Here is a 102,216-nt window from a genome sequence, read left to right as displayed (position 1 = left end):
GCGAGGCAACCTCCGCTAAAAAAATCCTTTCGTTAAGTGAAAATTTCGTCTTACAGGGCATTTGTTAAGTGAGGCACCACTGTATTGTGGAAACATGTGGACCTTCAAAACCCTTAATGGCTTCAGCCTTGTATACCTGAAGGACCATCTCCACCTCCACCATTCAGCCCAGACACTGAGGTTCAGTTCCGTGGGCCTTCTGGCTGTTCCCTCATTGCAAGAAGTGAAGTTACAGGGAACCAGGCAGAGGACTTTCTTAGCAGGCATGCCCACTCTTTACAACAGCCTTTACCAAAGCTGTCATGGGTTTTGAAGATGCTCAAACTCAGGACAAAAGGGAGAAACATGGTAAGAGGCAGGCACACTTGGCAAACCCTCACCATGATCAACTCCCGCCCAGAAACCTATTTCCCTACTGTGGAAGAATGTGTGGATCCAGAATTGGCCTCCACAGTCACTTACGGACTGTGTTTATGGAAGACCATCTTACTCGGCTACCAGTGATTGGCAAAGAAGAAGAAGAAACCCACCCTATGGAACGCCCTTCCATTAGATGTGAAGGAAATAAACAACTTTCTGACTTCTACAAGATATCTGAAGTCAGCCCTGTATAGGGAAGTTTTAAATGTGTGCAGTTCTGTTGTGTTGCTGTTGTTCTTTTATGATGGAAGCTGCCCAGAGTGTAAATAACTGAGGAAAATGGGCTTAATTTCTTTCAAAGCTCAAATAACTTCAGTAAAGGATAATGTACTGATATTTTAAATAATTTTTAGATTTTTAGATCATGTACTTGTTAAGATTAATTCTTGTCTACATAACATCATATAATTTCTATCCTATTTTGCAGATCCTTTACAAATGGATTTGTGCGCCTGCAGTCCATATAACACAAGAGGTTTTTAATGTACTCACATAACCAAAGACTCTGTGGCACATTCAAAAGAGCACTAAATTAAGATTACAGCCTCTTTTTAAGGACGTTATTTTTCCAGAAATGTTTATTTAAAATTTAAACTGTTATTTCTTCTTGGGGTTTTTTTAAAGACCTGTTGGAAGGGTGTTAAGAAAAAAAAAGAGCACTGTGGTTCAAAAATCAGCATTCATGATTAAACAGCAGATATATATTCATGAAAATTGCACAGGTTTTTAATACAAGATTATGAATGAGTCCTAATGTATAAATTACATTAGATTGAATTTCAGAAAATATTTGAAGTATGTCTATGCAACCTTGGGAGGTCTTTTCAATAACAGTGGTTATGAAGGACGGACTATTTTTTTATGAAAACATTGGTCCAGGCTTCTTGAAAAAATGTTGTACATCTTTGCGGCTGACATTTTAGTTCTTTGGAATTAGCTTTGAAAACAGCCAAAATGAAATATTTCACAGTACAATTCTTCATGCATATCTTTAAATAAAGCTGGCAATTTCCCTCAGAGGTTCTGAAGTAATAATACTATCTTGAGCTGAAAAACATTTTGCAGCTTGGAGGCAATATAAAAGCCTAAGTTACCCTATTCCTCAAAAAGTGTGTTCTTACCTCATGTCTAGCCTTTCAAGGCAGCGATTCCCCCAGCTGATTCTAGGGGATCTCAATGTATTACCTTGTAAACAATCCCAGATTTGGTCTTTTACAAGCCTCTTGTAGTTGGCTCCTTGCTCTACTGACCCTGATAAAAACAAGCTGTTTGATTCCTGAGTGGAGTGCAGTAACATTCAGAGTTTTCTCTGCGTAATGGTAAACATATTGCGATTATATATTACAAAGGGAAGCATGGTGCATTTTGGAAAGAAATGTCTATGTCTTACCTTTAACACTGTGTTTCTGACATAACCGGCAGCAAATGGGTTGGATCTGGATCAATGAGACTTAAAGCCGTGGCTAACTTTTCACATTGATTTCAGTAAGAACTAAGTGCAATTAATTTAGGCTGTGTGTACACACCAGCCCTTGAAAGCTCATTTGAAGCATATTCATTCCCTTAAGGTATTGTGGGCGCTGTAGTTTGTTAAGAGTTGCTGGGAATTGCAACTCTGTGAGGGGGAAACTGCAGTGCCCAGAATACTTTGAGGGAAAGGATGTGATTTAAAGGCATAGGGCCAGATTCAAGGGAGAAGTCCCACTAACAGAAGCCCATGCAAGGACTTCCACTAGCTCAATGGAGCTTTTCGGCACTGTCCAGTATGACAGGTCATCCTTGGCCGCCTTCCCTATAAAGAACGATGTGAAAGAGGGCTGTGTTTCATCCCTACTCTCTTTGACCCCTACTTTCTCCCTGTTGCTTTCCCAAGCCTTCAGCTTGACTGAAAACAATCACAATGCTTGGAGAGAGATGTCTTCATCTGCCCTACCTGCAACAAAACATGTCTCTCCTATATCGGTCTCTACAGCCACAGAAGGCGCTGTAACTCTATGCATGTCCCTGCTCCCTTTCACTTGCCATTGGCAGCAGTGGGGGTGGGGTGAGAGAACCCCCAGAACAGCATGCAAGGAAAGGGGGGAGGGTTGTTCCATCTGGCAAGCTGGAATGCTTTCACATTTTAATAATGAGAGTGTTTCTGAATTTACAGTTCTTTTTTTTTAATAACCGTTATTCAATTTATAAGAATGAAAAAATACAAAAGACAAAAAACCCAAAAAGACAAAAACCAAAGAGAAGAAAAAAATAACAATAACAACTATATTTCTTATTAATTAACATTGTTATATAGACTTCCTCGATTCCTCCCCTCCACTGGGTCCATTTTTAATCCATCCTTAGCAATTTTCACATTATATCTTAAGCCATTTTCTAACACTTATACATTTTCATCTTCCTCTATTTCATAAACAATTTCCTCTTCATTGCCCCTCAAATATTCCTAGCCTATGATAATTATTCTTAACCTATAATCATCAAATATTCAAAACCTTTAATTAATTTCTCAATATCTATCTTCAATTTCGCCCCTTAGCCTAGAACTAATTCCCAAAAATGTCCATAATTTTAAACATTACTTCTTCTATCCAAATAATATTTAAACACTTACGTCTAATTCTGCCCTCCCCCCTCCCCTGGTCTCGGAATCTCCCAGACGGTTCAGCAAGTTCCATAAAGCAATCCAGTTTCGGTCCATCCTTAGCCAGTCAGAAAATAATATCCATTATTACTTCTCACCCCACTCCCACTCTGTCACAACCTAACAGCCACACTTCTTTCTCCCCCCCTGCTGCCCCCCCAATTCTCTAACTGCTACACAATGCCAACCACCAGAGTTACCACTTTTGACCACTTTTATTCCCCTTAGATTCTGACCCCAGTATGGGTCCTGTTCTCCCTCTCTCACTGGGAGAGCAATGTTCCATACTGGTTCTTCAATGAAACTAGTTGCAGAGCAATAGCAACCACAGAAAAAGCTGAAAACCAGGTGCGAGCTGCCTGATTGCTGCAAACAAGCACACACTGAGAAATGGGCAACCTTTCCCACATGGAAAGCTGGTCAACTTTACTCATCCAGACTGCGATACATTTCTCCTGGAAACAAACGACCTGACCTAAAGAATAAAGGAAACATAAAACCCAACCACAAGCTTTTAAAAAAAGCAATGCCTAGATTCCCTACAGGCAAGAGGTACAGCTGCATCTTACCACAAAAAGGGTGGTGATGCTGGGAGTTTAGCAACCAGTATGTATCCATCACAAAAGATAATAAGGAACAGTGGTGTTCTCTGGAACAAGCATATGTTAAATGACTATAAAAGCTAGTTCCTATAAAGTTCCATCACACGGGGGCGGGTTAGACAGCACACCATATGCATTCAAAGGACATTGGGATTATGCCTGAGAGCAATACCACCCTCCTTTCCTGAGACGGGCCATGTTGTTCTGTTGGCTGGCCACGCATCCTGCCCAATGGTCACGCCTTCCACCATTTGCATGTTTAGCATGCTTGAAAATAGGTACTACTGGGGGGGGGGGGAATCAATGTTCTCCTCTTCCCACTCACCCCGGTAGGAGTGCTTTCTGGAGGAAGACATCTGGATCCACAGCAAAAAGAATCAGCAACTGAGCTTGTGGTGTGGTTTGGATTGATCCGCTGGAAAGGTCCTAAATATTTTTTACATAGAAAAGCAAACCAAATAGGGGAAACAGCCTAAGTTGTTATTATCTTATAAAGTGCAATCCTGGGCATTTCTACTTAGAAGCAAGCCACATTGAGTTAATAGGACTTAGGCCCCGATATATATGTGTAGGATTGCAGCCATAGTGACTCCTATTTTTATGGCATATAGTGCAATGATATATTACTTCTTTCTGGCGTTTTATCACTAGGGGAAACTCACCAGCCTTTTATGCTCAACCTAACTTTCAGTAATTGACCATGGTTGTAAAATGTCTCCCAACAGGCAAATACACACTGTTGCTCCACATCACTCTCATGGGCTGAAAATACCAATTATTTTTCACATTCTATGTACGTCATTCAGTAGTTGGAATTGCTCCCTATCTTGCCCAGAGTATCAGTTGGGATGGACAAAACTGCCCTTTGGCCAGGTCACTGTTTGGTTTAGGACATCCTGTTTGTTTGGATGCAGTGATCTGACAACGCCCGCCATGCCTGCCGTCATTTTAAAATGTAAACAGGGTCTGGCATCTTGTGACCTTATGGCCAAAAGAGCCTCACCTGAGCAATGTAAACAAGGCTATTTTGAAAGTGGGCTTTTAAGCTTTAATCTTTCTTGCAGGAACAAAGGAACCTGGGTGTTCTTTAGGGAGAGCAATTTATAGTAGACCTTCGTGCTTGTAACAATATGAGTCAATAAACTCCACTTTATCACTTCTACAATTCCAATGAAGTGGGGGGGGGGCGGCACAGGGGCATTATCCAAAGGCCCGTTTTGGGTTTTTTAAAAAAATCCATGATAAAAAGTATCCTCTTTGGAAAAATAGGCAGAAGAGATTTTATTTTATAAGATAAAAAAAAGCTTGTTGCTTCTGAAAACTAGTCAGGTGTTATAAGAATTTTAAGGTCATATATATATATATATATAATAATTGTTCATAAAACATGTACATGAATGTACAGAAACATGTCTGAAGCAGCACAGGAAGACAGGCCTGACTGACACCATTTTGACTCTCTCTCTCTGACCAGGTGTTCCTCTGCAAGGAAGAAGGGGGGTGGGGGGAACCTTCTCATTGTCTCAGGAATTAAAGTGATAATCCCTGGCATCCTGATACCTGAGTGCCAGACAAAAGGGTGTGATTAACTTGGCTGGGAAACAGGGAAATGTAAATATCTCTCTTTTTTGTTGATTAGGTTTTGGGGGCAGGGGGCAGGGTCCAGGATGCTCAGATTACTGCCACCAGACCTCCCCTTTAATGATGTACCTATGATGAATCTAGGGAGGGCGGTCTTGGGCTACACCCCTTCTGTGACATATGGATGATGCTTCTGGGGGGTGGGCTGAAACCAATTTCAAATTTCTTTTTAAGGGCAGAACACCTTTGTTTGGGGTTCCTTCCTTGTTCTCCTGCGTGAGAGGAAGGACCCTGTTGCAACAGTGAAAATAAAAGTGCCTTGCTTCGTACGTCCTGGTTTGGTCTCTGTTATTTGGTGGGCAGGAGACGCTTAAATTCGTCTGCCTGCCAGGATACCTGGACTCTACCTGGGTCAAGGATCCACTTATTCCTAGGACCGTGTAGCTCCGCAAATTTTTACAACACAGGTAACAACCAAGGTTTCATGCTGTTGATCAACCTCAAACGCATCTCCTTTAAAATCCCCAGGCAGAATTATTGGATTGTGCATTCAGAAATTTACATGGTTGCTTCCCACAAATATAGCAAGTACATACTCTATGGGTGGAATCGTCCTTCATAGTGCTGTCTCTCATTCTGCCAGTACAAGGATTTCTCCTTGTATAATGGAAATCCCCCTCCCATCCCCTTATCATTTGTTCTAGGGGCTTCACCAACCCCGTGGAGCAGATTTGGGTAGATTGCAGGGCATGTTGGGGGGGGGGAGGAGAAGAGGGGGATCCCATTTTGCAAATGGAATTCAAGTGTGCTGACACAGGACACAATAGTTGAATACCCCTCTTTGGGTTGTATCCAACGGTAGTTCCACTAGGAGCAGATCCTTTGAAAATAATGGACATTACTAACCTAGGTCTATGAATTTCAATGGGTATACTCTGGGTATAACATAGTTGGATACAACTCTATCTGCTGTGCATAGTTGCAGAGTTTCTCATAATAGGAAAATGCAATTGTGTCCTTTTTAAACACCTTTTATGCAGCACAAAGGGTTGTATAAAGATTCTTGTCAATAGAGGCAAGCATGCTCCAAGGTCTCCTGTGCAAGAACTGTTACTAAGAAGTTGTACCACAATATAAAAGTGAGACCGCCTCTTGGCATTCCCATCATCGGTTGCCCCCACCTCCCTTAGATGCCCCTAGATAGTCCTCCTAATATTTGACAACTAACAACTTAATGGATGCACCAGCAGTTCTCAGGGAATGTCAACATGACAGCTGAGTTGAGACCACCACAAAAGCTCCCTTCTCACCCAATTTTTGTGTCGCTGATTTATCAAACTGAGCTTATCTGCAAACAATAGGGCATTCCGAATCTGTTTCCCTAGACACCAATCCACACAAAAACATCTCCAGCCAAATTATTCAGCTGTAGTTTAGAACTTATTTGGCAAGACTTCCTTTTAGTAAGCAATGTGCTATCTTTATGAAACAGACCCAAAGAACACAATAAGGTACATGAAAAGCTAAGACCTTTGTCTTTCTTTCTGTCTTTTTTTAAGGTGGAGGCTGAGTACTTCTGTCAATGCTCCCTCCCCTAAGTCATATCTGAATCCTTGAAAATATTTTCCCAGGGACATACCGCATGCAGGGAATTTGGGTGTGCTTTATCCCTTTGCTCCACCTATTCATCTTAGAAAGGATGCTGGAGCTCAAATGTTGATGTGTCACCGCTTCTGACAGGTGAAGAGAGGGGCTGGGACACAAGGCAGCTGCAGGCACAATAACATAACCATTAAAAACAGAGGCATTTATTTATATAAATTAACTTTATTATGTACCCAGCATACAAGAAATATATTAAAAGATACCCTTCGTTGAAAAATCCAACACTATTATCTCAAAAGTGAACCATAATTCTGAGGAAAAGTTCAGTTTCCCCCCAAAATGAATAAAATACTTTTATTTTTCTCTTTTTTCCCCAAGTATCTTTTGATATTTATATATTAAGCTCTGCAAATCTCTATATAATATAGATTGGATACTATAAAATACAGTTCTCTGTTCTTATATAATTTGCGTTCAGTAGATGCACACACCCATACAATACAAAGAATGAAGTCTGAGCAATGGGCTCCCTGCTTATTTATTGTGCTCTCCTTCTGAGATCCTCTGCCAAGGACATTAACAAGATGACCTGCATTTGAGTTTTGCAATACCAGTCATACTTGTATCCCCTACTAGCATTAACAGTGAAAAACGTTGCCCAGTGTTCCATACAGAGAAAGAACAATGGCTTTCTTCTGTTAACAGTGTTCCACTCTTACAGATCACATACACCTAGCCATATTGATTCAGTTCATTGCATTCCATATCCTGCAAATATAAATCTACCGATGGACAGCTAGCATTATTGCTCATTGAAGTTTTAGTAATATATTTCTTTAATGCAAGACAGAAATATGCTGAAACTCGATAACCCTTAACTACAGCAGAGATCTGAAAAGCAAAATGCATGTAGGTTCCACATTTTTACAAATGTTGCATATTAGAGATTTATGGCAGAAAATGTGACAGGAGAAAACTCACTTCTCTTCCAACAAAGGCAAGGAATAAGAACAGCCCTTTGGGGGAGGGAAATAAGCAAAAGAATGACATGAAGCCTAGAAAATTCTCTGCCATTATAAAGGAAGGACTGCACAAACTGGAAAGTACATACTTGCATACATGAACAGTGATGATAACAGGAGTAATTGTTCTCTTATGCATATGGTTGCATTCTGAAGTTCTACATCTGTCTATTGTTCAATTATAGTAGCAAACGAGCTTTTTTCTCGCTTTTGAGCTATAAGGCTATAAAGGTAGTAATTTTAACCTATTGTACAGGGCTTCGGTGTTAGATATGTCAGGTAGTATGTTTGCTATTGATATTGAAATTGTATATTCTACAACAAAATTACAGTGGTGCCTCGCTTAACGAATGCCCTGCTTAACGAAATTTCCGCTTAATGAAAGGTTATTTCGAGCGGAGCTTGCCTCGCTAGACGAATTCGTTTTACGAAAAATTCGTCTAGCGAATCGCGGTTTCCCATAGGAATGCATTGAAATTCAATTAATGCATTCCTATGGGCAAAAAAAAAATTAAAAAAAAATTCAATGCATTCCTATGGGATTCGCTAGACGAATTTTTCATTATAAGAAAAAACCCGTGGAACGAATTAAATTCGTCTAGCGAGGCACCACTGTATCTTAAACAGTACAGTACTTGTATCGAGTTTAGAAAATTCTCTGCTTCAACCATATACACACACACACACACACACACACACACACACACACACACTACTTATAGACAGTTCTCTTGCAGTGTAAAAAAGGAAGTTTCAGCACAAAGTAGATCGTCATATCCTTAGAAGGCTTCAAAAATGTCTAATCTGATCTCACTAAAGGCCTTGGGACAAGTTTCCATTTAAAACTCTTCAGTCTTCATGGACATGTCGATTTCTTGCTGCATTTCTTAATGTTTTGGTTGTCGACCTTGTGCATTTCCTGTACATGCATGTGCTCAGAAAATAAGACTGAGCACACATACAATACAAGCTGGAAAATAGTAAGCTGCTGTAAATTTGCACATGAGAAGGCACAGCCACTTGGTGCTTATAATTGCACATTGAAACTGCTTGAAAGAAAGGGAACTGCATCCCTTCCAATGCTTGTCCAAACATTGTAAGGGGGAATTGTAGGGAAGTTTGTACCTCTTCAATGAGGTATTCACTCTCCCAGGACAAAACCTGAAAGTGGAGCAGTAATTAGCAACATTACTGCATGCTCCAAGGCACGACCCACAAAACAACTAGTTCATGCTACACTGTGAATCCTCTTTGGCTAGCTGATGTTTTGTTTTTGCAGGACCCTCATTAGGGACATAGTAAAACAAGTGACCTACTATTCGCTTTCACCCACTTCTGGCTGATAGACCAGGCCTGTAAAAGTGCTGCTTGCTACTGGTTAAAACAAACAGGTTTCCATCCACATTCATTTAAATACTCATCGCAACTTGAAGGAATAGACTCAGTGGCAAAGGCCTGCTATCCACTCCAGTTGGCCCCATCACAAACATACTCATTCTCTCCCACCAACACTGGGAGTGGAGAGGGTAGACAATTGCGAAACACTAGTTTCTTAACTATAAGTAGGGATGTTGGATCTGGTATTAATCTCAGCAAAAGGACAGCCTGGATATGACCCACCATTCTATAACTAACACACACTTCCATAATGGAGGTTGGGTAATGTGTCAAATGGAAAGATGGTTGAGTACACATGTCATGTAAATCAGAACAAAATCATTGAAGTAACGGGATATTAGGAGACTGCTATATATAGACTAAAGTTCTGCAATGAATGAACTACAGCCTGCTCCCTCAGAAAAAAGGAGGGATATTGTTCAAACCTATTTTAACAAAGCACTAAGTGGAGATTAATAACCTATAGTGCTAAATACCCTTTTGTTATGAGGTTCCCCACTGCATGTAAGCTGACAATTATTTAAGTGTGATTATATAACAAAAATACATTGGCACACACAAGGCCTCATTTTGATACACACAAAAAACTGATAGTGCAGAATATCCCTAAAAGGTTTTTTTTAACATATAAGGTAGAAGGCAATTTAGAATAACATTCTTTACGAGTCATCTAGGAAAATAAGCTTTGTGAGAAACTATCTTCCTTCTACAGCTCTGTCTTGTCTGGTTGGGCAGAAGTTGCGCTAATGCTTCCTTCTCCAGCATGGTTCTTGTCTGCAGACTCAAAAGACAACGAAGCTGAATTTATGCAGTATCGTTTGCCAGATGGACGAGGCCCATCGTCAAAAATATGTCCAAGGTGAGCACCACACTGAAATAGAAGAGCATAATTTGTATTCATTAGTAAGTATCAATAAGTATAATGAAAACACTTTTAAAAAGAACAACCTGTAATAGTATACGGCCTTCTCTTTGAGAGTCACAGATACGGGCTTCATTTTGAAGTTTAAATTTAATCAGGGGGTAAAGTATTTGAGGGTCAACCACTGCCTTTTCCCCCAGTTGCTAGTAATGTGAAAATACAAGCTGTCATCCAAGAGAAGTCTGGTTTCTACAAATGGACTTCAGACATGCACAGTTCGATGCCAACATCTAAAAAGAGAATGTGCTTATGAGGCAGGCTTAGAGTCACCAAAGCATGTGAAGTACGGATGCTAAGTTGTGGTATCAAAACCTGAACATGCCAAAAGGCAGGTTGAGGCCTGAACGACATATTCTGACTAAACAGTCTTTAAAAAGAAAAAGAAAATCCAAAATATTTATTATGGCAATACCTTTATAAGGCCAATCAAGTTAACATCTACATGAAACTGCTGGGTGGCGTCATTCAGAGTTTTGGAGTAAATTGTCCACAATATGCTGATGACACACTGCTCTGCTTCTCTTTTACATCTGCAGGTGAGGCAGTCAATGTGGTGGACCATTGTTTTGCCTCAGTAATTGATTGGATGAGAGCCAACAAACTGAAGCTCAATCCAGACAAAACTGAGGTGGTCTGCCCATTTTGCATTGTTCAAGTAAATGCATCAGTATTGGCCATAATCTTTTTAAAAAATCAAAGGTGGAAAGATTTTGATGATTGGTGTTTAAGACTGAACATACTGAATTATAAAAAAAAATTCCTTCAGTAGCACCTTAAAGACCAACTAAGTTTATATTTTGGTATGAGCTTTCGTGTGCATGCACACTTCTTCAGATACACACTTCAGATACACACTTCTTCAGATAATCCAAAGTGTATCTGAAGAAGTGTGCATGCACACGAAAGCTCATACCAAAATATAAACTTTAAGGTGCTACTGAAGGAATTTTTTTTTATTTTGCTTCGACTCAGACCAACACGGCTACCTACCCATACTGAATTATGTGTTTAATTTTAATTGAATTCACATAATATTGAAGGGTGGGTGATCGCGTGTGCGCGTGCATGCATGCAAATGTGTTTAATGATTTGAATTCTTCATAATAAAATTGTTTAAACATTTTTTTTAAAAAAAAAGACTGGCAACTGAATTTAAGGTGGGTGCAAGAAGGAGCCTACAAGGCCAGAAAGGAGCAAGTTTGCACGGGCTTTATTTTTTCCTTGTAGCAAAACTTTTTGAACAGCTTTTGAAATCAGCTCAGGTCATGGAAGAAGAATCCAAAGAATTATGTACACATGCTAGGCAAAAAGAATTTGGCTAATCAAACATGTAACTTTCAGGTTACAAATACTTGTTAATGCTTCTGTGACTCATGTTGGGGGGAACACCTTGTACATCTGTAAGCAAATTCTTAGAAGAGAGTTCCCAGGTGTTGTTATCTGAGTCATTTTCCCTCCAGGGCCTTTGAACTCCAGTAACATGACACTGTGAAGCAAACTTAAAATACTGAAGATACCACAGGATGATTCCAGGGCAAGCAAGTGATCAATCAGGAATAAAGAAACAAAGCAAGAATCACAACAGAAGGGAATTTCTGGAATGGTAGGCATATACACATGTATGAAGCGTGGTTTCAGTCTACTACCCGTACATTTCCTTGCAGAAAGTTTATGACAGGGGTCCCCAAACTAAGGCCCGGGGGCTGGATGCGGCCCAATCGCCTTTTCAATCCGGCCCACGGATGGTCCGGGAATCAGCATGTTTTTACATGAGTGGAATGTGTCCTTTTATTTAAAATGCATCTCTGGGTTATTTGTGGGGCATAGGAATTCATTCATATATTTTTTCAAAATATAGTCTGGCCCCCCACAAGGTCTGAGGGACAGTGGACCGGCCCCCTGCTGAAAAAGTTTGGTGACCCCTGGTTTATGACCATAATTTTCTTCTGACACTCCGATGTGAAAGAAGTAAAGCAGCAATTGGATGCCAGACCAATTTAGTTTTCCCTCTTCAAAAAAAAAAAAGTTTTTCCAAATAACTCTTTGCATCAGCCAGCTTCAACTTGATCAGCTTGATCAACCCGGAAATGCAATGCCTCATAGTATTGGTCAATCTTATATCAATTGCATTTGCAGACCACACCTAAAAGAGTTTTCGCACTGGAATTCCACTGAAGGCTCAGTTCATACTTGCTAAAATCTCGTATGCAAAGAGAGGTCTTGTAGTCACAGCTGCATGGAGGGAGGGAGGACCAGATCATGCAGCTTCCCAGGGGTGATCATGGAACACAGGACACTACACTACACACACACACACACACACACACACACACACACACAAACCACAGACCCCAATGCACCACTATGTTCAAGAGAAGCTGTGTGGGTGGGGCAGTGGGCTCATACATACAGCTCTCCATGCAGCTGCAACTTTAGGTCTGCACCGTGGTGGCGGTTAATTGATGTAAAATGGGCTGCAGGGTGCTATTCAACTAAGTTTTACTCAGAGCAGACCCACTGCTATTAATGGAGTTAAGTTAGCCATGTTCTGTCATTTCAATAGGTCTACCCTGGGTAAACTTTAGTTGACTACCATACTGAGAGTTTGCAAAAAAAAAATCAGCCTTTACCATAAGCAGGAAAATAGAGAGGTTGCAAACTGGACTGACTGATAGGAGCGATAACTGTGTCACTGCTCAATTCATACAGCCCTAGTGGCATGCTGTAGACATGGGCTGAGTGGATCTGGAACTGCAGAGAATTCGGCGCATGTATTTGTGTGACCATCTCAATGAGTGTGTAGTGTGCAAATGGCCCCACACTTACTGCGCCACTGCTAAGCTGCCAGACATGAGCCGAACCCTGGTTTGGTAAGACAAGCACATGACATCTGTGCCATATTCTGAATTCAGTTCTCAAACCATGTTGTCTACATGCCAGTCTGGACATGTAAATTAGCTGTCTGCCAACTGATAACGTATTTCACATCTCAGAGTTCCTGGCTATACACACAATAATCCCATTACTATGAGATAAAGAAAGACCTGTGCAGACCGTTGCCAGTGATTTAGTCACAGCACATCAATGTGCAACTCATTTTTTTGTGATTAAACAGTGTTATTGGCTTCTACAGGTACAATGTAATAGCTGCAGAGGTCTCCAAGGGAAATAGTCCTTGAATAGGAAAGGAAGGAAGAATGTGCAACCAATTTCACATTACTCCCTAAGTGCACCTGCAATTAACATTTTCTTGTCACAAATATTTGACTTTTCTCATATTTCCACAGTGATGTATTTCTAACAAAACCATGAAAGCTGTTTCACAGACAGTATTTAGGATGCCTTTGTTTTATAGGAAGGCAGTTTTCTTCCAAAGCACTTATTTGTATCCTAAATCAATGGCATTCCAAAGGAAGATGTTCACACAGGAGCAAAACAGGTGTTAAAATGTTTATGGGAAGTGTACTTAATTTTTTCACCTGCTGGATTCTGCTCCCCACCCCTAAAAGGGGGGGAAAAAATAAAAGAATTTTGCTCTCCGCTTTAACCAAGTAAACTCCCAATGCAATTCTGATTTGTAATAAAACAATAGCATTTTGCAGCTGGATGTATGATTCATATTGTTAGACTCACGGAGATGGGAATAAATGACTAAATAATGGATGCATTGTATGGTGTGGTAATGACTATGGGGAGGACACAAACCACATATACTGGTATACTGGTATGCTGCTTTTATTCACTGGTTGTTGTTTTAATACTGTATTTTATTTATTTACTTATTTGTTGTATTTCAAGCCCCCCATCTCCATTTAAAAAAAAGTTCTCTGGGTGGCTTACAATAAAAGCTGCAAGCCATATATGCAAATAATATAACAGACCCATAAAACGTAACACAGCATAAAACCAGAAACAGAGAATAAAATAAAAATAGCAAATTCAGAACAACACCAGAAATTCCAGAGATCTTCAATAAATATATGCTATCACTAAAGGGCTTTTTGTTGTTAAAGTTTTAGTATAATTTACTACTTGATATTATTGTGAGCTGCCTCGGGCCTTGTTTGCAGTGAAAGGAAAATACAAATCCCAGAAACAGGCAAACATCTAATTATAAGGTGACATTAATACAAATATGATTAAAAGTGTACCTGTTTAAGTGCAGTATACCACTGAATACAAATACTGTACAGCTATGGCTTTGATCTCAGATAACATTTCAATCTAGATATAGCTGGGCACTAACCTACTGAACACTGTTTTGCAGCAGATTGAAAGTTCTTCCCAAAAAACCCTCCTGGAAAGAGTAATTGAAAGTGGCCACACAATATGTTGGCCCCTTGCTTATTCAGAGAGCTCATTTATACTAGTTTTCTTCCAGATCCCAGTTGGTCTAAAGCAAAAAAAGCAGGAGATCAGACTTTAAGTTCTGATTAAAGTTGGTGCATTCTCGGTGGAAGAAACTAGCTGCAGGTTAGCCAAGCATTTCCTCCACTAACTGCCAGGTCAACAACCCTTCTCCCCTGGTAAGTTAGTTAGGACTGAGCCATTAAGGTCACAGAAGGCTGTTGATGACAAAGAATGAAAGGAGTCAGAATGAGAAAGATAATGGGAAACTGACAAGTGTCTGGTATTATTATTCACTTGCTTATGTGGGCAGATGGGACGTAGAGGTGGCCGGAAAGATACCCTGAATATTGTCACTAGTGATCCTCAGCAAATGCTCTGTGATGGAATCTGCAGATATAGAGTCAATTCAATGTTCGTCTCTAGACTATCTGCATTTAGGCTTAAGAGAACAGAGTTCAGAGGTGAACTTTGAAGAGATGCCTTCCTGGAAGACCTTTTCTGTAGGCTACAGCCCTCTGATGTCATTTATACATGCTCTGTTAAATAATGTTTAACCTAGATAACAACACAGATTCTCATTAGCACTTTGACTTTCGTTTTTATCCACCAGCTGTCATGCCTGTGGCTCATCATGCAACCCTAATGAGTCTTTTTGGCAACTAAGAATTTTGCAGAACTTCAGATGTAAAGAAACTACACACACTACGGTTTCGGCAACCTTTTAACATGAGAATGACCTATTTGTTTCTGAACTGACCTGACTGCAGCTTGTCTCAACCCTGTGCATCCCGTAGGAGTAGTCATCAGTGAATGTAATTCTGTCAGAAGCCATCACATCATAGAATGAAGGCCAACCTGAAAAAAAACAAAAGGATGAACAATAGCAGCAACAACCTGTGATAATTTTTGCATCAGATAGGATTTTGAAAGTTTCAATCGCAAATAGGAATGTCAGTGATCTAACAAGCCCTAGATGATAATGTCCGTTGGCTGGCAAGGTAAAGCAGCAAGTTTCCAGGTTGCAAATACACACTTCTTTTTTGCCTACAGAATCCTATGCAACCTGAAAATGTGCAAATCTACAACCGTGTACTAATACACTCTGTCCAATAGAACAGTTTTCTCCAAATATTAGTCTGGAAAGTATGGAACAATGGGAAATATAGTCCAAAACTTCTGGAAGTTGGGGAAGGCTGCAGTAGAGCATTCCCCAAATTCAAGAAATTTTTTAATTTCTTGAAAAACGTAAACCGGAAATAGGAAGTTAACAGGTGCCTTTATCATGGAGCTAAATTAATAAGTTGCAAGCAAATTCCAGAAGGGCATAATTTTCCTTGGTTTGTTTGTTTAAAGACCTCTTCCACTTTTAAAAGCAGTGGGTGATAGTAAGGTGTACCATTCTGACATTTTCTTTCTGGTATGAAAATGTGTAAGACCAGCATTACCCCAGAAAGAAACACTTGGCTCTTGTATCAGAGAATCTCTACAGCCACCTCTACCTATTGCTATTGTGTCACACGAAGGTTAATGCTTTGAAACAGGACTGGGGACCTTCTGCCCTCCAGATGTTGTTGGATTGCAGTTCTTATCATCCCTGGGTATTGGTCATGTTGCCTGGTCCTGATGGGAATTGGAGTTCAACAAGACATGAAGGGCCACTGTTTCCCCATCCCTACTATAAAAGCAACTCACGGTCAATAAGAACACTGAGGAGGACAAATTAAATTTGAGCAGATTACAGTTATACTAAGCAAAGACCTACTATTTCCAAATAGTCGCAGGATATAAAGTTCATCCGAAGTCCAATGAATCAGATGAAGAATTGATCTAGTGCAGTTTCCAACTGGTACTTCCAAGCAGAGTGGGAAGTCAGCAATCTTCCTTGTTTTCTAAAGTAGTTGATTGCTGTCAAGGCAGCAAAGACTGAGGGATCAGCCAGACTTCTGCTTGTCCTCCCACTTCCCCCAGGGAAAAAACACTATTTACCGCTGAACTGGAGCAAATGTCAATTGGGCTTTCCATAGATTGACGTTTGCTCTGAATCAGCGCTAAAGAGCAGCTTTTCCAGGGGAAAGCAGTGGGGGGGACTGAAAACTGAAAACTGCTCAGACCTGTGCCTAGAGAGCACGGGACAAGCGGAAAACCACTTGGACCTGTGCTTTCTAGGCAGGGGGGAAAGAGGACGTGTGGATCAGCCTTTAGGGTTGTATCCACCAAGGTTGTCCTATTCACACAAGGACTTTTGCTTGCTCAATGGATCTTTTTTTCTCTCTCCTCCACCCATGCTCCCTCAATCGATTCTGGGTTTCCCTTTCTGAAGATTGAGGGGCCGGGGGGCACACAAGGAGAGGAGAGGGAAGAGAAGTTCTATTGAGGAAGTAGAAGGCCTTGGGCAAATGAGATGACTTTTTTTGAAAGATATAATCCAATCTCTCTCTCTCTCTATCACACACACACACACACACACACACACACACACTCAGCAGAGCCTGCAATCATATTACATTAGAAAAATGTTACAGTAATCAAAATCTCTTATCCAGTCTCCACTATTTCCTGAAAGCATGCAGCTAATGACTTCATGAAATTATGCCATACAAAAGACGGGGGGGGGGCTTTCAGAGACAAGTATTTTGCAAGATGTGCTTAATTTTAAAAAAATATTTTAAAGAAAAATGGTGGTGCAAAAATCATCAAAAGATCTCAACATAGGTTGAATACAATCTGTTTCAGATGTAATTGAAACCAAGTTAAAACAAGATGAAAAACTGAAAGAAGAGTGTATTTTAAAAGGACTCATAAAAAAAACTTGAATGAAGAAACACACTAAATTAAGTTTCATATCTTCCAGCCACTTCCATGCAGAGTGTTCTAAGACCAGAAAATCTCACTGGGGAGTCAATATAGCCCATGTGTAGAAACTAATGGAAAGATTGTGCCTCATTCTTACCCAGCTACGTAAAACACGATCATAGCCTAAGAGTATCTACCAATTACATCACAATAAGAAGAGCATGGTCATCTAGGCTCTCTGAAGAAGATGCAGACCAAAATGACTGGACAACACAAAACATCTTGAAACATAAACTCTAGAGATTCCTCTATTCCTGCCAAGCCAATGGAAAGGAGCCAGAGAACATAATCTTCCACAAACATTCACATCTTCCAAGAGGATAAAGTATCCGTAATAATTGCTTCTGGTTTGGACCAGTACTTTATTGCTATAAACTGACAACAGGACTTTGGAAGAAGAATGCCTTTATCATTTGGGGAGGAAGGCTAGTTCAGTGATGAAGAATCCTCAGAGAGAACATCCTTCATGACACAACAAGAGGCAAACTTCAAAGGCTGAAATGAAAAGACTAGAGCAATCTCTGTCTTATGGGGAAAGTTATATTGTTCAAAAAAACTAGAAGATGGATGGGTTTCTTTCCAGTTCTGATAATGATAATCAGTTACTCATTCCCCTTACTTGCAGCCTCTTACTTTTGTCCCCTGCAAAGGCATAAAGAAAATATATATTACCCCATCCATATGGCAACAAACCATGATATGGTTGTCTTATGAACCATAGCTTTTTTAAACTATGGTTTGGCATTATGTCCAAACCCAACAGCCTTGCTTAAAAATGGTTTGTTTTACCACCTGGCCACAACTGTTTGTCAGGCTACAAAAACACAAGTCAAGAGTAGCTAGAGAACAAAATTAGCTTTGGGAGAAACAAACCACGGCTTGCTTGCCTGCTCATCTCTGAGATGACTCATGGTTTGCTGAAGAAGCGTGCTGGATAAGTGGCACAAGTCATGAAGTGAATATCACCTAACACAAGTGAGAGCACCAAACTGTTGCCTCCTCCGTGGGATCCTCAAAGACCATAAGTTCATGACTTTTTTGAATAGCTTTAAAAAAAAATTAAAAAATGGGTTGGAACTGTCTGGCATCAAACAGAAAAAGGTGATCCATCAGTCCCTGTCCTCTTTGCTGGCTCCTCAAAGGCATTTGGTTGATCACTGCAGGAAATAGGATGGTGGGCTAGACACGCCTTTGCTCTGATCTAACAAGGTTCTTAATCTCTCCAGCAACAGCACTGTCAATGGCTACCACTGGAAAATATGCTGCCAAGTAATCGCCTTTAGAGGTTTCAGACTAAGAACATGAAGGTAGTTTATGTCTGGAGATGAATTGACAACATTGGAAGCAGCACAAGGAGGCAAAATTGGGAATTGTACTTATGGGAGGGGGGACAACCTGCATAAATTTTAGCTACATTTCTGAATCTCAAACTTTATGAGGAAATCCCATTTCTCTCTCTCTCTCTCTCTCTCTCTCTCTCTCTCTCTCTCTCTCTCTCTCTCTCTCTCGTTTCAATAATAAGGAAATAAAAACTGTAGGGATTATATTTCTTTCTTCACTTTCCTTTCTGATGAATGTGCTAAGAGATCTAACAAAAATAGTTTGTCAGGATTCATTTCTTTGCCTCAGTTCTCAGTAGGATAACACTTGTTTTAAAAGGGACTTAAAACTGCAAGATTTTACATGTGGTTTCCTCAGAAAAGTGAGATTGACAAGAGCAATTTAGACACCCTTGGAGAATGAAAATATACTCTGATTCTTTTCAGAGATTAAACACATCAATATGTACAATACTATCACAATTATAATATATTTAATAAACTCTACCAGAATCTGCCAGTCTTCAAAATGTATCAGAATTGGTGACAGTAAAATTATGTTCACCCCAATATATTAACTTCTATTTATTATACAAATGCACTAATCATGTTGTTGGGAGGGAATATCTTGCCAGTGAAGTTTCTACCATTAATTACATACTTTACAGCTTAGGGTGAACCTGCTTCATTTCAGCGAAAGCATTATTTTCGCCTCATCCACTTCTGTTTGATCTCTTGTGTTACTTTAAATCACAGGGAAGATTTTTGAAAATAGAACTTAAAATGTAAGTCAGTTGTAGATCTTAAATATCAAAGGATCCCAATGGCACTATGTAGAAGTATAACCCTAAGCTGTAATTTTGAGTGCCATTTAAAAATGTATGAAATAGTTTTTAAAAATTTACTGGTGACCTGGTAACCTCAATCCAAAAACATTCAGTGCTGAATAATATTTTTGTTACTATCCCAAAAAACAGTTCAACTGAAAAACAAAACAAAACCTGTCATGCTGCCCATGTTTTTTTTTTGTTTTTTGTTTACGAATTACTCACTAGCTCCAGGATGCTATAAAACTGCAGCAGCTTCTATAGTTAATATTGACCATATTAAAACACCATCTACTGTATAGGACTCTCTGCAGATATTTAAGTCTTAGTCTACACTACCCTATCAACGCAACACATGTGAAACATGAAATCCTATCATTTAAATTAAATCAATGACAAACCGAATTTTGTAAGTAAATTTCTCATTCACATAAATGCAACCTTATATTCTTTTGAATGTTGCCATCACACTGCACAGCCACTAGGTGTATGCAGTAGCCAAAGTCAAGCACTTCTTACCCATACTGATTCAAAGGTAAAGCGTTTAGAATACATGGGATTCATCACTTGAAACCCATCTAACTCAAAAAATGTAGCTTCTCAAATGCTTTGTTCTTTACTCTCCAACTGTCCTCTAATTTAGCAGAGATGACCATGATTTCCAATGCCTTTTGTCCCAGGAAACCCTGTGGAATTTTAAAGAAGCAGCTACTTTTCTTTTTGCATTCCTCATGTAACAGGAATATATAACACGTAGAAGCTATAGAACTTGCTAGTTACAGAAATCAGAGTGATATTTGGAAACTGATTGATAAGGGGAAGCCTTGTGGAAATATTTGACTCCTTGTCTGGTGGTAGCTAGGGGGAAGGGGCTGAGTATGAGGTATACGTACTCTGTGTTAGCTGGGTCCTAGGCCAAGTGGCCCATTACGTGTTTATTCAGAAGGCATTCCCAGGGAGTTCCATGGGAATTATTTCAAGCACATGTGCACAGCTTTGCAACCTCAAATTGAATTCTAAGCATCAGAGACAGAAACATGCAAACTGAGTAAGAACAGTTACCCCAACAAATTCTTCAGTGCGGTGATGAGAGATGATAAAGAAACAAAAGTAGTGAGTGTCTATACCATGGACAATGTTGCCTGCTAATCACACTACCACTAACACCCTTAATAACAATTAACTAACAATTAAGTGTTGCCATATTTCAAAAGGTGAAAGTTGCCATACGTCTAGATTTTCCCAGACATTTAAGCCTGGACACTGTTTCAAACGACCAAATCCTGGCTATGTCCAGGAAATTCCGGTCACATGGCACCCCTAGTGTTTTTGCTTAACAGTTCAGAATATGTGGTTCCCAAAAATTAACAAGGGAGAATAGTAGATGACAGGGCAGTCTTGAGCAGGTCGGGCGCCCTGGCGCTGAGGTGCGGAGATCGCTCCGGCGCCCCCGCCCTCGCAGTGTGTAACACGGCTTCCGTGCGGCTTTGCCGCGCAGCGCCCCGCCTGCCGGCCCGGCGCCCTACCACCCCGCACCACCGGGACTCCACCTAGACGCGGCCCTGGTAGATGATGACATCTGTAGTCAAGATTGACTATGGAAGTCAACCACATTAATTATAAATGAAGAAAATGAGTCATTTTCAGCTACTTGCTATACGGAAGATGGCTATCATGAGGGAACTAAGAAAAACCCACCTCACATGATAATAGTGTAAAAAATAATTGAGAAATTTTCTGTACTAACTATTCAAGAAGATTGTATAACTTTCTCTAAGGCAGTTGGATTACTTCTAGAAGTCAAAGCAAGGAGGAACATCTCTTCCCCCAGTTACTTTTCCATTGTCAAACATGAAACACCATGAAGCTTTTTAAAATTTTATCCAATTTTCTGTTCTTACCCTGAAGGAGTGAAGGAAATTAAAATGTACAGGAGGGTTTCTACTGAGTTATGTACTAATGGACCCAGTATCACATCAGAGAAAGGATTCCAAAAGTGAATTATCACATACAATGCTAGTTACCCATTCCCATGATGAACCTGTTCAAATAAACAACTTGTATTCACATGAAGGGCTTAGCAGAATTTAGGTAAAGGAGCAATTTATGTAGCATAATCTGGAAGCTTTAGAAAATCTCAAAATAGCTAGCATGGAGCTGCTTCCATCTGGTGGCAACTGCCTACATTTTTAAATGAAAGCTAGCAAGCATGCTATAAAAAGACTGATGTTCATTGTCCATGTTCCTGTCTCCACCTGCTGATAGCGAAAGAAAATCAATTTATCCAGGCCAATGTAGGTTTTTAAAGATAGAGCACCACTAAACTGCAGCTTCAAGAAATGGAACATTATCTGTTGCAACTGAAGTTGTTTTTAACTACCCTTTTAGTTCAGCTGATTTTTTTAAAAAAAAAATTAACCATGAAAAATAAGAAATTAACACTGGACTTGCATGTAATACTGTTCCCAAATTCAAACATTTCAGCTTGTATGTAGCTGATTCAAGTAACATTAGTCTCTTGTAAGAGGATACTTAAAGAGGAATCTGTAAAAAAGTGTAAAGAGAAGAATGAAAATTCCATATGGATTTTTTTTAAAAAACAACAACAAATTTAACCTGCCTTTCGTTCTGAAAGCAGATCCATCAAAGCCATAGCTGTCAAGTTCTCTCCTTTTTTAAGGGAAATTCCCTTATGCTGAATAGGCTTCCTCACGAGAAAAGGGAAAACTTGACAGCTATGATCAAAGCCGTATAAAATAACTTAAATTTCAGCTGTTTAAATACACACACATATACACATAAAAGATAGGCAGTATCAATTAAAAACAAATAGAACATGTAGCAGCCGCATGCACAAAATACAGTACTCCTGATATAGTAAGCCACCCCAAACAACACAGCTTTCACTGTTTTCTTTTTTCAGAGGGAATTGCTCAGAGATGAAGCAGCCACCACAAGGATACTCTGATCCTTATTACCACTACCTGTGGCTAAGCCTAGATTTGCAGTGGAAGAATGGCATGTACCAAGGCGGCAGATACACCTCTTGATGTTGTTCCACATAGGAAACTCCCTACAATTGAAGAATAGCTTACGAGGGAGAAATATTCTAGCCTAATATTTTGATTGCCATGCTAGCTTTCTACTTGAGGGGGTTCTTTAATATAGAGGAGCTCTAAAAAGTAATGTGAACTTCTATCTGCCATCTGAAATAACGCGACCTTGCAGCATCAACCACTGTATTTCGCTGCATGTATGTATACACCAGGCCCAAACTTCTGATGAATTCTGACTAGGGCCCCATCTAATGATCTTATTGTACGAAGGATTTATATGGGAGAAGTTGTTCCCTAAAGTTCTCTGGGCCCTGCAAATATCTACTGAGAATACAGGTATGTACAATGTGGAAGGTTTCAGGCCAGGGGCGGCTGGATCTGGCCCAGCAAGCTGCAGGAAGTGGCCTGCCAGCACCTACAGCTTTATCTCCTAATTTGATCAGGAGATAAAATTCCTTTGCTTGTAAAAAAATAAAAAACCCCAGTAGGAGAGACATTTCAAGATCAGAGATAATACAGTCTGCCTGCTCTTTAAGAGTAAAAAGCAGCCTTTCATCCAAGTATTGGAATGGGAGTAGGGGGAAAGGCCTTTTCCTTTGCACAAAATGATCTGTGTAAAACAGGGGTGTGAAAGTGGGTCTAGCTGGCCAGCGGGAGGGATCCTTATCTCTAAAACAGGTCAGGTTTGACAGGTGGGCAGGCCACACAACGGTCAGTCACCTGACATCACAATGATACATAGCGCTCTGCAAGCCTGGACAATCAGCTGATTGCCAGCATTTGCACTGGGTTATGTATTAGAGGTCTTCAGGTTTCTGAACAGAATAAAACAACTGTTAACCCATTCACCAGTATACCATCAGTCAGTATACCATCTCTGTGACAGAAAATGGCCACAATGATGTGCTTCATGCAACCCATTTTGTATCTCCTACTCATGCAGTTGTGAAGTGTGGTAATTGTGTATAAGTGACTTGAACAGTCTGGTTGGTTAAAAGGTCTGTGAGCTTTGTTATTTTTCTTACAAGTAATTTACCAGTCATGATTATTGCACTGTTATAGTTATGTAACTGTTATGTTATATGTATGTTAAGGGTATAATATGTTTTTGATAACCCATGGGATCACACTCTGTTCTTGTAGGTGAGATACTGTACAGTTGACCCAATGATTTCCCCACCTTTTGTTTTGTTGGAAAAAGACATTTTTCAGCAAAGGCATACTATCATTCTTGCATATGGTATCATGCTTAATATCTTCCCTCAGTTATTTTAATTTTTTTTTTTGCTTTCTTGGGGTATATTTGAGCCCAAACCAGATTGATACAGTACATTTTTCTATCGGCACTTTCAACAGAGGGTTAAAAGTACATCTGGAAATATTGTTACCTGTAGCATGATCATCTCAAACTCAAGGATGTTCAAATATATCACACAACTGATAACTAATAACAGCTAAGTGCAGCCACCTCATACAACCGGAGATATACATCCATGAAAAATTCCTTGCATAAGCCAGTGTTGCTCACATTACAATCACTCCATACATTTCCGGAACTCACATGTCAAGAAGTATCATCCTCAAATCACTCAGCCTTGCAAAGAAAAACACACTAAAATTCTGGTATTCCGACCTATCTGAATTTTATCTGCTCCCCCCCTCCCTGAAAAATGTCATGAAAGAGAAAAAGTGTGTGCATAATGGGCATAAAAGCATTCTTCACCAATTGCTAAATGGGCCAATATAGTTGTAACTTTAGCTTTCTCTTATATAACAAGTGAGTGATGGAAACCTGATGGGACAAGCCTGGAAGCCACATACTAATAGTAAATGACTTTGGTTCATTCAAATAATTAAACTAAAATATGCGCATCTAGCTTCTGGGAAACATGCTAAGCAGCCAAGTGAAGATGTTATTGAAAGGAAGAGGTTAAAAAGATTAAGAAAATATCTGAATAAAACCACCATGGGAGAGGCACCAAAAGGGATCAATTTTCTTGAGAAACGGGAGTAAATCTGTGACCTGGCTCCCCAGGTATTACAAGAAAACTTCAGAAACTGCTTCAGCAAAACAGCTAAAACTACAAAGACATGAAATTCCTTTCTTACACAAGAAATTCTTTAGGGAATAAAAGAGTTGTATGACTCAGAAGATGAAAATCTCCATGAATACTCAACTAATCTAATGAGCTATTGTCGCTAGGAAAGGAGGTTGATGAATTTGGTGCAAGGGAGCAAGAACTGAAATACAGCAGGAAATCAAACCAATCTGAGCCAATTTTCACTGGCTTTTATCTCTTTCACAAGGAAACTTCCACCCTTGGTAGCTTTTTGATTCAGGGAGTTTATTTGTGATGGTGGTAAAACTGGTAGGATAACTGAAATATAGGGAAGATGTCCTGGGTCCAATTAATTATAAATTATTGTTGTCATTGCTTCCCTTTCTGTCTCACCCTTCATCTGTTCTTGATCCCAGGCTGGGCTACAACACAAAATATAATAACTGTATATTCCAACTGCCAATAAAATGTGACAACTAACAGTGGAATCCAAATCATGCCTGCTTAGAAGTAAATCCAATTGAATTCAATGGGATTTACTCCCAGGTAAATGGGATTAACATTACAGCCTAAAACAGTGGCAAGACTGCCTGAGAAACTACTCATTGATCCATGCACAGAAAAAGATCACACAAATGGTGGAATCAGATAACCTGGGTGCCATGCAGTAGCTGCTGCATAGCGCCTGTGCTATAAACAGAACGATGCAATTATTTGCAATAATTAAAGATGAAGTTGGCACTCGCACGCTTGCTCAGAAATCCAGGAGAGCAGAAGCCATGTACTCAAAGGTTAGAAGTGTCATATCATAGACTTTTCTTTGGCTACTGTATGGCTTCTGAAGCCAACACAAAATTAATCCCATACTGCTCACAAACAAAAAGACAAGGACACTTAAGTAGTGTACAAATGTGATAGAAATATGCTTCTATATCATCTAGGAATGTGCTTGCTTTCTAATCCCCTCACAAAACTTTGGATATTTAAATTGTGAGTTTCCATATGTTCTTCTGAATCTTAATTAATTTGATGGTGGATCTCAAGATTAGAAACTCAGGGCCAGCTGTATGAGACACTAGAAACCCATGAGTAGATTTTTTTTGTCTTTTAAACTTTCTTTAGTAAGTTGTCATGGGATCCCCAAAGTTATAGAACTGTAGAGTTGGATTTTACACCAAGGGTCACAGCCAAAGAATCCCTGACAGATGGCCATACAACCTCTGCTTAAAAACCTCCAACAAAGGAGAGTTTGCCACCTTCTGAGGGAGGCTGCTCCACTGTCAAATGGCTCTTGCCATCAGAAAGTTATTCCCAGTGTTTAGCAGGAATCCCCATCCTTGTAATGTGAATCTGTTGGTTCATGTCCTCCCCTCCAGATCAGCAGAGCCATGCTGCTTAAGGGCAGAGTAAAAAGTATTTTCTCCTGTACTGTTTTCCACAATGTAATGGGCCAAATTCAGAGCAGGAAAATAGGGGGGGAAACCACTTGGTCCATGGTGTTGCTTCAAGGGCTACTTTTAAAATAAATTTAAAGAGCTGAGAAACATGGATCCTCAAAATCACATCTAGCTTTATTCACTTGGAATAATTTAAAACACCATCATTTAGAAAACTGTCTCCAGACTTTTCCTTAGTAAAGTTTAGCTCTCACTTAAGTAGTAAACCTATATGTCTGCTGGGCTACTTCTGACTGCAGCCAGGGTGAGGGTTTACATGATTCTCAGAACAAAAAAATGCTAGATGTTAAGGAGTGATCCAAGCCTGCCAAGACTGGGAAGAGTTGGCAGGAAGCAGTCCAACAGAACCGTCTGGAGGAGAAATGAAAAGCAGGCCAAAAAAAACCAGTCAGGGTCTACATGTCAAGATTAATAATCCTTAAACCGAAAGGAAAGGAAAATCTGCAGCGAGTCCTTCAGTACTCTGGACAGATCGCACAGAGCACATGACTAGTTCCAACATGTTCTTAGCTCCAAGGGATCCTTATTCCTGGGCCTGACTACCACCCCGTCCCAGGCTCTGCCCCCTTCCTGAAGACTGAAGAGCTTTAGAAGAGGATTTAAAGCCCCTCTTTCAACTCCTGCCTGGTGCATTTCATATGTGGGCAAGCAAGCACTAGAGAAAATGAAACCCTTGGCATTGCACCAGGAGAATCTGGCTCCAAGTGAGCTGTCCCTACGTCTCTCAGCTCAAAGGTTTCTGGCTCAAAGGGCTCCTGACCACCGAGTTAAGTTTTTATGCAGCAGCATTTGGCCATATGAGCCTCCACCTGCTGCCTCAAGTGGGAGACCCCATGCACAGGTTTACTACCTGAATGAGAACTAGGTTATACTGAGCATAGTCCATATCACATTAGGCTGAGATTCTGAGCTCAATTACCTGGAAATGGGTTCCAATGAAATCAGTGTGAATTGCTTGCAAATAAATGTGTTAAGGGTGGTGGTGCTAGACTGTTACTTTGTTTCCGGCACTGTGGTTTAGTTTTGGACTCTCCTTAAAACAGTAATGTTTAGATTAAATAGACATGAGAATGTGTGATGTATAGTAACTGTCAGAAATGTTGTGAATATCAGCAGCTGGAAGAACACTGTTTAATTCAAACCACAGTTAAACACATCACAGTTACCAAAAGGTCTTTAGATTTCACCCATCACCGTCCATTATCTTCACTTCCTTTACTCATTAAATAAGGTTTTCCAATATAAAGAAACAACATATAAGGTGAGACAGCATCAGACCTGTGTGCAGAATCCAGAAGTCCAGCTGCAGAGCTCTAGTGCCTTTGTAATGTTTGCATTATTTACAACTAAGGAAGCGGATCATAAAAAGGTAAAGGGACTCCTGACCATTAGGTCCAGTTGCGGACGACTCTGAGGTTGTGGCTCTCATCTCGTGTTACTGGCCAAGGGAGCCAGCGTACAGCTTCTGGGTCATGTGGCCAGCATGACTAAGCCACTTCTGGCAAACCAGAGCGGCATACGGAAACGCCATTTACCTTCCCGCCGGAGTGGTACCTATTTATCTACTTGCACTTTGACGTGCTTTCAAACTGCTAGGTTGGCAGGAGCAGGGACCGAACAACAGGAGCTCACCCCGTCACAGGGATTCAAACTACCGACCTTCTGATCGGCAAGCCCTAGGCTCTGTGGTTTAACCCACAGCGCCACCTATAAAGATAAATAGGTATCCTTAAAAGGCAAAAGAAGCACCAGAGAACAGTGCTCCCCATCCCCACCCCCAATTACAACAGCAGTCAGTCTCTCACACACACTTTTAGAGGAATCTCCAATTAGAATTGATGTTCAGTTCAGTTTTTGGTGTTCTCAATTTTTGTATTTTGCTCACAACCTCAGTTTACTTACTCTGTACCCACTTGCAAGGGCTCCAAAGGAACTTGTGATTTGTTAGTGTTCAAGTTTCTTCTTTATAAGCCTTCACCCAAGAGAACTCTGTCCTACAGGGGGCTCAGAAGGAACTAAGTGGCCTGGCCCCAGTACCATCTCTTGAACATCTCCATGCCAGCCACATGTAACCAACTTCTAAACTTTTGTCTTTGTTCACATGCTCACAAAGTTGGTGCCCATCTTTCAAGGTTCTCTTCTTGGGCTTCAGTTCTTTTGCACACTTGTTTCCACTATGGGAAAGGGTTTCATTTCTTAGGCACAAGCTCCTCTACAAACGAAAAAGGAGTGATGCGCTTCCATCCCTTGAAAAACTCAAGCATACCAAAAGGCTTGCACATGCCCCTGATGTAATTGTCCATAAATGCCAGGTGCACTCAGTAGGATTCCCTCTATAAAACTACTGAAGAGGTAACACACAGTCCACATCTCTGCAGGGGAGAGGGTGAGAAGCCATCAAGACAATCTGTTTCAGGGGAAATGCCTGATTTCCAAACACCAGCAAGGCAAAGATCTCACAGAAGGCCTTCAAAACACCTTGCAAGCCTGTCCAGATGCGAGAATCAAAACAGGCCTTGAAGATTCATATTTCCACACCTTATGCCACATATCCCTATTATCTAAAAATACATGAAAGGGCTGGGGATCTCAAGAAACCTATCAATCCATGCCACATTTTTGTTTAAAGGTAGATTCCCATCTGCATCCCAGAACTGACATTATTAGTTCTAACAATAAAGCGATGGTTGGGCTATTATATTGTTGATTTTATCCATATATTCCACCCTGAGCTCTCAGATCTCAGAACAAGATCCTGCTTTTTCATAAAAAGGTATGGAAATTAATTTTGCAGTCACACAAGAGAGTATAAAAAAGCACCCACATTGTGAAGCAGGAGGGTTGTAGCCAGTGTGATCAATGTGTCTGAGAGTAAGCCTCGCTGGACACAATAGGGCTAAGTAGTCATGTCTGGGATTCAGACATAAGGTTTCAGGTACAGAAAAATGCAAAGGATAACTATAGATAAGTCATATTTCTATGTAGAGCCCAAACATGTACAAGTTAAGAACAGAGTGATCTATTCACAACAATATTATGGAAACAGTTCCAAGCACTGCTGTTGTGAATGGGTTACTTTGTTCTTATCTTGCATAAAAATACACTCTGCACAGAAATACCACAAGCCTCTTTCTATGCTGTATAGTTCCTGGCCTTTGCACCCATATGTAGGTTAATTCCAAGTGGACTCAAGTTCACAAGCACTTATGCCACAACAAAAATGCAGTCCTATGGACACTTACTTTGCAGTAAGTCCCACTGAACCCACTTGAGCATACTTCTGCATATATTATGGAAGCACCCTCGCTCAAACCACTGGCACCTCTTAAACTATGTAATTGAGCTGAAGATTGCCATAATGTGCTCCTTACCAGAGCTATGACGATTGCCAACAACTGCTGGACAGATCACCGACTAATACGGTACGTTCCACGATAGCTATCAAGATTATACCTCAACGCAGGCTTCAAGGGAGGAAACCAAGGCGCAAAATGAACACTCGAGCCCTTCAAATCCTATTAAGCAGGATTGCCTCCAAATGACTCGTAAGGACCACCTGCTTTTGGAGTTCCCTGATAACATCGAGGAACACTGGACCAAGCTATAAACATCCATTATTGCAGTCTGTGAACAAACTAATGGTTACCAAACCAAGAAACACCGGAACTGATTTGATGAGATTCAATAGTGAGATTGAACGCATTACTGACAAGAAAAGGAAGGCCTTTCAGATCTGGCAAAGAGATAGAAAATGCACCACTAAGAAAAAAAACCTATCCCAATGCTAAGACTGAGGTTCAAAGAAGAACCAGAGAACTAAAGAACACCTGGCGGATTAAAAAAAAAAAAAGTTCAATAGATCCAGTACTTAGCCGACACTCATGATGCACAGAGTTTCTTTAAAGCCACAAAGACCATATATGGGCCAATAAATCATGGCATATGCCCCCTACACTCAACAGACAGTACTACACTTCTAAAAGATAAAGAAGCTATTGCATTGAACTGGAAAGAACATTACCAGCATCTCCTTAACTGCAACTCCCCCATAGCTGCTGAGGTCCTTTCACAAATTCCACAAAAACAAATTAGAGATGAGCTTGCAGTATCTCCAAATCTGGGAGAGCTGTGTACAGTGGAACCTCAGGTTACGAACACAATCTGTTCCACGGAGGCGTTCGTAAATGAAGGCATTCGCTCCCCGAAGGCATGCTTCTGCGCGTACACCATTAGCAAAAGCACGCCTCTAGTTAAGAACAGTTTCAGGTTAAGAATGGACCTCCGGAACAAATTAAGTTTGTAACTAGAGGTACCACTGTATTTCCATAGAAGTATCTCTTTCCCTTCAATCAGCTATTTATGAAATGCCGATTAGTCCAATTTCTTACCTCTTTAAAGTTAAAAGTATAGTGCAACATTTTATTCTATTCATCAGTTTATTCTATGACACTAAGTTTCAAAATAGAAAATAATATAATTGCTTTCTTACACAGGAGTATCTACAATGAGTGGATAATTTCTTTCAGCAAAAGATTACAGTGTTACTAAAGTAAATAAACTTCTGGCCATCAAAGTGAAGAATGTGCATTTCTGTACAGATGTTATAGCCATTTACATGATGAATATCAAACATTAATTTAAATTTTTGTTTCACTTTGAAGTTAAATGTTCAGTTCAAATCCATGTTGCATAGACAATGTTTTCCTCAGTCTTTCAGCCCTGTACGAGGTTTCCAGATTTTGTAGTTGAAATTAATAAATTGGTCCTTTCATAACTGCATACCAGACTCCACTTTTATTACAAGGAAATAAATCTGTGTAATTCTTCATGTTATTTTCACCAGACACAAAAAATATCACAGAAATTATCAAGCTATTTGTGCCTTATAAATGTTTTTCCCCAAATACATTTCCTCTCCAACAGAGGGAATTGTCCAAGGAAGGAGAAAATGTGTGCTCTACACTAGTGTGCAGAAGCAGAGCAACAGAAACAGTATTCAAGAAATGAACCTCTTTAATTAAATGAGCTAGAAATTGTAATAGCAGACCAAGAAAACAGTAAAACAAGTAGACTTATTCATCAAAATTGGCATATTCTATCCTGGAGTTGAGAAAACCTGCTAGGATATTCCCACAATTCTGAGGTCAATAATATGCATCTCTCTCTCTCTCTCTCTCTCTCTGTCTCTCTGTCTCTCTGTCTCTCTGTCTCTCTGTCTCTGTCTCTCTCTCTGGCTTATTCAATATCTTATTGAATAAGAGGGCCATGACTTCTTCCACATCCCTGGAAGAGGGCCATGACTTCTTCCACATCCCTGGTCAGGCATAGGCAAACTCGGCCCTCCAGATGTTTTGGGACTACAACTCCTATCATCCTTAGCTAACAGGACCAGTGGTCAGGGATGATGGGAGTTGTAGTCCCAAAACATCTGGAGGGCCGAGTTTCCCTATGCCTGTCCCTGGTCTACAGCCATATTCCAGAATTCCAGAGTTCTTGTGATGGCTGAAGATTCAGATCTCCACAGATCTAGGGATCCTTCCCATAATTCTCATACGGTAGGTAGTAAGGCTAAACACAATCACTGAAAAATCTAAATGGAAATCCTCTGTCAAAGAATTCAGAGAGCTTTAATTATAGGGAAGCCACTTCAACTTCTCAGCAGGAAAGAAGATTTTACCATTAAACTGTGTTGAAGGAAATGCAACTCAGATTCTTCCAACACCAACCTCGATTTAAGAAAGTCAGCCTGTTTGCTAGAATGCATACTTTCTCCTGCCCAATTTAAATTAACTTTTGGAATGCTCTGCTTTTTAGAGCCTATGACATCAATATTTCTTATATATCTAAAAGAAACAGACATTTAAATTAACCACCTAGAGAGAAATCTATAGCCTTGTCTGGCATGCAAGTATACATGGACATGTCATGAAAATTTGGTGACAAATAACCTGTTTCCTGATGTATTGGCTGCTCAGACTTCATGCCCGTGAAATAGCTTTGTCCTCCAGGAAGAAAAATATCCTTTTAAAACAGTCAATATTCCCAAAGTCCACTTCTCTCAGCCTGCTATATCATTCAAAACCTAATGCAGAACTGACATGGTTTCCTTGCAATCATTTTAACATAAAAGAGTAAAATTAAATAGACTTGAAGGTATGAAAGGAATAAAAGCTCTGCCATTCACAATAATAGCGCTGTTTAAGGCAATCTGAAACCTGAGATTATTCAAAAGATTGGCTTGTTCCAGACTGTTTAAAGTTAAGACTGCACTTGAACTGATAAATTACTCTTTGGGGAACAACATGAAAACAGTGTACAGTCAACATAAAAATGTAAACCTAAACATACCTGAATTGGAGTCAAACTTTGTTTCTGATCTAAAATAGAGAAAGAGAAGGGGGGGGGGAATCCTTTAATGAGAAAGAACTGTTCATGTCATGAGAAACCCATGACCGAAGTACAAATAGCAAACTTATATAACAATGCACCTCATCTGTAAACACATTTGTTCCTAAACATATTCTCAGTGTATTTTTACATTAGTGATTAATAATCACAGAACACAAGGAGCAAAAAAAAAAAGCCCCACAACCCCTCTCCATAAAGTTAAAAATAGAAGAAATACATTGTCAGAATTACAAACACCATGTCATTTATCCTCTATCATCACACTTGTCAGATTTGTTTCTTTGGAAAGCATCATAAGACGGTTTTAATCAATGTGTATGTTAATCTGTCCCCTCAGCAAATAAATGGTTGTTTCCCTTAAGAACAGAGAAGGCTGGAAATCTCAGAGAACAAGAGACTAGTACACACAAAACATACAATTACCATGCCCATTCTATACTACCAATTTTGGCTGTTTATTACATGGTATCTTATGTGTTTAGCATACCATAAAAGAACTCAGTGGGCTGTAGATTTAATAATGAGGGGGAGGAGTGGGGAAGAGAGGGGAAATTAGCCTTTGTGGGAACATCATGTTTCAGATATAGCTTAATGATAGTTCTAAACTCAGAAGCCTTTGAAGCTCTCAATTCAGCTGTGGGAAAACGCAAGTTGGGTAATTGCTTTCAAGATGCTGCTGAAGTGCTGTCAAGCAGAATTAACCCTATGACTAGTCCTATCCGAAGAAACAGCTATAAGAAGCATTGTCTAGATCTAACTCTCAAACCAATTAGTGGGCATACTCTAGCCAGAATTATATCACAAATTAACCATCAGTGGTGTGTGTGTGTGTGTGTGTGCGCGCGTGTGTGTTTATACACATATGTGCGCGCACACACACCCTGCCACAGCAAGTTACAAGAGCTGATTGGTAGGAATCTTCCTAAAGCCTGTTATTTATTAAGGCGGAGATGGAAAATCTATTGACCTACAGACATTGTTGAACTACAACCCCCAACATCCCTGACCACAAGCCGTGCTGGTTGGGGCTGATGGAAGACCCACAACCTGGAGGGGCCACAGATTTCCTGCCTCTGCCCTAAAGAATATAGGGAAGTGCACCCAAGCCACGTAGGAAATTTCAGATCCCTTGAATCCCCAAGAAGACATTGGTGTGCTTTGGAGAGTTATACAGGTCTTTTAACAACTAAAGCAACAATTGCAAACTGTTCTGTGTTAAACATAAAAAAATCCCCCACCCAAACAAATTAGTGCAAAGCACTATAAATTTAATTTTTTAGACCCATAACTTCAAGTTAACTGGAATAAGTCGTTAGATGGCGATGGAAAGAGTCAGAAAAGCCAAGGGGGGGGAAGGGCAGTACATATATATGGAAAATGGTTGCTTTGTTCCACTAAGAAACCCTCAATATGTTCAAAGGGTGGGAAAAGAAGCAAAGATTTTTTAGCCAAAAATATATTCTAATAGTACTGAACAGTGTACCAGCAGCATGAATCAAAAGAAGCATTAATCGCCACTACAAGTGAACACCCTTCCAGTAAAGAGTGTATGGCCTGCTCAAGGCCACGAACGGGGAGTGGGTATACAGAACTCAGTGAGCCTGCTATATGGCCATAAATTTCACACATTACACTGAGGGTATAAATAGTGTATTTTTTTTAAAAAAAAAGAATTCTGACAGCAATCTTACTGCCAACCTTTGTTTTTTTTGGGCACAATCCACAGGACATTTTCCTGTACAAGCCCCTCAGAATTCGTTTTGTAAGCTCTTCCACAAGCAGGGCAATTTTGATTCAAATCAGGCTACATCATTTCCCATTTGTGTATCAGATATTTCCTAAACAAATATGCCTACCTAGTGCTGTCACGCTTGAAACATGAGGACTGACAACTTAATAGAGCCATTATAGGCAGATACCATAGGCAGAGTTTCAGGGGCTGATCCTGCTGTGAAAGCTAGTATATACCTCTACCCTTCAAACAAAAGAAAGCCGGTGGCTGCCAGTGGGGAGAGGTGGTTGGTGGCAGGTATTGGAGCCAACACCTAGGGGCTGAGGGGTCTTTGCCCTCCATAAAATATTTGAGGGGGCCAGTGACCCCAAAATTAATGGGCATTGCCATTCAAATGGTGTGCATGCACCGCATCATGTGATCGATTATCCGGGGCAGGGCTTACCTCCCCCCCCCAAAAAAATATTTTGTTCAAGTTGTTACCCCTGATGGCAAGCAGCTCCTGTACAGGGGGTAGCATGTGGGCAAGGTGGTAGGGAGCAGACAAAAGGCAACTGGATTCTGCCCACTCTTATCAAATGCATAGGGAAACTTTGAGGGGATAGATGAAGGATGAAGGGAGAGGGGTTTGGTCAGATGTAAAGGGAAGAATTGATCACTGAAGAATTGATGCTTTTGAATTATGGTGCTGGAGGAGACTCGTAAGAGTCCCATGGACTGCAAGAAGATCAAACCTATCCATTCTGAAGGAAATCAGCCCTGAGTGCTCACTGGAAGGACAGATCCTGAAGCTGAGGCTCCAATACTTTGGCCAACTCATGAGAAGAGAAGACTCCTTGGAAAAGACCCTGATGTTGGGAAAGATGGAGGGCACTAGGAGAAGGGGACGACAGAGGACGAGATGGTTGGACAGTGTTCTTGAAGCTACGAACATGAGTTTGACCAAACTGCGGGAGGCAGTGCAAGACAGGAGTGCCTGGCGTGCTCTGGTCCATGGGGTCACAAAGAGTCGGACACGACTAAACAACAAAGGGAAGAGGGGTTGACAGGTAGGCAGGATTGGTGAACGGAGTTAAACTTATTGTTTTACTGCACTGCATTGCAGTTCTGTTTAATATTGCATTGCACTGTGCCACAATTTTTCATATATAATTGTTATTTTGTAAACCAGTTAAGTATTAAATAGACACTGCCACCCCTGTCCTAGCTTTGCTAAATTCCCTTACCAAATCCTGTTACATTTCTTCTGTCCTACTTATAACTGGCTCTTCCTTCACCACTAGTCTAGTGGCCAAGTTGTGACAAAACGAAAATAGAATTAGCTAAATTAGACATCTACCACATGCCTCCACTCCAGCCCACTGCCCTGGAAAAGGTGAAAAACAAGCCCTACAATGACACATCAAATGAGGTGCAGAAGAAACCCCTAAATGTGTGATCCTCAGGGCATGGATGGTTTAAGTAGTCAGGCTTCCCACTCTGTATGTTTGCATGTGTGTGTTTAAACAATTTATGTACTATTCAGCTACAATAGTCTCTAAGCAGTTTGCGATGGTATAAGATAAAAGATAAAAAACAGTTTATACTATAAAATCAAACTTTCCCCTCCTATATCAGGCAGGGGTATGGCCCACTCTGCACCTCAGGTCCTGCAATTCCCCCATTCCACCAGCTACAAAACAGGCAAAGGGCTCTTTCTGCAAGAAAAGGGCTCTTTCAGTAAGTTTCTATAAAACAATTCATTAGGAAACAAAGCATTTTTTAAAATTGTAACAGGGACTCCCAACACAACTACCTGTAGGAAGATTACAGTGAAAGCCAATGAGGTGAATTTACTTCACAATTTCTTTGATAATGTCCCCACCCCACTTTAGATGTTCAGATGTGGGTAAATTTCCTAAGCGAAATGACTCTCAGTTGCATTTTTGCAAATGTAAAGCTAGATTTCTCTGGGCAATAATTTTAAGACTATGCTACATTTCATTATACAAAAGTGGTGGTGGTCACAATTAAATACCTTGTAGTTTTTCAAGTTGCTGGAATGATCAAATTAAATGAAGAGTGAGATTGAGTTTCACTGGTTCCTTGCTGATAAGGGTAGAATTCTATTTTAAACTTGTATCAAGAAACCTCAGGTCTTTCATCTGCACAGCAAAATTCATGTGTTCCTTGACCTTACGTGCCACATGGTAATGAAGCAGCATAAATCAGATCTATTAAAGGTGAAGTTTGTTAATCTTAGTGCTGAAGAACCATTCTCCCTTTCCTGGCAAAAATAACTGGTTCACAGGTCATGATGACATAGTTACAGACTACAATGGTGCAAAGAACAAAAAATTAACAGCAACTCTCAGAAACATGGATTTCAGGGGATGAGAAGGAAGCCAAATTCTATTACCCATATTTTACAAATGTGATGGTTCTTCAAATATAGCAGAGGTTATAATGATGACCCTGACTCTGTGTGGAGAAATGTGCTGAATGCTAGACTATGAACTTACATCTTCGGTTTAAATTCTTGTTTATGATGGTAAGGAATCGGCAAACCCCTGAACTGATGCTTTTTATAGCGTCCTTTAGTCTATGCTCACATAAAGTCCAGTATTTTTGTTTCCTTTACAATGTGTGCACTGCTTATTTGCTCTGCGTGAATCTTGATGCAGTATGAATTTAAGATAAAAAAATCCTTCCAGTAGCACCTTAGAGACCAACGAAGTTTGTCATAGGTATGAGCATGCACACGAAAGCTCATACCTATGACAAACTTAGTTGGTCTCTAACAGGGCCGGCTCTAGATAGAGTCCCGGTGGGGTGGGGCGCCGGGCCGGTAGGCGGGGCGCTGCATGGCCAAGCTGCGCGGAAGCCATGCTGTGCGCTGCGAGGGCGCCGGAGCGATCTCTGCCCCTCAGCGCAGGGCGCCCGACCTGCTCGAGACTGCCCTGGTCTCTAAGGTGCTACTGGAATGATTTCTTAATTTTGTTTTGACTGCGTCAGACCAACATGGCTACCTACCTGTAACTAGTACTATGAATTTAAGGTGAGTCTTACTTACATGGGGTACAGTTGAGTTTTGATGTAGCCCTTGAGATTCTCCATCAACAAGGAGTTCAGTTATGCTGGTTCTGTTCAGAACAGCTTTTCCCAGCCTGGTGCCCTCCACACATTGTGGACTACAACTCCCATCAGCCATAGTGAGATCAGTATGAATTACAAGACCAGTACCTTAACATCCACCTCTATAGTACATATGTAACACTCAAAAAACCAGAGCCACCATTATTTTGTGACTATGTTTAATTTACTCACTTGAACAAAGGAGTTCCACAAACAACACATTTGTATATTCCATGAGCTTTGTGATGTGTGTATTCTCCTTCAAAGGCACTAGAACAAAACAGCAACATAGTACTTTAGCAAACAGATTATTCCATATCAAGTTGTCCAACTTTTTAAACGTCATGTTATTTTCTTAATATTTTGTACACTTGTTGAACGATGAAAACGAAGTTTAAATCTAAAATTTTAGCTTTTAATTTCATCCCTTTTTCAAATTATGAGGGTTTGAAATTTCAAAATAATGACAATTTTGGCCTTGTTGGACTACGCTAAAACCTTAAAAGCTCAGCCCAGCATTGAGAAACATCAGAACTAAAACCACCAATCTCTTCCAAACTTTAATATGGGCTTTAATATGATATGCCACAAGATGGATTTACTTTAAATTTTAAATTTAAGTTACAAAATTTAATTTTTTAAAAAGTGATTAAAATATGATTAAATATTTTCAAAAAATTGTACAGTATTGATTATTTAATATTTCTAAGATCTACCCACAAAATTCATCCTGGGATCTCAATGGGAACACATTGGAAAAAATACTTTGTGCATAGATGTTTGCCTTATTGGGTTCTATTTAGGATAAATAGGTCTTGTTGGAGTAAAATATGACAGAAAAAAACAAGACTTCAAACTCTTAATATCAGTTACTTCAGGCATTTCTTTAGAAAGTTATGCAATTAAAAGGTATCTGAAAAGCTAGTCAGGCTTTTATTTTAAAAATGTGTTCCAAAGTAGAGTGATAGCTTGCAGTTGCATTATAGAGTTAATACTTTGAAAGAATTTTTGTTAGAACTTCATTTCATTAACATTACAACAAAAGGCATATCAAACAAAATTATGACACCCAAACAGGGAACTCTCATTGCATTAACAATGAAATTGTTATGTTCGACTCTTATACCATATTGGCCCAAATATAAGCCGCACCTGCAAATAAGCCACACCTTTAAAATTAATGGGGGGGAGAGGGAGAAAGAAAAGACAATACCTGATATAAGCAATTCCCTTAAAATTCTGCAGGCACTCACACCCGTTCCATTTTACCATATGTCTGTTTCAGCAGCAATATTGTAAAAGCCTATTTTTGTAAGGTTACAAATGTAAGCCGCACTTTAATTTTTCACTGTCGGAATTGGGGGGGGGGATTTCAGGCCAATACGGTATATTCCAATGTAAATGGTACTTCATGGTTTGCAAATTATTGTTCTTTCTTCAGAAACAAAAAAAGGTCCATATTAAAATCTGAACAGCAACATAAATGTGTCCTGTTTATGAAAAGAAACTATTGTTCAGATGTCCTAGTACAGAATTGCTTACAAGTAACTAGATGTTTTCGATCAAGCCCTTTTCTCTTTTTTTGCACCTGAACATTATGGTAATTTTAAAATAAATCTCAATACTAAACATCTTAACAACATTTCCATATCATAGTCTTGATCTTTCGCATTAAACTATGCAGTAGTGCAAGATCTTTGTGGAAGATTGGGCAGGACTACCAAGAGAATCAAACAGAAAAGGAGGAGAAGAAAACTGGCCCATGATTTCAAGCTGTGTGAGCTCTATATTTTCATTTGAAAAGGAATATTACTGCTTTAAGGGAATATTTTTCTAAGTTAACAATCTTAAAGGCTAGGAGGTCATTCATCTAATACAATTCAGCTGTGCTGTTCCAACAAAAAGTCTATGTGCTCTGCAGCTTGTTTTTATTATCTTTTCACCCTTTTTATGGGGGTCCAATATATTTTTTTATAAACAGGATTTTAAAAAATGACCTAAACCCTGGTTGCTTGTGCGCACTAAATCATTTTTGCTAATCTTCTACACAACAGTAAACGACTTGCCTGGAAGCCCTCCTGAGGTGGAGAAAAGCACCATCACCAGTTTGTTGTGGGGGTACAGACAACCTAGTGCCAGTGATCCCCATTCAGAAAGTCTAGTAAAAAGGCGACTCCGACAGGAAGACTGTTGCAAATTAAACAGGACCCCACATGTGGCAAAGGAGGGTTTTTTGGAAATGGGAATGGAATGAAAGATTGCATATAACACCAGTCCTGAAAGACCTACATTGACTCCCGTTACGTTTCTGAGCACAATTCAAAGTTTTGGTGCTGACCTTTGAAGCCCTAAATGGCCTCGACCCAGTATACCTGAAGGAGCGTCTCCACCTCCATCGTTCAGCCTGGACACTTAGGTCCAGCTCCGAGGGCCTTCTGGCGGTTCCCTCACTGCGAAAAGTGAGGTTACAGGGAACCAGGCAGAGGGCCTTCTCGGTAGTGGCACCCACCCTGTGGAACGCCCTCCCACCAAATGTCAAGGAAATAAACAACTATCTGACTTTTAGAAGACAGCTGAAAGCAGCCCTGTTTAGGGAGGTTTTTAATGTTTGATCTTTTATCGTATTTTTAGTATTCTGTTGAGAGCCACCCAGAGTGGAATATGCAGCTGTGCCAAATGGGGACCGAACCTTCATGCAGAAAATGGTTAGACATTGACCGAGGTGACCACCGCCTCCTCCTCATTCTAGAAATCAGCTGAGATAAATTATATTCACGGCAAGAGCCTTAGGAATTAGCTCTCTTGTTTCCCCGCCCCCACACCCTTCTCCAGGATTTAGAGCTTGCTTTCAAGGTCTAAAGTCATGTGAGGGCAGTTATTGAAAATATTTGACATTCCAGCCACAAATGAGCCAATAAATACTTTCTCCACATGTGCTTCAATACAGAAAGTGGAAAAGGAAAGGAATGAAAATATGCTACCTTCTTACACTCGCGGAGACCCAGCCAAACTGTCTATACACATAGTGACCACCTTCAAAACTTCACCTTTAAATGGCACAGGGCTATTTCCCTTATGGTTCTGCTTATTGTGGTGTCTCCTCCCAAAAACAACAATAACAACAACAAAAGACTCTCTTAACTGCCATTACTTCCACACATTTTGTAGTAAACTGAAAACAGACTCCAAGAAGAAGCTAAGGGACAGAATAGCGTTCATTTTATATCCGTGACCTTGCCCTCCCCGCTGCAAATCCCTGCCTGGTTTGGTGGTGTTAATTTGTATAAGTTAGTAAACAAGTGCTAAATTTCTTGAAACTGTCAGCTGAGGAGAAAACAGCAGCAGATTGAAGGAGAAGCGGCCTGTATTTCTCACTGACCACATGGTCACCACCTTACCTCTCAGTCCCTTTCTCCTGAGTAACATGGTATTGCAAAGGTGTCAGCCGCTTCCGCAGTTCTTGCTGGGAGAAGACCACCTTACAGTTCTTTTTATCCCTACGTGACCCTGCAAAAGGAGAGGATACAGGAGAAGGGGTCTTTTTAGTTGAAATCCTGAACCATTGCTTTGGCTTCTAGCCCAAACACAGCTTCTGCGTTTACTTTCCCAGTGACCAGATCAGCTTTTAATATATTAGAGTGCCTCAGCTGGTGGCTTCTTCAAATCCAACTTTTTAAAAATAATAATAATAAAAAGTCTGCTGTTCACAAAGGGTGTGTGTGTGTGTGTGTGTGTGTGTGTGTGACTCCATTCGAACAGTGATCATGTGATACAGCCAAAGCCTTCTGAATGCAGAAAGGTCACATCAGCAAGCTTCTACATTCACACAATCATTCACAGAAAGGCGACAACCTTAGCCTAAACATAATGAAACTTCCCAGTAAATATGCTTAGGAGCACAGCCTTTGTATTTGCAAGAAACTGTAGATATAAAGGTAATGGGCATATGATGTTTAAACACAATTCAGTGAAACTTGAAGGTTTTGTGATTAGCTAATGTTAATTTAAAAACAAATGTTTCTTTGTTTAAAATTTTACTTTGCATCAAAGAGAGTAGCTGACAGCACTTCAGTTGGAAACCATAATTTGCATTTTAGATCTAAATGAATCATATTTTAAAGGATTACCTGCATCTGATAAGAAACAGATAAGCCTTCCTGCATCATCAATTTGATTTTGGTAAAATCTGTTGCAAGCTCAAAATACTTTCTCTGGGGGTTGCTAATGATTACTTCCTCTTGAGTCTTAGCAGCATCCAAAATATTAATGGCATTGGAAAGTATTACCTACGACTGTTGAGAGAAATAAAGAAATCTCTCTTAGAATGAATGTATTAATCTGGAAATTATTGCTACATGGAGTAGCATGGCTGCTACTTTATTGTTTGTTCTGTATATTGTACTGGAAATTAAAATATTCTGCTTGAAAAAGACTTTTAGTCAGTCCATTAGATCCAGTAAAATTAATCTGAACCTTGAAAAGCACATAAAGCTGAAAGAGTGAAAAAGGACCACTCTTTGAACCACCTCCTCTTTCCACTCTGTGTACTTTTCAAAAGATAAAAAGGTGACCAATTCATCACCAAGAGGGCAGAGAGTGGGTCAGCTCAGGGGCACTGCAGATTCCGGGGAAGACCTCAAGAGTGCTCCTGAAGCCATGGATGCCAGCTTGGCGACCCTTGACTTACAGAATATGTTGTTATTTATTTAACAGGATTTATGCACCCCTTGGTTGTAATAAAACCTCGAAGTGGTTATACATTTTGTGGCAGTGGTGTGATTTATTAACAGTATTCCGACTCATTAAAATGATTAAGCAAAATAAAACGATCTATGTTCAATGACAAAAACCAGGTTATCGAAAGCAGCAGGATAGGGAAGGATTTGGGAGAATTTGAAAGAGCCATTGGCTGTGTTTGGACATTACTCAAAACCACAGTTTAGCACAACATGAATGAACCCTTGTGCATTCCTTTGCCTCCCCCTATGCACTTCTTTACTAGGAGGAGGAACTTGGAATCTCTGACTTTTGCTACACCTCACTTTGTTGTTCTGTCAGAGCCAACAAACTGTGGTTAATATTAAGTATAGTTTGTCTGACACAAGCCAACTTGAAGCCATGGTTTCAACAAACGAAAGGCAGAAGTGAAAGATTCTGAAATTATTCTCCTGGAAGAAGGCAGGGAAATACATGTGCCCAAGGTTTGCACATGTATTGCTCATTCATGCTTGCTCACATAGCACTAGACCAGTGATTCCAAATTGGGGGTCCACGAAGCACACCTAGGGGGTCTGTGGCACCATTCACATAACAAAAGCTACCATAGAGATGTCAACATTTTCAAAATATATTTAATTATCTAACTTAATTATTTTTAACAGAATGAATATGGGCTTGTTTGACAAGGCAAAATCACCACAAAATATATATTTTAAAGGATCCAGTTGTTGGATGGGCAGGTGGGGAGGGGAGGCATTAAATAACCAATAAAAAACTTTCGGTTTTGGCCATATACTACTGAAGTTAGGCTACAAATACATGTATTTAGAATTATATTCAAAAGCCATACAGGTGTTTTAGGAAAATCAAAACTTTTGAAGTGTCTACAGGTAGCATGGGTCTGAAAAACTAATGTTTTTCAAAATGAGTTTTTCTAATTACTGAAGGAGTTATGCTTGATTAGAAATAAACAGTCTTGACAAAAGTTTGTTAGTAATAGATATATGCTCATAAAGAAAGCAATTGTGTTCTCAAAGTAGAGTGACCAGAGTTATCCATCTGTATGTCATTTAGTACAAGAGAAGAAACGGCAGGTTTAAATTACATGGTATTGGATTGCAATTTCCTAACATTGGATGTTTTCTGCTTTTTTACCTTCAGTCATTACTAAAAAGTGTTCATAAAAAGTAGCTTAAAGCACAGATGCTTTCAAATAATTTAAGCAAAGATGTTTCTTTTTTTCCTCCCCTTTATTCTATTTCCATAAATATATGGAAATTACACACTTCTGGTCACTACTGATTATCCCTTTGCAGGCAGAAAGAAGAACATTTAAAAGTATTTGATTGGAGTAAATAGTAGACATTACAAGCTTTGTTATTAACTTGCAAGGTACCAGAAAGAAACTTTTATCTCACAGATTAGAAATTACTTTTGATCTAGCCATTCTTTTAAAAACTCAAGTTTTCTACTTTGAGCTCTCTCATTAACTGCTACAGAGCCCTCATTTTAACAGGAGGCTTTGAAAGACCACTGTTGTTACCCGCATTGTTGGTTTAAATCTTATTTTGGTGGAGGATAAAGACTTTATTCCAGATTTCTTTGTCCTACAAGATTCACTATGTAAGTACTCACCCAAATTTTGCAGGAATGTCCTGTTTCATAAGCGACAAATTATTTGGATTTTGTGCTCTTAAAGGTCACCTTACAAATTAGCAAGATTTTCCTACATCCTGGCTTCTCAACCTTAAATATAAATATTGTTCCCAAACTGTGAGTGAGGTTTGTGCTTTACAATATTATGTTGATTTTTTTAAGAAGCCAAGTGGTGGAGGTTTACATTCACAGGCTCTGCTGTTTTCTTGCACTAATAAGTCTTTCAGAAGTTTACCTAAAAGCAAAATAAGAACCTACATTACTCATGCATGCAACACTCTTTTGACCTGTTTGGGGATCAACGTTAAAAACCCACAGACAAGGCAACGTTGCCCTATAAAATCTCTTAATTTTTTAATTTAAGTTATCATAGCTTACAATCTAAATCCAGGGCTACAAAAAGACTATTTTATGTGGCCCACTTCCATCTCTGGAGGTTCATAATAGGTAGCAATGGTAGAACAAAGCTCCAAAGTCAAATATATTTTTTTTACAAACCCTTCTTGTCTTATCTCAATTTGTCCCTGGCTACCAGTCCCTGGCTGAACAAAAAAGGTCTTCTTTTATTTGTTCATAAGAATTAAAATATGAAGGATTGCACTTCATCTTTGCATTCATCCATTATATCATTTCAGAGGGTATTTGTATCGTTTTTATAAAATGTAACTAATTACAAAATATCTTAGGAATTTATTATTGTTACCATACTTACATTTTATAGATCGATTCTTTATTAATTTCAGTACAGTACAACCTTCACATTATTTTTCTATTGATTTTTACTGTTCTAGTATTCACTAATTTTTTTTACCAATATTCCAGTGGGGTGTTTCTTTTTTTTGGGGGGGGGGGACTGAGGAGGAACAGCTAGCCTTCAAAGAGTGGGTTTATTTGTTTTTAAATCACACTTATTTCAAATATGTATACACTACCTCTCCATCACTCAAAACTAGTTACAACTTTAAAAAAAATACAAACAAATGCAAAAATAAAATTCCAGCAAATCCTGAGTACGTCTACTCTAGAATGAAACGTTAGGGAAGCCCTGGCATTCTAAAACTTTTTAATGTATTTTTCTGTATTTATATATACAGTATCTGATGTCACTTTATTGCTATATCGTGTTTTGCTCTCTGTTTCCTTCTTTGTAAGCTGTGTTGGGGTCTTGCGATTTGAGGACCCGCCACCTGCGAAGAGTAAAAAGACACAGTGACACGTGAATTTAGGTTAGACTTTCAAGTAGGTGTAGAAACTTGGGTTTTGCCAAAGTTCCTGGGAAAGAATGTCCACACCTGAGAACACTTCTCTGCAAAGTCAATCGTGACTTTGTACATACTTAACTGAACTGTTCAAATTAAAAAGGTCGTGATATAATAAAACAGTGGGGTGTGTTTTGACAAGATCATTTAGTTCTGTTGGAATAATCAACAGCACCTGAAATCGAGTCTGGGAGGCAGCAGGAAGCCAGTGCGGGCACTGGAGTGCTGTTGGTCACAGTACATAACGTAAGATAGGTCAAATGCTTTGCACCAGCTACAGCTTCTGAACCACTACCAATGGTAGCGCCACACAAAGTGCCTTTTGGTGGATCATGTCAGGATTATGAAGCTATGCATGATGGCTATGAGGTCATCTCTGAAAGAGGGCCACAACGTACATGCCTACCCACTGCAACCTGAATATATGGGCTCAATGAAGAGCAATATAGGAGCACACCAAATACTGCAAGCCGCAGGTGGCGCTGTGGTCTAAACCACAGAGCCTAGGGCTTGCTGATCAGAAGGTTGGCAGTTCGAATCCCCGCAACAGGGTGAGCTCCTGTTGTTCGGTCCCAGCTCCTGCCCACCAAGCAGTTCAAAAGCACGTCAAGTGCAAGTAGATAAATAGGTACTGCTCCAGTGGGAAGGTAAACGGTGTTTCTGTGCACTGCTCTGGTTCACCAGAAGCGGCTTAGTCATGACCCGGAAGCTGTCTGCGGACAAACGCCAGCTCCCTTGGTCTAGAGAGCGAGATGAGCACGAAACCCCAGAGTCGTCTGCGACTGGACCTAATGGTCAGGGGTACCTTTACCTTTAAGTGACCAAAGGATGTACATTGCTGACACTCTGAACAATGATGTGAATGCCAACATGCTCTATATTATAACACCTCCCGAACATTACAACTTCTATAGTGTCAAGAGTTAATTTCAGATGGTTCACCCATATCCAGCTCCCAAACATAGACACCAGAAGACAAACAATCAAGGTCAAAAGCACAGTTTTAATGTTTTCTCCTGACCAAATATTGAACTGGTACAGATATAACCATGTGTTCCTGGAACTGGACCATTGCTTACTCAGTGACCCATCTTCAAGAAGGACTAATTGAAGGGGGGTTTTTAGATCAGAAGATATAAGACTGTACTTTAGCATCTCTGAAACACCTCATTGATGACCTCAAACAGTAAAGGGCCCTTCATCTCCTAGTTTGGATGTTGTTTTTAATGGAACAATTGTCTAGAACTCTTTAAAATGTGTAAAAGAAACTACTTTAAATAACTAGGACAGGAACAAGTTCAGCTCTCAGGTTGTGGTCACAGTAAACAAACTCACAGCAAGGAAAAGACTGAAATTAGTTTAAGATTAAACAACAATTTGAACTCTGTGTTTAAAACTGTGACACTCAAGTTGAGGCAAATAGGTTCACTATACATCTTACTAGGGTTTTTTAAAACATCTATCTGCTAAAGGACTTTTGTATTAAAAAAAAACACCCACTAGATTTGAACAGTTTTGCATCTTCCTTTTTGATAGGTATTATACTCAAAACATATTTAGTGCTTGACAGATGTGGCTGAATTTTGTATTTCCCATTATCATTAAAGTAGTCTCAACAAGCAACTTAACGACTTTGCAAGAGTTCATTTTCACATTAAAACTGCATAATTATTATTAAAGTCAATTAAAGCAAAACAAAATTCAACATTAAAAACATACAAAAAATAACATGATATGCCCAATACCTGTATTGTAATTTCCACTGTGAACTTAGAAAATATTTTATAAATGGTATTTAAATATTCTAGCAATTAAACACTGCACAGTATTTAAAAACTTTAGTGTTAAGAAGCATCCATGTCTTTCAGACATCTTAACAATTAATGTAACTAAAATGATACATGTAATTCTACTTTTCTAGACTTATAAGAGCAAGAAGAATAGCTTTCTACTACATGCAAAAGGTGATGCAAGCAACATAAAGTGTGAATGAGAAAAAGAGATGAATGAGCTTATAAAATGCAAACTCACAGCAAAGCAAAGTCAGTTTCCCCCTATATAAATATGGTGCTCTGCTACAGAAAATATATTTCAATGTTTTGTATAAATACATATGAAGAAAGGTTTGATTTTATCCTTACAAATTTACATTAAAGTTTTTATAAAACAAAATTTATCTGCATATCCACAGAAAAGGATGGGACCATAGCTGCCAAGTTATCCCTTTTTTTAAGGGAAATTCCCTTAGGCTGAATAGGCTTCCTCGTGAGAAAAGGGAAAACTTGGCAGCTATGGATGGGACACAAAAGTGTAATGAATTCTCAAATATTGTTAGATTATTCAACTGTCAAGTAGAACACTACTGATATATTTTCTAGATTAGAATTGCTTTTCAAACAAGATTAAGTCTGCATGTGAAAGATTTCTTGTTTGGAGGGGGGTAATTCTATTTAAAATATTTGAAAGAATACATAATTAGTGCCATCTACTGGCAATCTGGAGCAATTATCTTTTAGGATGAAATCTCTACAGAACATGTACAGTAATAATTTAAAACCAAGTCGTTTCTAAATAAGCCCAATTTTGTGCATTAAAAAAACCACCTCAATTATATAAACATATAACTTCTAATATTTCCAAAGGAAAAACAAGATGTATTCCAGATGAATAGCAGTATTAGGAAGAGACCAATAAGAGGGCATAAACTGTGATAGGCTTGGAAGAAGGGAGAGTATTGGGTGAGAGGGGAAGCAGATTGCTCTGAAGATATTCATAAGCTATCTTAAAGTGCAAATCTGTTGTAAAAAGGTGAACAAAAAAAATCTGACCATTTCTAATACAGAAGGCAATGACTATATGCGCCGTATTACTAATTCCATTCTCCTTCATTAATGTATACTAATGTCACCATGGGACGCGGGTGGCGCTGTGGGTTAAACCACAGAGCCTAGGGCTTGCCGATCAGAAGGTCGGTGGTTTGAATCCCCGTGACGGGGTGAGCTCCTGTTGCTCTGTCCCAGCTCCTGCCAACCTAGCAGTTCGAAAGCATGTCAAAGTGCAAGTACATAAATAGGTACCGCTCCAAGCGGGAAGGTAAATGGCATTTCCGTGTGCTGCTCTGGTTCGCCAGAAGCGGCTTTGTCATGCTGGCCATATGACCTGGAAAGCTGTACGCCTGCTCCCTCGGCCAATAATGCGAGATGAGCACCACAACCCCAGAGTAGGACATGACTGGACCTAATGGTCAGGGGTCCCTTTACCTTTTAAGTACATCTAGACTGGAATGTAGGTGCTAGTGTTTTGAGGTGGAAACTATGACACTTACTGAGTCAATTTCAATTCTCTTCCCCTATGATTGGCAGGAAACACCTTTGGGCAAGGGCCGCTACTCTCACGTCCGGTTTTTGGGTTCCCCCTCCCCAAGATCTGCTCTGGAGGGTCTTCATTCCCCCAGGGCCCGGGTGGATGTTGGGTAGAATTAAGAGGTTGCTGTGGGGAGGGACAATCACAGAAAATTGTCTTCCTTATTCTGCAGATGGATAACATTTGTAAATACAAAATAAAAAATTCTTTCCAGTTGCACCTTAGAGACCAACTAAGTTTGTCATTGGTATGAGTTTTCGTGTGCATGCACACTTCTTGTGTATCCTGAGAAGTGTGCATGCACACGAAAGCTCATACCAATGACAAACTTAGTTGGTCTCTAAGATGCTACTGGAAGGAATCTTTTTATTTTGTTTCGACTACAGCAGACCAACACGGCTACCTACCTGTAACTAGTATTTGTAAATACAGTCGTACCTTGGATTCCGAACGCCTTGGTACTCGGACGTTTTGGCTCCCAAATGCCGCAATCCCGGAAGTGAGTGCTCCGGTTTGCGAATGTTCTTTGGAACCCGAACGTCCGATGGGGCTTCCGATTGGCTGCAGGAGCTTCCTGCAGCCAATCAGAAGCCGTGCTTTGGTTTCCAAACATTTTGGAAGTTGAACTGAATTCCGGAACGGATTCCGTTCAGCTTCCAAGGTACCACTGTATTGCTTAAATATTGCTAGGTTAGGGGAGTATTTAATGTATTATTTACAGGACGATTACAGTACTGTATATTGGGGTTTTTTTTTTCTTTGAGAACTGATAAACGTTGTCAAATCTAAAGAAATTGTGTCATGTAGGGGCCTCCAAGACATTCAACATTTCTCAGATAATTTTTCAACATAGCTGTAAAGCATGGTGTCTCTTAAACAAATACTTTCAGCTTCAGACGTTTTAGATAGCCAGCAGTTTAGCAAAGCATGGCATAGTATTTACTGTAGCAGAGGCACCCACGTCACTAAGAGGGACCTCCATATGCAATGACCACAACAAGTAGCACCCATTCAACCTGAGGGAAGCCCACAGGCTCGCAGGGCCACTGGCTGGCTCTTTGTCACCAAATGCAGTAGGTTGAATGCAGACATCACTGTAATATCCTCACCAACACAACCAGAGGCAAAGAACAGGGGCAAGAGCTGAGTAAGGGAGAAAAAAAAGATGAAAATAAAATTAAAACATCAAAAATGTTAGATACATTCACAGCAAAACTGATGGTTATGTTTTTTTTAAAATGAAAGGAAAATACTAACATTCCAAATACACATTTATAAGTAATTTTATCTAATTCCTTGCCATCAGGCTTTTATGCTTGATTACATTAGCATGATTGATAACATAATAAGCAAACACACTGACTGCACCAGGCAATGATGCTCCTTGCTAAAATACAAGACAACAAAAAATGGGAATTCATGGATGATTGGAAAATGATCTCATGAAAAATTCAGAAAGTAAAACACAGAACTTTTCTTTTTTCACTTATTATGAGATTACATGAATGTTCCAGGTCCCTTCAAAATAATGGGGCAGATAGTGTTACACAAATAATAGGCACTTTGAAACTGTTGAGTACTTTTAACAATTTCCCTGTCAACATATTTAAATGGCGTAACCCCATGAACACTGCACTGAGGCCTTTGGTCAAAGAGCAAGAGAATGCAGAGAGGAAAATTAATCTGAGGGGACTGGAAATTTGTTACAAGAGTTGGCAAAGTGCAGTTACCCTATGAAATAAACAGAATCTTTTCCTAAGTTTCTGCAATGCGAACCAAAAAGATCCATCAGAAACTTCTAGTTGACAGGCTGCAATAAAACAGATTGTACAAGGCTGCATCTATTCTCTTCTGCTATTCCCGTTCATTTGAATATCCAGACGTTTGCAATAGATTGCACACTTTGTATAATAAAACATTTTATTAGCTGCACTAATTTTGCATCGTGACGACAACTTCATCCGCCTGTAATCTGAAGGTAAACTAAAGTTGCAGGAAGCAGTAGAAAGGGCTGCAGAGTTTCGCAGATGTTTGTACAAGAACCTGGACAATTCCTTACAGTGGTGCCTCACTAGACGAATTTAATTCGTTCCACGGGTCTATTCTTATAACGAAAAATTTGTCTAGCGAATCCCATAGGAATGCATTGAAATATTTTTTTTAAAAAAAAAATGCCCATAGGAACGCATTAATTGAATTTCAATGCACTCCTATGGGAAACCGCGATTCGCCAGACGAATTTTTCGTAAAACAAATTTGTCTAGCGAGGCAACCTCCGCTAGAAAAATCCTTTCTTTAAGCGAAATTTTTGTCTTACGGGGCGTTTGTTAAGCGAGGCACCACTGTATTTGTAAAATACCATCTATGGCCGCCATGCTAATTCCCTGATGTGTAATTTGGCCAAACAGGATCAACATGGAAATTGACACCATTTTCATTTGGCTTGTGGGCATCATGGGTACACTAAACCAGGGCACACCAACAGCCTAGAAACCTGTGTGCAAACATCGAAAGAGTAGGAGGAAGGCCCTGGTGGGTAATAGTTATAGCTTCTTTGCTCTCTCTTAAAGTTCTGAAAAACATGAGATTGAATCTAAAAGTTATGCAAGCGAAGGCACCTTGTGAAAGCAGAACCACACTCATGCAACATGTAATCTTCCCAATTGTCATTGATTCCCTTTCCCCACAGCAGTAGCTGCCACCCCACACTACAGTCTATGCTCCAGAGATGCTTTTCAAGGAGCACAGGGTCTGGATGAGACGGGAAAGATCTGCTGCATGAACGGCCTTCTATTCACACAAACCTTGGGATCCAATCCTTTCCATTTGCATTGTGTGCATGTGCACATTAGTTATGCAATGTAAAAGGCATGCAAATATATGTAGGTTACCCAGTTACACCTCACCAAAGGTGTGGATAGAAGAGGATATGTTATTCGTGTGAAATTTTCTAGGGTGCAAATTTAGAGGCATCTCCTAGCTTAAACGAAATACAGCTTGTTACAGTGACCGGGTGACCTGGAGTGCCTGCAGTCTGCTCTCCATGTACTAACTGAGAGGCCCCTTGCTGTCCCTTAAAATTGGATTTTGACCACTTCTTCAGAGGGCTGTCCTCTAAAGTAGGATATGCAGCCACCCTAAACATACAGTGGATGCTCGGGTTGCGAACGTGATCCGTGCAGGAGGCACGTTCACAACCCACAGCATTCGCAAAACCCACGTCTGCGCATGCGCGGGTCACAATTCAGCGCTTCTGCACATGCGCAAAGTGCGATCTAGCACTTCTGCGCATGTGCATGTGCCGAAACCCAGAAGTAACCCGTTCCGGTACTTCCGGGTTCGGAGCAGAGCGCAACCCGAAAAGATACAACCTGAAGCGGCTGTAACCCAAGGTATGACTGTATACAAGAAGGATGATTGTTTCTACTTCCCCTATGTCAAGCAAAGGGGAAGTTGCATGTTGCTTCTTCCAGTCCCTTTACATAAGAAGCATCAATATATGTATTACTAAATCAGTTTGAAGTACCTCCAGCAATAATAACAATAAAACCCCTGCTTGAATTAACATGGCTGAACGCTGACTTAGAAAGCTATGGGAAAGAAACATTTGTGAGTTCCTAAATGGAGAGGTGGGGAGGAAGAGTGAGAATGTAAGTACCGCCTGAGAGAACCATTAAACATAAATAAACATGTCATTTTCACGAGTGACTGCAGAACTGCTTTTTGTTTCCTTTCTTCTTCTTTTTTTAAAAAAACCCAACCAACATTCCTCTGGAGCAGACTACTGACTAATAAAAGATCAAAGGTATATGCATTCCAAACACACAAATAAAAAATGTAATCTTTTCCCCCAAGCAACCTTCACCATGAGGAATAAAAGTGTGCAGTGAAAACGTAATTACCTAGCAAAGCTGGAGTCTTATTGTGCTCCCGCAGCTGATCATAAAACGTCTTCCTATTCTGTTTCATCAACTGTAGTACCAGGCAGCCTGTGCGCCTACCAATTGCAGCCATCTGGCTTGTGTCAAAGACTGTGAGTCAAGCAGCTACAGTGCAACAGGAAGAAAGGCAGTGATGTCACTCTTCAGGTCAGGCAAAGAACAAAGATGTATTCTACCATTAAAAAAAGAAAAAAAACTGGGTGCCCCAGGAGTAGGGAGGCCTCTAGCATGCTTTCGCTTAGTGATTTATGATTAATGCTGTTCTCTGTGCTAGCTAAGGAGCAGAGCACCACCTTGTGGTTAGCACAGCAAAAAGTGTGAGCGAAAGGAATGGCTTGTGTTGTTGCTTAAACCAGATGATAGAACTTTTGAAAGTTAAAAAGATTAATATAAATTAGGAAGAAAAGTGCAGGTTGGCTCACACTCAAGAAGCAATTAAACGCTCTAGACTAAATAAGTCCATCTGTTCTCTATAACAGTACACACAGTGAACACATGCAATTTGGTATTTCACTGAAAATTCAGAAAGGATTGCCTCATCTCAGGAGTCTGACACTTACTGTCATCCAGCTAATAAGAGGTAAAGGGGGAGAGGCCCAAATATGCTTAGAAAAAGAGTGTGCTTAAGCATCTCACAACATATTTCATTCATTCATTGAATTTCTATACCTCCCGTCATCTGAGGACCACAGGGCAGTTTGCAATATAAAAGCACAAAAATACATAACATAGTAACAAACAAAAACAATACTCCACCCACATATGTAGCTTAAAATGCCATATATTGTTTAATTAGCCAAAGGCCTAGGCGAAGATGAAAGTTTTTGCATGGCGCCTAAAGATACAGAATGAAGGCGCCAGGCAAGCCTCCCTGGGAAGAACATTCCACAAGTAGGGAGCCACCGCAGAAAAGGCCTTTTCTCACGCTGCCACCCTCAGACCTCTCGAGAAGGAGGCATATAAAGAAGGGCCTCAGGTGATGATCACAAGGTTGGGATCAGTTCATATGGGGAGAGTCAGTTTTTGAGGTACTGTCTTGAGCCGTTTAAGGCTTTATGTGTCAAAACAGGCACTTTGAATTGGACCTAGAACTAAATGGCAGTTGAGCCAGGATTGGTGTTATAAGTATGCTCAAACCATCTTAATAATAAAAAGTAGGCTTTGCAAGACACTTGGAACAACCTTTCATCAAACAGGGGAGTGGGTAATACCACAAGTTTAAAATACCCTTGACAAAAATCCACAGATACTAAGGCACGGGTGTCAAACTCAAGGCCCGCGGGCCAAATCCGGCCCGCCAGACCTCGTCATGTGGCCCGCCAAGCACCCCAGCCAGCGGGACCTTGCTGCTGAAGCACCGCGCCGACAAAGCGCCAACAAACAGCTGGGGCCTGGGGGGGTAGAAAGGCGGCCGGAGCAGCGCTGCGTGGAGCGCTCCCCGAGCCACAGCAGGAGAAGGAGGAGGCAGCTTGCTGGGTCAGCGCCCAGCAGCGCCGCACGGAGAGTCCTGAGCCTCTGCGACGCAGCAGTGCTCTGTAGCACTTTGAATCCTCCTCCTCCTGCCACGGCTCGGCGCCTGGAAACGGCTGCTGCTGCTGAAGCACAGACAAAGCACCCAGCAGCGCCGCGTGGAGGAGGAGGAGGATTCAAAGTGCTACAGAGCACTGCTGCGTCCCAGAGGCTCGGCACTCTCCGTACGGTGCTGCCGGGCACCGACCCGACAAGCCGCCTCCTCCTCCTCCTGCCTCACCTCCTCCTCCTCCTGCCGCGGCTCAGCCTCATGAACGTGCAACTCTGAGGCTTTACGCACGTCTGCTAAAACGGACACCCGCTGCCTCACGCTGCACGGGAAATGCTTTTTGCCCCTGGGTCCCTTCGCGCTCTTTTCTGGCACTGAATCAAGGCGGCGACCCCCCCTTCCCTTTCTTCCTTCCTCTCTCTCGTTCTTATTCTTTCTTTCCCTCTCTACTTCCTTCCTTCTTTCTCCCTTTCCGTCTTCTCTCCCTCTTTCTTTTTCTTTCCTTCTTTATTCCCTTCCTTATTTCCTACTCTTCTTTCTCTCCCCTCTTTCCTTCCTTCCTCTCTCCCTCCCACTCCCTCTTTTCTTCCTTCCTTCCTTCCTTTCTTCCTTCCTTCCTTCCGTCCTTCCCATCTTTCTTCCTCCCCCTCATTCTTATTCTTTCTTTCCCTCTCTACTTCCTTCCTTCTTTCTCCCTTTCCATCTTCTCTCCCTCTTTCTTTCTTTTTCTTTCCTTCTTTATTCCCTTCCTTATTTCCTACTCTTCTTTCTCTCCCCTCTTTCCTTCCTTCCTTCCTCTCTCTCTCCCTCCCACTCCCTCTTTCCTTCCTTCCTTCCTTCCTTCCTCCCTCCCTCCCCTCCCCTCCCTCTCCCTCTCCTCATAAACATAGGATGCTGCTTTATACTTCTGGCCCTTAAACCCTGGAACCAGGAGAGCAGCTCCAGTGAGTCAACCTCAGCCAGTGCCTTTGGTGAAGGGTGGTGGCTCACTGGCAGAACATCTGTCCTGCATGCAGAAGGACCCCAGCATCTCCAGGTACCAGTAGCTCTGCAAAGCTCCTGCATGAAACCCTAGCGAGCCTCCACCACCCAGTGCAGTTACCAAAAATCATGTTTCAATAAATTGTACAATAATTGTACATTTGAATATCTACTTGCCATTATTCTGACTATGTTTCTGCTTTCAGAGCTAGTTATTACTTACATTATTACAAAAAAACAGTAATAATTGAATGCAGTGACAATAATTTGTGATAATAAAGAGTGGACACATAGTCCCACAGATACAACCGGCCCTTTGAGGGTGACCAAACTGCTGATGCGGCCCCCGATGAATTTGAGTTTGACACCCCTGTACTAAGGCATCAAAGTGTGGATCCTGCATAAAACCCAAGAATCAGGCATTGATTGACTAAAGTATGGGGTGGCAGGTGAAAGAAGACAGATGGCTCACTATCTTGCCTTGGTGTATCGCAGCTGCATAGCAGAAGTGAAGTCTACAGTGATGAAAGCGCCTATTATTCTCACAATTTCCCTTGAGTAAACAGTCAATTTGACAGGGAGGTGCATGGAATATAAAATAATTTATCCACATGGGGCTCCGCGTGGAGTCCCTAAGGTAGCTCACAATCACAAGTTAAAAACATAATTTAATCAAATCAACACATAGAAAAGGTGAAGGACCCCTGATCGTTAAGTCCAGTCACAAATGACTCTGGGGTAGCGGCACTCATCTCGCTTTACTGGCCGAGGGAGCCGCCGTTTGTCCGCAGACAGTTTCTCCAGGTCATGTGGCCAGCATGACTAAGCTGCTTCTGGTGAAACCAGAGCAGCGCATGGAAACGCCATTTACCTCCCCACCTATTTAGCTACTTGCACTTTGACATGCTTTCGAACTGCTAGGTGGGCAGGAGCTGGGACCGAGCAACGGGAGCTCATCCCGTCGCGGGGATTTGAACCGCCGACCTTCCGATCGGCAAGCCCTAGGCTCAGTGGTTTAGACCATACCGCCACCCATATAATCATTTGAAAAAAGAGGGAGAAGCAACATATAGCTCAGAACAGTAAGGGGGAAAGGCATTAACAGAACTTCAGAAAAGCAATGAGAGGCGGCCAACTGAGCTTCCCCCCAAAAAGCCCTGTGGCACTAACCAGCTTTCCAATGGCAATGGAACACTGAGCATGGTCTCAGACAAAAGACATAGTAGGTGGGCAGACTCATGTGGGAGCAGACTCTTAGGCCACCAATGGGGAGCAGGCAGCAACTCTTCAGAGGAACAAAACTGGTTGAGTTATTGATAGGAACATTGTTTGTTATTTGTTTGGCCACATACTCCTGCGATGCAGCTACTACAAGGAGGTGTGAGGCGAGCTCATCCACACAACGCTGGCTGAGCTTCCTGGGCACTCGGACAATTTCTATATAGAGTGGCTTCTTTCAGATGCTAACTCTAATGTGACAGCAAAGGTAGCCACGTTCTGTGCTAGAGCCATAAAAATCTGAGCTGACCTAGTTAAAGTTAAAGGTAAAGGTAAAGGGGCCCCTGACCATCAGGTCCAGCCGTGTCCGACTCTGGGGTTGCGGCGCTCATCTCGCTCTATAGGCCGAGGGAGCCGGCGTTTGTCCGCAGACAGCTTCCGGGTCATGTGGCCAACATGACAAAGCTGCTTCTGGCGAACCAGAGCAGCGCATGGAAACGCCATTTACCTTCCCGCCTGAGTGGTCCCTATTTATCTACTTGCACTTTGATGTGCTTTTGAACTGCTAGGTGGGCAGGAGCTGGGACCGAGCAATGGGAGCTCACCCCGCTGCAGGGCTTCGAACCGCCGACCTTCTGATCAGCAAGCCCTAGACTCTGTGGTTTAACCCACAGCGCCACCTGGGTCCCTAGTTAGTAGTGCCCATAAAACTTCAGGACAGAGCCAAAGATGATCCAGTGCTACCATTTGCTGTACCCTCCCAAGTAGTGATACCTTCCTTTATCTAATAATTTTTATAATAGTTGAAGTTTATATTTATTGCTTATATTTTAGATTGTATTTTGGATTGTTTTATGTATATATGTGTATGCTGGTTGAGAACCGTAACAATAAATAACAAACAAACAAGACAGGGACATTTTGCGACAACGGGCAGAAGGGGGATCCTGGCAAGGAAGCAAGGTGCAGGTGAGATTGTCAGCCTTATTTGAGGACCAGGAGCAGGAAGGATTGGTATGGTTAACACAGGTAAAGGGGCGAACTAGGAAGACCCAGGTTCAAATCCTCACTCAGCCATGAAATTCATTAGGTTAGATAAGGTCAGTAACACACACTCTATCTAACCTGCCCTGCAGGGTTGCTGAGATTATTAAATGGGGGAAAACTAGGTACACCAAACATAGCTTATTCAGGGAAGCCCAGAATAAATATAAAATAAAATAATTCATTTAAAAACAGAAACAACAATGTAATTGCGCCACAATAACCTCTATATAACTTGTTTTTTTGAAATTAGTATAAGTATCAAGCCTGTTGATACTTGCTTTCTTTGTTGTTCTCCTTTAGTAGGGGTTCCCAAACTAAGGCCCGGGGGCCGGATGTGGCCCAATCGCCTTCTAAATCCGGCCTGCGGAGAGTCCAGGAATCAGCATGTTTTTACATGAGTAGAATGTGTCCTTTTATTTAAAATGCATCTCTGGGTTATTTGTGGAGCCTGCCTGGTGTTTTTACACGAGTAGAATGTGTCCTTTTATTTAAAATGCATCTCTGGGTTATTTGTGGGGCATAGGAATTCGTTCATTTTTTTTCAAAATATCGTCCGGCCCCCCACAAGGTCTGAGGGACAGTGGACCGGCCCCCTGCTGAAAAAGTTTGCTGACCCCTGTCCTTTAGGCTTGTTTCAGCAGGAGGCTTTTAGTACTTGTAAGTACTTTGGGATACCCTGAGTCTGCAGATACTTCCCTCTTGTATGTAGCTTATATGGTTTTGGCTACATTAGCACAAGGAGAGGAAGACTCAAATCAGTATTAGGGGATATGCCAGAATGCTGAGAGACTGTAATGGAATGTCTGCAATGGAGAAACATGGGGGGAACTCAATTTGCAGTAATCCCACTTACGGACCTTTATGTTAATAGGGTTCCACCTCCTAAGTCAGTTTTGGCTGAACCTATCATGTCATACCTTATTCATACATTTTGTCAACAAATTGATGGAAGGGTTAAACCTGAAGAACTTGCTTTAAAGTAGGTGGCTGCATTAAATGTGGGGGGGGGGGACAAAATATCACCAAGCAGGGTTCCCCCCCCCCCATTACTTATACATTACATGCAGTTAAGTCCACCTGAACATTTAGTAGTTACTGTAGAAGATGAAATACACAGTTAGCTGGAACAACATGTAAGAACGGCTCTTTCAATAGCATATGCTGTGTCAGCATACATAATTGCTTCTTCGAATAGAAATGGCATGTGTTCAGTTCTAAGTTGTTAGATGTCTTTCTTAACAAGCCATTAGCACAGCAGAGAACTGACAGTCACTCAAAGCTGCAGTAAATTCTTAATGTCAATGAAATTGCTGATACAACATATTGGGAGTCAATAGCCCATAAAATACCCACACAAAGAAAACATTTTTAAACCATCAGAATTGTAGGTGCAGAACCATAAGCAGCAGCCACATCTATGTTAAATTACTGCATTAAAAATCTAGATGATGCTAACACTTAGCATTTATATAGCTCTTTGGAGTTCATTCAGAGTGCTTTATGTACATGTGATCTTAATAACCCTTACAACAACCCTTCCTTACAGGTAGTCAGTAATATTACCCTCTTACTGCAGAGCCTAAGAGATAACAGTTTGCCTCAGGGCACCTAGCAAAGTCCACAACTAGAGTGAAAATTACATAAAGAACTTGGTCTCTCACAGTTTACACACTTAAGCCAGTAACTCCAAAGTCATTTTGGTAGCAATCATGGTTTTCTCATTTTCTTTAATAATGTATAAAATACCATTTTCATCAGATATTAAAAGTAAAAATGTATGCCACAGTGAGATTTAAACTGTTCACTGAACTCAAGTACTGTATAAAAAACAACATTTGTTTTTACCTTCTAATGGTTTTCACTATGTGTCACAAAAGTTCAGCCTGTGACCATGAGAGAGAAAAACTCTTCCCCTTATGTCATGGAAGTTTTTGTGGGCTATTATTAAAGCTGAATTATTGATTTCATAGGCTCCGTTGTCCTACATAATGACTAAACTCCAGCCAAGTCTGAAGTTAGGAGGAGGAAAAAAGCAGCACAACTGTGCATTTAAGAAGAAGAAGAAAATACTGGGAACATAAATTGAATTACTGAGTCTTCTTTTAAACCCTTTCCCTGCTTCCCATGAATATTCAGGCATTCCATTTATGATAGAAGCACAAAACTGATTCCCAAATTCTCAGTTTTCTGTGGGCTCTGTAGCCCAGCCCAATCACCAAAGAACACAACATATCATGAAGTGTCATTTTTATTAATGCATTCCAGACAGGGAGAATGCAAACCTCCTAACACCTCACTCATGTATAGGCATTAATCAAATACTATCATTTATCATTATCATTATTATCATCTAATTTTTTATTATTTGAGTGCTTGTAGTAAATAGATATACAAGCACTTGACACAACTGCCAGATTCAAATGGTAATTATATTTTTTTATAATATTAGTACAGGACTGGAATTGTTGGGGGTGTCTTACTAGTTCCTCACTTTTATTTGAAATTGCTGGGTTTTTAAAAGGGCCATATTGATGACAAGGACAGAAAAGTAAATTCTGCTTTGTAATAACTCATTACAAAAGTCCAGCTGATGTCAGTGGAACAACCGAATGACAGTGCACACTTGCACAGCTATTGATCTGAGGATTTAGCATAGCTGCGTTTTCCTTGCAAGAAAATATGAGCACAGTAGTTCTCTATAAAGGAAAATAAACACCAATTTAAAGCTCTTGCAAAAGGCAAGTCTAAAACCATCCTGGGGAATCCCCTAGACTCAATGTGCAAGTAATAAGACAACAGTGGAACACTTACTTCCTTGTGTTTCCCAGAAACTACACCCCATCTGCTTATAGCTGCTGTTAGATAGGAAAAGGGAGCATTCCATATTCTTGGCAGAATATATAAAAAGACCAACTCATCCAGTAGACAGTATGGAAAATGAATATAGGTGCCAGAGTCATATGTAGTATGCAAAGGGTAATACACACTAGACCAGGCATCCCCAAACTTCGGCCCTCCAGATGTTTTGGACTACAATTCCCATCTTCCCTGACCACTGGTCCTGTTAGCTAGGGATCATGGGAGTTGTAGGCCAAAACATCTGGAGGGCCGCAGTTTGGGGATGCCTGCACTAGATGGTCAAGCAGGGCTATGGTGACTCATGAAATGAGGTCAGGCAATGCATAGGCATCCATAGGCATTCTGTTGATAAGGCATTTGGCTCCTGGACAAGAGTAGGATTTAGTGTAGGAAATTTTCAAAGATCAAGGATGATGCCCAAGAAAGTGTAGTGAGCACATTCTGGTGTTGTAATAGAGCTCAGATGGGGAATAACCAGCCTGGGATACAAATGTGGCCCTCTATGGACCTTTGTATTTCCTGAAGATTCTCCCCAGGCGATTCCTATTACTGGTCCTGCTCTGCACCCTCATCAGGTGTTTTCGCCTGGCTGGAATGTGTTCTTGAACTGTGATAAAAATACTTCTTGCTTGTTTGGATGAAGAGAGTTGCTGAGGGTGGTGGGTCAGGGTGTTGAAATGTCTGACTTTTAGGTAGCTGTAATATAGCCTACTGGACAAAAGTAAGAGTAGAATCCAGTAGAAGAGTAGACTTGTTGACTCTGGGCCCTGCCCACCACTGGTATGTGGCTGCCCATAAGGCTGCCCATGAGGAAATATGGCCCTCAGACTGAAAATGGATCACCACCTCTGTAACAGAGAATGGATCTATAATTAGAAGGCAATCCACAGAAATGGGCACAAAAAAGATATACATTCATGGGGGTAATTATATTAGTCTCTTCTTATCCCTGAAAACTGATGTTATAGTCAAAGTTCCAGGGCCCATGTTCCAGGGTCTTCCATCCAGTGGAGGGCTACAGATGGCACAGGTGCTCAGTTAAGCATTTTTGGATGCAGTAGATTAAACTAGTGCCTTGGTAAACTCTGTACAGTACGTGCCAGAGGAGGCTGCTACATTGCCAGGCAAGATCTATTTTCTGCTGTACTGCTGTTCTGCTTTTAAACACTTGATGCATGAGCCAATTCTCTGTTTAAAGGAATGATTCTGGTCTAGTTTGAACAAAAATCTTTTTGAAATCTTATTTAATTAAATAGGTGAAAATCCAGTTAGTGGAGACACCTATTCTCCTTTAAAATCGCCTTAGTTGGCTTAGTTTAATCTGATTCCTTGCCATCTTAAACAAGATTAGAATAAAGCCAATTTAAACACTCCCACACAAACATTTCCCCTAATTCAGCTAAACCTGATTTTTAAGTTTAACCAATTTATAAAACTTACATAACTGTAAATAACCATGATATTAAGATGGAAAGCAACATTTGAAAGATTGAAGATGAACAGTTTATAACAGAATCAAAGGGTGTTGCTGATATGAACAGTCCTGGATAACCAGGGGCAGTAAATAGACCAGGCATAGGCAAACTCGGCCCTCAAGATGTTTTGGGACTACAACTCCCATCATCCCTAACCACTGGTCCTGTTAGCTAGGGATGATGGGAGTTGTAGTCCCAAAACATCTTGAGGGCCAAGTTTGCCTATGCCTAAAATAGACAGTCCCTGCACCACTGGTGCCCCCAAATGCACCAGAGCAGGAGTTTTTTTCCATAAATGAATGGCTACCATTAACTTCTAACGAAAAATTTAAGCACTGCATTTGGTGGCACTCTTTGGCTGTAAGGATTTACATTCTGATATTTAGGTGTGACTATGCTACAACAAATACTAAAACAGCAGATACTGAAGCTGTCTACTCCAATTCACCATTTCTCTAACCTTCAACTCAAGGGAAATATCAATAAGAGTATTTGAGGTCTTTTGTCAGTTCAGAATAAAAAGCCCAGTGCAAACCTTTTCCTCTTATAAAAGCAGACAGGTATTGTATCCTGGGGAAACTAATAGTTAAGATGGATAAGAGAGACATACAATATTAACAAGAAGTCGTGCAGCACCGTTCATTTGTTAGTGAATTGTGGCATAAGCTTTTATGGCATAGAGTCTACTTCACCTAGCTTTTTCAAATCTTTAATTATGTTTTCATAGGTTGCCACTGGTCCCAGTTTGGTCTGAGAGGCCATTTCCCAAAACCCACGCTCACCTGCCCCACACCTAAGGTCAAATGTGGCATCAGTTGTGGAGCAGGTAGAGATGCTGCTGCCAATGGGCCCTAAAGGTGCATCCCCCGTTTTCTTTGCTTGGGTGGTGAAAGTACCGTAATCCCACTGGGGTTGGCTGAGCTACCAAGTTCCTGATACTCTATTGGTACACTACATGTTTGTATTCATCACCTGTTTATATTCTACTGATATACAAAAACTTCATTCCTCTCCTAATTTATTCTAGGCAACTGTCACCTTACAGATGTATACTTCTCCAAGCAAGGTAAGCATTGCAAGGCATTGGGTTTTGGGAAGGAGGAATTTAGGGCCCTAGAGTCCTCCTGCCTCCTTCTGAAAGCCTAGTTAGCACTTTCCCCAGCTTTGGGAAAGAGGTAGAAGGGCTCAAGGATCCTGCCAGAGCTTCATACCTCCTTGCTTAGCTGGCTTTGCAAAGGCAGCGCAAGGGCTGGTGGGGGGGGCATCAAACTTTGACCTTGCTCCCCACTCCCATCCCTGCATGAAAAGGAAGTGTGAAACCTGCGGGTTCTGTGTAAAAGCACTCTTGCTGCCCACTTGGGATGAAAAGTTGGGCCACCCTGAGCTAGAATATGGGGAAGGCACACATCATTCTATCTATGTAATCCTGTGAGCAGTATGCTACTACTAATTCCAATGTGCATTGAAGGAACACTGGGATGTATTTAAGAGTAAGAAATAATAAATCAGCATTCAAAAACTGAATAGGAATTATAACTTTTAAGAAATTAAAAACATTTTTAAAAATGAAAGTCACTTATTGTCAGAGCTAATAATTTCAAGGTTGCCAAGTATATTACTGCAATCAAATGCCTGCATAAACAGGAATGTTTTAAAATTCCTCCTGAAAGTTAATAATGAGTAGGACAGATGCATCTCACCAGGGAGGCATTCCATAAGCAGGGAACTACCGTATTTCCAGTGACATCATCCAAAGGAATTGGGATTCCTTGACATGGCTTAGCTGATAGGCATGAGGGAATCCCTGAATTGTCAACACTGTTCAGAAAACAGAGTACTTCCCCCAAATTCCAGCTGACTAGGCAAAGGTGGTAGCAGGACACTAGGAAACAATATCTGTTGGACTACCTTGCAGCTTTGAAAGCCTGCCCAAGATTCTGGGAGAAGAACAACAAAAAAGTGTCTCTCAATGTATAATAAAGCATCTTTCTGATCTTATTCCAAGAATACTTTTTCACAGCACTAATTTAAATCATTGCTTCCATCTTACAATAAACTTTGGGGAAAGACCTAAATGTTAATATATTGTGTATCTTTTTTAAAAAAAAATATTGATTTTCTTTTCTTGTAACAAATATCCAATATCATTACAAAACATTCATTTTCCAATTTTTCCCTCTCCCTTTTGACTTTCCTCAGCTTCCATTTCTGGTTTATTACATCAAATGATACTTTCTGCTGTTTGTATATAATGTTATCATATTGTTACACTTCTTGTTCTCTATAAATAAAATGGTAAATGTTTATTTAAATCCTGCCAACGAGTCCATTTTTTTTGTTTCTGCAAATATATTGTAAAGGGTTCCCATTCTTTTTCAAAACCACTATTGTCCTTTTCACACAGTTTGTCTGTTAACTTTGCTAACTCTAAAATATTGTGTATCTTAGTCTTCCTCTTTCTGTTCTAGGTCATGCTATTATTTTTTGTGAGAGGATTCAATATCAGCAACTAGAAAGGGAAGTTTTACAATGTGAAATCCCAAAACCTTTAAAGTAATTAGCTAATGAAAGGTTGCTTGTCTGCTTTTTTGTTGTTGTTGTTGCAAGGATTCATTTATATGTGCATAGTTCTGTGTGTAAAGTATTAAGCCTCATTTATGAATTCAAAAAAGGAGCTCCTCCTGGTCCTCTGTATCTATTTTGTACTTTGTGTACAGAGATTGAAATGATTTCACCTGTGCATCATGGTTCCACAGCATTAAAACAAAGAGTAAACTATTTTCCAAGCCCACAATAGGATGTGATTTATATCTAGCATTCCAACATTCCATGGCCAGTTAGGACATACATTCTCAAGAGTCCAGAAAATTGCCAACAGCTTTATTTCTATTCACGAGTCATAAGCTCACTTTGGACCATTAAATAACTTCCGCTTTAGAACACTATTTGCTTTGGGAATTATTACATGATCCCCCTGCCCACCCAAAACGGGAAAACAAATATAAATTCCTTCAGTACAGGATCCTTACAAAGAGGATCTAGAGGCAACCCTGTACTATGAGAGTGAGGGTTCCCCCCTCCCATTACCCTCCAGCTTACTGCAGGTGCCAAAAGCAAACCAAATAAAGTATAGTACACTTTTGGCCTTTGTTGCCACATAAGCAGTGCTGCCGTCCAGGCAGGACTTTGCGACAGAAGTGCAGGGTCCCACTTAGCAGAATGAGGAGCAGGGTCCCTAAATGCAGCTGGGGCTGGTTCAACACACGCCGCTATCTTAAGAGGACACCACACCACAAGATCTTTAAATCCTGATGCTAAAGTTGGCTAACTGCACATAGGCAACATGCAGATTTGTTGTACGTCATGCTCCTGTCGGGAGCTTCCAGAGGCTGTGATGTGGCTACCCGCCATTGGAAACATTATACTAGGTGAGAAGGGCCTTCCTACGATCCTCCAAGCAGGGCAACCTTTCCATACATCCTTACTCTATATTTAACCCAGAAATCATTACCAGCCCTTGGTTTTATGGCCACAATTACTAAGATGACCTTCTTAACCCCCTGAGACAAAAAGTAAAGGCTTTTCCTTTTAGATAAGCACAGTGTCCACTCCGAAGACATTTGTGTGCATTGATTGTTGTTGTTTTAACTCAAGGGAAAATTCCATTAGTTTCTACGGCACTTGCTCCCAGGTTAAGTGGGCTGCAGTCTAGGAGTTGGGGTGCCAACTTGATCAAAATATTGGGGGGGGGGTGTAAGCCCCGTCCGTCACAAAATCGATAACAATTCACGGTGCACATGAACCATTTGAATGACAATGCCTATCAACTTTTGGGGGGGGGACCTCAAATATTATTTTATGGGGGGAAGGGAGGCGAAGGGACCTCAGCCCTTGTGAGTTAGGACTCCTAGGCTAGGAGTGCTTCTTGCTGTGCCCACTTACCTGGAGACCGCCACTGAACTCAGCGGGGTCTTACTTCCGAGTAGACACGCCTGAGTTTCAGGAAGGGATGAAACAGCCTCCTTTCCCTAGACTTTTAAGGTTCTGTGGGGTGGGGCGAGGAAGCGGGGCCGGGTTGGAAAGCTCTAGAAACCCTAACGGAGGCAGGCAGGCAGGGCAGGCTGCCCGGTCTGCAGCAATGACGGGCGACGGCGTCTCCCTTACCTGCCACCAGCGCAGCGGCCGCCACAAGGCAAGACAAGTTGAGCAGCAGCAGAGAGGGAAACTCCGCGCGCATGGAGGGCGGAGAGGCGGAAAGTAAACGCGGGAAGAACAAGGAGGAGGAGGAGAAGCAGCAGCAGCAGCAGCAGTAGCCGGGGCTGAAGGCACCGTCTCCCCCCTCCCTCTCAGCTACGCTGCCCGCCTACGGCCCGGCGAAATGACAGGCCCAGCCGCCTCTCGGAGAGGCATGACGGGAAATTCCTGGGCACCGGCTGCCCAGGCATCTCCAAATATGAGCATAGAGAGTGCGAGCCGTGGAGAAGCCGGCCGAGGGGGTCAGCCGAGCAACTCCCCTGCCTTACGGATAAACAGGGGCTGTGGTTTTACTGCGTTGTGGTTTACTCTCTGTAAAGAGAGAAAGGAAGGCACCCCGGGGTGAACGTCACTCCGCCCCCCCCTCCCGGGGAGGCGAACTCCTGACGCCCAGCAGAATCAAGTCCCCGGGTGATGATGGGTCCCTATCGCTCTGCTTCCAGCAGGAATTTGGCCGTGTGCCTTTTGAGAGCTCTGCTGCAAACAGGGCGCTTTATTTGATTGGCTTTTTTTTTCTCCTCCAGCCAGCTTCTCCAAGTCCAAAACAAGTAAGACGGGCTTGCTGAGAAATCTGTAAAAAAAAGCAATCCGCACACACACACACCCCTCATCAGGATCACAGCCTAAAAGACACGATGCAAAAGGAGAAGGAACTGGGAAGGAGGTGGGGGTGGAAGCAAACTCAGGCGCTAGCTACATTAACCTTTCCATTTGCCTTTCTTCAGCATCTCCTATGAGGCATAAGGTAGGTAGGTCAGAGTACTTTTTTTAATATGAGGGTCGCTCATTAAAGATTTCCCCTGACCCACTTCCGGTTATCATAGGAGGATGAAATTGCACGTGGGTAACTTGGTAATTTGTAGCTCTGACCCCTAACAGTTTCTCTGTTATGGGTGCTAATGTGGCATAACATCTGATAATGGAACCAGTTGAAGCAGAGCAGCCATCAGGTTCCTGTACTTGAAAGGGCGCACACCACGGGAGACGTCCAATGAGATGAAAGGGACTTATGGGGAGGATGCTCCATCGTATGACATAATCAAGCATGGGCATTGTCAGTTCAAGTGTGGTTGGACTTTGGTGGAACGGCTCCCATTCCTGGATGACCACAGTCCGTCAATGATGAAGGCACCATCCAGCAAGTGGAGGCCGCCATTTTGGAGGATCGCCACATAACTGTTCGGCAACTAGCTGCAGACATCAAGATCAGTGTGGTCTCTGTAGGAAAAAAATCATCCATGACCATTTCACATGGGAAAGGTGCCCGCACAGTGGGTTCCCCAGCTGCTGACACCTTTCCAGAAGCAGGATCGAGTCACATGCTCATGGGCTCTTCTGGCCATGTGTCATGAAAACCATGACGACTTCTTCGCCAGACTAATTGCTCAGGAGGAAACATGGGTCCATCGTTATGACCCAGAGACTAAATCCCAGTCCAAACAATGGAAGCACCCTACTTCATCACCTCCAAAGAAGGCATGCGTCCAACCATCAGCGGGCAAGGTCATGCTGTCTTTTGGGACCAGCGTGGAGTAGTGATGATGGATTTCCTGGCAAAGGTTACCACAATTACCGGGACATACTACGCTTCACTGCTGTAGAAATTACGAAAGGCCATCAAAATCGAGAGGCGTGGTATGCTGACCAAAGGTGTCTGCCTCCTGCAGGATAACACCCTGATTCACAACTCGCATGTTGCTCAGCACAGTCCGGTGCCTATGAAATACTTCCTCACCCCCCTTATTCTCCTGACCCCACACCATCGAACTTCCAACTCTTTCCAACCATGAAGTTATTTTTTGAAGGGCAAGCTTTTTCCAGACAATGAAATGCTGATTTCTGAGGCAAAGTTGAGGCTTCTGACGCAACCTGCCGGCTTCTACAGACGGGGTCTCCACAGCTGCATAAAGCGATGGGAGAAGTGTGTGACTCTTCCTGGTAGCTATGTAGAGATGGACTAATAACCGTGCCAAGTTTAGTTTGTCTTAGTCCATGGGAAGTACGTCAGGGGAAATTTTTAATGATCGCCCCTCGTATATGAAAATACTTTTTATTACAGTTGAGTGTTCTTCATAGAGCTATTTAGAAAAAGACCAGAACATGGTAAAAGTGTAGTACAGATAAGCATCCCACCCATACCCAGGGTGGAAAGAAGTCATCAGACCTCTTGCCTTGTTAGGTCCAAGTAAGTAATTTTGGCAATTTTTTTTTTTAAAAAAAAGCTTGAAGCCTACAAAATCCATGGCAGCTATTTAGTGGTGCAGCAAAAAGATCAGAATTCAGTATTTCTCAAATGTGGGTCACCAGCCATTAAGACTACAACTCCCATCATCCATAGCCAGCAGGACCTGTGGTCAGGCATGATGGGACTTGCAGTCCAACAGCTGGGGACCCAAGTCTAAGGTTGGTCGGTATTTACTATTGGTCAGTATTTACTACACTGACTAGCAGTAGTTCTCCAGGGTTTTAAACGTGGGTCTCTGCCAGCACTACCTGGAGATGTTGGGGGTTGAATGCGGGACCTTGTGCACACAAAAGGATGTGCCCTACACCTTAGAGCTACAGCCCCACCCACTATGAAGGATAATTCCTAAGGAAGCTTCAAGGCGGCACAATAAAAAGGTTTTTAAGGGCAGAACTGGATTAGTCTGCAGCTTATTAAAATAGGAACTTCCAGCTTCCTTCTGGGACATGAGCTTCTAGACTAGAGAGTCTACTCCCTCAGATGCTGAAATGACTTAAAACAAAAGCATCAGCATAAACAAATGCATTGTTTCCCCTCTCATAAAACCTGGTGGAAGAAATAAAGTACTACTTTAAAAAGATTTCACAAAGACACATAAATCCTTTTAGAATTCAAAGGGCTCACTGCTGTTCAGCTTTGGTGTATTTGGCAGAGTGAATCATAAGGCTAGAAAAAGCTCACATTAAAAAGCACTGCTTTTAAAAGAAAAGACCACCACCAAGAGACACTGGGAGCATAAACTCCCAGCAGCAGTACACCAAGGTTTCTGAATGGCAGTAGGCATGTACTATGCTTTCCAGGTTCATCCAACAGAGTTTTCATAAAGGCAACTGATAAAAGCAGGAAGTTTGGTGTCTTTATAAAATATTGAAGAATCTTTAAAATAATGAACGCCTTTTGTGGTGTTCCTATACTTTCTCCATTTTGCTTCTTGTAAACAAGGAGTTGAGCATCTTCTAAAGTTGTCTTTTCCACTCACTATACAAAGGTTTAAATCAGGCATCCCCAAACTTCGGCCCTCCAGATGTTTTGGACTACAATTCCCTTCTTCCTCAACCACTGGGCCTGTTAGCTAGGGATCATGGGAGTGGTAGGCCAAAACATCTGGAGGGCTGCAGTTTGGGGGTGCCTGGTTTAAATGAATGGCTGGATGTGCAGATAAATGAGGTATTCAAGTTAGACAAAAAATTAGGATTCCAATCAGAAAAATCGAAATTAGAGACGGAGTTATTAGAGACAGATCACAAGAATTTGTCCAGAATGTATAATTTGTTGTTAGAATGGCATTTGAAAGATGAGCAAACAAAATCAGTTATGATTGAATGGGCCAAGGATCTGGGTCATAATGTGATGATGTCGGAGTGGGAAAAATTGTGGAAGAAAGGTATGAAATTTACGGCTTGTACGGTGTTGAAGGAAAATTTGATGAAAATGATGTATAGATGGTATCTGACGCCGGTCAAGCTAGCTAAAATGTACCACAAAAGCGACAATAAATGTTGGAAATGTAAACAGGATGTTGGCTCATTCTACCATATGTGGTGGACATGCCCTAAGATAAAAGGCTTCTGGGAAATGATTTACAATGAATTGAAAAAGATGTTTAAGAACACATTTTTGAAAAAACCGGAAGCCTTTTTGCTTGGAATAATTGGGGAAGAAATCCCCAAGGATGATGTTAATCTGTTTATGTATGCCACCGCAGCCGCTAGGATTTTATTAGCAAAATATTGGAAAAAAGAAGAATTGCCTTCAAAGCAGGAATGGCAAATGAAAATGATGGACTATATGGAATTAGCAGAATTGACAGGAAGACTCCGGGACCAGACAAATGACAAAGTTTCAAAGGACTGGAAGAAATTTAAAATGTATATAGGGAATGTATTCGATAATTAGAGTTTGAAAATCCAGGAAAGTAAAGAGGTTAAGGCATTAGGGAAACAATAGAAGATTTAAAGTTTGAAATTAGGGTAAATGATATGAAGATGAATTAACTTGGAAGTTTTAAAGGGATTGCATGATGGGAAAGAAGATGATTTAGAAACTGCTATAGAAGTTTAAAAAAAATGAAAACCAGATAGTAGGGAATTGGGGAAGCCTGAAGACAATGAGTATTATAATGGATGAGAAATGATATTTTTTTTTTGTTATATTTTTGTATTTTGTATTTTGATGTTTTTGATGTGTTTTTGTATTTTGTATTTTGTATGTTTGGTGTATGTTTGTTGAAAAAATGTTCAATAAAAAATATTATTAAAAAAAATTTAAATGAATGGCTGGAACCAAACAGGTTCTCTTGCAATTGCATTTTTGTATATAGTAGTTATCTCACAACCTTCTATAAGCACACATATTTATGGAATTCTGATAGCAAGCCATATTATGTACCAATGGTATCTAGCCTGGAGTTGGTGTCAAACTAAGGCTCTCCATTTTTCAGTACTGTTAGCAGAAACTGGCAGCATGAAAAACACTGTTTAAGGGAATGTGGTATAGTGTGGCTTTTTGTGCTGCAGTCTATATTGAACCCTCTTCCATGCCTTCTTCCACCCCAAAAAAAGAAGTATACAAGAGCTGTCATAAGCCCCAGAATGTCACAGTATACAAGAGCTGCCATAAGCCCCAGAATGTCACAAAAACTGACACGTGTGTAAAAAGCCCTAATAAATCTTTAATTAGTTTAGTTTTGCTTTTGTGTTTTTACAGGACAAATTACAAATTACAAACATCTGATATTTCTCAAATGTCCAAGGTATTATACACATTCCCATCTGTCTTGCAGGGAGGAATATTGGTCAACATTTTAAAGGTAAAATAAGCTGCATAATAGTACAGATTACTATAATAAATGTACAGTGTGTTTACAAATAGTTTAGAAGCAAGAACGATGCGACTGCATCAAAAGGCAACCTTTTAAACTGCCACAACTAAATTTTACATTCACACTTGCAACAGGTCACAAGATGGTTACTCAGCTCAATAAATCACTATGATGCACAAATACAGCAAAATCTGATTATATACATATAATACATATACATATATTGTACATATTTGTATATGTATATAGTAAATCATGAAAAATTTACCAGACTTGACAAAATCTACTCGCTGGTCAAAAATATGTACTTGTTCTTGGTGAGTAGAATTTTGCATGGCTGATTATATTACATATACTTGTTCATTAGCATCCAGGACATAGACCAAGTTTTTTTCAAAGATAAGAAACCGTCCACCATTATTAAACATGTTGCCCACAAAAAAGCACAAAGGTAAGGCACAATAGGATTTTCTGTTACAGAAGTGTGCATCATGTTCACTTAACCATAAGAAAACGTGCATTTGTGCAAGTTCATGCTGCAGATCCATATCTACAATAAAAACTGGGCTTTAATAAATGTATTTTAAACTGGCTGGTTTCCCATCTCTTCACTTATGCAATATCCAGGTGGATTGACAAATTATGCTGCTTCAACAGGAATTACTGAATCCAATTATTTTATATTTTCAACTAAAGGTCAACATTTTTGTAGTTTTAGGTGTAAACAATGCACACATTTAATATTGAACATAAATTCTTGCTGTAAGTGTTCTGCACTTCTAAGCTCTAACAATAAGATTTTTGTTTCCAAAAATATGTGCATCTGTTTAATTTTACACATGCCTAGGTAGCAAAACCATATAAGAAAGTATATTCCCCAGTGGTCAATTTTGTCAGAGCTTCTCTTTGTAATAAATAACAGCTTTTCACAAAGTGTTTGAGTACCTGCCAATTGTGTCTTTATTGCTCACATAATTTTGAATCCATTATCACAGTTACAATATCAGACCATTCACACAAAAATCATAACCATATATTTTAATATAAAACCTATAAAAGATATTTAACTTGTATCTAATACTTCAAGGTGTTTGGCCTTTATGTAATGGTACAGCCAAAACATATAAAACATTAGGTTATGAATAAAATAGGAAGCTTATTCACTGCTTTAATGCAGACATCCTCACAAAACAAGATTACTTTTGCTGCCTCCGCCACCAGCATCTACATTTATATACAAAACCAGTAAACCTGTATTCAGTTTGTTTTCTCTCAGCAATTACCAAGACTTAATTCCTTTCTCATTCTTAGGCTGACACAGATGAAGCTTTTACAGCAACAGAAGCCAAAAACCAGACAGAAACTAACACTTCTACTTACTTGCCATCAGAAACTGTAGGTGGTTGTGTTACAAAATACCCACAAGATTATTTCACAGGAACTATGGAAATACAGTACATCTCCATGCTTTTAGACTGTTATCAAACACTTGTTGGTGCAAAAATACAGCCACATCTGAGAATGTTTAATAAATTCAACATCTGTCATGCAAAACTTAATGTGTTTGTTTGCTTGAGCTCCAAAACACTTGATAGAGCAATTGTTCAGTATTACTGCCTCATTGCTCAGAAATCCTGAAAAATGAGACCTCTGGAACATTGAATAATGAAAATGTTACATACAAAAAGTACTAAAAGTGGAAGACGGGACCAGACAGGAATTTTTCCTGCTGCAAGTCAACAGTTCTGGTAGCAGTAAGCTGTCTCAGGAGTTTCCCTGAGAGTTGGTTGTGCCTGTTCGGAGACGAAGATGTGACATTGAGTTCATGCGTTTATTTGATGGCTTCAATGGAGCATTGCAAGCAACAGCCTGGGGAAAACGATGATGATATCGATCTAGCCGTAAATATTTTACAGTTACCAGTTTTCCTATAGTAAAGAAAGTTCAGAATATTAAGATTTTGAATTTTTAAAGCACTATTCTACACACTGATTTGCACATATAACTGAGATGAATACTTTGACATGTAATACTTTTATCTAGAAGCTAGTCACTCTTGTTGTTTAGACCGATGTGTAGGCAACTACCAACCTGCTAAATTAACTGTAAATCAGAACAACTTACCATCAAACCAAGATCCATGTAATGCTTTAAAAGCCTTTCCAGCATATTCTGGAGATAAACACTTGACATATACACAACCCTGAGGAGAGAAATAAAGCTTTGATTTGTATCAAAACGAGAAACTGAGTATACTAACTATCTACTTTAAATCGTTTTTTACCTCACGTGAATTTTTGTCCACTGCTATATGGACAATTCCCTCATTATCACTGCATTTTTCCAAGATCGCTTCTTGAATTGCCAAATGCCAATGGTCACCTATTTCCCTAAAATACACACACATAAAACAAAACTTGCACATCATTATTAGTATTTTGATTGTTGTTTAAAAATAACAATACAATCTTATTAGGAAACACAGTAATAAATATCTTCTCTAGATCAAGATGGTTAACCTGTGGCCCTTTAGATGTTGTTGGAGTCCAGTTCCCACCAACGCTAGCAAGCATCACTTAAATGGTTAGGGACTATGGGAATTATTGTCCAACAAGGATCAAAATATTCCCCACCCCTGGTTTAGCAATCCGTGCTAATATGGCCTATAGGTCTACAAGTAATGACTTCTTTGGAACAGAACTTCTCTGAAATGAATACAGTATGCATTAAAAATATAAGGCTATGAATAGTTGAAGAGTCAGAGTAAAAGGCTGGTTCTCAACAGAGAGAAAGCCCTAGTGGCTTGGGTCATCACATGAAGTTAAAAATGAAAACAGTATTCAGGAAATTAATTCCTATCTCTGCCTCTCCAGCTGCCCAGTGTCATTATACCAGCTGAGACAGTAATAATGAATTTGTATTCCTTTTGCATCTGTAGTGTCAGGACAAAATATAAACTCAATGTTTTCTATTCGCAGTGAATTAAAAAAAGTACTTACATGACAGGATCAAACATATTGCGAATTTTTAGGCATGGTGTCAAACTATTTGGCGGTGAATTTCTTCTATCTAAATGGAACGCTGCCAAGGAAAAAAGTTCAATCAGCAAATAGGATTTGATTCTAGTCCACATATTTCAAATATTAATCAGTTTCCTGTAGATTACACAAGTTATAAAAGCATACATGTGTGTGCATTATGTGTGGGGTCAACCGCTAGCTTTCATGGTAGGAATCTGATAAACTAACTTTTAGAGCACACTGAGACAAGCAGATTGCAAAAGCCAAGGAGGGGTTAGAGTTTACTTTTTATAACTGTACAAGACGCTAGTATTAGAAAGAACATACATAGCTATAGATGTTGCAAGAAGCAATGATAAAAAAGTTATGTTTAAAGCACAATTTTCTGACTACAATTAAGTTGTATTAAACTTCGTTTAAAATGGTAACACACCTCAGCTAGGGTAAATGCAGACTGAAGGGATGTGTAAATAAACAGTAACATACCTTGCCCTTGCCATACTTTAGATGGTATAACTAATATTTTATCACATGATGCAGATGGCTGTATCCATCTCCAAACCAGGAAGTCAGCGCCACCTATTCTTCGTGTTTCTGTGCGAACTCTAGATTCATTAGCAGCAAGGAAATCAACAGATCTGTTCCATACTTTTTTCATTTTTTTCCTATATTTAAAAACAAACCCAAAAAAAGTTTTCAAAAGTTATGAAAGCAAAGTTGTTTATCAGTGTGGTAAGTACTACTGTATACTTCTTCCACTGAAGGCAAAACAGAAGATGCATCAGTATAAACTGACTATAATTAACTATAATGCAACTTGTACATGCCTGTTTTGAGGTGGAATCAAGGAATCTCGTACATGTGGAATAGGCATATATGGCTGCAAGTCTTTGTTTTCCTGGCATGCTTCATTGTGGCTTCTTAAAACATCTGAAATAATTGCACCAAGTTAACAATACTGTAAAATCTGAACTGGAATCAATCACATTTACAAATGACAGTATTTAAAGAAAAAATGTTTCAAGATACTGCCCCTCTTACATTTAAGATATATATGAGAAGACAGCATAATAAGCTATTCAAAGATCTTCCAGTATGAAATATTCTCCATCTTCCATCCTTGAATAGCGTTTGATTTCTCAATACAGTACACAAAACTGAAAATGATGAAGATTCACTTGACAGGGTCATTTGGCGAGATGCTGACTTAGTTCACCTGTAATGCTAGACTATGGATTAGCATTATGAACACAAGCCTCGGGTTCATCAGCTCCTTGCTTCCCTCTACTCCATCTCAAAGAGAAAACCAGAAGCTTTCACTTCTATTTTTAACTAACAGCATTTTACCAGGATTTCTGAACCCAGACAAATGGTAGTTAGTCTTAACTATGGTATAATGAAAAAACAAACTTCAACCATGCTTTTTAATGGAGTTGGCCTGCTTCAGGGAACTGGGTGTTGAGATTCCTGCATTACAGGGGGTTAGACTAGATGACTTTCACGGTCCCTTTCAACTCTACAAATTCTATGATTCTATTACCCACACCATAGTTAAGCTAACCACTGCTTAGGGTTCAGAAGTAGAATTTAACCAAAAATGAAAGCAAGAGGTTCTCATCTGCTTGCAGTTGAAGTAGAGAAAGGAGAATGAGAGCGTGTCTGCGGCTCACATTCATTCACACACCCACACCCCAAGTTTAGTATTGTGTTTGAGCCCAGCCACTGCCAAATTTAGCTAAAACTTACCTATAATTTTTACAACCATATCATACATCTGTCTGGTCTCTTCCTCTTCCTTAGACCATCGGTATTTCATATACCTTAAGACTCCCCAAGCTATTCCTATACCTGTGCCAAATAGAAAGATTTTCTTAGCCGAATAATCCAAATTTTTAAAAAATCATCACTGGCTGTCCTTATGTAGGAGACATATTTTACACACACAAAAAAACACATTTTAAGGTATTTAAAGAGGAACATCATCCATCTACTACTTCCATCTACTCCTTAGTACCTTTTATGAAGAATATTTTTACCCAGGGCAGATAACCTATGACCTTACAGATGTTGTTGGACTAGAACTCCCATCATCCTCAGCATTGTCAATGACCAGGGACAATGGAAGCTGCAATCCAGCAATATCCGGAGGTTCCCCACCTCTGCTTTATACCAAATGTTGATGAATAATTTTTACTCAACTATGGGAAGAGTAACCATTTTTATACAAGGTGAGAATGCCTGTAGAGTTTTCAGTGTTTCTATCTTGAGAAAGGGACAGACTTTTCTAAGATCTCATTGTAAGTGAAGAGAAGATAAAGACTGTTTCTTGCACTACAGAATTTTGATGTTGCCAACAACATGTCCTGCCTACACAATTTTTTTAGAAAGTGGTTGCCTATTTTCTCCTCTTTCTCATAGACTAATCTACCATGAAGTAGATTACAAAATCTTAAGCACTTGTCTGGTAACATCATTCTCGCAGTTTCCCTAGAGACATACAAGTATTAAAATAAACTGACAGGGGAAAAACTCACCCAGAAGCAGAATTAACGATTTACATGTTACAGTAATAAATGCACGGCGAAAACGACATGTAAAAGACATCTGTGGCCTAGTTGATACCAGGTATTTTACATTAGTTGTATTGGTTATAGAATCCTCATCAGAGCTGTTGTCAACAAACCTGTTTAAAAAGAGATATTCCAACTGATGTTATGACAGCTATGGCTTAGATATGAATGAGTCACAGATGCACACCTGCCCCCTTTCTTCTGTGGTTTCCCCTCCATTTATCGTTTTATACTAAGTATACTTTGTTGCAACAACCAAATCAACAACCTATGCTTATCATTCATCCCCGCCCTCAGCCAATCAGAAACCTCATATTGAAGTAGAATTCTAATTCAGCTTTGGAGGGCAAGTGCACCAATTTTTGAGGGGAGGCAGGGAGCAGTATGGATCCTGCGTTTGTTCATAATACCCAACCATTATTTAAAAGGTTGTCTGAACTGAGTTTCTGTGTGAAAGCAGACTACAAAATAAAATGACTTACTTTATGCCGACATCTTCTCCACTCTTTAGAATCCATTGCAGGGATTCATTAGATACACCTTCGTATTCTGGACCTAAACTCTAAAGAGAAACAAAGAAAACAAAGCAAAAGGTTCAATGGCAGGAGTTGTTGCAAGAGGAATTCCAAAATAAATGCTACAAAAATGTGACAATATTATCCAAAGCATTTCAATATAATAAAAAGGAACAACACCACCACCACATTTTTATATATAAATTCTTCCTCAACCATCAATTACTTCCTCAACATCTGGAACATGCAAAGCCAACCACATTTTATTCAGCTTGGTTTATCAATATTAAATTCTGTGGTTTATAGTCGGAACTTGTCTATCAAATGCAGGAAAATTAAACGAAGTATTTGCTTGCACCACCCTTTCAAACCCCAAGCAACAGCATTCAATACACTCTGACAATTTTACCAGGCCACTGTCTGATGAAGCTTGAGATGCAGCCATGCCCTCACATGGCCTGGCTTCTTCACTTCTGAACAAATTTTTGACATTTGTCAAGCGACCAGACTTTGACTCTAAATGTGCTTCCTCCCTGCCCCTTCCATTCCCTTGCCATACTGATAGGATCAAAAGCCATTCTGCCTATTTTGATTCTGTGTTCAGCATTTATTAATATTTAAATGCTAATAATAGCTGTGCAATAAAATGCAATCATATTTCCTGGCTTTTTTACCAAATCAACTACATCAATGAATCAACACGGTAATTACAAACACGGTAATCGCAGCAGCCATGTGTATTTCACAAAGAGGAACAGAAAAACTAATAGCAGAATAAAATGCAGCAAACAGATGATTTTACATTGTAGTGCAAGGATACAAAGCTATAAAATGTCTAGACTGGTAACAGGTTAGCCTCCAGATATCTTTTACAAATATATGCATTTTAAAATTAATACTAGTGCTCTGCTAATTTCTGAAAAGTTTGGTTTTTGCAAAATACTGTTTTTTTGCAAAATACTTTGAACACTTTTTTGGCCCTGGTTGCAACCAATGCTCTTCCAATCTGCTACTACTTGGGGAGAGAAACAGGAAAATTGCCCCAGTTCTCAACACAATCAGGTCATTTGCACTGGGATGTGCTGCTTGCAAATCTACATGTATATCCTACCGAAAGTATTGCAGTGCACTAGAATGACAATGCATTTACCCATTTTTAATCTTCAAAGTATTGAATCCATTTTTAAACATGTTAGAACATAGAAATGCCACACTCTGTGTTTGAATTGCTCAATGGAAATCTGAAGATGGTATCTTCAGAGTTGGTGGCACAAGCACCCTGGCCTTAGCTTCCTTGTTTCTGTATTCCCTCAAAACACACAGGTCTTAAAATGGCCCCAGACTGCATATTATACACCAACCAACAGTGATACAGTGCATATTTCAACGGAAAAATGTATTGTATCACCACTGTAGGGCCAAAGAGAATTTAGCTTAGAACTATTTTTGTTGCTAGTAAATGTCTAATAAGGTAACCCAGGACTGAGATGTTGCTATGCTATTGAAATAAGCTGATAATCAACAATGCAAATCCCTGTACTCAGAGTAGAAGAATTTAGTTAATAAGTAGCTATGCAGGAATTTGGACAAAAAAATCTGGCAGAACCAGTTTTTATGAAGTTAATTAACTGGAGGGGGGAATATCTATGGCTGTCAGTCTCTAGCACATCAACTTTCCTCTCAGCTAAATATTTATATAACAAATTGCAGAAAATGACATTCACATACTTACGTATGAGCAACAAAATTCAACACTTATGTTTCTACTAGCAATATTGCCATGTTCATGCGGATCAGATTAGGCTCAAAGCTTTCATATTGTCTAGAGCTAGAGAAAGTCAAACTATCATGCTTCTCAACTGCAAAAAAATCTCCTTTGTAGAAGATTGGCAAACTCCCAAAGGACTTCCCTCATGACACAGGTACACACAGATGAGCAAAAGGAACAAGGAGTATATGAAGAAATAAGACAGAAGAATCTTCCCCACAACATACCTACTCCAAATTTAAAATCTGTGAGCTCCCTGCTACTCTCTGCTCATGACTACTCTCCGGTAGCCTGTAAAACCTGTATTCGAGTGTCATACCTTCAGAATTCTCTCCCCACAACAGCAGGGTATGGTGCTCAAGTTTTTTGCCTAATCAGCGGCAACTGAGTAGTGTGCACTTCCTTCCTTGGTGGCATACAATATTAAGTAAAAATTTAGAGGCGTCAGCTGAACCACAGTACTTCATCCCCAAAGCAGAAATACAACAAGCTTTGAAACAGCAAATAAATCAGGTAAATGGCTTGCTTGGCAATTAAAGAAAAAACAAAGTCAAAGCGTTATAACCAAAATAAATAAGCCGAAAGAGATAAAAGAGGCATTCACAAAATTTTACAATGAACTATATAAGGCACCTGCAGAAGACAGGGAGAAGATAGAAAATTATTTATGCCAAAGTAAATTGAAAGAGATTCCAAAAGATGAAGCAGACCAGCTAGAAAGAGAAATTTCAAAGGAATTTTTTTAGAGGTTATAAAACAATGGAAAAGCCCCAGGACAAACTTGTCGTATTGCAAAGTTATGGGCAAATACCAAAATCATGGGAAGAGGCCTTTATCACACTGATTTCCAAGCAAGGTTCAGATCTAACCAATGTCAAAAACTATCGCCCAATATCCCTGCTGAACAATGACTATAAATTATTCGCAAAATTACTGGCATGGAGGCTTAAAAACACCTTGAGTAAAATAATATACCCAGACCAGGCAGGCTTCCTACCAGAATACCAAAAAAGAGGCAACACGTCGACCAAAAAAAGAGGCAACACGTCAACCAATTCCAACAGGCAAAATATATGTTTTTATCTTTATAAACTATAACGACATGCAAGACAGTGATCGAAGGTAATCATACTGTTTTGGTTTGGTCTTCTTCAGTTTTTTAACTTAGTGTTTGTATACAATCTGCGGAACAGGGGTCATACACATATGTAACCCCTGCACAGTTTTTTAACTTAGAGTTTGTATACAATCTGCATACAAAAAACAAAACAAAAGGGAAAACAACCTACATTTTCCCACTCAATATTTTTTTTGCTATTACATCACACATGCTAAGAAACCTACCATTGCTTCTTTCAAAATTATGTGTACCTTAATAGACTATGAAGCTTCTGTTTTGCTGACAAAAATAAGTTTTAAGAGGAATAACCTAACACAAAGTCAATGTAACATTTATACCAAGTTAATTCCAATATTTAAAATTATGAGCATTTACTTACTTTTAAATATGTATCTGCCTCCTGGAGAGAAAGACCTTTCTTGATAGAGTTGCCACATTCATGATCTCCTAGTACAATGAAAAGTATTTATTTTTATGTATTTCTCACAGTTGTGTGACTAAATAATATAAACTTTGGATATATTAATACTAACTTCGGATACATAAGGGGAAATGTTGCAAGTTATTTTTGATATTGCTTTGATAGAAAAGTATCCTATAAGATAAATAGTATATAAATCTCTCTATGACTTTACTGGGACGCGGGGTGGCGCTGTGGGTTAAACCACAGAGCCTAGGGCTTGCCACAATCAGAAGGTCGGCGGTTTGAATCCCGGCGACCGGGTGAGCGCCTGTTGTTCGATCCCAGCTCCTGCCAACCTAGCAGTTTGAAAGCACGCCAAAGTGCAAGTAGATAAATAGGTACCGCTACAGCGGGAAGGTAAACAGTGTTTCCGTGTGCTGCTCTGGTTCGCCAGAAGCGGCTTAGTCATGCTGGCCACATGACCTGGAAGCTGTACGTTGGCTCCCTCGGCCAATAACGCGAGATGAGCGCCGCAACCCCAGAGTCAGTCACGACTGGACCTAATGGTCAGGGGTCCCTTTACCTTTACCTATGACTATACTAACAGTTGACAGTACAATCTTATACATGTATACACAGAAGCAGAGTCGTTTTTCTTCACTAGAGCTTATTCTCAAGACTAACTTAAGTGTCAAATTCTATTCAGATATGGAATGAAGTCTAATAATCTTTAAGTTCAATGATATTGTGTACTTTAACCATTACAGTATATACACTTTTAAAATTTCTCTGTCTTAAAATAGGTTTTCCGTACTGTTCCTTTTGATATGCATATTGCAAAGGTACTCTCTTAAATGTTTTCAATCTTGTATTTTTAAGTTGTTGTAAAGGCTCTCCCCTGGACCTCATGGTGAGAGACAGGTAAGAAATTGAATACCACTAAGCTGACTGTTCTCGAACATGAGTTGGTCGAACATGAGTTTGACCAAACTGCGGGAGGCAGTGCAAGACAGGAGTGCCTGGCGTGCTATGGTCCGTGGGGTCACGAAGAGTCGGACACGACTAAACGACTAAACAACAACAACAAGCTGACTTTTATTTACTAACTTTATTTCTGACGAAAAATCAAAACCAAATGCAAGATTGATTTAACTGAAGTAGTCTCTCAAAGCTAATCTTCTACCATTTGAAGAGAATGGGGGACTAATGCAAATAATCGCAAGTTTTGCTAATGTAAAGACTCCTCCTCCTTTCTGTTCTTTGCCTCGTAAGTCACTCATGTGATCCAGTTAGAGGCCGACACAAAACTGGAAAACTGCTCATTTTTGTATTTTCAAAAACAAGGGTAACATCCATTTCTGCTTTTTAGCCCCAACAGTAATGAATGTAACCTGCAATCTGTCTTGGACCTTGGGGAACTCCTGTATTCCAGCTCAAGATTGCTATAAACTGCAGACTTCAAAAAGTACACCACTCCCTGCTTTTATTGGCTCCCCAAACCTCACTTACTCCACTCTGGCCCGTCAAATTTTGTTTTAATGTCCGCCTGATGAAGAGTTCTGGACAACCTGAAACTTGGCTCACTATTTCATATTGTTTTAGCTGCTCCCAATAATTGTACTTACCTTTTACATTTTCCCCTAATGGGCGAACACAGCTTTTTCTATGCTTTTTTCTGAGGGAATTAGTTACCCTGCTGATTAATGCAATATTTAAGAACTTGTTTTAAAATCTCTCTTGTTTTATAAGCATATTTCAACAGTCAAGCTAAGGTATTTTACCAATTTATCTGTGATATAAGCACCGATTCAATACAATAATTATTATATCAATATGAATGAAATAATTATTATTCCTGCAATCACAAAGTACCTTCACAATCTGCTTATTGCTATAAATCTTTACACATGCATTCTTTTGAAATCCAACAGTTTAATATTGGCTTTAAATGCTCACCTGCTATTTGTGCCAGTTTATCATGTAGTTTATATAGGCTGTTCATAAGAATTGTTTCATTTACCTAGAAATTTAATAAGCCAGTTAAGATGTATTATAATAAAGTCTGAAATAATGGAAATAGCAGATATCCTAGATAGCACTACACAGAGATGTACAATTTCCCCCCCCAAAAAATTTTTTGAAGTGGTGGGGGCAAAATTGTCCCCCCCCCCCTATTTTTGAAAAAATGAAAATATATTGAATAGATACATTCTTATCAAACAAAACTTACTTAGCTGCTTTAATATAAAATGTGTTATGTTTCTATGTTACTATTTATATGCTGCCTTTCAGCCAAAAAGCCTTCCAAGGTGACTCTCAAGAATAAGCAGATAAATACAAATACAATAACACAAATACAAAATTATAGAAAATGCAAACAATATAAATGATACATGTATAACTTATTTAGTATGTAACATTTTGCTATATGACACATGGCTTCATTTTCTACAAGCAAAGTGGTAAGCAGGCTAAATACGACATACTTATGAAATTCATAGAGCAATCTTATATAAGTTTACAAAATGCTAAGCATGCTAAATACTAAAGAGTTGTAAATGGTTGCATCCTGTGCTATCTAAGGACATTATCTTATTTTTCCTACTTCTGAGATGCACAAACTAAGAAAGCTGTAGGAAACAAAAGCAATGTATGTTCTTCATGAAGATGGCAGCATGCCCTAGGAGCAGAAATGCATCTTTGATCCAAGCATTGTATATTTCTACATTGTTATACATAGAAATTATCAGTTTCTAAAGCTTCAGAATGCCTTTCATAGAAATTTTCACACTAGACATTCCAAATGAATAAAATTTCACTCATTCCAAAAGAGAAACTATTGCACAGGAGTGTGTGTTCTCTTCAAAGATGGGAGAAAAATATGTTTTTGCCTCCTGGGCTTTCACATCCTTAGTGTCACAGACTTAAAAGTATACCATCCTAAATTCTCAGAAACACCACTCAACAGCAAGGAAACCCAGGGGCTAGGAGAGGCACAGTGCTCTAATTAAAAGGAACGGACAATTTACTTTCCCATGAGTCACTCTCTCTCAGCTGCCACTATTCCAATACTGGCTCAAAGAAGAGGGCAGTTATGTGAAATACCGTATTACGTTTGGATGGTAGTTTGTCATATAGGGACTGATCTACCTTGGCAAAAATTGTGAGGCTACTGGATATTGAAAGCGAAGCAATACAAGGAACTGAGTGCCCTCACATCTAGGTGAGTGGTTGGAAATGATAAGGCCTTCAGAGTAAATGGTTTCAGAACCTAATGTGCTTAAGCTAGCAAAACAGGATTTCCCCTAATTCAACTTTTTTTCCTACAGTGTATCATTCTAGGGTTTGTGTACAAGTCATTCAAACACAGCCTTATAATCAAGAGGCCTACAAACTGGACTTCTCGGAGTCAGCAACAATACTTAGGACACAAATTCTTAGTAAATTGGATATCTAGCATGCAGACACAAAACTATTGCTTTAAGATTATCCAAGATTTAAGATTGTCGACAACCTATTTAATCAAAATTATCAGGACATGATACAGCTCAAAGACAAGCCCTCAACATAGATACTAAGAACATACTCACGTTTCTATTAACCATCCCAGTGAGAAGATTTTTATCTATTAAAGGGGGAAAAAGAAATTTACTTAATACCATTTCAATACCAATATCTTAAATATTGTAAAAATTAAAACCACTAGGTTAAATGCAGCTCACATTATTATACATATTACAAAGGAATCAAGTAATTAAAATGTGACAACTAGCACTAGCACAATATCATGCTATTCATAATATTTTGTGTTTTAAAGTGTTACTTCACCTAGAAGTGGGGAAGTTGTCCAGCTGACTTGCTTGGCTAGAACAGCATGTCACTGCTGAAAGCATAAACTTGCTCCTAAACAGGTAAAATGCAGAATTTGAGCAGACTATCAACAACTTACTAGATCAGAGGTTGGCAACCTCCGGCCCATGAGCCAGATCTGGCCCACGGAGGCCGTTTATCCGGCCCACGAGCCGCCCGGTCACCGAGCCGCCCGCTCAGCAAGCCCCCCATGCACTGCGCTAAACTGGCACAGTGCGCTGCGGCGACTCGCCGAGTGGTGCTGGAAATGGCATCTGTGCACGCGCAGATGCCAGAAACCACGTCTGCACATGCCCAGACACTGAAAATCACTTCTGCGCAGGCACGGTTTTCAGCTTCCGGGCATGCGCAGAAGCGATTTCTGGCTTCCAGCCATGCACAGAAGCGATTTCCGGTCCCCCAGACATGCACAGCGCAGCACCGGAAATCGCTTCTGTGCATGTCTAGCCCACGTGGGAATGATCCGGCCCACGGCCGGAAAACCGTTGCCAACGCCTGTACTAGATTTTAGTTGGATACAGAGTGGCTGTTCCACAAATGGAAACAGTTATTCTGCTTATGGAAGGCACAGAGATTCAGCAGAGACTTCCTATTCTAGGAAGAGGGCAAGAAGACAATATTCACAGATGCCTACTTCCTCAATGCTACCCATCATGCTACCTTCAAAGGGTTCCCCAACCTGTCAGAGGAGCTTTTTTAGGAGGCGCAGGTGGCTGCAGGAAGAGGGGGAATTGGCAAAAAAGGTCTCACCATCCCCCTTCTAATGCATGAGCAGAGCTCTACTAAGCACAATTCAGCAGCCAGCCCAATTTGTTTGGTATCCTCAAACAGTAATTGAAGACTTAAGTATTGCCAAAAGAAATAGAACGGTTCTTGCTGACTACACTGATAGTGCTCATCAAGTCAAGCATTTACATTTGAGAAGAAAGCAGAAAAACTTATCCAACATTATGTTTAGGTGTACACATAAGATATTTTAAGCATGTCATGGAATGGTTTCAGTGTCAGACCAGGACCAATGAGACCTAGGTTAGAATCCCCAATGAGCCATGAAATTCACTGAGATAGTTGTACGTCTCAGCATAACCTACTGCATAAGGATGCTGTGAGGATAATATAGCAGGTGAAGAAATTGTCTATATGAGATTCAGCTGCTGCAAAATGCTGCAACCAGCATTCAAAATTCGCCACTCGCCATGCGCTTTTTGCACTTGGCTATTGGCCACTTGCAAGCCGGTAAAGATGTCCGGGCGCCAGGATGGCGCCTAATGTCTCCACTATCTGGAGGTACATTCCTGGGAATCCTTAAATCCTGCCTGTTTCCACACACTAACAACACATCCTTTAAAATTTTATCTGCACAATTGGAACGAATTTGAGGAACCAAAAAGTCATATTGAAAAATACGACTTTCGAGCCATCTGGCCCCAAAATGGCAATGAGACATTCCATTTTGGTGACTGTAACCCTGGCTAAAGGAGCCATTTGCTATCTATCTTATATATCTGAGTTTCTAACACTGGCTACATACAACCAGGTTACGGTCTGAAACCAGTCTGAGAGAGTATTTGACACCCACCCCCCTATTAAGTTCACCAGCTATCGGTTCATTTCAGGCACAATTCCAGGCGCAGCTATCGGTTCATTTCAGGCACTATTGGTATGTCCTACTGTTATCTGACCAGGTTGTAGAAAAGCCTGCCCAGCTTTTAAGTAGAGTTGGACAGAAATACCTACTACCACCACCACCACCACCACCACTGTTGTTGAATTTTTCTTCCCAGCCTGGGACAAGGGGAGCTTTCAGGGGTATGCCTTCCTTTTATTAGAGTGGAAGCCTGCGGGTAGGAAATGGCTTGTTTTGATTTCTTTTCAGCTACTCTGGGAGCCTTTTTGACTGAAGAGTGGGGTACAAATGCTATAAATAAATAAATGCTATAAACAAACAAACAAACAAACAAACATCCACCCACCCACCCACCCACCCACTTCAAACAGCGGAACCAGCACTGTTACAGGTGCACATAATACCCATTTTGCATTTGTAAGAACTTGATCTTTTATAGTGGTAGCACCTACACCAGGCATCCCCAAACTGCGGCCCTCCAGATGTTTTGGCCTACAACTCCCATGATCCCTAGCTAACAGAACCAGTGGTCGGGGAAGATGGGAATTGTAGTCCAAAACATCTGGAAGGCCGAAGTTTGGGGATGCCTGACCTACACTTTGAAACTCCCTGCCTATGGATATCAGGCAAATGCCATGTGCATTTACTATACTCTTTTCAGTGCCTGCTGGAAACATTTGCTTGCCCAGATACTTAGAAAGTTGATGCAAATTTTAATATGCTTTATTATCTTAACTTTTTGAAAGTCTTAAATTGTTATTAATTCTTCTTACTGATAATCCTACTGGTTTTACTTTTTTGTGAACCACTTTGAGGGTGTGGTTTTTTTACAATCAAGCAGTGCATAAATTTTATGAAATAAAATAATAATAATTGGGGGGAAACAAAGCTTATTTGACTTTGAGGTGAGTGAGGGAAGAAGTTAGTCAACTTGCAGTAACAAGGTAGTTGGCTTTTAAAAAGAAAAAGTTTGTGCCTGGGGCAGCCATTTTCCCCCCCTGTACCAAGTCCCTGAAAACAAGATTACATCACATAGCTTCCTGCTCAAGAACATTCCAGCCCTATTTTGAAAGCCTGCAGTGGCAGTCAGGTTTCTAACCACTTCCAACAACTTTTACCTTTAATAAACCTTTAAAATCAAGCAACAGAAAGTTGCTTGGAGGATCATGTATGTTGTACCTCAATATAGCTATTGTTTAGAATCACAGGGCTGCTGTGTTACAGAGGAGCATGTTGCTATATGCAGCGTAAGTCCACTTTACGTACCAACAACAATATTTCCACACTCTGTAGGCAAATGCAGCAGAGTAGGTGGGGTGGCCTACCTGTGACCCTCCAGGTGCTGTTGGATTTCAATACCTATTAGTGCCTGTCAGCAATGTCAGGGACTGTGGGAGCTGTAGGGCAAGAATCTGCGTTGACTGGGTCTCACCACTATACCATCCAGCTTAGCACTGTCCCCGGTTACTACCACTAAGCTCTCCAGGATTTCAGATATGGCCTTTCCAGTCACACCTGGAGATACCAAGGATTGAACTTGGGAAATTCTGCGTACAAAAGCATGTGCAGTACCCAGGAGCTACAGCTCCTCCACACCTTTGTTGGTTGCACCTTAGTTTCAGGAACAAAATAAACATTCTTGCCCACCTGAAAAAGTATGCAGTTTTGATACAAATTTCAGTTTTCAAGATCCACTTGTTCAGAAGCTACTGCACAAAACCTCTAACCATTCAATTTCACACACATACCCCAAAAACCCTAAGCTTACAGTTATTACACACATTTAGAAATTGGTGACAAGACACATTTGTCTGTTCTCCTCACCTGAGCCTTGCTAGAATTATACACATTTCAACACTTTAAAGGACATTTTGCTTCCATTAGACATGCTTAGAAACATGTCTAAACTTCCTCTCCTTGGTTTGGAGTGTCATGGGACTGGGGCAGCCTTGAATACTTTGGCTCCAAGCTGCTTCATGGGAAGCTCCAGACATGCCCCTCTTTTGGCCCTACGGATGCTGCAGCTCTAACATTAGTTCAAGCAGGGCACTGAGGCCAGCAGCAAAGATAGAGGCTCTAATATGAGATGCCCCTGTCCAGATCTCTGCCTTCAGTATCAATGCAATCTACTGTATGGCCCATGATACACTCTCTCAAAGACCGTAAGATTACATCCACAGATAACTATAGAAGCAAATATAAATTGCAATTAGCAGATATATAGCATAGTAATAAGGAAAGGGCCAAGATGACTCAATATGCAGTATCCACTTGCCAAAACCACCAGGTGAATGTGTGTGCACGCAATCTGGAGGCTTGAGATTTAAAAGCCAAGCATATCAACAAACCACTAGGAATATAGCTTGAAGCAAAAGAACTCTGCGAAAATATTATGATTTGGCACCATTTTTCTCTCTTTATATGGCTGCTATTTCCAAGCATTTCAAGTCTTGAGTGCTGCTTCACATGGTATATCTACATGGTATATAAAGCAACACAAAAATCAGGCCGATAAAAACAGTAGCACTTTTGACTTTTGAACCTCATCATACAGCAGCACATTTCAGAATTCTGATATTACTTATCTAGTTTTTAGAATCCATCTATCAAGGGTTTTTTTTGTCCAAACAGTACTTCAGGCAGGCAATTATGGATTAATAAAAATGAACACATACACCTAAGCTAGAAGTATGGGTATACATTCAAATGTATGCAAGAATCATTTTGCCTGATTAAATAAACCAAGGAAGACTGCGGCTTCCAGATATGAAATAGTCTTTTATCCATGTTTTCCTAGTAATAAGGTTTTCATAAATCACAAAACTACAATTGGGGGAATCATCATATTCTGTTTTTCCATCTTTACCAGCAGGACAACACTGGCCTGGTTCATACATCACAATACACTACACCAAACCAAACCAAACCAAGGCTCAGTCCAAATGTGTGAGCATGCAAGTTTCCAGAGAAGAGTATGGCACCCCCAGTGGTTCTGCTGCTGTGTTAGCTTGATTTAGCATGCTGTCTGAACCCAGGCTCACAGTTTATCTCTTCCAAACAAACAATGAGCCATAAACCATGGGACAAATTTGGGTTACATCTAATGGTTAGTATGGAGACAGTTAAACCACAAACCCAGGACAACATGCTAAGTCAAGTGCTGACTTAGCATAGCAGCAGAGTGACTAGGGAGGAGTAAAGTAGGCACAAATCTATCTCCTGGGGCCTGTGTGTTTATGCTAAGCTATGGTTTGGCTTAGGGTGACATGAAAACCAGGTCACCATGAAAATGCCAAGAGTAAATCAACAAAAACACAGCATTAAGATGGAAAGATCTAAATCTAGCCTTGTGGCTGTGTTAATGAACCACAAGTTACAGGAAATCATTTAAAGGTGCTGATTTGCTTAGCAAAAGGTGCACGTATGCCAAATTTTCAGGGGGCCTTTAAGCTCCCCATTTGACAATCATCCTGTTAAAATCACTTTAAACTAATAAATTATTTTTTCCTGTTCAAGATCTCCCACTACCCTATTCCCCCCTCAACTGAACTCAAACACCTGCTTTTTCCTCCTACTGTCAGAACCCACTGTAACTAAGCCAACTTTGAGTGACAATTAAGTGGTTTTTTTCCCAGAATCCTGAGTAAATCCTAAATTTAAATTTAGAATTTAAATTAAATTTAAACACAGGTGTCACTCACATGTTATAAATATCTACATAGTATTTCCATGTAGGAATCAACATACTACATGTGCATCAGAATGCAGCTATTATAATGAATTTACCCTATGTAACTCATTCATTTTTAAACAGAAGCATCTCCTGTGTCTGCATTTTGTCAGGTGTGGGGTGCTTTCCTATAGATAAAAATTAGTATCTGAGTTTCAAACATCGTTTACAATCCGATTCACCCCCACAAGAACATCACTACAGCTACAAGCTTAGAATCAGATTCCCATTTTTAAATCTAAGACACATAGCAGTAATTATTCTGTTCTGAGGGGGGAAACATCTTTAAGGACATACCCTTAAAAGTTTGAGAGGTTCTAATAAAATTAATGGCAAGAAGTTAAGAGGAAACAAAATTGGCATAAAGGCTATTGGCATAAAGGAACAGAGAGGTCTGTGTGGTTTGCCCAAAAACTGTTTCTCGTTCCACTCAGTAAGCAAAAACATCCACAAGTCTACAGAAGCAGTTGTTAGGGTTGACAGAAAACAAAGCAGCAACTCAAGGTTCTGGGTTCCTTTATGTGACATACTTCACACATTTATTTATGTCATTAAGTGAAGCAAAGGGCTTCCACCCCGTTTCCCAATACTTACTGTCAATTCCCACATCCTCAGTTATTCCTGAACCTCTCATTCTTAGGTACGTGAGCCCCAATATCAGAAAGAACAAGCATGCAGCAGTTAAGAGGAACATGGACAGGTAATGGGCACTGAAGCCTCCTGTGGTGGATATTTCTTCTCTCTTGAACTGCTGCAGAAGATCCTCCTCTGGCTCCGAAACCTTCTGCTTGTAGGTGTTTTTCGGATAAGTATGATTTGAACCTGTGTGGTTGGAGTGATTGATTCTAGTGGAGGAGGAAGTGGTAGCACCTGGAGAGAGGCTGGTGGTAGCTGTATATATCCTAGGTTCCATATTGTAGCCACCAGTGAGGATATGATTGTTGGCTGGTTTCCTGTCGCCGCCCAAGGAATCAGTCATTTTGCTACTACTGTCCAAGCCGCTGAGCAGCGGCGGGAGAAACAGCTGCTGGTGGGCTTTCCTAGCAGAGCCGCCGCCGCGGTACCTGGGCAGGAGCGGCGGACTGGAGTCCAAATACCCGCCCCTTTTCGCCAGGTCGACCTCCTCTTCTTCCTCCTCCTCGTTTTCCTCTCGACTTCGCCCCCTGTCACTGCTCCTGCCAGCAGCAGCCACCCTAACATTCAATGCACGGCCGCTACCAGCAACAGCAGCCGCAGCAGCACCCTGGCCTGTCTCCATCAAGCCCCCTGCTGCACCTGCCTGGCCCGAGAATGGCGCGGCAGGTCTGTTAAGGTTCCTTCGGGCCAGGTAGTGGCGGGCAAGCGACTCCTCTCTCAGCACCTGCTGCTTGGCCCCCGTCGCAACCGCAGCCGCCGCCTCTTCCTCCTCCGAGTCCGAGTACTTGTCCCTCCTGCTGGCGCCGCCGTAGGAGAGGAATCGGCTCCCGTTCACGGCGCGGTTCTTGCAGCGCTCCTGCTGCTGCTGCGGCTCCTCCTGGGGCTCGTCCTCGGCGGCGGCTGCTGCAGCTTCGTCGTCGTCGTCCTCCCCGTCGTCGTCCTCTCCGCCGCCACCGACGCCCGGAATCTGCTCCCGAGCTCCAGCCGCCCGCCTGGCCGTCGCCCCCCACCAGGCATGGGGCTTCCTCCGAAGAGGCGCTGCCTCAACCGCCGCGCTGCTGGGGAGGCAGCCAGTGCCCACGGCTGCCGCAGGCCTCGCGTCCCGTCGGGAGGCTGAGCCTCGCTCCCGCCGGCTGCCCGCGGCGCCAGCCGGGCCCCGGGGACTGGCCTCCGCATCCGACTCGTCAGAGCTGAAGCCCAGCAGCACTTTGCCGCCGCCGAGGGCAGCTCCACGGGCCCGGCCGCCGCCGCCGGCTGCCCCAGACAGGGAGGAGGAGGAGGACAGGTCGGCGCTGGTCAGCCGAGACGCCAAACCGCCGCCGCCTCCTGCCCCGGGGTTATTGTTGTTACTGTTCCGGGTCTTGCTGGAGGCGGCGGCGGCGGCTCGGGCCCCGCCAGCTCGCTCTTCCTCGCGGAGCTTCTTGAGCTTCTTCAGGTAGACCGGCCGTGTGCTCTCGGTGACGGGCCCCGGCGAGAAGCCGAGTCGCCTCAGCTCGGAGAAAAGCTCCTCGTCGGTAAGCTGCGCGGCGGCAGCAGCGGCTCCGGCGGCGGCGGCGGCCGCCATTTTCCTCCCTCAACAGCCGCCGCAGCCGCTTCCTACCCACGCGCCGAAGCTCCGGTCCCCGCCCAAGGGGCTGCGGTCTTATGTGTTCCTCTGACGAGAGTTCCGGTTCCCCGATGGCAGCCGAACGAGCACTTCCATGTGCGGGGTAAAAAAGAGAGTTAAGTGCTGCACACGCACTCTCTGCCCATAGCTTCGGGGAAAATGGGGGAACCTACCCAATCTCCAAGAGCGACGTTTTTATTCCTGACAGGATTCACACTTTGGCTTGGACAGAAATTCAAGAGATGGAGTGGGTTTCACTCGCTGAGTTTCTGTGCCGCATCTCAGTTTTTTAGAGAACCATTCCGGGGGTGTGTGCCATTTTCTGCTCCCCCCCAAAGTAGAAACCGGTCTTTATCTGATGGGAATCAGATTCTGCGTTTACTTTCTGTGGCACAGCCAGAAGTTTTAAGTTTACAGCGCACCTCCGTTTATTACCCGCACCTGTTCAATTTCTGCCTGCTGCCAACTTTGAAAGGCACGAGGCTTCAATATATTTGCGCACACAGTGTGCAACTGTGCTGGGAATCCTTTGAAAGCTTCCTTCGCCCAGGTACCAATCCGCACTTGCTTGGCTTGGGGAAGTCTAATCAGAACAAGGAAGCGATGGGTGTGTGAAGCTTCAGGGTTTTTGTTTTATCCCTTTGGTCCCCGCCGGCCGGAACTGACGCGTGCGCACTAGACTGTGGCCTAGACCCGCCCGTCACCCTGGAAGCGCCGCTCTGCCCGCCAGGGAGGGAGGCGGGTTGTGTGGGCTTCCTAAATTCAAGATCGCTCTCTCTGGCACAGAGAGACTGCAAACTCCCATCACGACCCCAAAGTACAAGCATTAGGCGTGCCATGTAAAAGCGCACAGTTACACACACACAGTCGGTCAGTCAGTCTTCCTTATTAGGGACATTTTTGTTCCATGTGTCTGGAATAGCAACTTAATAAGCAAACACTCCCTTCCTGTACAAAGGGCACGAAGTCCAAACGGAGAGAGGCTGTGATTCAGTTTTGGGGCCACCCTACACGTGTAGGGGGAATCGTAACGTCCTGAACTGAAGAGCTCTCTCTGTGTTCTTTAAAAGAACAGCTGTAAAAGGCGTTTGACAGCGTCATATCCTGTAACAGCTTTTGCAGTGGGATGCCCAGCTCAAAACGTTACTTGCGTGACCATATTGCAGCCAGATCCAAAACCTCTCTCCAAAAATGGGTTTGCTTCAAGATGCTATTTGTTCTCTCCACTGTGGCTGGTGCTACCAGCTCCTTTACCATTACCAAATAGCAAGTGACCCCAGTATGCATTTAACTACTCCGTCATCCCCTAAAAGTGCGATAAAATACTCCTTAGGGCTTGACACGGTGATACAAAATTGAGTTGCTCCAGTTCACCTGAGATAATTTCCAGTCATTTTGTATGGGCTCCATGTCCTACTTCCAAGTGGTGAACTTTTCCACATTCCTTCTAATAATGAACATTATTCCTAGTGAGGAATGCCGATAGGATGTTGGAACCAAATTCGGAAATGGAGGTATCCACATGCTCAGAGACTGACCGTTTTTTAAAAAAGAGAAGGCGGGGAATAAGGCATATGGCTAAAGCAAGTTAAAAATAAGAGGGACTGCTGTAACTCTGCCCAATCCTATGCTAATTACAACAAGGCTTTTTAGTTTACTCGTGAGTAACAGTATAGATGGTAAATGAGGGATGGAATGGATCCTGATGGGAGGGACAAAGACTGCATTTCATAGCCCATTTTTAAGGCCTCTCTCCCATGCCAGTTGGAGGAGGAGGGTGGCAAGCAAGCTTTGGTTAGCAAGAGAAAAAATAAATTATGCACCACGTTTATTTTACATAACATGCAGCAGCCACCAAAGTTAGCTTCCTACCCCACTCAGCCTAGGTATTTAATCTAATTTATTTGTTCCTAGTTAAGATTATGCACAGCACCCAAGAATCAACACTCTTGTCAAGAAGCAAGTCATCCAGTTCCATGATGCTGTTGTTACATGACAGTTGTGAATAGTCCTCTTTTATGCAGTGATCGGAGAATACTCCACATCTGCAAAGCTTTCTATTTTCCTGATCTGAGGAAGAGCAGCCACAAGAAGGAATAAGAATAGGATGCATTGTTTATACATCTATATTAGCTACTAGGTCTCAGGATATCTCCTGAAGTTATATGAGGCCTCCACCTTGCTGGAGCTAAGCACGTCTGGGTTTGGGCAATGCCCAGAAGGGTGAGCATTTGTGTGCTGCTTTGAAAATGCTAAACATATATTGGGCTGTCACTGTTTGCATAAATCTTAGCTCAACATAGGAGCTTTCATTCAGGAATTGATCCATCCATCAGTTAAATCCACAGATTTGCATATGAATAAAATACATCTGAGAGAAATGTTTGCTTTTTTTCTAAGAGGGTGTCTGTCACAGTTCTGGGAAGTTCTTGAATGTAAACATATATATACATATACATATACATACATATACATATACACACACACACACACACACACACACACACACACACATATATATATATATATATATATATATATATATATATATATATATACTGTATATACTAACCATGATCTCCAATGAGTTTGGCTAATGTCACCCAAATGTAAGGTGTCAAGAGGGAGATGCTAGCAGCCTCAAGGAGACTTCAATATCTGCAGAAAGGGGGGGGTGGGGAAATCTCAAGTAAAAAACCCTAAGGGGGTAAAATTTCTCCAGAACAGCAGACTCAGCACGCATGGAATGATGCTGACTCACTATGTGTGCATGTGTGTGTGTAATGGAGTAGCCTAAACAAAAGCTCTGCACACAGCAGTATTTTACTGTACATCCCATTTCTAAAATAATTAACCTTTTTATATATATAAGACAAATTATGTGAAAATGCACCTGGTGACATTTATTTATTTGCTTGCTTGCTTTTATATCCTACCTTTCTCTCCAACGAGCTTGAGGGGCATCCATGGTCCCCCCCCCCAATTTAATCCCCACAAGAACTCTGGTCTCCCAGGTCCTAGTCAGACACTAACCACTAAACCACACTGGCTCTCAATAGGCATTAAGTTCAGAACACATTCTTTCCAGGTGGGTGGGTGGTCAACATTCCTTGTCACACCACATCAATGGCTTAAGCAACAGTGTTTAGCCTTTTCATACCCCGTGACCCACATGCCTTTGGAGACCGACTCCCTAATTTGTTTAGCACATCTGTAGCTGTCATGCTGCTATTCTAACCCACCTTAGGTCAAAGGGCAAGCCACCAAGTAATAATAATAATAATAATTTATTATTTATACCCCGCCCATCTAGCTGGGTTTCCCCAGCCACTCTGGGTGGCTTCCAACTGAATATTAAAAACAGTACAGTAGAGCATAGAGCAGCCTTCTCCAAGCCTTGGTCCCCAGATGCCTTTGGACTTCAACTTCCATCATCCCTGACCATTAGCCATGCTGCCGGAGTTGACAGGAGCTGTAGTTCACCTACGGTACACCTGTGCTCAAGGTTGGGTAAGGCTAGCCTAGAGAACCTCTGTCATTAGCAGGGCTACCACATGGGAAAGGACATTCAAGCCACTCGCCCAGCCTCTGGCAGCAGCCGCAACGTGGCACTCCAACCATAGCATAGGCAATCTGAGATGCAATGCCTACAGTGCCCCTCTCCATCACTTACATTCCTCCCAGCAGCTTGCAGACCACTTATAAAGGCCATCTCCAACTCCTCGAAAGATCCATCAGCGGTGTCTCCGAAATTTTTTACACATCACTTGGGAAGACAGGAGAACTAATGCCAGTATACTGGAAGAAGCAAAGATCATCGGTGTCAAAAGCAATGATTCTTCTGTATCAACTTTGTTGGACTGGTCATGTTGTTCAGATGTTCATCTTCCAAAGCAACTACATACAGTACTCTATTCCAAACTTTAAAAATGGAAAGCTTAATGCTGGTGGCCAACAAAAGAGGTCGAAAGATTCTCTCAAGGCAAATCTAAAAAAATATACAGTAGTATTAACACCAAAAACTGGGAAACACTGGCCTGCAAGTGCTCCAATTGGAGAACAGACTTTCCCAAAGGTGTCATGGGCTTTTAAGATGCTTGAACTCAGGATGAAAGGGAGAAAGGTGCTAAGAGGAAAGCACGCTTGGCAAACCCTCACTGTGATCAACTCCCACCCAGAAACCTATGTCCCCACTGTGGAAGGAAGTGCGGACCCAGAACTGGCCTCCACAGTCACTTACGGACTCACTGTTAAAACTGTGTTCATGGAAGACAAACTCGGCTATGAATGATCGCCAAAGAAGAAGAAGACACCCCTGCACTGCTACATAGCTGATGGAGGTGAGGGGGGTGAGCAAGTGAAGGGCAAGATCACTTTTGTGAGGCAGTGAGGATTCCACAAGAGAGCTTATTGCAGAGGCTAAGAATATAACGGAAGTCCTGATGGATCAGAGCAAATGTCCATCTCAGCTCCACAGTAGCCAGTCACTTGTGGAGACCCTTCTTAATTGTTGGCAACCAGATACTCCGTGGCAGATATACTGCTCTGGGCCGAGCAATCTAAGCTGCAGAAAGCCAGTGTAATTTATGCCATGGCAATTTATGCCGGTGTAACTTACCCCTGTTGCAAACTCCTTTCAGGAGTGTGGCTGCTGCCAGCTAATTCAGCCCCACCCAGCCTTTTGGAGGGAAAACAACCTTTTAAAATGGAGTTTGACTTGCACCAGCCTTTTTGTAACTTCTACTGGGTTGCTAGGTCACATGACACAGCCGAGCAGAGTTTGCAACAGGTGGATGTCTCCCTCTGCCCCACTGAGCTCAGGCTCAGCCAGCAATCCAGTCTATTCCAAACTCAGTTCATCCTGGCAGATCTGGGGCTTGGCTGGACACCCCATTCCATTTAGCCATCACCGTGGCGTTTGATAACCCTGTCTAGAACTCTAACTTGAATTCCCCATGTTTTCCAGAAACAACTACAAATCTTTCCTCAGCCCAGGGTGACTTGCATTCTTTACTTGTAGCCCTACACCGTAAACCCCAACACCCTGAGAAGAAGAGAAGAAGAGAAATATTGAGCAGAGAGAGCAGTTGCAAAATACAAGCCAGAAATTCCCTACCCCAAGCTTGTTGAGAGAGAACAGAAGCCTCCTATGTCCACAGCAGCCGGCTCTCCTCTCTGCTTGGATGCGAGCCAGGTTGTTCCCCAGAGATCTGAAGACAGTTTGGGACTTGGGCTGAATGAAATCCCATCCCAAACCTTGCTTCAGAAACAGAAGGTTTTCCGTTCGGCTGCTGGAAATGGCTGTACTTGAACAAAATACTGTATCTTCAAAGAGAAACGCCAGTGTGAAAAATGTGAAATTACAACTCAGTCATCAGGTTCAGTTCTAGCAGCTGTGATAATCGTTTCTTGTCCTACTCTTAATGGCAATTAACTTAGTGTTAAGGTATTGCATTGCCACCAATGATTACAATTGTGGATGGTCATTGTGCATAGATGTACATTTTAATGTCAGTGTCACTTGACTGCATTGTTAGCATGACAGCTGTCAACTGAGGATAACACTTTCTGTTCCTGATGAGTTATTTCTTGCAACATGGTAATTTATTCTTTAAGATGCCATGAGATGCTTGGTTGTTTTTTCTGCAACAGACTAACAGAGCTGGTGCAACAACCAATTTTCCTACATACTGTACTTACCGTGCTTAGCAGTTTCCTCACCAGGGGGCGCCAAAGGAACCACCTTATGGTATAGTAGAGCAGGGTTTCCCAAATTTGGGTCTCCACCTGTTTTTGGACTACAATTCCCATCATTCCTGACGCTAGTCCTGCTAGCTAGGGATGGTGGCAGTTGTAGTCCAAAAACAGTTGGAGACCCTGCAGAGGACAAACACACCAAGGACTCACTTATGACGTTTTAAGTGTGTTTTAAGTGCATTATACATTATACAATTGTGACACTAGACGGTGATGGTGAGCTTATGGCAAATTCGATATATTTTTCAATACTTTTTTTTTAAAGCATTTTCACAAGTCAGCCATTGCAACCGATGCTGTTTGTTTGTCCCTGAATCTTAGGAACCTTTTGTTGTTTGCACGGACCCATTAAAAATCAACATGGTGAGTGAAGTATCAGGCCCAGGCTAGGAAATGATCGCAGCAATGTCTCTCATTTCTGTATCCTCTTCTAACTGGTCATGATGCCTAGCAAGCAAAGTCTCGAAGTTTTGAAGGACAGCAGACATCGATGAACCAAGAAACCAAATTCAATCTCCCTTCCCACCCTTTTTGTTTTCATTTTTTCCTTTAGAGGTGGCATATTTTCTCAAGGCCTCTTGAGTTGCTCCAGCAAAAGCAGAGGGCCTCTGTTTGGCCTATCGGTCAGATTAAACCCAGAAGGCAAACCAGGGTTAGGACAACCCAGAGGGAAGGAAGGAGTGGATCCAGAAACACATTGGGGCTTTTATTTATTAGATTTCCAGTCTGCTCTTCCACAAAAGAGTTCAGGGTGAAATATGTAGGCTTCTCCCATTTTTATCCTAACAATGACCCTGTGAGGTAGGTTAAGCTGAGAGGATATATGGCTGATCCAAGGCCACCCAAAGTGAGCTACACAGCTAAGCAAGGAATTGAAACCCAAGTCACAAGTCCAGTGCACTCAAGGCACTTCACTTGTGGATGCTGACAGGGAAAACACTCACTGACACCCACATCTGGATTGCAGCTGCAATCCCTATAGGCAGCTGCTTGTAGAAATCATATGTCGGCTACATGGGAAGCTCAAGTGCAGTAGCAACCTTTTTTTTTTTTTACAGCTGAAACGGAGAAGATCTTTTTATTTCACTAGTTTATAATGTATGTCCCACTTCTCAGTCTCGGTTTCCAAGTGGCTGACAGCATAACTGGAACAACACACAATTGCACTGTTTTCTCGTGCTTCTGGTGTTTGGTCTTCAGAAACAAACGTAGAGACTAGAAAACATTTTACAACATCGTTTAAAAAAAAACCAAAGACAGCCGGCAAGAAATACGACCAATCTGAACTAAGCTCGGGTCAAAGCTTGGACAAGTTTCTGTGTCTTAGCAACAAGAAGTCTTAGAAGAAGGAACGCGATGAGTGGATACCAACCCTCTGAACTCACCCACCCAAATAACTGCCCCGTTTATCATGAGATGGTTGTCTTCCCACCTACCACACTTTCAGAAGTACATGTTGTTGAAGGAGGAAACCAGATTTGTGGTGACACGTTTTGATTGGCCAACCCTGAGAGCAACAATAGCAGGCGGAAAACCCTCCAAGCACGTGCCGTTTGAAACCTAGGTGTCTGAACCAATTCTCAGCCTAACCTACCTCACAACCTACCTGTTGCAAAGACAGAATTTCGTAGGACATGAGGCTTCCGAAAACAACAAAGTGGCTTTGCCACTTCAAAGGCTTACAGATTTGTTAGCCAGGCATGGCCACACTTGGCCCTCCAGATGTTTTGGGACTACAACTCCCATCATCCCTAGCTAACAGGACCAGTGGTCAGGGATGATGGGAATTGTAGTCCCCAAACATCTGGAGGGCCAAGTTTGGCCAATCCTTCTTAGACCCTTAGATCTTAATGAAGGCCTTCTCTGGATCCCTGCTTTGAAGGATGCTTGGAGGATAATGACAAAGGATCCACTCACAGAATCACAGAGTTAGTAAGGACCACACAGGTCATCTAGTCCAACCCCCTAAAATACAGAAATTTTTTGCCCAACGTGGTGCTCAAGCCCATGACCCTGAGATTAAGAGTTTCGGGCTCTGCCAACTGAACTGTTCCAGGATGTGACCTTTTCAATTGTGGCTCCGCATTTGTGGAGTGAGAGAGCTTCACCTGGGGCCTTTGCGGACGTCTTTTGAGTGGCAGGTTTAAAAAAAAAAGATTTTTTTTCCCCTCCCCGCTCCAAGCTTCTGATTGACTACAACAATGTTTCCTGTTGGTTGTGCTGGGGTTGGGGGCTGGTGTGTGTGTGTGTGTGTGTGTGTGTGTGTGTGTGTGTGTGTGTAATGAATTGCATGTGTTTCAGTGTACATATGTTTTATATCAATATGCTTTTGTTAAAATATATTTTTACTCATGCTTATTCTCTTACCTATGATGCAGGTCATTTATAAACCTGCAACTAACAAGTTCATTTATAGATAAAGAAAATAAAAGCAATAAATAATAGGTTTTAAGATGCTAGAAGACTCTGGCTGGATATAGACACATCAAAGAAGTGTTTCAGTTCAAAGCGTTGTAAATTAAAACAGGGAAACAAAAAAATAAATTAAAAAATCCTTCCAGTAGCACCTTAGAGACCAACTAAGTTTGTCATAGGTATGAGCTTTCGAAAGCTCATATGCACACGAAAGCTCATACCAATGACAAACTTAGTTGGTCTCTAAGGTGCTACTGGAAGGAATGTTTTTTTATTTTTTGTTTCGACTACATCAGACCAACACGGCTACCTACCTTAAACAGGGAAAACAGGTAGAGAAAAACGGGACTCCACGTCTCCATCTGGTGGTGGCACAATGTTGTATCGCACATACAACACATATACTGTACAGTAAATTGCTTTTTCTTTACCAGTCTAGCTGGTCTCTCTGATTTTTTTTCTTGCAAAACACTAGTGTGACTACCCAGTAGCAGTGACACTTCATTGAGGGCCCATGTGCAAAATAATTTGGGGTGCAGCACTCCCCATTTAGTTTGACTGCCCACCAGTATCTAATTACATGCCTTTTCACTTAGGATTTATATGGATTTTTAGCAGTTGTGTTATATGCCTGGGCATTAGGAAATGTTAAGAATGTTGCAGTGCGAGACAGTAATAAGATATTCTACACATGCAGTCGACAGATACTTTATCGCTACCGTAATAGGTTTATTTTTACTTTAAATTTTGTTACATGAAATGTTGCATCGCTTCTCCTAGGAAAAGGTAACAGGTGCTCTCTAAACGAAAAATACTTAAAAGGTGATGTGTCATGATTGCAAGAGACACATCTAGAGGATGTTTAAGACAGCATAGGTAGACACTGAGCAAGGGAAATATATTATAGTAGTCCTTCTAAGAATTCATGGGGTATGACTGTACTTGTTCATAAAAATTCTCCCTTTCAATGCTACAAACTGTAGCCGGCTCAGATAAGTCCTTCCTTATAAACAAGAGTGATTTTCAATCTAGACCAGCATCATATGCTAAAAAGAAAAACCCATGGTTAGATGTGTAAAAGTCTGCAGCATTCTTAAGGGGAGGGAGGAAATGCAAGATATCAACTGATGAGTAACATAGTAATGAAACAGCTTTATTTTATTGTGACTGAGACTCAATAGGTGCGTAAGATTGTAATACTGTACTGTACAGTAATTGTCTTCAGAATGTGTTATTAGGAATATAAACCACTAGAGGGCCACATTACACCAACAGCAGTTAAGCATGCATAAACTCCTGTTAAATAATGGCATGGATGTACTACCAGCGCATCCATTTGTCAACTTCTTAATGTATGTGGAAAATCAAGGTCGGTATCCAGCTAAGGATTCCCCTTAGCGCAAGGCCTTAGGGCTGTGCAATGGGATTCGGCTTTCTGCTTCTTCTGCGCTTCCTGTGCCTCCTTAAAATCTGTTCTGGGGGTTCCAGCCCTCCAGGGCAGACTTAGGAGAGTTGATGGAGGGGAAGGCCAAACTGCTTGCGCTCGCAGACCACCTGAAAATCTGGACGATGCAGTGACAAACTCTCACTCCAAGCCTAGGGACAATCCGCAGCCCCAGTGACCGCGCGGAATGACCCTGATGATTGACACCTGCCACAAGCAGCTGTAAACTTCATCCTGGAAGCTCCAGCTTACTGTTGCGTTCGCGAGGTGTCCTCCCCTTCCAAACTGCAGGGGGTGAAGAAGATCTTATACTCCGGACCCGACCTATTGAAATAAAAGGAATTCACCTAAGGGCATGGCATTTAACGGTTCTGCATCTGCGAGTACGACTTACTTAGAGAAGCCTGCAAGCACGCGTGGCGGGAGGAGGAGGGGTGGAAGCACAGTGTCTTACGTTGTGGCCCGAGGAAACTTTATTATGATAGCTTATATTGTACTTATCCAGGGGCACAATGGCTCAGTACATCTGGCTGTTAACCAGAAGGTGGTTGGAGCCCACCCAAGGATTGCTGTGGGACACTAAATGGCCCTGCCTGAGGGCCTTTCCAACCCTACAATTCTACAGACCCTCCAAGTGTCCCTATTTCCCAGGGACTGTCCCGGCTTTACAGAAGCCCTCCCAGTTTCTGATTCGATCCTGGAACATGGGCATGGCCAGAATTTTTGTTGGGGAAGGTGGACAGGCTTTGGTTGGTTGGTGGGGGCAGAACCTCTGTATTGATTGATTTAGGGGGACAGTTGCCCCCCTGGCTACGCCCATGCTCCAGAATGTCCTGCTTTTCCTTAGGACGTCCCTATTTTCATCGGAGAAATTTTGGAGGGCGTTAACAGACCCTATAGCCATCTGAAGGCATAGGGGAGTTTTGTTTTTTAAAATGTTGTGTTTTTTAATCTGTTGGAAACCGCCCAGCGAGTCTGGGACAACAGAGTCAGATAAATAGCAGAATGATA

At 41.1% G+C, this 102,216-nt stretch overlaps 2 protein-coding genes across 10 annotated transcripts; both read right to left on the bottom strand.

Annotated features, from left to right (window-relative positions):
• Window positions 1–7,051: 7,051 nt before the first annotated feature.
• Window positions 7,052–65,776, bottom strand: MSRB3 (methionine sulfoxide reductase B3). 9 transcript variants are annotated; one of them, XM_088652486.1, is made up of 9 exons: window positions 65,569–65,776; window positions 57,349–57,431; window positions 52,267–52,410; window positions 49,381–49,507; window positions 40,766–40,874; window positions 37,560–37,637; window positions 32,462–32,490; window positions 15,299–15,396; window positions 7,052–10,140 (listed from the first exon to the last, which is right to left on the bottom strand). In XM_088652486.1, the coding sequence occupies exons 4-9, from the start codon at window positions 49,454–49,456 to the stop codon at window positions 9,976–9,978; spliced, it is 555 nt and encodes a 184-aa protein (XP_088508612.1). In that variant the 5' UTR covers window positions 49,457–49,507; window positions 52,267–52,410; window positions 57,349–57,431; window positions 65,569–65,776; the 3' UTR covers window positions 7,052–9,975. The 9 variants fall into 9 exon arrangements, with proteins under 9 accessions (XP_088508612.1, XP_088508611.1, XP_088508609.1 ...); XM_088652485.1 differs by lacking the exon at window positions 57,349–57,431 and having other exon boundaries at window positions 65,347–65,776; XM_088652483.1 differs by lacking the exon at window positions 49,381–49,507.
• A 4,778-nt stretch (window positions 65,777–70,554) lies between these two features.
• Window positions 70,555–93,961, bottom strand: LEMD3 (LEM domain containing 3). The gene is made up of 13 exons (XM_035126597.3): window positions 89,942–93,961; window positions 83,711–83,745; window positions 82,077–82,140; window positions 80,097–80,164; window positions 76,797–76,876; window positions 76,279–76,427; window positions 75,491–75,592; window positions 74,572–74,674; window positions 74,231–74,409; window positions 73,724–73,805; window positions 73,009–73,114; window positions 72,849–72,927; window positions 70,555–72,652 (listed from the first exon to the last, which is right to left on the bottom strand). The coding sequence occupies exons 1-13, from the start codon at window positions 91,545–91,547 to the stop codon at window positions 72,489–72,491; spliced, it is 2,817 nt and encodes a 938-aa protein (XP_034982488.3). The 5' UTR covers window positions 91,548–93,961; the 3' UTR covers window positions 70,555–72,488.
• Between the last annotated feature and the right edge of the window lie 8,255 nt (window positions 93,962–102,216).

Source organism: Zootoca vivipara, chromosome 9, assembly GCF_965207765.1.
Source record: "Zootoca vivipara chromosome 9, rZooViv2.hap1.1, whole genome shotgun sequence".
NCBI lineage: Eukaryota > Metazoa > Chordata > Lepidosauria > Squamata > Lacertidae > Zootoca > Zootoca vivipara.
Note: the sequence above shows the minus strand (reverse complement) of the source record. Positions and strands in the feature narration are given on the sequence as shown.

What these genes read in the sequence shown, in the direction of transcription:
- MSRB3 (XM_035126599.3), bottom strand. Translation starts at nt 52,378, where the DNA reads ATGGCTGCAATTGGTAGGCGCACAGGCTGCCTGGTACTACAGTTGATG. An exon ending in TGTGGAACTCCTTTGTTCAA is followed by an intron (nt 32,491 to 37,559) that starts GTGAGTAAATTA and finishes TCTCTATTTTAG; the next exon opens with ATCAGAAACAAAGTTTGACT. An exon ending in TTGAGACAAGCTGCAGTCAG is followed by an intron (nt 10,141 to 15,298) that starts GTCAGTTCAGAA and finishes CTTCTATTTCAG; the next exon opens with TGTGGTGCTCACCTTGGACA.
- LEMD3 (XM_035126597.3), bottom strand. Translation starts at nt 91,547, where the DNA reads ATGGCGGCCGCCGCCGCCGCCGGAGCCGCTGCTGCCGCCGCGCAGCTT. An exon ending in TAAAGTATGGCAAGGGCAAG is followed by an intron (nt 73,806 to 74,230) that starts GTATGTTACTGT and finishes TTTCCTTGGCAG; the next exon opens with CGTTCCATTTAGATAGAAGA. An exon ending in TGGACAAAAATTCACGTGAG is followed by an intron (nt 72,928 to 73,008) that starts GTAAAAAACGAT and finishes TTCTCTCCTCAG; the next exon opens with GGTTGTGTATATGTCAAGTG.